This window comes from Sinohyriopsis cumingii, chromosome 6 (genome assembly GCF_028554795.1).
Source record: "Sinohyriopsis cumingii isolate HCF-2022 chromosome 6, ASM2855479v2, whole genome shotgun sequence".
Lineage (NCBI taxonomy): Eukaryota > Metazoa > Mollusca > Bivalvia > Unionida > Unionidae > Sinohyriopsis > Sinohyriopsis cumingii.
In genome coordinates this window covers 166,863,375-166,996,451 of record NC_142966.1, presented here as the reverse complement: position 1 = coordinate 166,996,451, position 133,077 = coordinate 166,863,375, and the positions used below count along the sequence as shown (strand labels likewise).

At 36.3% G+C, this 133,077-nt stretch overlaps 1 protein-coding gene across 3 annotated transcripts; it reads right to left on the bottom strand.

Annotated features, from left to right (window-relative positions):
• Positions 1 to 27,480: 27,480 nt before the first annotated feature.
• Positions 27,481 to 82,329, bottom strand: LOC149798484 (uncharacterized). 3 transcript variants are annotated; one of them, XM_089963680.1, is made up of 3 exons: positions 81,929 to 82,329; positions 47,094 to 47,243; positions 27,481 to 34,392 (listed from the first exon to the last, which is right to left on the bottom strand). In XM_089963680.1, the coding sequence occupies exon 3, from the start codon at positions 34,382 to 34,384 to the stop codon at positions 32,123 to 32,125; it is 2,262 nt and encodes a 753-aa protein (XP_089819806.1). In that variant the 5' UTR covers positions 34,385 to 34,392; positions 47,094 to 47,243; positions 81,929 to 82,329; the 3' UTR covers positions 27,481 to 32,122. The 3 variants fall into 3 exon arrangements, with proteins under 3 accessions (XP_089819806.1, XP_089819808.1, XP_089819807.1); XM_089963682.1 differs by lacking the exon at positions 47,094 to 47,243; XM_089963681.1 differs by lacking the exons at positions 47,094 to 47,243; positions 81,929 to 82,329 and adding an exon at positions 38,208 to 40,297.
• Between the last annotated feature and the right edge of the window lie 50,748 nt (positions 82,330 to 133,077).

Sequence of the window (133,077 nt, the reverse complement as noted above, 5' to 3'; positions counted from 1 at the left end):
AAGCTTTTAGAGATATCAAGCAAGAAATGATATCTTCGCCAACTTTAGCACATTATGATCCAAATAGAGAAATAGTTGTATCTGCAGATGCATCTTCATTTGGACTAAGTGTTGTGCTACGGCAGAAGCACGGTAGCACTCTGAGACCGGTGGCGTTCGCATCACGAGGAATGGCAGAAACTGAGCAACGCTATGCTCAAATAGAAAAAGAGGCCCTTGCAATCACTTGGGCTTGTGAACGCTTCAGTAGCTATTTAATTGGGTCACAATTCAAACTTGAAACTGACCATAAGCCATTAGTACCACTAATGAGCACAAAAATCTTGGGAGATGTACTCCCTAGAATTCAACGCTTTAGAATGCGTTTGATGAGATTCAACATTTGTATAATTCATGTTGCTGGCAAAAATCTATTAACTGCTGATGCTCTATCCAGAGCACCTTTAACTTATTACTCTGAGAGTGACAGAGAATTTCAGGCTAAATCTAACGCCTACGTTGATTTCGTAGTTAGCAATTTGCATGCATCAAATACTCGACTTGAACAAATAAAGTCTGAATATCGAAATGATTCGATTCGCAAACAACTTGTACAATTCTGTGAAAAGGGGTGGCCTGAGAAATCCGCTATTGATCGAAAACTTCAATCGTACTGGGCAGACAGAGGTGAATTTACAATTCAAAATGGTCTTTTAATGAAAGGTACACGCCTGGTCGTACCAGAATCACTTCAAAGAGAAATCCTTGAGAGAATTCACGATGGTCACCAAGGCATAGTTAAATGCCGAGAACGCGCCAAAACCTCAGAATGGTGGAAAGGACTAAGTACTCAGCTAGAACACTTGCTAAAATCTTGCCGAAATTGCATCGAGAACTCAAGAGATCAAGCTGAACCAATGATACCAAATGAATTTCCAAGTCGACCCTGGCAAAGAGTCAGTTCAGACTTGTTTGAACTGAATGGTCAAACATATCTCTTGGTGATTGATTATTTCTCACGATACATCGAAATAGCAAAATTGCAAGGCACAGGTTCGAAAGCAATTGTCAAACATCTCAAATCAATCTTTGCGCGACTCGGTATACCAGAAGTTTTAGTTTCAGATAATGGTCCACAATACACATCCGCAATACTCAAATATTTTGCGATAAGTTATGGATTCAGGCATATTACAAATAGTCCAAAATATCCACAGAGCAATGATCTCGCCGAAAGGGCTGTTCAAGCAATTAAAATAATGCTTAAAAAAGCAAACGATCTTTACATAGCTCTTTTGACATATCGCGCAACATCATTACCAAATGGATACAGCCCTGCTGAATTATTGATGGGAAGAAAATTACAAACTACTTTGCCAATGGCACCAAACAACTTGGAGCCGAAATGGCCAGATTTAATGAAATTAAAGAAATCGGAAAACTATCAAAAGCAAACTCAAAAGAGAAATTATGATCGCCGACATCGCGCCCGAAAGATGAAAAAACTTCAGGTAGGGAATAAAGTATGGATTAAAGATCAGTTTTCATCAGGGATAATTAAATCTGAGGCATCTACACCTCGTTCATGCATGGTAGTAACTGACGAGGGCGAGATACGGCGCAATAGGAGATATTTAATTCCCATGCCTACCACATTATCGGAGCCTCCCAGAGTGACTGCTTCAGACCCTGATACTTTGACTGACTCAGATGAAAGCAAAACAGTGCCAACCAGTCAAAACGGATATTTTACACGTTCGGGAAGATTGTCAAAACCACCAGAAAGACTAAACTTGTAAAAAATTAAGCTGATGTAACTTGTTTAGAAATGAGGTCATCAGATCACGTTTCGTTTTAATGTAAACTTCTTAGAAAGGGAGATATAGTGTAAGCCTTAATCTAATTAGCTTTGAAATATCACTGGACAGTAAAAGTAATTAGATATCCCACACTGGACTAGAACTGATATACACCAACAGCTGGCTTATGTTATACATTCACTAGGATTTAAGTTCCATGGGAAATATACTCTCAGGCAGACTTTACTCCCCTTCCAAGCTGTATTGATGTCTTGTATTTAATAAATAATATAGAACGCCTTCTGCAGTTATTCTTCAATAACAAATAACATTACAATATATAATTTGTATCTGTTTTGTCTATATTTAGAGTCTTGAAACGTAAATGAAGTATTGCAAAAACAAAAATACAAGCTTAGCTTTCCAACAATGTTGCGAGAAAAACCCTTAGATAAATCTCATTACAGGTAAATACAAAACATTCGCCTGGATTTGGGTAAACTTGTGAAACACTGTACTAGAACACGTGTGTGTCTTTATAACATCAATTATCGGATCCCTAGCCTTAATGCAATTCGTCACTATGGAGGAAATAGTAAAACGTAACATCATCTGTATTTTCTAGCAAAATATATAAAGCTTCTAATAATTATTTGGCCATAATTTAGTTAAGATGATAATGTCACATGTAGAGATAAGGCCGTTTTTGCTATCGATTCCAATCAATTTTCACAGCAAGTCAAACTGATTCCAAGCTGTAGTGGTTTTTCTCAAATGGGGATGGAAACGAATAGAAATATCATTTGCTCCAAATGATCTGAAGAAATATTTATATCCTGAAGTAAGCAAGGATTAAATCTGGAATTATTTAACGTGTTTGTTCTCAAACTATATTACCTATTTAAAATACCATCCAAGCGTGACCTGTAGTTCAGTATGGAAGCAACATAATCAATGGAAGTGAAAGATAGTGTATGCTACGCGATAACGATGATATTGAAGACTAATAACAATTTCTTTTAGTATGTTCTATATACACTAACTTACTTATAAATTTAATTCAAAAGTATCCCTGAAATAAACCATCCATGCATACGCACATCAAAATTTCTAACTTCTAGCTATATGAAATTAATATATTCACAGAGTGTTATGAAGTGTTTCAAAAAGTTTATTATTTCTACAATAACATAATGTAAAGGTTGTGTAAATTTGTCATCCCTCTACTTTCCATCTCCTTACTGAGTTTATGTTTAAAATTGCATCAGACATCATTTGATAAGCACACACTATTTGATATATGTACTCTGTGATCACGTATGCACGTATATGCTGATGAGAGTAAACTATTGGCCTGAACTGAACTGAATTCTGATACATTGAATGCCTATTACTGTTTTGTCAGGAATTACCGAGCTCGTTAATGGAATTACTGCTACCCTTACACTCTTTTCACGCAATGTTATTGCATGATGTTTGTTTAATTTTTGTTTTCGAGTATAGGTATTTCAACAAGGAGTCCTGAGAGTTTGATACTGTAAACGTTTCATTTATGAATAGAATCTTTCCTCCCAGTAGTATCATGTTACGTGTTTAGGCTAGAATAAACAGTAACACAGAAAGAGTGAAAACGACACGCTTTTAAAAATTTAACAAATAAGGAGAAGAACTTACGGTTTCAAGAATCAAATCCAGAAATAATCTAAGAATAAGCCATGAACTAAATTACAAAAGTCCTAGTAATAAATGTTCTAATAATTTCAAAGTCGAATCCAGATGTAAATTCCAAGATGGATGACGATGACGTATGCTGTAGTCAATACTGGGCTTATCTACAGTTCCTTGTAGTAATACAAATAATGGCACTCCGGTATGGAAATCCAAATTAAACTTCTAAACATTGTCTTTCCAAAATCTGTGTGAGCAATCTTCAAATATATCCAGAGAATAAAGACTTAATCCTTTTGAAATCCATATGATCTGAAGATAATTAACTCAAAATCTGGCAACAACAAAGAAAACAGCTTGATACCAAGTGTAAAAGCCTGAAAGCTGTTTACGTCTTAAATGTAATCCCATCATGACCATGGCATGCAAACAACGAATCATTTTAAAATAAAATATAACTTTGTTTACTAATTTTGAATCAAGGTCAGAATTTAGATCAACACCTGGTGTTTATAAACTAACAGTTAAGGTCAAACAATTTTCTGAAAAAAGATCATCTCTAGTGAATATTTTTACATTATTACAGAATAAAACATTTTACACTGACAAACAATTAAACTAAAAATAGACATGAATTAAATCAGATAAACGTAACACCTTCCCCCATAAAAAGAAAGAATTTTATGATAAAGCTTTCTTTTTACCATTGACTAATACACGAGTTTTAGGAAAAACATAAGACATACTCTTATGAATTACAAACAGTGTATAATAAATAATACATTTATATACACGGAAATTCAGAGATAACCTCGAGCTTAGCATTTAATGGTTTAACTTGTCCATGTCCCACCACGTGTCCCATAATTGTAATACTAGCACGGCAGAACTCACCTTTAGATAAATTAATTGTCAAACATGCATATGCGGGTCTGTTAAAGAATTTCCGAATCGTTGCTAAATGTTCCTTTCAGGTGTCGTTGTAGATGCAAGCATCACAATTTTCTAGACCAGAGTTAATCATATTCATGAAGCGTTGAAATGTACTCGGCGACCCTTTCATCCCAAACGGCATTACTTTATATTGGTAAAGTCCACCTAGAGTCACGAATGGCGAAATTTTCTTTGCTTTTTCCGTTAGTGGAATCTGCCAAAATCCTTTCAGAAGGTGAAATTTGGTGACATACTTGGCATTCCCAATCTTATCTTTGTCACACTATTCATCTTTCTATAATCAGTGCACATATGGAAAGTGTTATGTGGTTTTGGAGCAAGTATACATGGTGAACTCCAGTCACTTTTACTGGGCTCTATAAAATCATTCTCCAGCAAATATTGAATTTCCTTTTCCAAGTATTCCTGTTTGAGAGGGTTCATCCTGTACGGGAATTGTTTGAATGGTTTGGAATTTGCAGTTTTAACGTCATGGAAAAGTGTGTTTGTCCTTGTAGGAACATCTGGAAATAAGTGTTCATATTCAAATAATAACTGTTTAAGTTCATATCTTTCTTGCTCTTGCAAATATGAAAGTTTCTGGTCCAGATCTTTCATGATATCTGAATTCCGAAGATTTGTTATTCCAACGTCAGTAGAATCTGATGATATTCCTTCACTTAAATATTCACTGAGTGGGAGAGGTACAACTAAATTAAATGCATATTTAACCTGGCTATCTCTTTCAACATAATGGTACTCCTATAATTTATTTAGATCCCAGGAGCACTAATGCAATAATTTAACTCATTCATTTTCGTTTTAACCATGTAAGGACCGTAATATCTAATCTGAAGAAAAATCTGATGAATGAGCAAGAGAGACTGACCTCCATTATTAAAAAACTCAAAAGTTCTCTCCATTTTAGTTCTGTCAAACCATAAATGCACATCTGACTTAAATTGCTGAATGCCAGGCTCAGGCAAAATAGGCTGGAAAGTTCCAAACCTAAAATTTGACCCTTGTCACATTTGGATACAATTAGAAATGCCAAACTGAGTAAAATACTTTGTAAATGCTTTTAGTATTATTTTAGATTTTATATTCCTCAAGGGAATTGCCTTGACAGCCTGTTGACGCACACGTAATGGTCAACATATGTTGGTTACCTGACTTGGTCTTAGGTAAGGGACCAACACAATCTACCATAATTCTACTAAATGGTTCGTCAAAGGCAGGAATAGATTGTAGATGAGCGTTGGGAATTTTCTGATTTGGTTTTTCTACCATTTGACAAGTATGACAAGATTTACAATATTTACCAACATCACTTTTGACTTTGGGCCAATAGAAGTGAGTTAAGATCTTGTGATAAGTTTTACTGATCCCTAAATGACCAGCCAAAGGAGTTTCATGGACCAGATTAAGTAATTCCCGTCTGTAAGGTTTTGGAACTACAGTTTAATAGTTCACTGACCATTAGTCATCAGCAGGTACCTAGGGATTTCGCCATTTTCTCATACGAATTCCAATTTTAATGAAATAATAGACAGGAACTTCAGTGGCTTCAGTTTCACCAATGGCCTTCTGAAACAAACAGGAGATCTCAGGATCTCTTTCCTGTTCGACGACAAGTGATTGTCATTTATCACCCTGATTAGAATAAAGAGAACGAGTCGCTAAAAGAGGATCACTGTGATCAATACCTTCTGATTGATCCAAACAGGGAGGAAAAGTGTCCTCATCAAAAGCCTGAATAATAAATGTGTCAGCTAAAGGAATACTGCCCTTATCTACATCATTCTCAAGAGCTTTCTTTGCCATAGCCCCGGTACCTGCACAAGCTGTAAATTCATCAAGGAATTCTTTTTCAATTGGTTCGACTTTCTGATCCAGGCAAGGTTTGTCAGTTACAAGTGTATTAAGCACAACCTTGTGTCCAACTAGGTCATTGCCTAGTAATAAATGAATGTCCTCAACGGGTAAAACAGAGACCATTCCGACTGTCACGGGTCCTGTAACTAAGTCTGATGACAAATTTACACAGTGGAGAGGAACATTAACAAAGCCGCACTCTAGTCCCTAAATAAGAACACTCTCACTAGAAGAAGACGTCTCAGAAACAGGCAAAGTACCCGACAATAAAAGACTCTGTGAATCTCCTGTGTCCCTTAAAATTTTAATAGAGATACGATTGGCCGAATCACCCAAGAGTGATATAGAACCCTTCAATACGAATGGTTCATGATTCTCCATAATCAAATTAGATGGGAGTTTGTTAGACCCAACAAATGTATTCTTTCAATACATGACCGTGACCTTGACCTCTTAAAAATAAGAATATTTGGAATAGGTCTGTGTTGATTCTGATGCATATTTTTCGATTTGTAGCAATCAGAAATAACGTGTCCTTTTATCTTGCAATAGGTACATGTAGGAAGAGACAAGGATCTTGAATCAAGCTTTTCCGAAATTGATTTTTTGAAGTTGTGCCAGTTTGAGCTTTAGAAGGGCTTGTTTTAGGCTGAAGTACTTTTCTACCAAAAGACTGTTGCGTAGAAGTCTTATTTACAAAAGGAACTTCATGAGTTAAAGAATAGTCATCAGCAGCACGAACAGCATTTTCCAAGGTTTAAATCTGTTGCTCATCAAGATAAGACCTAATGTCACTATGGACACAGTTTATGAAATCTTCAAGTGATGCAAGTTGTTTCAGCCTTTCATAATCTCGCTCAACTTTCTTGGCTAACACCATCTATCAAATAATTTCTCTTTTTCTCTAGCAAATTCGACATGAGTTGTCCAGCTTCTTTTCTATAGTTTCTGAATTTTTGCCGATAAGCTTCAGGGACTAACTCATAACCCCTTAGGATGCATTCTTTAACCACATCAAAGTCACCACTTTGGTGAACTGACAGTGAGTTATAAATATCACCAGCCTTACCAGTGAGTACGTATTGTAATAACTGAGTCCAATGCCCCCTTGGCCATTTCAAATTTTCAGCAACTTTTTCAAAACGAACAAAATATTTGTCTACTTCTCTTTCTCTGAAAGGGGGCACTAACCTAATGCAAGATCAAAACTTAGATTTGAATTTGAAGTATGAAGATGATTTTCACTTGGCAGTTCCCTTTCTTTCATTTTACATTGGTATTTCCTTCCTTCCTTCTTTCTCTCCTTATCTATTTGTTTTTCTTGTAACTGTATTTGTGTCTGTTCTTTTTGTAATTTCACTTGTCTTTCTTCCTCTCTTTCTTTCGCTTGTAAATGCATTTGTTTGTTTTTTTCTCTCTTTCCTGTCTCTCTTGCCCCTTTCTCATATTGTAACTGCATTTGTTCTTTTTCTTTCTCCAATTTCATATGATCTTTCTCTTTCTCTAATTTCATTTGTTCTTTCTCTTTCCGATTTAGTTTGTTCTTCTTCGTTTTCCCATTGCAATTGCATTTGCATTTGTTTTTCTCTTTCTTCTTTCTGAAGATCCAGCTTCCTCGACTCCAATTCCATCTTGTATATTTATTCTAATTCCTTCATTTTTGTGTTAGAGACTGATACAGGCTAACTGACTGAAACCATAGCACATTTATCCAAAACATTCTTTTCTACCAAATACTGAACCAATATATTTTGTATTTCCTGTTTCGTTAAAGAGGACTTTGCCTCAGAAAGATTGTATTTTCTTGCAAGTTGAATCAAATCATCTTTTTTGAAAAGATCTAATTGTTCCTGGATAGTATTTGAAATAACGATTTCCACTTCTGATGCCATTTTAGTAAAAGCTTGTCGATCTCACTAAAGATTTCAAAAACTAGGGGAATTAAAATTTAAAACAAAGTTTTCTGAAATATTTTAGCTACAATAAAAACAAATTGCGGACGAGCGACCCAATTTATATGTTACATGTTTAGGCTCGAATGAATAGTGACACAAAAGGAGTGAAAACAACAACTTTATTTTTTGTTGTAGGGTTTAACGCCAGTTTTCAGCACACGATAGGCTATACAGAAAACAACAAGCTTTTTAAAATTTAACAAATAATTTAACTTATGGTTTCCAGAAAAATCTAAGAATAATCCACGAATTAAATTACAGAAGTTCTAGTAATAAATGTTCTAATAATTTCAAAGTCGATTCCTGTTGTAAAATCCAAGATGGATGACGATGACGTATGCTGTAGTCAGTACTGTGCTTATCTACAGTTCGTTTTAGAAATACAAATAATGGCACTCCGGTATGGAAATCCAAATTAAACTTGTAAACATTGTTTTTCCAAAATCTGTGTCAGCACTCTTCAAATATATCCAGAGAATAAAGACTTAATCCTTTTGAAATCCAAATGACCTGAAGATAATTAACTCAAAATCTGGCAACAACAAAGAAAACAACTTGATAACAAGTGTAAAAGCCCCAAAACTGAGAAATCGCTCTCTACACATCTCTATTAAAACTAACAAATGAGTAGTTATGGAAAAAACAGAATTCCGAAATCAAAGGGAGATCACGTGTTCATGTTTATATCACGTACACAGAATATGACCTTGATTAGACCAATAATTATCTCTAAGAAATAAAACAAATTTTTAAAAAAATTGTTTACGTCTTAAATGTAATCCCATCATGACCATGGAAACAACGAATTATTTTAAAATTAAATAGAACTTTGTTTACTAATTTTGAATCAAGGTCAGAATTTAGATCAACACCTGGTGTCTATAAACTAACAGTCAAGGTCAAACAATTTTCTGAAAAATATATCATCTCTAGTGAATAAATTTACATTATAATAGAACAAAAAATTTAAACCTGACAAACAATTAAATTAAAAATAAACATGAATTAAATCACATATACGTATCAATCATAAAACGTGCAATTTTGATTTTCCTGTTTAAATGACAATACAGAAAATTTGATGGACCACAATATTTTGTGATCGAGTGAGTTTTCTGTATTGATAGTTTTCACAAAATAACAATACAGAAAACTAAATGAATCACAAATTATTGCTCTAATAGGGAACGTTTCTTAATATTGAGATTAATCTAAGTTAAGGAAATCGTATGACAGTGTTGTCCTACATTATAAAACCATATGTAACTATACATACCAGGTTCCAATGAAGTTATATCATTCCCATTGTGTTTAGGTAATGAGGTAAGTAGAGACAACCCAAACAAAAAATCACATACATCCATGTAAATCAAAGCTGTTCGAGTATGTATAGAAACGCTGCGGGTGGTACAAGATATACCAAGATAAGAGCACGACGTAGCTTTCCCGTGGTCACAGCCCTTGCCCACTACGACTAAACCATTCAAATCAACATTTGCTAATACATCAGAAAATGACAGGAATAAGAAAACAAAGTAATACATTTAGGACGAATGCCTCGTTTATGACAATTTAAAAAAATCCCTGGCACATCCCATTTAGTTGTTTCCTGGCATACCCCGATTAGTACTAATAGAGTAATCGCCAAAGTAAATCGTGTGTTAGTTATAAACTTCTTCTGAGTAGATGTGTTCTGGAGCGAGCAATCGGGATATACAAAACAAAACTATGACAGAGTTGGCTATTATATACTTAGAACGGGATTCTTGTTTTGGTATCGTTTTTCTGTTTGTTGTCTTTTTTTTTTTTTTTGCTGTTGTACTTTTTAATGTTTTGGGTGAGATTGTGGTGGGGTTAGCTTATTTTATATGCTCAATATGAACAGTTCGTACTAAGCAATTGTACGCATGACATTATTCTGCAAGCTCTACTGGAATGATTTCCATATGTGTCTATATGATTTTAAGCAAATCATGAAGATTTTAGTAAACTTTAAATTTGTCGCTAGAAAATATATATATTAATCAATTGTTCAGGTGCCAGTAAACTCGTTATGTTGCATTACAGAGCGGGTTGTTTAGATGAGGTAGACGATGACTCGTCACATAATCAAAGCGATGATACTTGATTTGTTAGACTTACAAATGAAGCACTGAATTCACAATCTTATATAATGCTGGTAGAGTTCGGCACCTAGTAAAGTGGGTCAATCACAAGTTGGAAGACATGGATATGAAGATTAACATGCATTTACCACGTGTCAATATTGCATCTTTATAGCACACTACAAAAGATGTCCTATATTAATTTTTAAGAAAGAAAATACAGTCCATTTATTTTGTAATACAATTAATACTTCATGTGATATTGTAGACAATAACAGTTAATCATGCCAAGAGACGTAAGGACTGCATCACTCATAGATATTCGATGTATCGAAGTCGAGAAAAGAGGAAAATTGTAAAGATGAAAGTGGTGTTGTTGTTACCTAAGTAACTGTCATACAATCACTGAATATATATTGTGCGTAAATATAATAAAATCACATTAATTTCAATTGATCTACAAAGTTTGAATTGTCTCACATACCAGAAGTAGTTGCACTGCAAATCAACAGCTTCACTGTAACCAGACGATTTAGAAAACGAAATAGAAGAGAGAGAGAGAATACATTTGGGTCCTCGCTATAACATAAATCGCTGGTATATTTCGAATCCAGCCTTTGCAGCAATGTTGACCATTTTGCGTGGTTTTATGGCTGACTGAGTGGTAACGATATTAATCTAAACAGTAGTTAGACTCACTTGATCGTTTTAAGAGTGATTTGTTTATTAAATGATCAATAAACATATGTTTTACTCTTGGAATGAAATCCGTTTCTACCCATGGGACCTCATTTGTGTTTCTTTCGAATCTCGAGTGATATTTGCACTTCTCGGTCGATCATGAGAGTCTGATTAATATTATATTTAAAATTTGGGTCAGAAATCCTACCAAGTCAATATTTAAGGCAGATCGCTGACCGACACGTTTCACAATGGAATGACTCTAGATAGAATACGAACGGTTGGTCATGGAAGACAGAGAGAGTTATCGTAATCATACTGGTTTTTATTAAGCCACATCTAATAATCCATTATTTATTATTTCCAAAAATTACGAGAGGTTTTTATATGAGTTACCTTGAAGTCTCAAATATTTACATATTGTTTGGACTTAGCTGATTTCAACACAATGTTTGGACTTCAAGGTCATGGGTCGAGGTGATAATCATATAACTTTAAGGAGTAAAAATTAAATAGGGTGTTGCGACTCTTAAATGCCATCAGAACGAAAATAATACGAATCTTTTCCCTTTATCTGGCCGAGTAATACAATGGAAATAACAACCGTATGTACACCTTCTATGTTTTGTCTGCACATTTGTGTATACCTACACATTCACTCACCTAACAGCCCGTACAACTAGTGCAAGAAGAACCCTGGAAAACCATGGTCCTGAACCATTGACCCACATAAAAGTATTAGCAGTTTTCTTACACACCCAGACTGGCCGAGCCCAAGATTTGAACCCACGCGGACAGAGGTGCGACGGCATCGATCGGTAAAGGCAACCCATGGCCCCAGTCCTTTTGTAAGAATGTGATTATATTATGTATATTAATGATGAGTGAGCGAGTTAGCTAACTAATTAGCATGAAACATTTTTCTGTTTAATTATGTGAAATAACATCACGAGGTCCATTTTTCCTCTAGCCCGTTCATTCCTTTGAAAGTTTGTGTATCCTTATATAAATCATGCATACTTTAAAAGTATTGTAATTTGACGAAAATATTAAATTAGGAACAGAGTCGTTTTGTTCTATCAGAAATATATTAATCAAATTGGGCAATTCTGTGACCGTCAAAAGTAATTTTATTAGTAACTTAAATAAAAATTACAACTTCAACACTGCCTTAAATAATTTAGGTGTCTCTTTATCTTAGTATGTGTCTGCTTTTACTGACGACATAATTTGACATAACTTATGTTGTTCAATGACAATTTTGTATACTTACTTACGAAAAGGTCTTGGATCTATTCGTTGTTGCTGTGTGACTTAACGCCATTTTTTTCAGTACACGATAGGTCATACATGGCGGCCAGTATAGCTCGTGGCGGAAGAATAATATGGCCAAATCATAATCTTCAAATTTTTATGAAATCTTTCCAGAGCACCTGCCCTTTCAGGTTGATATTTAGACGATTTAAATTGTTGGATGCCTAATTCATGCATAACATGTAGAAAACTTCAAGAAATAAATATGTCCCATGATCAGAATGGACAGATATAGGATGGCCGAATTATAGCAACAAATATTAAAGCTTCGAATATTGATAATTCTCAGAGTGTTATGTGTTTAGGCTCGAATAAACAGTAACAAAAGAAAGAGTGAAAACATCAAGTTTTGAAAAAAGTTTTTAACAAATTATTTCCTAGGAAGAACGCTGTAAAAATAAAAAAGAACTTACGGTTTTAAGAATCAAATCCAAAAATAATCCAAGAATAATCCACAAATTCAATTTTAGAAGTCATAATAATGAAATGTTCTAATGAATTCAAAATCGAGTCCCGACGAAGAATTCAAGATGGAAGGCAATGAGGTATATTGTTGCTATTATTGTGCTGTAGTGTCTACAGTTCTGTGTTTTTCACAAACAATAACATTTAATGCAATGTCTTTGTCCAAACATTCCGTATGAGCACTCATATATTTCCAGGAAAAAGAATTAATCCTTCTGAATCCAAATAATTCGAATAAACATTAAAATGTAATTCTCAAACTAGTCGCAAACAAACAAACACCTTGACATGATGTATTTTAAGCCCCAACTAAGATCTCTCTCTCTCTAAGTATCACTATTAAAAGTAGCTAATGCGCAATTTTGGAAAACCCAGAATTGCCAAATAGGGGCTGCTAACATATATAATATTACATACTCCTAGTATGACCTTGAAAAAGCCAATCATTTTACTCCGAGAATACAATGGTGAACGTTGTTTACTTCTTTAACTGATTTCTAAATCAAGGTCGAGAACTAGGTCAGCGTTAGGTATTTACAACTGAAGAGTCAAGGTCAAGCTATTTGTTCAAAAGATATCTAGTTCCTAGTAAAAGAAACTACATTATTTTGACATATACTGAAATTATAAATAGAAAGATTTTAAAACTTACAAACAATTAAATTAAATCAAATATATATAATAAAAGGAATTAACTTTGGCAATCTTGTGGACACCAGCAGTTTGGTAAACAAATATTTGGCTGCCTTACTTAGTCTTAGTTAAGATAGTCTACCATTATTCTGCTACTTGGTGCATCAAATGCAGGAAAAGGTTGCAGACGAGCCCTATGTATCTTATGATTGGGTTTTTCTACCATTACACATGTGTGATAAGATCTATAGTATTTAGAAATATAAATTTTAATTTTAGCAGGTAGTTTGTCCTAAATTGAAACTGAGATGATTTAATGGCCAGTATAATCGTTACAGTAGCCATCTTGAAAATTGTTGTATTGATACAATATATAATATTGTAGTAGTGTTGTCACCAGAAGACTTTGTATGATATCTTGTTGATCGAGTACGAAATGGTGCCCATCTGGTGTCATTTTGGCCACGCAATGGCCATCTTGAAAATGTTGTTATTACAACTTCTCCATAATGGATGGTCATATCAACAAGACGTTTTCACTAAGAAACATCTTATAATATCCAACTGGTCATACATGTAAATGGTGCCACTACAACTCCTAATATAAGTGCCACAAAGACTATCTTTATGATTTCAAGTAGGTACTACATTGAAAAAGTACAAGACTGATATAAAATATGTCCACTGCGGCATCCATCTTGAAAATGTTATTCTTGTTGGTCCTATGCAGAAAGTCATATAATATTAGGTTTTCCAGCAGAAGACTTCGTAGGATACTTAGGTATATATGTCCACCACAGCAATTAATTTAAAAATACTGTTTTAGAAAGAATCATATTCTTATGATAATCTTTATTGTGTCTTTATAGTCCATATGCTCATGTTAGCATTGAAAATACTTACAATGTTGAAAACTTTATATATATAGATTTCAGTAAATTCGTTGTTATTAAGCAATAATGCAATTCATAAAGCATTTAGCTATATAACCAGCAACTTACAAGTCCATTTGCATGACTCTCAAAACAAGCCCAAGTTCGGTTTGGGCAAGCTCTAATTTGGAACGCACTAGCCCACGGGCAAGTTCGCAAAATGAAGAGAGGGAAACAATATACAAAATGTTTTATTGAACGTCGATCGTTTCAAAGTCTAGCAACTCTGCCAGCAAGTGTAAAGTGGTCGTGTTCAGAATACTTCATGTTCTGTAACTGTTATATCTTGTGATATATATATATATATATATATATATATATATATATATATATATATATATATATATATATATAGTGCACATACCATCACCTTTATTTAGTGTGTATATGTAGCGCATTCATCTTTGACATACCTGACTACGGTTCTTTCATCTATTGTATGTCTTTTCCATCTTACAGTAACTGTCAAAGTCAGTCGTGCATTGTTTTTGTGCACACCTACCAATGTGAATATTTACTATGTAAAGCAAGTTTGGACAAATAAGGAATTTTTATATTTTAACTTATCAGTTATATTGTAATCGTAATATGCATCATAGATTTGCCTAGAGCTGTTTGTCAATCGGCTTTTCGAAGATTGTTTCGATGCATGTCGCCATCTGATGGCAAGTGGGTGTTCATGATAATAAATGATAATAATCTGGACTTAGCACAACGCCTAATCTTTAGGAATTCTGGCGCTTTACAATATAAGATAATACATAAAAAAATATCAAACGACAAAATTACAAAACCAGACGCCATGAAATTATGAAACAAAATCATGCCGATAATAATTAAGTAAGAAAGGGTTATTAAGTCTTTAAGTCCGTTCTTCTTGTCGAAATTGATACGCTTTAAGAGCACTCTAGAATTAAGTTATAATTTCTTTGTGTCTAAGGTATATGGGCAATTGGTCCCGCGTAGCTGGGCCGAGCAACGCAAAATAACTGTGCCCATATGTACGGTCAGGATATCAACATCTTTTACCTAACAGAAACATGGCTAAAACGCGGAATGAGCCAAAGTCTTTGGATCTAGCACTATCAAGTTACTCCATCAAGCCGTTCCCACGCCACTCTTTCTGGGGTGGAATTGCTGTCATCGCAAAAAAAACTCCATGATTCACCGTCTTTATGCACTACAACTTTCAATTTTAAACACACTTTGCTTGAATAGGTCCAAAGAGCACTCAAAATGGAACAAAGATCAGTCCATATTTTCTGCCTGTACCCCACTCCTAGTCGGAGAAATAAGCTGAATGACTGAATGTCCCTATTTTGGACCAGTTGTAACCACCCAGAGTATGTAAATTTGATAGGTAATTATAGTTAGACATTTCAACGTTCAATTTGACTCTTGGAAACGCATATAAAATAAAAGCTCCTAGATTATATTCACATTTTCAACCTCAAACAGTCAGTCCGCCATCAATCCAATAAACATTGTCACATTTTGGACTGGATTCTACCTATACCCGAGATTAATACAATATTCAATGGTGTCACACTAAATTGCAATTCACATTGGGTCGCATACCATCTCAACGTGGCAGTCCCTAACACCACATATATATTTGCTATTTAGAGAAATTTCCATATGATATATAGAACCTGTCTAATGCACGACATTCAAGCGAACTCTAACAACTCTTTCAGTTCCTAACCTTCTAGGTTAATATAATACTGAATCAATTGACACCATGTTTTGATTGCAACTAGGTCCTGCATCTAATCAAAGATTTTAATGAGATTTTATTAATATTGTAGACATCACCGGAACATCATAATATTCATTGATTATTATCATTATTAATACAGTATTAATGAATGGAACAAATAATGTATCATTTTATGTGCTAGTCTGATTTATTTACCATTTCATAGATTTTATACCCTTTCGAGCAGTTATAGCATACTGTTATTTATGCAAGTATTCATTTATGTATGTATTTATGTACGCACGCACGCACGTACGTACGTACGTACGTATGTATGGATGGATGCAAGCATGCATGCATGTGTGTGTGTGTGTGTGATATAAAAAGATAGTGTGTGGTTGTATTTATATATATTGCAGTTGTGGTAATATAGAAGTAAATACCTTTAGATTTAGTCTTATATAATGTATTGTTATGCTGTCTTGCTTTCTCAGTTAAGTTCATCAATAAGTTTGGTTTTTTATGGAACATTTGTAAAGGAAATATTATGTCACATTTACAGAAGATGGACACTAAAGGACATGAAAATTGATATATTTTTAAACAAAGAATTGAATGAAAGTATTTGTGCAATTGCAAAAGCTAATTTTTAAAGAAGTGGATGAATTTGTCCAGGAAATTGCAAAAAGAGTCTACAGTGTAAACGAAAACATTACCCTTCTATTACATACAAAAATCATTTTTATGATAATGAAAGTGGAAAAAGTATACCACTGAAGTAATATAATTACATTGGTATAAAACAATAAATACTAATGTATATAAGAGCACATGTTCGCACTGCCCCCTAATCAAGCCTCTAATAGTTCAATAGGTATACTTATCGGTATCGGTAGCTAGAATTTGGTTAGAGCCCACATTTGCCAGTGTCTTAATGAACACTTCGAAATGTTTATTAGATGATGGTAAACCAACCAATCCCCAACCCCCAACCACGAATAAAATTCATTTGGACATCTTGTTGTACGGTTAGTAATTTAGTTTTAAGCACAGGAGTCTGACGTTTAACAATAAAACACGAAAGGAACAAAAATATTATCTGTGCTTAACTGTATCACAAAAAGAAAAACCGTATCTATAGTATAATTTATATTCTTTTAGTACATATTAGGTCATTTGATGTCGTAAATTTTAGGATTTATTTTATTTTGTTATTTTTAATAAAATGTCATACTCATTTGGGATACTAAACTGTCAGTGGTCTTCAACTTGCTATTTATTACTATGATATGTATAACACATCTGTATGCATCGTAGTGACATTAGTATGTTTTGCAATTAGGCCCGGCCCTAGGACAAGGCGAACGAGGCAACCGTTTTGGGCCCCGCGCGTCTCCGCTGTTATTTTTTTTTTTTTTGTTGCTTGGGGCCCGCGCTCATTGCTTGCTACCTTGAGCCCCGCATGCTGTCTTTTGCTCCGCACATCCTAGGGTCAGACCTGTTTGCAATGCAGGGGAAGATGTATGTGGCCCTTTGTGGTACATTTAAATCAGTGCATTGAAAAAGAGAATATTGGGAGGTGATAAAATACATTGCCAGTCTCAGGACGCACAGTTGTAACGACGTACTTATATACAACGTTCAATAAAAAGCTAATTAGAAAGCAATTTTGTATATTACTAATTGTGTCGTTTAAACAAACAGTTATACATTCTTGTTTTGTTTTCACAGACACGTGCACACACACATACAATACATAATGAGTATTCTTTCAACAAAAACATATTATTCCGTTTAACCCCTGCCAGCTAGTCGATTTTCATTGAGTAAGTAAATGCTATTTTTAGCAAGGTATTTAAATTTAAATTTATGACGCAAAATACGAGCCTGAATATGTGCGAGTATAACAGGATATCTCAGTGTTGGTCTCTGTATATCACATCACACGAAATCTGTAAGTTGCAGAAAAATGTATCTTGGAAAGCGACATATTGATGTTACACTGCGGTCATGCAAAGTATTCAGGACCTGTGTTTTGTCCCGAAACACATGTTGGCGTCGCAAACTTCGTTCGATATATTTATTGTGATTCAGTCCGAGGATAATAAAAGCTGCCATTTTTTCCTCGCGCAAAACACACGCCGGCTAGGTGCCTGCCTTATGTTACTCGAGTAGTTACGTTAATGCGTAGTGTACCGAACGTGTATTTGTGTCTTGAGAAATCCTGTCTTTGCTTCGAGTTTAGCTAGGTTACCTTTCATAAGGATTGCATACTATGATAGTCCGGAATTAAGCGTGAAGACATAAATTGTGCATTATCGTTGGTGAGCGTAGTGGAGGACACATACATATTGTTCTCGCTGTTTGCCTTCAGATGATAATCGAACAAGAGAAGCACTCTTCAAGGCAAGATGAAACAGTACATTGCTATCGCAAACGTTATGTGTATTGTTCCTAACGCTGCCCTGATAACTTACTGCCATGGTAAAATGTATGGGATCAATGTTTTGAATAAGCTGTTTCTGGTATTTTGAATCTTCTCGGGCATGTCCTAATCAATAGAGAAGAGTATATCTTTCAACATCTAATAACTTATCAAAGATCAAGTTTCCAGTAGTTGTTCATTTCCGACAACTAGTCTAGTACAAACTTCCCATTCATAAGGCTTCTGGCACAGGAAATGCTTTGTACACTGGCGCAACGGTTTCGATGCTTGAGTTGTTTGCACTTTGCTCATAATTCTTTTCTAGCATCTTGACTTTTGTGGGGCATGTCGTAATCAATAGAGCAGAACGATCCTTGTATAATAAAAACTCGATTAGAAATCCTCGCAATATCGCTGAAATCACGAAAATTGACTATAATGGATCTACCCTTGATCAGATGAACAAGACTACGAACGTCGAATAAAGATCTATCATGTTTCTAATATTCCAAAATATCAGGCTTTTAGGCCAACAACCATCCTCTATGTCAGTATATATATATATATATATATATATATATATATATATATATATATATATATATATATATATATATATATATATACCAGTGCTTGATATAACATTGCTCTCAGCAAATCAGTGTATGATTGTAAACGTTAAGATGTTTCATCAACTATTTTCTAATATCATGCTTGGATGTCTTCTGTCCCAGTTTATACATTTGTAGCTCAATAAGAAGTTGAATCCTTTGTCATCTAGGGAATTATTGTTATCTTCCAAAGTACCTTTCTACCCTTTAGTAGTTATCCGCTGATCATTTCTAGGACACCGTACAACACTTGACGCCGTTGTGCTCAATTCAATTAAAGTAAAAACAAAAAAACAGAGAAGAACTATCACATCCCATAAAATAAATTTGTAGAGAATAGAAAACAGATAAATTGCAATTTTTTATGAAGGATGATAAAGATAAAAAGAACATTGTCTGAAAGGAGAATATTCATTTTCACCAATAAATTGATCCGTAGTAAAGAGATTGGATATGCAAATTTGTTAAAAGGCACAAAACTAGAAAATGGATGGACATTATATAAAACAAGATGAACATTTGTAACAAAACTCTAAGTATAGAAATTGTTATTGTCCTGCAAATATATGTTTTCTTGAATCAGACACTGTATAGACGTTTAAATACAAATTATCGTACTGTGAATAAATTCCACATATTCCTAAAATAACAAGCGACCACCTATGTTGAAGTAAAATTAATTTCACTGTTTGGGTCCTAAATAGCCTTCTCTTCTTCCTTATGTTTCCGCCTTTAGATTTTGCGGTTTCTCGTCGTTTTGTGAACGTAGTCCCATTTGTCTTCCTTCGTAAAATCTAATTGGTCAATTACTTTTACATAAGGGTTCCTTTTTTAATCTTGTTTAGTCCTTGTTCTACTTAGAAATTTCTTCGTTTCATCTGTATGGTATTAAATTAAATTTAAAAATAGACACCAAACCTACTGTCACGGAATGGTGTAAATGTTGTTCATTAAATACATGTACTCGGGTTGCGTTTTTATCGCTGTACAACGATTCCCGAGGGTGATTATATATATGGTCTATTGTATTTCGAAATCGTGAGTACGATTCGTCCTATGCCACACGTGCAAGGTGCTTTCGATACTGCATGTAAAGAGTCTTTACAATACTAATGGTTTTGTCAGCAAGCGACCTGCTTAAAGGATTCGCACAACTCCAGCTGTAGGGGTAGGTAATTTTTCGGTTTTAAGTTATAACTAGTGTATTACCATATTTACCTTTGCATGTTTGTTATATAGTTTTCTTTATACAGCATAATGCGTGCATTTTTTTATTATTCTTGTTGCAACGTAGTACAGGATTTATATTGGTAATGTAAAGCTACATTTTTTATAAAGAATTGTTTACTATAGTCTTATCAAGCAGGGTTAGGTTTACTATCGAACTTACCATTTTGTAATTGCCATAATAATATAATCTTTATAACTTACCATGTATGACGTCCTTACGTTATTATGTCTGTATCAAGTTTAGTACACTGTATCGGGTATATTTTCAGCTGTTCTCAGGGTAGGAATATCCGGGGTGTCCGGTGTTTTCTGAGGGTAGGAATATCCGGGGTGTCCGGTGTTGTCTGAGGGTATAAACATCCGGGGTGTCCGGTGTTGTCTGAGTGTAGAAACGTCCGTTTGTTCGGAGCGTTTAAGGTGCCGGAGTGTCTAATGTTTAGCGTCGGGAGTGTCTAATGTCAAGAGTGACTAAGGTGACCCAGCTGAAGAGCCGTCAAAGGACCAGGGTGTCCGGAGGGTCTAATATTTGGAGTGTCAGGAGGGTCTAATGTTCCGAGTGATCATAGTATTCCGAGGGTCCGGAGTTTGTAGCAGTTGTGAAATTGATTCGTAGGAGCTGTGGAGCGGATATGGTGCACGGGTAACGGAGTTTTATCTCCATACATGTATTTTATTAGCTGTATGCTAATTTTGGGTTAGTAGACCCAGTGTATCATTCAGGACTGGACAGATAGATGGCATATCCGTTCTTGTGTTTATCCTGACATAATTTCGCTACCTGAGCGAATATATTTTTACTATGTGTAAAAAGCTTACATAGTTTACTATTTGAGTGAACTATATTCATCTTTCCATTATTGAATCATTTGTGAATCATTTATCCTGACATAATTTCGCTACCTGAGCGAATACATTTTTACTATGAGTAAAAAGCTTGTATCGTTTACTACTTGAGTGAACTATATTCATTTTTCCCTTAATGAATTATCTGTGAATCATTTATCCTGTGGGTTTTTTAGTGTTATTGAACTAATTTATTTTTATTTTATTTCCATCTTTGATTCTGTGTGTTTTATGTTAAATAAATCCAATATTTGGATTATAAACACGCACACTTCTTCATAATCTAATGCTCACATTAAACCATATATATGTGTCGTCAAAACGTGTTTTGTTGTCAATCCGAAATATCCCACCCGGTTATCTTGTTACACCCACTCTATAAATTAAAGGTTAGTTGTAAATTGTAAATTTTATCAAAATTGTGGCTAAATTGTATTTATTATTGAACTCGTGTGAAGGATTAACGTTTATTTGGATTGCCAAGAGCATTTGTTGCTCTGTTTTTTTTTATTCGATGCAAAAGGTTATGTCATCTAGGTACATGTGCCTGACTCTGATAGTGTAAATAGAAAATGTTATATCTTCAAGGAGGGCTTAAAAAGAGTTAAGGAATGATACTGAACCATACTTTCACACTGATAAACTATGAATCAGTCTACTCTATATCAATGCATCCGCACATGCATCCGCCTTCATGACAGACTTCCTGACGAGCACAACATTAAAGCTCTGACTAATCCTATATTCACTGCTGCTGTATTTACAAGTAATTATTGGCTTAATTAGTAATAAAAGATTCGATGACTGGCAGGTGATTTGAAAAGTGCGGTTTGAAGTGTAGTTTTCTAGTGTATGAATAGCATACCAAAACGGGAATATTATATTGGCACTGAATACTTAGTAATTAGACCTAGAAAGTGCGAATAAATGCATGGGGAGCACTGTTGAAAGGCTGCACTATAATATTTACTAACAAACAAAAACATTGTTGTACAGCACACATTGTTCAGAACCTATTACATTAGCTTTGCATGAATGCATCGACAATGTTAGGCGAAAACTATTCCAAATATAATCAATTTAGTTGTATAATAGACATTTGACTCATCACAGGGACAGAAGTATAGGTTATGTTATCACTCTCGTAGATTGACACAACTTGGACAAACTATGCACCACGTTTAGTAAATGTTCTGTTTTGGGCACTAGGGCCGTATACAGATGCACTAAAAATGGAAAGTATATTATATGAAGGCTAAAGCGTAGGCATACAAAACAAAATCACTATGGAGAAACATATAAATATATATTTCCGGAGGAGGGCGTGCCTCCCATTTAAGGGAATCGCCGCATGACCAGGAACACATATCTGCACAAAAGCCTTTGCAAAAGCTTACTAAAAAGCCAGCGAAGGCCGCGCAAGCAAAATATCATAGAAGAGTAGCAGCAGTTAAACCCACGTGGCCCTAATTGCAGTCAAAATGGTGTGTGTGGCAAACTAGTACCTAAACAAGAGGTAACAAAACTATGACATATAAAATAACGCAATGAGGTGAAGAATAAAACTACCTCTTCGCTCTTCATCTGCTGAATTTTCTACTCTCTGGTTTCATAGCCATCTATATGCGCTTTCTTATGCTGCTTTGTTCAGGGAGCCTACAAAGTCGCCAGCTATTTACAGTTTGCCTAACAATCTGGCAACAGGAAGTAGGATGCTTACAAATGAGGCTGAAATTAAAAATATTTGCAATCATGTTATGCACTACTTAGGTAGCTCTTTCAAGGACGGCAATGGAGGCTTCATTGGCTTGTTAGTAAAGCGCCAACCACGTTATGACTCTAGTTCCTTTGTCAACTTCAAACCGTCACTTTGGAACCATGGATCTCTGGGCTTCATTTTAGAATGACTGGAAATCTGTTTTAACGTGATTGGTATCTGTCTTCTGAGGCACAAACGTAGAACTTTCCAATACTCTTTATAGCTTTTTAAGTTCTTCTTTGTAGAAAATGCAGGTAACCACCTTTTGCGCATATAGATTTCCTCCTCTGCTTGTTGTTGCGGTTAGCGAACCTGTTGAAGTTCTGCATCAAATTGTAGTGATACATGGTTCCGTGATGTTTGCACAAAATCATCACAAAATACACTGTGTTCACAATCTGGATGTTTGCTTTCACAAGCTTCGCACAAGACTTGTTCCATGGAGAACACGTTTATGGCGATGGTCCAGCTGCCGGCATGGACCTTTGTGTAGTCGGTTGCCTTACTTGGGTACTCATTGCCTGGAAAGTTTTGCTTCCCAAGGGTATATAACCAACATTATAGCCCACCAAAAGCACCTATCGTTCATGCTTTTGACGTTTGTCACAGTACGGCATGGGATGTATTAAGGTGTTCGTATATAGCTTTCAACGCGAAACGGCCTGTAGTGAAACACGTCTTGCAGCAGAGAAGCGTAACTTACACATCTCCATCAAAACCATCCCTGTGTAGACGTTTCTATTTTTTACAGTATTATCGTCATTAAATCCAGATTGTCAGGCCTCATGGCTGCCCGGCCATTGCTAAAACATGGCCTTGTTTCCTTACTTTCGTGTGTATTACGATATCTATATAAATATGTACAGTGTATGTGTGTGATTTGGATTTTTAACGTAGCTTTAACTATTTTTCAGTCACATCCCTATGATGTCTGCAGTGTGACAGTTTATAGTGATGTCTAGCACTGGGGCATCATCATCTTATATTATCCTGACACCAGGCCGACCAGTCCTTACACTAACCTCTTAATGTTGGGCGGCAAGCGAGGTACCATTTTTGTAACTCTTTGGTATGACTAGGCCTGGAATCGAACCCACGACCTCCCGCATCCGAGGCGGACGCTCGAACCACTAGGCCACCGGAGCGGTAAATATGTACAGAGATAATGTGTCCATATTAGTAGGATAAAGTGGATGTATGTGCGTGAGCTTCATTTTACTGTGAACTGTTCCATTAATGCAACATCGCAGTCTGCTATCCAACAGACTATGGACTATTCCCCCTCAGCTTGCAAAACATGTGATCTTACAATAAAGAGGCAGACCAACCTGCACGAGAAATGCCTAGTGTAGGATATATCGTATCAATTATTGGCCAGTAGATTGTCCCGTAGTACACATCCAGAATGCTGTTGTTGTTGTTGTAAGGTTTAACGCCATTTTTCAGCACAAGATAGGCTATACATGGCGGCCAGTATTAATGGTGGAGGAAGAACCCTGGAAAACCCCAGGAAGAACCACCGACCCACGAGAAGCTACTGGCAGGCTTTCTCACGTACCAACGTTAGCCGAGGCTGAGACTCGAACTCACGCAGACAGAGGTGAGACGGCAGTGATCCGTACCGGCGAGCGCTTTAGACCACTCGGCCACTCGGGGCCCAACATCCATAATGAAACCAACGCCCAAATTGCCAAAGTTAGTACGGCCCACGACAGACCACATGCTTATGTGTGGAATTGCAAAGCGGTCAGTTTACAAACACGTAAGAATTTCTACAAAGTCATTGTGATGCTGACCTAGCTGCATGCATGCAAAATAAAGACTGTCTACACAGCAAGACAAGGCTTTACACTCTGAGGTTTTTGCATGGGTAACCATTCAAAGCATCCAACCTCTGCTGAGGATTTCACATCGGAGATGGACAAGCCTGATCGCCAGCATGTTAGAGCGACTACCAAATATCTTCTATAGAAAGCTGAAAAATAAAGCATTATTAGTGAGGCCAAACAAAACAATTTAAGGATTCCTTCAAGTCATCCACAAAATACTTCATCATTGACCCTGAGTCAAATAGCATAAGGACATACCTTCTCGATTATATAATAACAATGTTGCTAATAAAAACCCACTATCAATGAGATGTTTTGTTACTGTTTTGTTACAAAAGTACGCATTCAGATATCACGGAATTATATAAATACCTTTATTTATAACAAATATATGTGGTCGGTTTTCGTTTTTTACTTACAATGATACAATAGGGTGATTCATGCCTTTTGTACAATATTTTAAAATAGCGAGTTCGGTTCTTCCTATGTCGCACGTGCTATGTGCTTTAGATGGGAAAAACAGATCTTCATCAAGCGCACAGATGATGTATGGCTACGTCTTCTGTGTATAAACACCTCACCGTAGGACGATATCACTACACTACGGAAACGTCAGTGAGCAGTCTACTTAAGAACTTGCAGATCTCAAGCTGTGAGTTATTTATTGATCCTATGTTCAGTATAGCGATAACTATTTTACATCCACGTGTTTTTAATATATTTTCTATTTGGATTCGGCTTGCGTAGTATAATGCAAATATATTATATTCTTGTATGTGACTTAACGGGAGAGTTATGTTAGCAATAAAGTTGAAATTTATTAAGAAACGTTTAGTACTAATATATTCTTCGCGGACACAGGCAGGTTCACTGTTTATTGCTTTGTAATGTTGTGCCGATAATGTAATTTGCATAGCTTACCGTATATAACGCCATTACGTGTTATAGTACATACCTGTATCATTCTTAGTACACGGTGTTAGATTCATTTTCAGATGATCAGAGCTGACCATGTTGATAAGGGCTGACCATGGTGCACACTGTTGACGGGGTACAAGCTGTAGAGCTGACCATAGAAGTAGACCATAACGGATGTGGATCTGGCCATATCGGCCGTAGAGCTGGCGACGGAGCTGGTTGAACTGTGACCATGCAGCTGATTGAACATTGTGTTGCTGGTTGAGTAGTAGGTGATCTGGCGTTGCTGACCGATTGGTGGACGCTGATTGCTTGATTGACCCAGGAATTGTATGGTGGTCGGTGACTACCTGTAACGCTGGCTGCTTGAGTGGCCAGTGTTACTGGCATCCAAATAGTCTGGTGACTGAGTGTTTTGTGTAAATCCATGCATGTAATCTTTTAGCCGTGGGCTAACTTTGGGGTCTGCTATACTCAGTGTTTTGGGGAATGTAAAGATATTTTGCATGATATCTGTCCCATCGTTTCATCATTTTGCTATTTTAGTAAAGTACCTCATTTTTTTCAATTTTTGAGTGAATGCATTTTACTATATGAGTGAAGTACATCCTGGTTTACTATTGGAGTAAAATACATTAATATATATGTATGAAATTATTGTGAATCATTAACCTTTGTCCTTGTACTGTGTAAGATCATTTACTTTTATTCACATTTATGTTACATTATTAGTTTCGTGTGGATTGTGTTAATTTGTCCAATATTTGGATCTTGTACGCGCACGTATTAATCATAATACTTTTTTTATATTTGAGTCATTCATCAATAAACATTGTATTTGTATCACCATCAAAAGTATTCTGTTACAAATCCGAAATCCAGCCTGGTTATCTTGTTTCACTCATAACCTTTCAAGATACATTCCTTAACGACATGGTAGTCACCAGTTGCTGTACAGACAGGTGCATGGATGTGTATACTTCACGAGCTTTGCTGATAAGTGCACTTTCAATTAATAGAGTCGGATGCTTTGTTGGCCATTTCAAATTTATAGCAATGTTCTCAAATGAAGAAAATATTTATCAACTTATTTTTAAAAGGGGTACGAACCTAATATTTTATTAACATTAACACCCGAACGTGCGTTTGAAGTGGGCGATTGCTTTCCGCTTGACAACTCTAATTCTTTTAATCTAAATTGAAATTCCCTTTCTTTATTTTCTCTTTGTTACTGTGATTATCTTTCGTCATTTACTTTTGCATCTGCAGTTGCATTTGCATTGGCTGATCTTATCTCTCTTCCCTCTGTCTGTAATTGCATTTGTCTTTCTTATTTTTCTTTCAGAAGAGCAAGAGATCTTAACTCTGTTTAAGTGTTCTTTTGATTTAAATTCCATAACTTGCAAGATAAAGCCAGATATAGACTTACTAATCAATTTCAACACACTTCTGGCTAAAAATTTATTTTCTACCAAATAATGAATCAAAATATTTTTCATTTCTTGCTTTGTTAAAGAAGTCTTTGCTTCAGAGAGATCATATTTTCTCGCAAGCTGAGTCAATTCATTACTTTTCCAGAACCCTAACTGTCCCTTTGTAGGATTTAAAATAACTTTTTCCATTGTAGTTGATATTTAAAAGCTTGTTAGTTTCTCTAAAGATTCACGTGAAATAGTACCTGAGATTTACCATAGCAAAGTGAGTTTAAATTTCAAAACCAAAAGATTCTGAAATATTTTAGCGAAATTTATAACCCTGTACCACAATTTTCTAATACGTCTCTATGGTCTTAAAATAAGCAATATAAAAGAGTACGATCAAACAATGTTTTTAAAATTCAACAAATAGTTTATTTCTCTAAATACAAAATTAAATGTTTATAAAAGAACTTACGGCATTATGAATAAATCCCAAAGAGTCCATAAGTTCTAATACGAGTCCTAATGAATAAAGCACTGTTTATATTTAGAGGTGTCCCAAAAAAGATCCAATAATGTGTTGATTTGCACATAGCTTCAAATATGCTAATGAACCAATGGTCTGAAGTGGGATGATGTGCCAAGATTCTTTTCTTGTATCACAATAATATAATCCAAGCTGTCCTTGATTGAATTCACTATAATTCCAAGTTTATGTATCTGTCCAAGAACATCATTATTAAGCACTTTTTAATTCCATAAAAAAATAATGTTAATAATTCAAAATATAGAAACTGAAGACAATAAAAATACAATTGATTCTACTCAGATGTCTATACATACACTCCTCTACCGGACCTAGGTCATGACTAGCATTTTCTGAAAATTCGTTGGCAGCGTATGGAATTCTTCTATTCTAACTTGTAAGCAGGTCTAGGTCTGTTACTAAATTTATAAAAAGGAATATAATCCGCATCACGTAGAACAGTTCTATCTATTTGAGAATATCAATGTCCTTGACTAAAATTAAGATAATGATCGTAATATTTATCCGACACTCAAAGAAATATAAGCCATGTTTTTTACATAATTGTCACGGGTCAGATACGACAGAACTTGATTTCGGACAAGGTCAAGTGCAAAATACAATTAGATAATAAGAAAAGCCTACGAATAATACAAATTAAATATACATAAAACACAGTTGCCTGTAGAGGAATCTTAAGTTTTATAATAGCAAGTAGAAATGTTCATCTCTTGTATAATATTTCGCACATCAGTAATCAATGTACGGAATCCATAAACTGGATATTATGTTCTTTATAGTAATGTATTGAACCTATATTGAATGTCTTAAATATATGATAAACTATAGATATTTAGATAGGAATGCCATTATGACAGTTTTATTTTTGTGAGTAATGAAAACTTGCTAATTATTAGCAATTTCTCGCTATATTGCCACCCAGTAAGCGAGGGTAGGTATATTTTCGGGTTCTATATTAAAGAACTGGGACAATATATCCATTTAAGTCATTAAATAAAATTAGTTTATACATTTAATTATTTCGTACTAAGACCTTACTTCATTTATCATGTTGAAACTTTGATTACATTCTGAAAGCACTTTGTATATCTTCCTGTACCTGCAGTTATGCTACAAATAAAATGTGTTCTTTGATAGACACATTAACTCCGATTTCAAGTTGTGTTATACTATATGGATTTTGTCTTGAACGTCAACGTCAACATTAACATCATCATCATCATTAATAATAATAATAATAATAATAATAATAATAATAATAATAATAATAATAACAATAATGATAATAATAATAATAATAATAATAATAAGAAGAAGAAGAAGAAGAAGAAGAAGAAGAAGAAGAAGAAGAATGACATCCGAAATATGACAAAGTGATATGATGAATGGTAATGTAGTTTCCATGAATGTATTGCAACATTTTCAATAGTTTTTGCAACATACTAATATATTAAATAAAACCACACAAGTAACAAATATACATTATATTACACTATACATTTCACTGCAATGAGAAGAAAAAGAAATCACAATATAAGACTTCGCCTCAAAAAGCTACAATCAAGACTTTTCAACACATATCACTTAAGCTGTTAAAACTCTTGTATTTGTTTGTAAAATGTTGTTATATCAATCTTTATATTTTGTGCAACAAGTCAATAAGATTCCGTCTTACACAACATTGAGATGCATGTGTAATACTTATTAAAAGAATGAGAGACAAAAGTGACCTCTCGATATACACATCTTCAAAGGATAGCCATAACACCGTAGCATAGACCAAGTTCTATAGCAAGCCATTATAACAGTTTAGAGTCATGTTTGAATAGTTTCACCTTTTAATGATTGTTTACTTAAAGGTCACTGGCCACCTATATTGTACAAACGCGTGATATTATTATAGTTAGAAACAAAACGCATTGGTTATGTATGCACACCATAAAAATGTTTAATTAGACTTAAAACTCCGCTTTTTTAAATGAAACATTATTCGGCTATCTCCGTAAACAATCGGTAGTTTTCGCGTGACAAAACCGGATATGACGTATATTTATCTCTTCTCTTCAACCTAGCCATTCAAGTATTTAATTTGCCCACGTAAATGTCTATGTGATATAATGTACGATAGTGTTTTTTGTACAGCAAATATGGTACACTGTGTTGCATACTGATGTAACCAAAAGAGTGATGATGGGAAAGAGCATTCATTCTTATTCCGAAAGACCATGTTTACCAGAAAAAAAGTGGATTTAATCTGTGGGATCGAATAGGGGAGGAATGGGAAAGTTGTATCATTTATGCCGGATTATAGTGAATTTGGTCCAAAGACAATTCGGCCAAACTTAACAATAGTTTGTACGTTCTTTTTCTTCAACAAAAATGTAGATGCTATGTAAGATAGGTTTCAGGGTAAATACTAAATTTAAACAAACTATTTTGATATTCTTTGAAAGAAAATAATCATACTTCGTAACGTACATATTTATCAGATAAAACACAAACTGACATATCTTGCTTGTTCTAATTAAAATATCTATATACATTTTTATTCCCAAAAAATATATGCATCTGCACAACGACATTCTCAGTTTAAGTCTTCCGGTCAAATTATTAATAATCATTTATAAAATAATAATACTTAACAGATAATATTCTACCTAATATGTATACATTTTGCTAAGGGTAGTGTACATGAGATATTATAACAAATATACTGAATTTTAGGCTTCACGTTGTAACACAGCTGCTTACAATACACACTAAATTACACATGAGAGAGAGAGAGAGAGAGAGAGAATGCTGTTGAGCATTTTGTTAGTATTTAGTTGCTGCAATATGAAGTTCTTATCAGTTAATTTTATTGTTTATTTCAAGTTGTCTCAGTGTGTGCGCGTGTAAATTGAAAGCTTGTCATTACTGGTCCATATCGTCCATCATATTTGCTCCATTATTACGTACAAATTAGAAAGGAATTAATTTTATGTTTAATTTGTGCCCCCCCCCCCACACACACACACACACTCACGATACAAAATAAATTGATAAGCATACACTTGCTTGAAAATAAAATGAAAGAAATCAACCCTGCATTGTTATCATATATTCCTACGTTTTCATCATGCGAAAATTATTTTTAAAAAAATATATATCCACGAATTCCATATACGTAGCGGATGCCGGCTTGCGTCTGCATCCTTAGTGTAGTGTGTAGCATTTATGTCAAATAACAAAATCGCAAATGAGACGAAACTATCACCCGATTGCTTGAAGGCAACTGCCATTTACGCATGATAAGTTACTTATTGCAAACCGACACAGATTGTATTGTATCCAGGATAACTATAAGACGATATCTCGCAAATAAAATATCATTATTTTAAAATACATTCAATGTGAGTGCAAATGATAAACTTTTTGCTAGCATGGCTTACAAATTTATTATTAAAGCAAGTTATTATTGTGTATACTATTTGCCCTGCAAACATCAATTATGATTACATAGGCAAACAAATAGAAGCCCGGGTGATAAACACAACTGGCAGGGAGCAATAAACTCATTGTTAAAACTTACCGACAGGATATCAAATACATAGGTTATTTTATCACAAAGCAAACCAACCCCGGAAACTGACTTTGGTATCTTTTTAGTGTGTCGACTTTTTCTTCTGAAGTCGGCCGACAAAAGGAAGTCAAGTTTGATTCCTTTGGATTCTTTAAGTGTGCCAATTTCTTTGTTCTTTTTTTATCATAAAGTATGCCGAGACAGGGAAGCCAGCATTGATACTCTTTACCTGTATTAACGGGAATTTTCAAAATAAATTGAAACAATGGAACAGTTTTGAAAGCGACACAATCTAGTGCATGGTGTACGCATACCGATATAAAGCAGAACCTTAAATTAGTTTTCATTAGTTTCATCTAAATGTTCCCTATCCATAGTTTATAGTTTTTAATTTTTCGACAACAAAAAGCATGTACTCCGTCTTGTAGAGATACATGTACGTCATTTCCGGTTGGCGTCCTCTATAGGTGGGAAATCGTAACTAAGGGGAAGTAACAGAGTTGTATACTTCTTTTTCGAGTAATTAAATTATTATTTATTCTTTACACTTGATAAGTGTTTTGTTCTGTTTGTGCGAGTATAGCTGCTTTTAATCACATACTGCAATCTGATAAAGAAAAAGGAAAATTTTGGAGTATGGCCGGTGACCTTTAAAAGACGGAAAAAAGTGATAACCCTTTAATTATATTTCCAGATATGCTTGAATAAATCAGATTTATATTCAAGACAGTAGTGTGTCAACAAGTTTTCATTTAAGTAAAACTATAAAATGGTATTGTTTCATTATTGGCACAGTTAAATTGAAGTATTCCATTTTAAATGGTCATAAGGAAAACATTAGAATATTCTTTCTGAATCTACGTTTCATCTGCTACGAGCTTAGAATGATTAATACTCAAAATGAAACCAGCTAATTATCAGCAACAAATTTCGTGGATTGTTTCAATTCAAAAGAGCCTGCAAAAAGAAATCACGCAAAAACACCTTTTTGTCCTGCTCAAAATCATTTCCTAACTGGATGTGTGGCGCATCAGTCAGAAGAGAGGAACTGTCAACCTGTTCTGATAGTTTTATTGCAACCAAAGCTTTAGTTCGAGTATGCTTCATTTGTGTGCACTGCGCCATTCTGATGGATTTTTTAAAGAGTTGTGTTTCAAAGTCATCATTTTCCAGATCACCTATTCCCATAAGGACCGCAATAACATAGCTATTATGCAGATTGGCTTCCAGAACCTCGAGTATTGAACTTCCGGGTGGGTCATCAATACAAGAAGTAATATTCAGTTTTGTCAAATCATCAAATAATTGCTGCAACTTCCCTGTTATATATATGTTACATTGATGGGCAACGAAAAAGACATGAAGCTTATTTCTGTCGGTGGAGTCTTGCTCAAGAAACCTGGCATCAAACGCATCCCGAAGTCGAGTTCCGGTTAAAACAGAATCGCCTTTTGCTAGTGCTTCCATGGCACCATCTACTTGTGCTCTGATTGTAAAATTCTTAGCATGCTTAGGGAGTTGGCCACACATGATCATCTGCTTTAAAAGAAAGAGACCCTTATCAAAATCGTTGAACTTAATCAATTCTTTTGCAATATCTATTTGGTTTTCAATGTCAATCCCTTTTTCTGCAATTTCGGTGCATAATTCAATGGCCCTGTTCTCGTCTTTCATAAGTTCACAAAGAGCAATTTCTTCAATCAATGACTCTGTAGTTTTTTCCCCATTCTGTAATAGGTGTTTCATTTCTGCAAGAGCAAACATCTGAAGTTTTGTCATTCTCGGTAACTTATCTTCATATGGGCTAATGTCATCGTCACTGTCATGATCACTCGTGATTTTACAACGATCAAGGTTTATTTCTGCCTGACGATTCCTTTGTAAATCAAACGACATTTCAATAGCTGACCGAAGCAGATCTTTGGCTTGCGTAATTGCTGCAGCATCTCTCGATAAACCAAGGAGACACTTGGCATGATAAATTTGACAAAACACCTGTATAGTTCGATCAAATTCTTGCGGTTGTGTATCGGTTGTTTGAAGTAGACTATATATGTTCCGAAATACATCAATAGCGTCCTTAAATTGTCCAATGTGATATAAAAACTTGGCTTTGCATTCCATAGCAGCATAATTCTGTTCGAGTTTGATTGCAGAGTCGTAATCCGACAATATTTCCCGGACCTCCTCACAATATTCAATACATACTGGTGGCTCTTGTTTAGACCCTTTATTCATTCCTTTCATCTTGTGCAGAAACATTGTCATCTTTAGCTGAGCAAGCCAATGATAAGCTCGTGATGAGTCTTTAACGACTACTGATTGCTGCAGTATTTGTGCACATTCTTTATATCGCAATCTTCTTTTCAAAAAATATGCATAATGCTCTAGCGCAGGAATATCATTTACTTTTTGGATGTTCTCAGCTGCCATCGAAAACATATCATCCTCGCAAAGATGACCAATTTCTTTTGGAAACAATTTCTGCCAGTTTTTACAATATTTCTTAGCTAGAAAAGAAAGATTTCCCAATTCAACCCAGGCTCTTGCCTTGAATCGAAATATGTTTTCTTGCTTGGCTACTTTATAAAGCAGTTCAGCTGCGCGTTTAACTTCAATTTTGTATTCTTTCCCTTTTCCAGGAAAACAAAGTTTACGTCTTATTATCAACCCACACCCATACTGCCAAAGAAACGATGGCAATTTGTCGTCATCCTTGACTTCAGCAAGAACATTTTGGTACCCTTGTTCTGCGTCTTTGTAATACATGATTCCAAAACGAGCATATGAATATGCTAGCTCCGCTCTTGCTTCAAGAAGCTTAACCCTATTCGAACGAAGTGTCGCAGCCTTTCTAATGATCTGTTCAATTTCCTGGCAATCTTCGTCACGACTACGCTCCTGACAAGATATCCAGGCTTGATTTGCAAGAGCGACAATGCTTTCAGGATCCATTTTTAATGCCTCACTATTACACCGACGTGCCTCTTCTAACTGTCTACAAAAGTAATGTAGGTAAGTAATCAAATTATAGTATCGTCGTTTCTCTTCGGGATATTCATATTCTTGGCATTCAAATTCCCTTTGCAGTTTTTTCAACAAAACTTTAGACTGTCGTTGAGTTAGACTTTTTATCTTTAAATTGAAAGAGTATGGTATTTCATCCAATTTGTGCAATACTTTATCCGTTGTACTTGTTGCCATCCCTGCACCTGAAAACAAGTAATTGTGTCTAATTATTCACACTAAAAATGGTATTTGCTTTGATACATGATTATAATTGATGAGAAGAGTCATTTGATTGAATTGCTTATGTTGGAATTACCTTTATTTGCTTCACGTAGTTATGTAATAACTTTCAAATATATTTCGAAAATCCAATACCAAACGAAATAAAGACGTTCTTACTAAATATGTACTGCGTGGCGTGATGGTGACCTATCTGTACATTTAATCTAACAATTGCAATTGCACGAGTTGCTGCTTAACGTGCAAAAAAAAAGACTCAAGTTAAATCTGACAAAGCAAACCATTTGGAAATTTCCTCAATGATGAACTTTGGAATATTGAATCATTAAAGCTTTATAATGTGATTTTATATTTCAATTCATATTTCAATGTCTCTGTAATAATGCCGTCCATGCTACCTCTTTTAACTGTATTGAAGCTAACTCTATCCTAAATATTGTTACTTGTCTGCAGCATTCATGCTCATGTTCTTTACATATTTTTTAATTTTTTTTAATTTGATGATACTGCTTTTACTGGTATACATTTCAACACGATTTGCAATTACTACGTTTGTCACATTCAGTTATTGATTTCACTACCTCGCAATCTGGATGTACCTTAATATATGTCTGTTTTATTGTCCAAATTAAATTTCAAATGAGTGAACTAGCAAGTCTCCTTAACAGTGACCTTTCTTCCGATGACTTGATATTGATATAGCCTTCAAATTTCTTCGCAACTAAACAGAAGGTGAACAAGAATGAATAGTCGAATCCTATGAGAAACATATACGACCTATTTTTAGATCGTTTATTATAAGTTATTTTCTTCATATTATTAAACTTGTTGTCATTGGTATAATTATTATTAACAGCCCATTCAATCTTCTAATTCCCTCGGTGAAACCTAACTTTATGTTGTTCACCACAGCAATTATATCACGGATACTTGTGTTTGCCTTACGTACCACATACAGTATTTTACCCGGATTGTAATATTTCTTAGAAATATAATAACCTATTGCTAGGTTAATGGCGGTACTGAATTTTATCCATAGAATAAGTCGTTGTTGCCTTGTTTCCATTTTAAATCAATTCAAAGCATGGTATTAATACTAACTGCATATTGTTGTATGTTGATATATATTGAAGACACTGTGTTGTTCGTCAGAATTGATTGAGAATGTATATTACAAGCCCAACATGTCATTAATTAGATGCAATTATTCGTAGAAGTTGTGAATTTTCAAATAAATTGTGTAGTGATACACACACACTCACACACACACACACACATATATATATATTGCTCGTTGTCAGCTTATTGCATATATATATATATATATATATATATATATATATATATATATATATATATACATGTATGTGTGTGTGTGTGTATATTCTTTTAAAGCATCTAAATGTTCATACTACTCTCATGTGTTGATCAGAAGGAATATTATACTATGTTATGGAGATCACATAGGTATTAGACCATGCAGTTGAACTATTACTAATTTTAAAACTGCAGGAATGTAAAAGCAATATCATGATTTAGTGGATTATGGGCTGTGAATTGTGGAGAATATAATTTAAATAACTAATAATGATCATTATCATCACCATCATGATCACACTATCAAAAAACAAAGTGTTGGTCATGTTGTTTTCTTTATTACAATCAGTCAGCTCATATATCTTAAACTTTTAGAAAACTCTCAGCAACGGGAATGAGTATACCGCTGATATGTAGAAGAACAACAAAACAAAACTCTGCTCTGAGCTAAAGTGTCCTGATCCCAAGTACTAAATGCACATACTGAGAACCTTTGTGGTCTGGTTCAATCACTATCTATAACTATAGCTTTACCGTGTATTGGATGAACCAGGCAAATTTGTAATAAGCCATATTTTGGCTCAGTATTCTCAGTGTGGCTCGTTAAGAAGTAACGCATAATTAGCTAACATTTAGCTGTTACAAAGTTGCCCTTCACAAGCGTTAGTTCTACAACTTTGCAGGAAACCAAAGTTTGTCTAAATGTATTCTTAGCCAAAATATGTCAAGTGCCTGCAATGTCTTTCAGTATAACTTATTGTATGGTTGTTAGAAACCCAAATCAAGGCAATTGTATTTTTAGCCAAAAGTTGACCATCCATCTCAGTGTCTCTTTCCATAATGTATATGGCTGAGTTTTGATAGAAATCAAATAGCCAAAATGTGGCTAATGTCTGCAATGCCCTTTTGTATAACCTACAAGTATGGCTGTTGCAGCTAGGTAAACGTATGATTAGCCAAAGTTGGCTACCTACCTCACCATTTCTTTCCACAATTTAACTGTTTGCTTAGCCAATATTTGGCTAGTGTCTGAAACGCCCTTTTGTATAACATAACGTACAGATATGACTCTTAGAAGCTAAAATTTGGCTAAATGTAGCTTTTTCCAAATTTGGCTAGCCACTGTAATGTTCATTTTCCTATCAAGTATGTATGGCTCATAGGCAGTAAAGTATATTTTGGGTTATTGTCTAATTGGTCACAAATGTGCATAAAGCCTGTGGCCTCTAAGGATACTTATTGGATAAACATGCTAGAGGCAATCTATACTAAGTTCCTAAACTGAAGCTTCTTATAGCTCTGACTAAAACCTAAATTTGATACAAAAATGTTTACCAGAGAGTTGGACCAACAATAAGATTGATGGATACAAACCCTAGGGAAAAGCAAAAGTTTTAAAACAATAGTTTATATTTAGTATTTATTTGCACTCATAATACAACTGAAAAAGTGAATATTATAGTGAAAGGTTAAACTGATGAACACAAGATGTATACAACAACTCTATGTGATGAGGTGAGAATTTTATTTACACAATAAATAAGAGTTATTTTTACAAGGAAATGCGCAATAATTAAATGAAGGAAGTTCTAAAAACTGACATGTTTGTGGAGTATCGAGATTCTCATAATATTTGCATGCTATATATACACACATGAAACAAAATTCGCAGTGGTCTGATGTGTGATTCCACTGAAATTAACTGAACGTGTTTCATCTGCATCATATCAAGAAAAATGACCATGATTGCACAAGTGTGCAATGATTCCTTGTGCATAAAGGATCATTTACTTTAACAAAAGAACATATATATCTTTTATTAGTCACTTTATTGTTAGTGGTATTTTTCGTGATAAAAATGCACTTAAGTCTACAGGTATAACATTTTTAAATGATTTTGTTCAGAGTCGAAATCATCTTGCTGACACTTTAAGTTCCTTTATTTTGTATAGTTCAAGTGCTAACTCAGATATTTCAACCTAACCAGTTTAAATGACTGTTTCATCCTTGAAGTATAGCACATGATTTCCATCAGTATATTTTCCTCAGTCTGAGTGTTCTCCTCAGCATGCAATTGTTGCTTCTTGGGTTGTGTGCATCTGAACAACATTTACAAATCACTTATATTATTACAACAGACTTATACTAAGGTAAATTTATCAAGTATTTTGAATGATACCATTATGGTTTGGTGCTCATTTTTTATGGTTACAAGTGAAGAAATTAATATTAATACATGCACAGTTTTCAAACTGTATTGCAGAAAAAAATATGTTCATAAGAGACCTTCACTACTAAAATGTAATTCTGATTGTAATAGCATTTTCACTGACAATATTTGTATTATTTAGCTTTATATCTTCATAATAAAAATCTCCATAGCTGAAAAACATAAAAAGTGATGATAACATTTGATCCAGACCTTGTAAAATAACTATGAATGTAATAACAACTTGCTTACCGTCTACCGCAGAACAACTCGATAACTGCCTGCGTTCATTGCTTGACAAACATGCACCAGCCACCAAGTGCAGAGTATCAGTTCAAAAGTGTTCTCCATGGTATAGCAGTGTTAGGGACCAGCTTCGCACTGCTAAAAGAGACCGCCGTAAAGCTGAGAGGCTTTGGCTTTCCACCAGGCTCACTATTGACAAGCAAATCTATGAAGCCAATAAGGAGAATGTCACAAATATAGTCCATGCAGCGAAATCAGCCAACTACACTACTAAGATCATGGAAAGTTCCAGCTGCAAAGAGCTCTTTGAGATTACTAACAAGCTAATGTCAAGGAACAAATCTACACCACTTCCAACTACCTTCTCTCCAGTCGAACTTCCGGACATGTTTGCAAATTTCTTCCGTGACAAAATACAAACCATTAGAGATAAGCTTGACACCACAATTTCAATTGACTCGTCGTCACCATACAGTTGGGATACAGAATTTGAGAGGCAACCATTAGCAGCATTTGAACCTGTCTCTATGGATTTCGTACGTACAATCGTGATGAAGAGTGTACCAAAGTCATGTGAATTTGATCTAATTCCATCATCACTGCTCCTTGAGTGCTTAGATCCAGTATTGCCTTCATTAACTGATGTTATTGATACCTCTCTCTCTCATCCGGGGAATTCCCGCCATTTTTCAAAACTGTCATTGTAAAGCCTCTGCTGAAGAAACCAACACTAGACCATAATGATTTAAAGAACTACCGCCCAGTTTCTAAACTCCAATTCATATAAAAAATCTTAGAAAAGGTTCTATCCCAGCTTGTATCTCATCAAAATTCAAACAGTCTTTTTAGCAATGTACAATCTGCATATCGCCCTTGCCACAGTACTGAAACTACACTTCTAAAAGTAGTCAATGACATTCTCTCTGCGTTGGATAGCGGAAAGATTTCAGTCCTCACCCTCCTTGATTTATCGGCAGCATTTGACACAATATACCATGATATATTACTTCACCGTCGCCAGTATGTATTTGGCATTCATGATAAAGCCTTACTGTGGTTCAAGTCCTACTTGGTCAACAGGACAAAAATTCTGTCTGCAAATGGAATACACTCCAGCCCAGTTGATCTATGTTGTGGTGTTCCACAGGGGTCTGTTATTGGACCTGTTCTCTTCATTCTATACACTCAACCTCTCTCAAGTGTCATATATCATCATCCAGTGTCTCACCAATTGTACACTGATGACAACCAAATATATCAATCTAGCCACCCAACTGAAGTTGATGCTACCATCCAAGGTGTAAAGAGGTGCATTTCTGATGTGAAATCATGGATGATATGTAACAAGCTGCAGATGAATGATGATAAACTGAAGCCATTCTGATCACAACACAAAGACTTTCTCATTCACATCCTTTACCTCAAACAATAATTATCAGCAACACCAACATTAAATTCACACAATCAGTACGAAACCTAGGTGTTACTCTGGACAGTACTCTCACATTGCACTAACATGTCATGAACATATCCAAGGCAGCATATCTTGAGCTGAGACGCATCAGCTCAATTCGCAATATCTTTCAGTTGATGCCACTAAAACACTTGTGTGTTAATTTGTACTTTCAAGACTGGACTATTGTAACTCAATTCTGTCTGGTTCATCTCAATATCTGCTCCAGAAACTTCAAAAAGTTCAAAACACAGCCGCTCGGATCATACTTAAAGTACCACGATCAGAGCACACCTCTCCTCTGCTCTGTACTCTACACTGGCTATCCATTCGATCCAGAATCAAACACAAAATTTGTTCTCTGTGCTACATTTCACTGTCGGACTTTAGTCCAACATACCTATCCGACCTCACCGATGTGTACACACCAGCAAGATACTTACGCTCCTCTTCTGACAATCGTATACTCATTATTCCCACTATGAAAACAAAGTCATATGGACAGCGTTCTTTTGCATACCAGGGCCCAGCAACGTGGAATGAATTGCCCACTGAACTTAGACACAAAGACACAGTGATCACATTCAACAGGGCTCTCAAAACTCACTTATTTCGACTGCAAGAACAAACTTCAAGACCTAATAATGTTTCCTACCTTGAATATTATCAGCATGTTTTCTTTTAATGTTTTCTAATTTCATGGTGTTTGTTTTTGTAATCATATCACTATATGTTTTTTATCTTATAGGTGTTGTCTAATGTTGTAAAGCGCTTAGAGCTTCTAAAGATTAGGCGCTATACAAAGTCCTCATTATTATTAATATTATTATTATTATTATTATTATTATTATTATTATTATTATTATACATAAAGTGTCATATAAGAATTCATAGATATATGTCAAAATCATTAAAGAAGCTCATTAGGTCAATTAACCAATTTTTCCATGAGGGCCTTCTATGCAGACAGAGGTATATTCAATGCAAAATAGCCTTGCAAGCATCATCCTTATTTTTCAGACAACTTTTAAAGGAGCGGGGGAAGTGTGTGTGTCACGTTGTGTGAGAAAATGTGTTAACAATTCATGCCTCATGTTACAAATGTCGTCTTATATAATTCATAATTCAAAGTTCTTTGATTAATGTCAATAGGTGTTATATACAATAACGAGTTTAGACTGATTCTGAAACAAAGAAGTACATGTCGGTGCCTCAGCCATTGCGTCAGAGACAAGTTCTCGGTTAATACGAATAGAACCTTGCCGTGGTGAAGAGAGACTCTGTTTTTCAACCAACTATTGATGTCAACGGTCGGCTTAGGTTTAGAGACAGGAAAACCCGACATTATAAAACATCAGTGCTACTACCCCATACAGTTTCAAAGAGACCACCGGTATCCAATCAGAACTAAGACTATCAAACTTTGAGCGGATTTCTCACGCAGCCAGACACTGTCCTGTAACATTGGTTCTGGAAGAACTATGACAGTTTTGGAAGTGATTAAAGAAACATCACGTACTGCGAGAGCAAACTGGGCACTCGTACAAAAGAGTGGGGGAAAAGAGTTCTAGGAAATTCTGACTTGACTTAGAACAAAGGCTTCTGATGGGAAATATCTTCTCACTTTCCTAACTAGATGTTGTAAGATTTATTTGTTATTATATGCATTTAATTTAGAAGTAATGTAATATTCTATGCATAGCTGAACTATAAGCATGTCGTCACGACTCCTATAGCGAATTAGTAATATTCAAGATTAATGTAGTTGTTAGGATAGAATCAAAGTGGATGGTGTAATCTGCTACGGTGTTGCAGCGTGGTGCATAACTGAATTTAATAGTGAGTTGTGCTAGAACTTGTACTTGTTTGTTTTTGAATATAGTGTGGATTATGCAGAGTTGGGCATTGTTGGCCTGTGCACGTATAATTAGGCATTTTTATACTTGTATGTGTCTTTAATAATTTGTGAGGTAGGATATGCGTAGGAATATTGTTGATGTTGATGTTTACTCTATCGAGAATTAGGGATATGTGTATATGTATCAGAAGTCGTGATATTATAGTTGTTGTTATAACCTTTATTATAGAACAAGCATGTATGGAATTTTCCGATGTGAGTGTATGAGTTGACCAAATGATTTAATTGTGATTATGCTAATGAAAAGTCCATGAGAGTGTGTTAATTCTCGTGTGATCGAGCAAGGAGAGATACAATTGTACGTCCATTCTAATCCACAGGAAGCATTCCGGGTATGATAGGATGACACCCGAAGATTAGAGAGAGTAGAAGACGTGGAAAGCACAGGATAATAGGCAGTTATGTGAAGGAGCCTGGCCGGGAGAATAGGAATTTGTGCAAAGGTGCAGGGCTGGAGATCGAAAAAAAAGGATACCGGCAGAACCGACCAGGCGGAAGTTGCAGCTGAGAAACAGAGAAGGGGCACGGGAAGGAAACACTCTCACCTTTGATTTCGAGTGATGAAATAACTAGCAATTTGAATAAGTCTTGTACCGATTGAAAGGAATTGCAATTATTAGATTCAGATCCATATTATCAGTGAGTAGTTCTATCTTTCTACCTATTGTATCCACTATGTTCTATAAGTTTTGGAAAGTTTACTACATGAATTAAGCTTTATATGTGATTGCAAAAGGCGCGTTCCATCCACCGATAAAGTTATGAAATTTACTAAATGACAATAAATTATAATTGAATCAGATAGATATTTGTCTAAATAAGTGAACAGATTTAATTTGCCTACGTCATTCAGAGCGTTCATATTGCTCTTGTCGATCCCATACACAAAACCGTAGTTTTGTACGTCTGTCTGAATTTTAGCAACAATGGGCAAGAACCATTCAACGTATGCAAAAAAGTCTTACTAACATTTTTTAATGCATATATATATATATATATATATATATATATATATATATATATATATATATATATATATATATATATCCAGGAACAACATGAACTTGACTTTTGACTAAGGTAAATTACAAATTAGAAATATGCATAACATATAATCATTAAGAAAAGCCAACAAAATACAAATTAAATGTACATAACAATATATTTCCCAAGTTGTTAAACTCTGTCAAGTTTAATTTTGTAATCCTTTTTGAAACTTAGTAATCCTTTATGAAATATGACGTCAATGTACACTTCTCAGTGAAGGTTTTGTTAATTTCAAACGCTTGATGAGCAACTTTAGATGTATTTCTATGTCATCAAATAGATTTTCTTAAAAAATTCGTTATCGCTTCATATGCGACAAGTTAATATAGCCCATTCATTATTAACTTTATGAAAGCTAAATAGACAAGTGTACAGCCTGTGCTCCGGCCGTCCCAGACAATTGCATGTTTTATATGCCTAAATTGAAATATTTTCAACATAATAAGTTGTAATGGACCAAATATAAAACAAAGTAAAGATAATAATATTGCGCATGTTTATAAATACAGTATTTGGGGTCAACTCAAAGGTGTTATGAGCCATAACTGTGATGCAATATATTGCTATGTATATTTAATTTAATTGTTTGTTAGTTAGTTTAATTTTATTTTTTATTTTATTTCATCACATGCTATTGTAATTTAACATTGTATATTGGACTTGAGATTGTCAAAAATTGAATTCATTTCTTGTTGACTCAAATTGACTTTTTTATTCATTGTAAGCAGCTAATTCATAGTTAAATTATTCTCAATATGTATGGGTTTAAAATAAGTATTGTTATTAATAAAAGAAAAGCAAGTATGTTTATTTGGGTTAAAGTTTCAAAATTTCCTAAGTGAATTATACATAATCCAGGTTATTGTTTTGTAAACATCAGGATCATACTCGAAGGTTATTTTCCGTTAGATATTTGGGTTTTTTTTTTAAATAGAAAGTTCTAATTGTGAAAAGGGTCAAGTAGAGAACTACATAATCTTGCAACGGTGAGGATTTGGTCATTCGTGCTTTATCTTTTAGCAGATCCAAGTTGTATGTTGTGTCAAATATTTTTTTCATCTCAGGCCGGAATATTTTTCTTCAAATTATTGAACTCAAGTGATTATTTTCTCTTGACATACAAATGCGCTCTGATAAAATTCGTGGATAAAGAAATTCACTGGGATTTATACTGAATTCAAACCTGGAATTACATTATTGCGATTCAACAACAGACTGTTGACACATCAGCACTCAATAAGCTATAACAGACACATCATCGCCTTCCGTTTTTAGATTTCTTCTGGACTTTTACTGCGTTTTATTCAGGACTTTAAATTATTAGGACTTGTGTCTGCATTCTTTGGATTCTTTTTGGGATTTCATTGTCAATACCGTAAGTTCTTTTATCTCATTTTCACTTTGCATTCTAGGGAAATAAATTATCTGTTAAATTGTTACAAAGCTTGTTGTCCTTTCACTCTTTTATGTTACTTATTTTAAGAGCATAGACTCGTAACACTATGTTGACCAAAAAGCTAAGGTTTCTCAGGAAGGTAAATGGACCAAACAGCAATGACTATATTTACTTAAATATCACTGGACAACAAATTTTTACAAAAGTCATGTTACTGAAATAAAATTAGTCAATTCTTATCAATTTTTATGTGCTGAACACGAATATGACAGTCAAATTGCAAAATTGGCTCTAGTTTTTTTTGTAATCTGCAAGAAATTAATGTTTACATAACGAAATGCACTCCAATAGTAAAAGGTCAACTGTAATAGCCTACCTATAAAAAATCAAGTCATTGACTACATCTTAGATTTCTTCGCCTGTCTCTTGTACAGCTGTTCGGGAGCATCTCTGAGGAGTGTCCAGCAGTAGTCAGCCAGCATTGTAGTGGACCATTTTCCCTGGTATCTTTGTTCCATTGTTGCGATATCTTGATGAAAACGTTCGCCGTGTTCATCACTAACAATACCACAGTTGCTAGGAAAGAAATCCAAATGGGAATGAAGGAAGTGAATCTTTAGAGACATATTGCAGCCAAGTTTCTTATACTTCATCAACATGTCTTCTACTAGTTCCTTATAGTTTTCTGCCCTAACATTTCCGAGGAAGTTTGTAGAAACTAGGCGAAAAGCATTCCATGCTTGTTTCGCGTCACCTTCCAGCAAGTTGTTGAACCGGTCATCTTTGAAAAGCTCTCGAATCTGAGGACCCACAAAAACTCCCTCTTTAATCTTTGCTTCGCTGAGTCGAGGGAATTTTTCATGCAGGTATCGGAATGCTGGCAAAGTCCGGTCAATGGCTTTCACGAAGTTCTTCATCAAACCTAGTTTGATGTGAAGGGGTGGTAGCAAGATTTTCTGAGCCTCAACCAGAGCTGGGTGTTGGATATTCTTCTCTCCAATGGCTACATTCTGCCTGTGAGTCCATTCCTTCCTCATGTAGTGCATTTCCCTTGCTCGGCTATCCCACTCGCATAAGAAACACATGTATTTTGTATATCCTTGCTGCAGTCCCATTAAAAGGGCAACTACCTTCAAATCACCACAGAGGTGCCAGCTGTACTTGCTATACTCAATGGAATTCAGTAGCTGCCTTAAGTTATCGTATGTCTCTTTCATGTGGACAGCATACGCTACTGGAATAGATGGAAGAATGTTTCCATTGTGCAAAAGCACAGCCTTGAGACTCAGTTTCGAAGAGTCCACAAATAGTCTCCATTCTTGTGGGTCATGAGTGATTTTTAAAGCATTCATGAGGCCCTCAATATCGGAACAGAATATCAGATTACTTTCCTTTCTGAAGAAAGGCTCCAATTGCTGGTGGTGCTTTCGATATGCAGTAATTGTGACATCTTCTTCTAGAAGATTCCATTGTTGGAGTCTTGATCCTAGCAATTCTGCCTTGTTCTTTGATAAGTCCAAATCACGAATCAGGTCATTTAGTTCTTCCTGTGTTATTCTGTGTGGGGTTGATGATGCACCACAGTGAAAATCTGGATCACTGCATGCTGATGGACCAGGAGAAGAACAGGTCGACTCACCTTTGTCTTCGTCAGATGAATCAAGAGAATATTCTGCTGGAGGTTCTGGAATAGGAAGTCCCTCACCATGTGGAACTGGTCTCAATGCAGACGGAATGTTTGGGTAGACTATTCTCGACTTCTTTCGCTTCGTTATTCCGCCGGAAAGAGGAGGAACCAAGCAGAAGTAACAGTCATTTTGGTGGTTGCTTGGCTCTCTCCACACCATTGGGACTGCAAACGGCATTGATGACCTTTTGCAATTCAACCACTGTGAAAGCTGTGTTGTACATGTAGCACAGCATATATGCGGAGCCCAAGGCTTGTCTTGGTCACCAACCTTGCATCCGAAGTAAAGATGATATGCCTTCTTCACTTGAGAATTGATACTTTTCTTCTGGTTGGCAAATGTCACTTCCCCACAAATATAGCAAAAATTGTCCGCGGTATTAACACACTTTCGAGGCATTACTGTTCTTTATTGTACGTAAATGGATAAAATAATAAGTTTTATGTAACAGTAGCTTGAACTGTCTCGCACAACGTCTAAAATATTTTAAATGCTGAACCTATCTGATTGGGCTTTATATAGTACACTGCTTACGTCAGCTTCAGCAGCCGCCTGGCATTAGTATAATAGGCCTACACATGTATAGTACACTGCTGACGTCAACTTACTTCAGCAGCCGCATGGCATTAGTATTGCATTGCATCAGAAAATGATGCAATCAACTGTGGATGATGTGAGCATGATGGTATTATGCAATGTTACATCATTATTCCGGATGTTGCTGCAGTCCTACTGGAGAAATTTACACAGTGAAACATAGAAAATGAGGTATATGAATATCTTCAAAACGAGAGCCAATACAAATTTTTCACGGTTATATTCGTGTTCGGCACACCAAAATACTACAGATTAGGGCCTTTTCAAGTCAGTAATGATTTCACTGTTGACCAGTGTATGAAGACTATTGTTGCATATTTTATTCCTTTTGTTGACGATATCAGCATGTACAATATGTTGTACAGACAGACATTGATCAGATAGGCATCATAAATTTGGATTACCTAGCTTCAGCATCTAAGTAACCCATTATTATTTTAAAATAAACTGTTTTAAAAATATTTCTTTTAGTTCGTGTACTTATTTCTTTCTTTTGACAACTGTGAGGTTTGGTGATAATTAACCCGAAATTTTATAAAAAATTACTAATATATCACTTGTCAAATAGAATAAAGTATTTTGGCAGGTTTAGACGTACTTTCTAATATACAAAATGTGTCATCGTGGCGTTTGACTACTATATTTTTTAATTTTTAAAAGATTCAACGGTTCCTGTCCCTGATACACTTTTTAGTTTTCTTACATTTTGATCTTTTATGTTTCTTGCTGAATTATTTACTATCTATTAATTTATCGCGGAAAGAGATACAGTTTTCTCTTTAATATACTATACCTTTCAAAATTGTCCTCTCTCTTTAATTGATTTTGTGATCCGCAGTGGCGCAGTGGATAGCAAGCTGGACCATCGAATGAAATTGTGCAAGCTTGAATCTAACCTGGTCTAATTGCCACAGCACTGAAACAATCTAATTGTGCTGCGGTGCTGTAAAAACGAAAACAAACGAAACACAGATGATTGATTTTGTATAATATTGTAAATAGTTCTTCATCTAATATACGCATTTTGTGTTAAAGATTTGCCTTGTCTTGCAAACTTCTCTTTGTCCCCCTGACAACTATATTTAGTATCAGCTTATTTTAATATTAAAAATCTGTTGTTTGAGCAATTTAATACGCATACAATATTTCTATGTTGCATATAATTTGTTTATTTATTCCTTTCTGTGTGTGTGTGTGTGTGTGTGTGTGTTATCCTCATATTTCTTTCCAACACCCCTTTTGTCTAGCCGAAGTCAGGTTTATATTGATTTTAACTTGCAATATATTGATAATTATTGAAGTGATAGTTATACAGAAGCAGCAATATTGCATATTATAAAAGGACTGTCAACTTATTGACTGTGATACAAAAACATATAATTAATTAATATTTACAATTTTTTACAACAAAATATAATATATTAAATATATAATGGCACGCGTTGCTACGCAAACAGCAATCTGAAACGAATATATAAACGTAAGTGTAGTTGCTGGAAAATGAAACCGAAAGAAGAAATGTTAACAAAATATCATGGTTCTCTCAGCGTTAAATGCCGCTTTGGAGATTCACTTAAATAAAGCTTCTGTTGGTAAGTCACTTTCTATTCTTCCGTGACAATCCAAGCAAAATGGAGGATATTAAGTATTCGGATCAATTAAAAGGACACTATCGTTTCTTCAATTTATATATAAAGTAATTATGACCTGCTTTGAAGAGGACCCACATTAAAGACCTCGTCTCAAAGTGAATTTTTGGTCCTTTTATATAGCAAGGTCAAGTTAGGTAAATGGAGTTAATATGTACATAAATGTAAAGAATATGTTCCATTTTGCATACAAGGCGGTATAAATGTAAATCAGCGAAACAAAAATAAATTTGTTTTCCTTTGATTATGTGATTATGAAACGTCATGAAAACGAAAAGAATGTTACAAAGAGTTTGAAAAAAGAATTTGAATAAAGTACTCATATTACGAGCTGTAGCATGTGCATGACATGCAGTCATAATGTAACTGTTTGTAAACATGTACTTTAGTATACTTATCACAGAGTATATTGTTCGGCGGTATAACTTATAATTATTAATCCATCAAGTATGATTACTGTGATGAATTTCTTTGAAGAAACTGAAAATTTGGATAAACAGAACCCAACCAAATCGGAGGATTTTCATTAAACGTAAACTTCAACCAAGGTTAGACCATGATGCTTTTCTTCGGAGAGAAGTAATGGTTTAATAGTAAAAACAATAATTAGTAGAGAAACTAAATTTATCTATTAAGTATGAGAAAACATTTACAACAAAATAAGCAGTATTTTAAGGGCAGAGATAATGAAAAGCGAAACTAATGCAAGTAGGAAAAGATATTTTCCTTTCAGCAGTTTATCTGCCAAGATTGTATTATGCAGAAAAAAGAGACTCCTACCTTCATTCCCAAGTAATCCAAAGTTAGTTATATCCCAACATAAAGCATAAATATATAGAACTTTACTTTCGTTATTACTTCCAGGGATAACATTGCTCTGTTTATACAGTATTATATCTGTAACAAGATATTGCTTTTTAAGTGAGTCATGTAGACGACCTGTATTCTATATACACGCAATCTATATTGCTTTGCTGTATTTGAATAAATGACTAGTATGGTTTACCCTACATCCCGAAATCAATGTGACCAACTGGGAAATTTGCTTCTCTTCTCAGGCTACCTTCATGTTAATGCATGATCTCGTTCGTTTTTACATCCCACAACAACCAATATTTAATCACTTTCAATATCTGATAATATAGCATGTAGATATACGGGACGATGATCGAGAAATATTCTTGAGGCGTATGTATGCATATTTGTATCCATGGATGTATCATTGAACATGTGCATAATAAAACATACTTGTATCTAAGTAATGTACTTATGTATGTATGTATGTATGTATGACTGACTGACTGACAATTATTTTCATATTCCTCAAAGCACTCATAATATGAAACGGTGTTCAAGCAAATTATGCATTCCTGTGCAATTCACTGTGGGTAAATAAGCTTTAAATTGCGATTTTGTTCTCAAGCTAATGATATTTAAAGTGCAAGGTAAGATGAAATACGGGATACCATTTCCCTTACTTACCAAAGACTGCATTACATGCGTCTTAATACGGCATTTAGAGAGACAAAACATTTCCAGTTTCTATACACAATCGTTCGCAAGACATATTAGGACACATGAGGGTATTTAGTGAATGTTTTATGAAATAAGTTATATACGCATGAGACCGTCACCTGTGTTTAGTCATTGTTCCTTTTTAACCAGGGGTTTTGTAGCGGATCACGAACGTATCAAATTTCTTTATCGCAAAATTTCTTTTTTCTCTTTATTTCAATGAAGACTGGGACAAGGCAGATCAATAAGAAGATTGGCACGTCAGTCATCAAGCAAAGATATATTTATATCGACTAGCATGCATCTTTGAATGCCAGTGATATTGTTGTAGCTAATGTTGCTAAAGAAATATTAATTCCCTCAAAACTTTGTAGGTTTAGCCAAGCTTTAGGTGTGACAGAAGGGAGTTCCACTTTTGTAGCACAGTAGATAGTCTTGAACACTGACTTCATTATCTGACAACACCGATTTTAAGTTGTTTTTGTTTCGGATTCTGATGCGTTTAGTTTATGTCACTGCATTTCCGCAGTTAATATTTTCCAGCCTCGTTTTCTGCTTGCATGCATTTGTATGTCGTTTGATGCTGCTTTTTGTAATTCGGTGATTCTTCATTAGCCCAGATATTGTTGACATTTCCACCCGTGCCAACACTGCATTCCATACCTTGATTGGTTTTGCTGCCCTCTAAAATTGAACAATAATATATTGAGTTCACATACTTGATTGCATATCACCATTGCGCTTCTTGACTGCTTTATCTTTACATAAGACTTGTACGCACAAATTTACAACATCGTTCTTACTCTTTTAACTTGTCAAATATTTTATATATAAAAAAAAAATATTTGATACCAGGGGTCTTATTCTGCCTTCGGGGTTTTACATTATTTAGGTGCTGTCTGTACAGGTAGCGTCTCCTACACCTTTTAAGTCATGGTTTAAAATCAGTATGCAATTGCATTTGAACGTTCATAAGCGATCAAATTATTGGGAGCAAGAATTATTACAGTGCTGGACAAAAATTAACTAACAAAAGTCGATACACTATATTTGCATTCCTCATTCAATACTACGAGAACTGTACATCTGACCTAACGTGCTTGATTCGGCTGACGCGAGTTTAATGGCGATATAACTACGTATTGGACTTGTGCAATAATTTAAATTTGTTCTGCACTTGGAGAAAAAATATTTTGTGTGTAGTTTCTGTTCGTAATTTTACGCAAAGGTCTGGCTGATTACAAGAATATCTATCATGTATATGAACAAGCTAAATATGACAAAGAGATAATACAAACATATTTGAATGAATGGTTAACCATCAGATCAATCTACACAACGAAGCGAAAATAATACTTCCCTTCACAGAGAGTGGATAAAAATCACGAGGATAATCAGTCACATGCAGACTTGTTTGACATGTAGCCCTATGCATAATGCAGCAATGAATGCACATTTCGACATTGGTAGATGTGTTTTAAAATATTCTAAATCTGAAAAAGTAAGAACCAACAAGTGAGATGATTGGAGGTCAGAGGTTGTTTCGATCGGTGGGTCTATTTTGAACACTGTGAGACAACTATGTATACTTGCATTGATATTAATGTTCCGAAATTAGCTGTTATTAAATCCATCCTTACGAGCTTTTTCGAACAGTAAAGTGGAGCATCTGTGACAAAAAATGTTTTCCAAGTATTTAGTTTGTGAGATGGTGGGGCACGGATGCACGTGTGTTTAAAGTAATGCAGATAGTAATGCAAACCTTTTTGTTGTTGATTTAGAACAAATAGATGTTGTTGTTGTTGTAGGGTTTAACGCCATTTTCAGCACAAGATAGGCTATACATGGCGGCCAGTATAAATGGTAGATGAAGAACCCGGAAAACCCCCGGAAAAAACCACCGACCCACAAGAAGCTACTGGCAAGCTTTCTCAAATACCAGCACTGGCCGAACCCGAGACTCGAACCCACTCAGACAGAGGTGCGATTGCAATGATCCGTAACGGTGAGCGCTTTAGACAACTCGGCCACTCGGGGCCGACAGAACAACTAGTATTTACGTCAATTGAAGAAATACATGATTTCTAATACTTGATAAACAGACCGCAAAATTATATCAGCTATCGAATTATAATACATTTTGTATTTTATATGTTTTCGGCATGTTTTGTAATATTTCTTCAGAGTTCATTTACACGGTACAATATAATGTAGATAACTTCTCGAGACTTGATCAGTTATGCCCTTTCCAAGCTAAATGCTTTTTGAAAGGCTTATATATGAGTGCTTTGATCACATTACTGTGTTTTATGGCAGTATGACTTTGGATTGTTGCGGTGGAGTGTATTTATTGAGGTTGGTTGTAGCTGATGCTATTATGCTATTACATAGATTAGATTGTTATTGTTACGGACAGCTACGGGCATTTATTCAGCTGCTGTTGGTGGGATCGGTTTATTGTTTATGTTTTTCGTTTTGGTGGGTGGTTCCAACACTTGATCAAAAGTGATTAAGTCAGCAGTGTCGTTGTTCTGTTTTGAATTAACCGTTTAAACGTGAAGATGTAGAGTTGAGTATGCTCACCAGTAACATCGGTGTCGGTGACCACTGCTCTGAGTACATGGGCATTGTGGATTGGTGATATCTGAACATGTGTTCTATTGTGAATTTGGAACGTTTGTTTCGCTCGAAATGTTTTTAACTTTTGTTGTGAACCTTTGTGAACGTGTCCAAAATGATCGATCTGTAAGAAAAATCTCAGAAGAAACAATGCGAAAATGTACTGTTGCTCTTTTGATTTTCTTATATTCCGGAATTTAAACAATAGTTACAATGATTTAATAAATAATCATATATTCTATCTTGAAGCCGCTAATAATACATGAAACATGTCAATTAAGAAGGCACAGGACCTGAATGGTTTTTAGAAAGGAATTTTACATTTTCTTTTGGATATATATTGGATAACATTTTCCAACCAGAAATAATGTCGTAATATGCGTAACAAAAGATGACATGACGAATCAACCTATCTTAACAGGTTGATCAATTCCCCTTCTATATGTGTCATATAATATTACTCTGCTTGCACGGTAAATATGATCAGAACTGTAGTCCCTAAAATTATACATGAATATCAAACGGTATTTTTCAAAGCGAGATATATTAATGAGAATATTGGGAATGTATATAACTTAATGTTTAGCATAAGTACACTTAAAATTCCTAGTCTGCTATCTTGAATTGGCTTAAAAATGCATTTGCTTATATTGTATGGATCTTCGCAGAGACTATAGTGACTTTTGTTAAAAATGTTATGCATCACATAAAGTGGATTCAACGTTGCACGGAACTTCAAAGTTTACATACACCAATGGATTCATATTGAACGAAGATGTAGAAAAGACGACATCTTTCCCCATGTGTTTACGTCATTGTATAGTTATTGATTCAGATGATATGAAACATGCTCGAATACTAATGAGATAAATGATGGCGGTGCAACTAATCTCTTATTTCTCAAGGTATCATAGAAGTTCATCTTTTCATTCCTGTTTTCGTATGGGTGAATCTCATCTGCCTTGCTGCTTTGCCGTGAGTCTTGCTCTCTGAGCTTGCATTTGAAAGTCCTCTTGATGATGTTGAAGCCTGCCTTCTTGAGTGATTAAGTGCTGTCTTCAAACTAGGTCCTTTGAAGCCTAGGTTTCTCGTTCAGTACTCTTGGTATGAAAATATCATCCTCATGAAACAAATTATTATGTTTTCGTGTGGTAGGGCGGAAAGTTTTAGATGAAATTTGCAAATATCGTCTCTGAAGTATGTCCAGTTCTCAGATTCGCATCAATTGTTTCTGGTTTACAACACAGTAAACTGATTATACTGCCCGTGACTGTTACACAGGTGTCCCTGGAAAGTCTTCTCTGGCGGATCAGGCGGCTGAGACAAATGGTAAGAGTAATATGGACAGCGCAGGCATCGGCTCAGATGCAGAAGGACATGATGGCCATCTACTGCATTCAGGATCGTCTAGAGGCCTGTCGACATCGTCATGGAGCCACTGTGTTCGGATATATGAGAGTGAGGTTGGCCCTATGCAACTCTTCCTCACTCGACTCGAACTCATGAACAAGGTGAAGACATTTTCCCCCTCACCCTATCACCCCACCAAATACCAGTAAGTCCCGTGGTTGACAGGTGAGAGGCAAATCAACAGATGAGGATGCATTTGCCGCTGTAGATACCGACCTGCGTAGACATGTGCGCTTCTCACAAGCAGTGCAATATCGGCTGCCCACTGATTCCCTGTTGAGGGTCATATTTCTCACATTCGCAGCGTGACGAAGAGGCTGGAAGAGGTGCCTTAAAATTACCCGCATTACCTTACCTTACAAGAAAATCAAGTCCACTTGAGGTACCTTCTGGTGACGAGTGATCATTTTGTTATCAAATTGTAGCTCCAAAGTCGCTTCGATACTAGAATCTTCGTTTTGCCCATGAAACTCCTTTGGATGATTATTTAATGATGACTAATGCTTATCACAAGATTTTGAATCAGTTCTATTGGCCAAATATTACAAGTGATATTTGTTAATGCAGATCTTGTCACACATGGGAAATAGAAAGAAGACCCAATCAGACGATAGCTAAGGCTTATCTGCAACCTATTCCTGCATTTGACGAACTGTTTATTATGATAATGGTAGAACGTGTTACGTCCATTACCTAAAACAAAGCCAGGCAACCAAATCGTGTTGACCATAACGTTTGAGTCTACAAGTTTCCCAGAGGTAATTCCTTTGAGGAAAATTAAAACTAAAACCATAGTAAAAGCTTTGATAAACATGTTTACTCAATTTGGCCTGCCCAAATCTCCAATGTGTATAAGGGTCAAATTTTATGTCTGGAACTTTTTAACAGGGTATGTATGAATTCTGCATCTCTCGTCTTCTGTCTATCACCCAGAAAACAAAGGGGCTTAAAACAAAATTCATCGAAATTTGATTTGGTCATATTATTTTAATACTGGATAACATTGGGATAAATGTGTTCATTTACTGTTGTTTGCTGTTGGGACGTAAGTTCAATACTCATTCGGGTTTAGTCCTGTTGATCTAGTATTTGGAAATAATGTACGTAGACTAATTCTTTCAAATGAAGATATAGACTCTAATTTTCTCGACTATGTTTCTAATTTCAAATATTAGATGTCAAAGGCTCATGAGGTTGCAAGAACTAATTTGCACTCTACTCAGTCAAAAATGAAATTAAGATATTGGAGAATGCAAAGAAAAACATACAAAGGAAATAAATTTCCCAACTGGTGATAAAGTTATGGCTCTCTTGCATTTACCTATAAATCCTAGTCAAGCTAAGTACTATGGTCCCTACACAGTTGAAAAGAATGTGTAAGTGATCTAGATTAAATCATTAATACCCCTCGGAGTCGAAACGAAAAATAATTTTGCCACATCAATAGTTTAACGGGAGTTATTTATAGAGATAGTCTTGTTAATCGTGCAGTCTATTTAGTTGTACCTATTCAACATGCTTAAGATTTATGAGGTGAAATGCAATCGGACTGTGGTAAATTTGGTGTAACAAATCTTCGGAATTAAAAAATTATGAATAAGCTTGACCAAAAACTTTCACATCATCTGCAACAAGAAAATAATTAACTAAAACAAAACTTACTTGAATATAAGAACTTGATGCCAGATGTTCCTACACGAACAAATACAATCTGCCATGACGTTGAAATTATAGATTCTACACCTGTGAAACAGCGTCTGTACAGGACGAACCATCGTAAACAGTTATGTTTGAACAAAGAAATTCTGGTTTTGGTCGAGAATAATTTCATAGAACCAAATATATGTGATTGCAGATCACTATGTCTACTTGTACAGAAACCAGATGATACTTTCTGCATGAGCACTGACTATATAAATGTGAATAGTGTGACCAAAACAGAATAATATCCATTACCAACAATCTATGGCTGCATTGACAAAATTGGAAATGTAAAATATGCCTCGCAAGTTGATCTAACGGATAGGGCATATGAAATTTCGGCATTCCAGATTCCATATGGACTGGATCGGTATAAAGTGATGCCGTTTGGGATGAAAGGTTCGACTTCTAGTTTTCAATGTTTAAAGAACATGACTACATCTTGTCTAGTTAGTTGTGATACTTACATGGATGTTGTCACCATCTACAAAGACACCTGGAAAGATTACTTACAGACAATTTGGAAATTCCTTGACAGACTCACGGCTGCAAATTTGAGAATTAATTTAACCATATGTGAGTGTTGGCGTGCTTGTGTTACATTTCTAGGACATAGTAGAGTTATTTAAAAATGGGAGTTTTGACTCACTTTTATCATTGACTAATAAAAAATGGTCGAGAGAGCCCCATCTTAGGTCTATTTACTACTAGGTTATGGGGTTTCTAGCTCACTGCGTGATAAAGAGTGTTTCCTTGTATGTGGTTTACTTTTTCTTGCGATAATGTCCGTGTGCGGGTGTATGAATACTATCCGTGGAGTAACGCTTATGATCAAAGGGACATAGTCCTTTTTGTTGATGAGCATGGCGGATATGTTATGTCGTTGTGATCGGAAAGTTCTCATGGAATAGTAGTGTAGATGTCCTTGAAGTGACTGTAGTGATCGATAGTGGCGATGTGACCAATGACGAGCTTGTTGACGCCTTTTGCATTTTTCCTGATGGAATCATCATGAGTATTTGGCAGTACATTTTGGAACCAGTTTCTATCATTTATGTGATGGGTATCCCACAGGTTTCATCTTTGAACTTTACAAGTTCCATTTTATTATCTTTGCAGTAGCATGGACTTGTTTCAGGATAATCGCTAAGATCAAACAGGTCTCGATGTTGATACAGATCCGCGTAGACGTCGTCGGTGCTAATTTCATCTATCTATGAATTGGTATCGGTCATGAACAGTATGAATTTGTCTCCGTATTGTTGTTTGATGTAGAAATAATGAAACTCGAGCATGATCATTTGGGTGAGTTCGAGAACGGCTGCGCAAATGTAGATGGGTTTGTCTTGAGATGTGTTTTCTGGATTCGATCGCTACGAGTTCTTCGTCAAAGTTTGAGATTGGGTACTAGTGTAAAGGATATCAACTTCGACGAAATAGCCATGTCCCTCATCCTATCCGGCTTGTATTTCCTCAAGTTGCTGTTCTCCAGTGATCAATTGAAAATCTCGGGTTGAGATTGTTGACATTGAGGTAGAGAATGTACGTGGATGATTTTATGGGATCGTAGTGTTTCATGTATTTCTTGCTAGCGAAGGCGTGTTTTTGGTCGGTGAACATGAACATGTCCGGATTGGTAAAGAGTTCAATCTTAGCTTGACTCGTCTTAAGAAGGGCATCCCAGGAGAGGCCAGGAAAAGAGAAACACCAGAGCGGTTCGAGTTGGTAATGATCCAAAGACATCCGTGAGCAGGAGTACCTTCGTGTTCAAGTACAAGTCGTGATAATCTCGGAAGTCGTTCCATATCTTGTTAGTTTATAGGCATTTCTCATCAGCGATATCGGAGAGACGTAAGTGCTAATAGAAGGTGTCAATGGGCGGTAACGAGGTTTCATCAAATCTCGACAACCCATCGATGTATTCATATGGATCAACTCCTTTTCACTGGAGTAGATTGGCATGGGGTCCAAATTATTTCTCTAGGTATGTGAATTTACCGTAGGTTTCAGCGAGTTCTTTCAGCGACGAAACCATGAACTGAAACGAATCGATGAATGGAAAAGGTCTAATTGTGAACAATATGTACTTCTCAAAATTATTGGGATGCATTTGATGGGGCAGAAACCAACCTCTGCGAGAAGCGTCTTGATGCGGGGTTGACTGAGTGCTATAATGTTGAAATGTCCATCTTATCTTCGCAGATTATGCGCGATCACCGGTAGAAAGTCTGGATCTTTGAACCATAGATTACAGTCAGCATGAGCAGCTCCTCGATAGTGACCAGTGATATGGCAATGGTCTCTGACATTTTTATGTGGCTTATAAAGTACTCGTCGCAGATAAGGCATTGTTGAGATGATTTAGGCTGTCGCAGTTGTAACGATGTGAGTGGAATGATCGGTTTTGGATTTTTCCGGAGAATGTTGATGCGTTTCCATTCAACTACAAGTTGCTCAAAGAACCAATCCTCACCGCGTTGTTGTCGATACCGTGAAGACATATGTTCATCACCGGAACAGCAGATTTAATAGCCTATCGAGCACGGTACATGCATGTGTTCCGCTTAAGTGAAAGAATGGACTGGATCAGGAGAAGGTCCTTGTACTTTTTCGGGAATCGCGTAGTTTTTGTAGTGGTTTTCGAACTGTAGTGTTTCAGACGTGACGTGGTCGTGCAGTCGTTGCTGTTCATGAAAGCACTGTAAGCAGCGATAGCAGATATACTCACGATTTTTATGTTGCTTGTACCGAGATCGACATAACCTGCTACGGTCTTTGACGCACACGAAATAGTTTTGGATATACAGTATATTGATGCTGAGTTGTGAGGCTGTGGGGGATATCAACATGGGGTTCACCACGATTGCCATTGTCCTCGGCTGGATGTAATGCGGAAAGGATGGCCCACACTAGACAGAAGTCATCATTGTTTTTGACATTGATGCACGCGTTGGTGGCTAAGATTTGCATGGGTAGTGGCACGTACTAACTTCCACGCAGCAGTGTGAATTTTTAAGTTTGAACCGAGATAGAATTGACTCCGGTGAAGATCCATGCCGATCCTGACTTTTGATAATCTTCTGGATAAACGACAATGCGATGTCGACGATGTGACTGAAATCGTCACTGCGATACACTATCAGCAATTTGACGCTGATCCACACTTCGATGTTGCTTTGTTCCCGCACAAAATGAACGTTGAGAGCTACTCCAAATGTGATTGCCGTGTGTGTACATAGTTATGCATCTGCGGTTGATTTCAAAATACATTGCAGGAGTTTTCTGTGTAGACTCTTCTCTCAAGCAAATGAGGATGATCGTAAATAAATCCTTTGTTAGCACATGCGTACGTTTTTTCAATGCGCCTGGTGGTGGAAGACGATTGATCTTATCACGTTGTCGCTGAAGGTCTTGTACATCGATTTTGGGTAGATTTTTTTCGATATCAGATCGCCTTGACCTGCTCATGATATCATACTCAAGTTGAAGAAATTTGGAAGGCTTAGTTATTTTTAACGTGAGTGCCTTGCACTTGTCTCGCAGTATCTTCGAGTACTGCTGCGTGGAAAGGATCTCTCTTTCCGCCAGTTCCTTGTACTCGTTGACGACCTTGCGCCAGAAAGCTTTGCTTGCAGGATCTCTTTTCGACATCGACTTTAAGGATCCTCTAACCTGTTCGATCAATTCGTGTAGGGAGGCATTCTATCTGGGATAGGGTACTTGTGTACCTTTTATGGATCGAGCGATATCCATGAGTCGAAGAGCAATATCATGAAGGAGGAAAAAATCTTTTCCTGGATCTGCAAATACTTTGTGCTGATTTCTACGTTCCATTGATACTAGGCAAGATTCTGATCTGTCCTTGCGATGACAGCTGTGTATATAATGTAGTCCTGTTTTCCATTTCTTTAATTGCTTATTAGTTTGTCATTTCTTTAATTGACTGTTAATTTATATATTATAAATTTAATATAGTATATGTATATAGCAAAATGCCTCTGCGTGTGCATCGCTACTCTCAGGCAGCACGGAAACGTGTAGCAAGCCATGCACGAAAGAGTATTGCGCTCAGCATAATGCCCTTATCAAGAGTGGAAGTCGTGGATTTAACCCCTGCCTGGGTTGTCATGAAGGAATTCGAGGTCGGCTCCAATTGTATCAGCGCTGCGGTGGTCGAAACTTCAGGGCGATTAAATATTGCTATGAAAAATTGAGAACTACCAAACAACTCAAAACCATTATGTAGTGTACAAAAAGATCTAGACCATGATTAAGCATCGTGCTGTCAGCAGAGCCGTGAAAATGTTTGGTGAGCACGAGAGGGACGCTGATGTCTATGTTGAGATAGAAAGCTTTCACGATAGCTTCCTCAAGATCTTTCCGATTTTCCACGATGACATACGTCAGATATTATATTTGATCAACAGAATTGATTGGGTATGCTTCGGCAACCAAGCTCACTTCCTCTATGTCTATTCTTATAACTTAGTGATGTCTGATCAGATCCTCGTTGTAATGGATCTTGACGATGCATGTCTGGATAACTCCCTACGTTGCTATCGCGTGAGTAACACCTGCTTGCGTGCTGCTCCTTGTGTTTTCGTCTGCGTCAGTTCGAGCGACACAAGAACATTATGTCAACTCGCAATGGTTTCTCACCACGTCCATGTTGAGGTCGTCGACGATTATCATTTCGCTGATGAGCAATTGCATGTCAAAGGGGGATCCACGAAGATACTAGCGTATTTTATTGAGCATTTTCTGATACGACATCATGGCCTGCTTGGTGATATTTTATTTGGCCTCTAGTCGTGGCTTGATGCGTTTTATCATCGTTTGAAAGGACAATCTGGCTTCAGAAAAAATCAACATCATCGGATAGGCAATCGCGGTGACAATCACGGCGAGTTGTGTCACCGAGATGAAACTCCGTATGTGTTTGTATCTCCTGTATGCGTGCTTGTGCACGTAGACTTTTCGATGGTAATAGCGGTAATACGATTCTAGCTCGTGACGCTCAATGACGTTCAAAAGTGCTTCCATCGCCTTGTTTTTTTCAAAAATGTGTTGTTCTGCCGCTGCTTCAGGAACAACTGCATCGTCGAGCGTCATCACTTCCATGATCAAGTAGACGTCCTCGTACTCTAATCCGGCATGTTGCAAAAAAATTCTTTTGTCGATGTCATTGTGCAGTTTTCCGTTTCAGCGAAATATCTTTTTGGATACTATTTTGTCCATGCCGTTGTGATCTTTGTTGTGTGCCTCATCGTCCTTTTTTCCACCAAACCATAGTCGTTTAATATATCCGGTTTTCACCATCAAGTCCATGAGGCTCTGATACAGCTCCACGATGATGTCATGGGCGATGCCCTCGATGGTTTTGAACAGCCGATTCGATTTTCTGTCGTTTCAAAATTTAAGTACAGCAAACTACTTGTCATTGGCGTCTCTGATCTGCTATTGTCGCATATGCCCAACTGAAATATGAGACAGTTTTATCTCAATGTGTTTCCAATGTTCGTGTGCATTTTCTACTAATAACCTACTTGCATTTCTCACCTGATTAATAACCGAGTAAATTCCTGTGGTTTCCTTGAGTACGTGATTGTCATTTGTACCATACGACACATCCTGCATGTACTATCGTGAAACAACAACTGGTAAAGTTCAATAGTAACTCTGACAATTTCCTCCATAGCGAAATTTATAGAATGCCAAACTAATCGGCTTAGATCAGCTCATCCAGTGTAAAAATTTGGAAATAAATTAACCCAGGATTAGAAGGTTCTGCCTTGAGTGCAATGAATTTAAACGTGATTTTTTCGTGGCCGTCCTCGACGCGTCAATGTAAAATTCATGTGTGGTGACTCCGATCACTGCTGTACCGCTGTAAAGCATATGCGCGGCTTGATGTTAGCGAGTCTCCACGTGAGGATGCGTTGTGTTCCAGAGATGATCCCATGCACTTGAAATTTCCAGATGGCTTCTGCATAAGGTAAGTGCACCTGAAGCCAAATATTGGATGTAATTCCATCCGTGGCCTACTTGTTTCTTCAATCGGACACCACTGGGTGTTGGAAAAAACACAATAAGCCTTGTAAGAGCTTGTAAATTCTGATGAAGCTGATAAAGAAACTTCACATCTGTTTCCACTATTTCTGTAACTGTTGAAATTTATCTTGAGCTTTTTCTGGCGCGGCGCTTGTCCACGTACATTGCTAACTCCATGTTGGCTGTGGGTGGATAATCCGTCGCTACTTGGCTCCGTCCGCAGCGGTGAGAGTTCCTGTGTTCCAAACGTCAAGAGGATCTGAAACTGAAGCAGGAATTTGAGGAAAGAAAACAAAGCAAGCCCAAACGAGAGGAAACGGAAACAGGAAAAGAAGGTATCGGAAGACACCGTCTCCATGATGCCAGCATCCGCTACTTTCACACTCCCGCCGAGATCGTCTCGTGTCCCAAATTGCTGATCGGCTCCAGGCAGGGGGGAAATATCGGTGTGGAAATCGATAACGAGATGGTACAGATCATCAATCATCTTCTGGATCAAAAGATAGTGACAATGGATCAGTATCGAATTTTGTTGGAGGACATAATATAGAAAACAAAGTTTTTCCGCCATGACTCTTGGCGATACCACGCTGATATTTGATTTGCGCTCATTCACTTCCACGGTAAGGTATAACCCTCCTTTGGAATTAGACAAACAGTCGTCGTACGAAATCTCGCTGATCTCCGCCGAAATATAGAACAGCTATTTTAACGTCTCCACGAACACCAATCGGTTTTCATACTTGCCATCATCGCCATCGATGCAGCAAAAATGATCACGATTTCCCCAGGTGCAAATATCATCACAGGCATCACCGCGGAAATCTCCAGACTGATCACAGCTAAAGGAAATGTCTCTGCCAATACTAAAATCTAACCTAATTACTCTATACTTTTTACCAGAATTATGCTCTCGGGAAATTACCTCGTACTTATCAGAATTATGCTCTCGGGAAATTACCTCGTACTTATCATAATACTTTTCGCCAAAATGTATCTTATTATACATAAATCAAATAAGAATATATGCCTATAGTATTTCCGGCCACCGTCAGTTATTTCTGGCCTCGATATGATTCTTTCACATACCGATGCCTCTATACGGCGATGGAAATTCTAATTTAGTAAATATTAATTAATCAATGGTCTGCAATATATATTTTACTATTTGCTCCTCTTCAATTCTTGACGTATTAATTTCCTAAGTTATGTCAAACATTTCAATGTACATGTGTCCGAAATCCATAAGAGAAGTCCCACTTGACCAGCTCACATGGGAATCTGACGTGCATATACAAATCTGCATTATAGCCTTATATCAGTGTATCGAAGAGTGGGGGCATTTTCTTGAAACAGTTATTTTGCAATTAAAATGGTGTCAGTCGCAAACTGGAGTAGAATTAAATTATTGCATGACAACTTTCGCACAAAATCCAAACTGGATTTTAGATTGGCTTTCTTGTTTACAAATCCATGTAATTTCAAAGCACGCTATGTTCCGAAAATTCAACAATATATCATAAATCACGATTGTTACTGGGATTAATGCATACGACCTGTTTCGGGAGAACTCAGCAATAACTGGCGAGGTACTGTATGCGAATCAGATATACTTCAGCTGGATATACCTGTAACACTGGTCAACAGTGAAATCATTACTGACTTGAAAAGGCCCTAATCTGTAGTATTTTGGTGTGCCGAACACGAATATAACCGTGAAAAATTTGTATTGGCTCTCGTTTTGAAGATATTCATATACCTCATTTTCTATGTTTCACTGTGTAAATTTCTCCAGTAGGACTGCAGCAACATCCGGAATAATGATGTAACATTGCATAATACCATCATGCTCACATCATCCACAGTTGATTGCATCATTTTCTGATGCAATGCAATACTAATGCCATGCGGCTGCTGAAGTAAGTTGACGTCAGCAGTGTACTATACATGTGTAGGCCTATTATACTAATGCCAGGCGGCTGCTGAAGCTGACGTAAGCAGTGTACTATATAAAGCCCAATCAGATAGGTTCAGCATTTAAAATATTTTAGACGTTGTGCGAGACAGTTCAGCTACTGTTACATAAAACTTATTATTTTATCCATTTACGTACAATAAAGAACAGTAATGCCTCGAAAGTGTGTTAATACCGCGGACAATTTTTGCTATATTTGTGGGGAAGTGACATTTGCCAACCAGAAGAAAAGTATCAATTCTCAAGTGAAGAAGGCATATCATCTTTACTTCGGATGCAAGGTTGGTGACCAAGACAAGCCTTGGGCTCCGCATATATGCTGTGCTACATGTACAACACAGCTTTCACAGTGGTTGAATTGCAAAAGGTCATCAATGCCGTTTGCAGTCCCAATGGTGTGGAGAGAGCCAAGCAACCACCTAAATGACTGTTACTTCTGCTTGGTTCCTCCTCTTTCCGGCGGAATAACGAAGCGAAAGAAGTCGAGAATAGTCTACCCAAACATTCCGTCTGCATTGAGACCAGTTCCACATGGTGAGGGACTTCCTATTCCAGAACCTCCAGCAGAATATTCTCTTGATTCATCTGACGAAGACAAAGGTGAGTCGACCTGTTCTTCTCCTGGTCCATCAGCATGCAGTGATCCAGATTTTCACTGTGGTGCATCATCAACCCCACACAGAATAACACAGGAAGAACTAAATGACCTGATTCGTGATTTGGACTTATCAAAGAACAAGGCAGAATTGCTAGGATCAAGACTCCAACAATGGAATCTTCTAGAAGAAGATGTCACAATTACTGCATATCGAAAGCGCCACCAGCAATTGGAGCCTTTCTTCAGAAAGGAAAGTAATCTGATATTCTGTTCCGATATTGAGGGCCTCATGAATGCTTTAAAAATCACTCATGACCCACAAGAATGGAGACTATTTGTGGACTCTTCGAAACTGAGTCTCAAGGCTGTGCTTTTGCACAATGGAAACATTCTTCCATCTATTCCAGTAGCGTATGCTGTCCACATGAAAGAGACATACGATAACTTAAGGCAGCTACTGAATTCCATTGAGTATAACAAGTACAGCTGGCACCTCTGTGGTGATTTGAAGGTAGTTGCCCTTTTAATGGGACTGCAGCAAGGATATACAAAATACATGTGTTTCTTATGCGAGTGGGATAGCCGAGCAAGGGAAATGCACTACATGAGGAAGGAATGGACTCACAGGCAGAATGTAGCCATTGGAGAGAAGAATATCCAACACCCAGCTCTGGTTGAGGCTCAGAAAATCTTGCTACCACCCCTTCACATCAAACTAGGTTTGATGAAGAACTTCGTGAAAGCCATTGACCGGACTTTGCCAGCATTCCGATACCTGCATGAAAAATTCCCTCGACTCAGCGAAGCAAAGATTAAAGAGGGAGTTTTTGTGGGTCCTCAGATTCGAGAGCTTTTCAAAGATGACCGGTTCAACAACTTGCTGGAAGGTGACGCGAAACAAGCATGGAATGCTTTTCGCCTAGTTTCTACAAACTTCCTCGGAAATGTTAGGGCAGAAAACTATAAGGAACTAGTAGAAGACATGTTGATGAAGTATAAGAAACTTGGCTGCAATATGTCTCTAAAGATTCACTTCCTTCATTCCCATTTGGATTTCTTTCCTAGCAACTGTGGTATTGCTAGTGATGAACACGGCGAACGTTTTCATCAAGATATCGCAACAATGGAACAAAGATACCAGGGAAAATGGTCCACTACAATGCTGGCTGACTACTGCTGGACACTCCTCAGAGATGCTCCCGAACAGCTGTACAAGAGACAGGCGAAGAAATCTAAGATGTAGTCAATGACTTGATTTTTTATAGGTAGGCTATTACAGTTGACCTTTTACTATTGGAATGCATTTCGTTATGTAAACATTAATTTCTTGCAGATTACAAAAAAACTAGAGCCAATTTTGCAATTTGACTGTCATATTCGTGTTCAGCACATAAAAATTGATAAGAATTGACTAATTTTATTTCAGTAACATGACTTTTGTAAAAATTTGTTGTCCAGTGTAATTCTATCGAACGAGTAGCGAGAGTTCTAACCTGTCCAGACTAGGCATGCAAGTGACTTAAAAATATATACTGATGAGCATGAAAAGGTTATATCTCCAACTTTGGAAGCACTAATTCAGATCCTCCACCTTATCAATAGTTGCAAGAACATTTCTACTCTAAACATATTGCCTGGCTTTCTTCTCATGCTCTCAGGTACTCTACTTTTATTTTCTTCTCAAAAGGATTAATGAATATGAACATTCTGGCTTTCCAACAAAAGTATCAGATAATTGACTGTCTATCATATCTCAAATTAAGGAAAGGTCTTCAGTGAAATATAATTGTTTATTTTAAATGTGATATAGTTATAGCACGTTTTCACTTATTTGATATTTAAGCCGATTACGGACGTATTTGCACCTTGTCAGACTCGTCATGTTGCCTGCAGTCTCATAATGCCTAAATATGAAAAACGTGAACTTACGACGGTTACATTACCACTGTAGTGTGAAATCATGTGCTTTTTTATACACATAAAGGTCATTTCAAAGCAGGTCTTTTGGACTTCAGTTTTCTTTTTATAATACCAGTTTATTAATTTTCTTTTAAATATTAGCAACTGCCACTCAGAATAAAGATTTGTCGAGGTTCTCTGGTCGCTGACCAATACTATAGCTAGAAGTGGTAACGTGAGTTAAGTTATCACAGACAGTGATAATATATTGATTGTTTAATAGCAAAGATTAGGTTCAGTAACCAAAAATATAATTAATAGCCGTTTGAAAATCAAAACAGTTACTCGTTACTAGTCAATCAGCTACGTCAAGGATAAGACCAGAGAAATCATATGCATGAAAAATATAAATGTATCCTTTAAATGTGACCAGAATTAAAAGATAAGGGCAGATCTAATTTAAAGAGAAAATATTGCTTGTAGGAAATGCATATTTTGCAATTAGCAGTTCATCGTTGAAGATTTGAGAATGTATAAAATTGATCACTTTTTGACTCCGAGCAATCCAAAGTGAAACTATGTCTTAAAAGTTAATACCATATATGTTATACCAGCGAAACGTTACTTCTTAGTATCGTTACCAGGAATCGTATTATCTATTCTTGCTCTTATTATATGGAAAATTATACGCGTTGGTAAATCAGCCATACAAACGAACACCATAATATGAGTACGATAGCTTTATTGTGTATTGGTATTGGACGAGACGGTTAATATGATTTACCCTACAACCCGATGTCGATGTTACCTCCTGTTGTTTCCAGAATGTCTAAATGACAAATTGTCTTCTCATTGGTTTTATCATTCCAATACAAAACATCACTTTACTGATACTACAGAATGACAGATATGTATCACTGAATATAAAAAATATTCAAAGAAACAACATGACAGTGTATTTACGGATGGATGAATGGATTCATGCATGTATGTAAGCATGCATGTATTATTTATTGTTCACGGACGCATGTAAATACATACGTATGTTTGTATCTATGTATGGGTTTATGTGCATACACATATATGTTTGTATGCATGTTTATTTGTATGCATCTTCTCTTAATCTTTACTAGATGTAATTCCTAATATTTGCTGAATTTAATATGAAACGTTTAAACCAAGTATTTAGAATTTTCATAATTTCCAAACATTTTTAAAATAAAGTAAATGATGGTTCATGATTTCTTGTATTTACTTAGGATTAAATGCTACGAATGTTAATGAGAGAGGGAGAGAGATTTTCTCTGCACCTTTATTCACAAGCTGTGTTGGAACACATAAGACTACTTTATTCACGTTTATTATGTACACATGATCTCGTCATGGCATCAAGTCATTTTCCTTCATTTTAAACTGAAACTTTGTGTTGGGTAAAGACTTTATAAAATTCATTGTTTGTAAAGCGTCGTTTCGTATTTATCTTCACGACGACTGGAATAGCGGGTCAAATTCTTACAGGTCCTGTCTTGAAATGCATCAAAATAGTAAAAAAAACATAATATTTTCGTCTTACGTCAATATCATGCATCTAACATAGCCACCAGTCATATTGTTGCATTTATGACCATTAAGAGGTTAGTAGGGTTGAGGAATATCTACATATGACTGTGAAAAGTGTCCAAATGTTCAATCTTGAAGAGACAATTGTAGTTCCGTATACACGTTGAAAATGATTAGTATTATGTACTTAGCTATTTCCTTTTGGATGTTCAGGCTTTGAGACACGAAGTGCATTGGGTGTTATTAACACATTTTTCGGCAATCATGTATGGAAAGAGAAAGAGGCAAGAGGTGGGTGGCTCTTGGACCAACTGCTGTTCATCATGGTTAGGGCAATGTGAAATATGGACTCAAAATGATGATTTGTTTACGGTGTATGTATGTATATATGTATCCTTTTATGAATGTATATATGTATCCATGTATGTATGTATGTATATATGTATGCATGTATGAATGTGTGCATGATGCATGTATGTATGCATATATGTATGTATGTATGTATGTATGTATGTATGTACTGTATGTACGTTCTCTTAATCTTTACCTCATTTAACTTCGATGCATGTAACATTAGTATGTTTAACCTGCATTTACATACTCACACTTTTTTCAATTTTAAAACTGTTTAAAATCTACTTTTATAGTCAATATACTGAAGCAAGCTTTTTAAAATTCCGGATCTTTTTGCAAGTTATTGATTATTAAATCGCAAAATAAAGTGGTAAACGGACATAAATTTGTTTGTTTACCATACAATGCATTCGTTCTGTCTAATAGGCCTGTCTTGTCTTTATCTCATGGATATAAACATAAGATAATACTTATATCCCTGCACAGTATGTTGCAAGCTGTAGTTTGATACGTGTGGGTACTGAGTACATGTTTACTGAATTTGTTATATAGGCCTTATTGTGCTAGCTGTGCATAGTCACTATAAATTACTCCCATTTAATAGCGAGGCTCTGTATTGGATCACGAATGACGAGCGTGGTAAGGCACAGCTCATTGAATAGTGGGTCATGGCCATCTTTGAAATGATAACGATATAATTATAAGCTACTGTCTCATATTACGTAAATATCATACATCGGATACAATACAACACAATTGTTTGTATTATTGACAATTAAGACAGTAGTAGGGATTCAGAAGCAGGTCCACATTGGAATTTGAATAAAAAATATCCTAATGTCGAATCTGTACAAGTTAGCTATTGTTGTATATAAATGTTGAGAAAGATTGTTTTGAATGTTACACTGAAAATAATCTTTCTTAACATTTGTGTAGAACACTACATAGTTATTTTGTTTTCAGTGTATCCTTTAACTCGATTACAACTTGGCAATTACCATCAATTATTACAAATCAACACGAAGTTTGGTCATGTAGCTTCGTGGGGAAATGGACAATAAGGGCTCAATCTACTGATCTAGTTTTTTTTATGTTGCTTGTGAGCAGCAACTGTTTGGTGGTTTTGCAATTTAAAACTTTAATAGAATACTACAGTAAACTATCGTAGCAAAGTTCGTCCTCTGTCATACGGCAAACACTAACTTTACAAAATTTTCAAAATATTTCAATCATATATCCTTACCATTTGAGCAAATTAAACATTCCTACTGGATATTTCATCAATATTTCACCTACAGTCCATGGTCGATTGACCGTACGTTTAACAGATATGGAGCAATCTGTTTTATAGAGTGTGACAAATTTTCAGCATAGCTTACAACATTATATAATGAAAAGCACTATAGAAACCCAGTATATTGTATTATGTCCAATCAATACGGAGATAAAGTGTTATCATTACTATTCTGCATTATGAATAGCATTGATCAATATTGCATGATACTAAGATTAACATACTTTCACTTTCACCATGAGCCTCTGCTTACCATTACATTATGGCTTGTTTACTTAGATATAATCAGAGGCAAATTTACAAACAAAAGCCTCTCATTGATTTTCGTAAGGTACAATCTGGTATGTGATGGAATGATCACCAAATTTCATCCTTCTAAATCCAGTTTCGAGGGATTTTGTACCTCTGTTTATCGCCCTATGGTTTTCGTGGTGAAAATATTGAACTCCATTTGATACGAGTGCCAATATAATGTTTGTAAAGGGTGGGGTTGGGTGATAAGAAGTTGTAACATAGATGATACAATCTTCCCTTCTAATGCGACTATGCATTAAGTACTGCTGATATAATAGTGCGAAGTGTTTAAGGTGTTATGGGAAAACATCACATAGTGTATCTCGCCGTGCGCAGTGTGGCACGTAGCAAATTAAATTGACTAATGGGTTTATGTACCGTATTAAATCTTTGCTTGCAGCGGTTTTAACATCTCTGCTTGGTGCTTGATTAATTCCGAATTAGTATTTGTCTTGATAACAGCTAAACACATGGACGAGGAAGGTGAATTGGAGGTATAAGGACCAGAAAACACGTAAGTTGAGCCGATGAAGAGACAATATTGTACCACTTGAAATAAGTGATACAAAACAAGTGTTTCAGAAATTGTTATCAATAAGAGCGGAACAGAGATAATTATTATAACTTCGATAGGTATGTATTAATAATGGCTGATATATAAAGTTTTCCCCCTCGAAAAATTAATCAGTCTAAATTTGTGTTGGAAGGCAAGAAATTCCTAGCTCCGAGGTAAAATACAAAGTATATATTCTCGTTTCAATTACACTGGTCAACAGTGAAATCATTACTGACTTGAAAAGGCCCTAATCTGTAGTATTTTGGTGTGCCGAACACGAATATAACCGTGAAAAATTTGTATTGGTTCTCGTTTTGAAGATATTCATATACCTCATTTTCTATGTTTCACTGTGTAAATTTCTCCAGTAGGACTGCAGCAACATCCGGAATAATGATGTAACATTGCATAATACCATCATGCTCACATCATCCACAGTTGATTGCATCATTTTCTGATGCAATGCAATACTAATGCCATGCGGCTGCTGAAGTAAGTTGACGTCAGCAGTGTACTATACATGTGTAGGCCTATTATACTAATGCCAGGCGGCTGCTGAAGCTGACGTAAGCAGTGTACTATATAAAGCCCAATCAGATAGGTTCAGCATTTAAAATATTTTAGACGTTGTGCGAGACAGTTCAAGCTACTGTTACATAAAACTTATTATTTTATCCATTTACGTACAATAAAGAACAGTAATGCCTCGAAAGTGTGTTAATACCGCGGACAATTTTTGCTATATTTGTGGGGAAGTGACATTTGCCAACCAGAAGAAAAGTATCAATTCTCAAGTGAAGAAGGCATATCATCTTTACTTCGGATGCAAGGTTGGTGACCAAGACAAGCATTGGGCTCCGCATATATGCTGTGCTACATGTACAACACAGCTTTCACAGTGGTTGAATTGCAAAAGGTCATCAATGCCGTTTGCAGTCCCAATGGTGTGGAGAGAGCCAAGCAACCACCTAAATGACTGTTACTTCTGCTTGGTTCCTCCTCTTTCCGGCGGAATAACGAAGCGAAAGAAGTCGAGAATAGTCTACCCAAACATTCCGTCTGCATTGAGACCAGTTCCACATGGTGAGGGACTTCCTATTCCAGAACCTCCAGCAGAATATTCTCTTGATTCATCTGACGAAGACAAAGGTGAGTTGACCTGTTCTTCTCCTGGTCCATCAGCATGCAGTGATCCAGATTTTCACTGTGGTGCATCATCAACCCCACACAGAATAACACAGGAAGAACTAAATGACCTGATTCGTGATTTGGACTTATCAAAGAACAAGGCAGAATTGCTAGGATCAAGACTCCAACAATGGAATCTTCTAGAAGAAGATGTCACAATTACTGCATATCGAAAGCGCCACCAGCAATTGGAGCCTTTCTTCAGAAAGGAAAGTAATCTGATATTCTGTTCCGATATTGAGGGCCTCATGAATGCTTTAAAAATCACTCATGACCCACAAGAATGGAGACTATTTGTGGACTCTTCGAAACTGAGTCTCAAGGCTGTGCTTTTGCACAATGGAAACATTCTTCCATCTATTCCAGTAGCGTATGCTGTCCACATGAAAGAGACATACGATAACTTAAGGCAGCTACTGAATTCCATTGAGTATAACAAGTACAGCTGGCACCTCTGTGGTGATTTGAAGGTAGTTGCCCTTTTAATGGGACTGCAGCAAGGATATACAAAATACATGTGTTTCTTATGCGAGTGGGATAGCCGAGCAAGGGAAATGCACTACATGAGGAAGGAATGGACTCACAGGCAGAATGTAGCCATTGGAGAGAAGAATATCCAACACCCAGCTCTGGTTGAGGCTCAGAAAATCTTGCTACCACCCCTTCACATCAAACTAGGTTTGATGAAGAACTTCGTGAAAGCCATTGACCGGACTTTGCCAGCATTCCGATACCTGCATGAAAAATTCCCTCGACTCAGCGAAGCAAAGATTAAAGAGGGAGTTTTTGTGGGTCCTCAGATTCGAGAGCTTTTCAAAGATGACCGGTTCAACAACTTGCTGGAAGGTGACGCGAAACAAGCATGGAATGCTTTTCGCCTAGTTTCTACAAACTTCCTCGGAAATGTTAGGGCAGAAAACTATAAGGAACTAGTAGAAGACATGTTGATGAAGTATAAGAAACTTGGCTGCAATATGTCTCTAAAGATTCACTTCCTTCATTCCCATTTGGATTTCTTTCCTAGCAACTGTGGTATTGTTAGTGATGAACACGGCGAACGTTTTCATCAAGATATCGCAACAATGGAACAAAGATACCAGGGAAAATGGTCCACTACAATGCTAGCTGACTACTGCTGGACACTCCTCAGAGATGCTCCCGAACAGCTGTACAAGAGACAGGCGAAGAAATCTAAGATGTAGTCAATGACTTGATTTTTTATAGGTAGGCTATTACAGTTGACCTTTTACTATTGGAATGCATTTCGTTATGTAAACATTAATTTCTTGCAGATTACAAAAAAACTAGAGCCAATTTTGCAATTTGACTGTCATATTCGTGTTCAGCACATAAAAATTGATAAGAATTGACTAATTTTATTTCAGTAACATGACTTTTGTAAAAATTTGTTGTCCAGTGTTATTCAAGGGACCTGTCTCTGGAAGCTTGAGGGACACGGAACCTTACAGGTACATTTAAATTCTAAATCATCTCCATCCTATGGCCTCCCATAATTCAAAAATACTTTGTCGATAAAGAAATATCATGCAATCAGTTATTTCCATCTAAGGATTTGTTGAAAGTGTTCTTATGCAATTTCAGCCAGTATGTATGACGTGTGGCATGGTGAGATAATGCTCAGTTGTATGGATGTGCTTTAATTGTGTCAGAGGTATTTAAATGGAAGATTGATTGATTGTGTCTTACCGTTAGTTTACAATTAGTTTCAGCATTTACTGGCTGGGATAAAATAAATAGTATACCCAGACATCCTATTAGAGAATTATAAGCATAATGAGTTTTAGATCACAAAAATTTTGAACATAAATTGTCCCATATCTTTTCGTCCGAATAAATAACGCAAGTTATTTGATACTACCTAATATGAGCTACGTTGTTGCATGTATCAATCTTTGCATTATACTTATATAATGATCGGATTATAACCCAGCATGAATGCATTATATCATTTACGATTCCATGGTTTAAGTATACTAGTGATTATACTACCAATCATTCTGCTACTCGTTAGGTACTTTGTTTTGCCTCTACAGGAACATAAAGTAGGCTGCTGTATCACTTTCTTTTTATATGACTGAAGGCTTCTCACCTTAAATTCGTAACTACAACTTAATCTAAGTTACTGTTTGTTAAGTGTTGTATTTCCTTCATGCATTTAATACTGTGAAATTTCACCTGGGAGTGGGCATCTGATAGAATAATCATTGTGATTTTTTTTTTTTTTCTTCTTTTGCTGACCTGCTGTCGCTCCGTAACGAAACTTACCTAGACAGTACATTCTCAGAGATTTTGACTATAGCAGGACGAATATATGGTTGAAAGAAAACAGAGCCCCGTATACAATATGAGAGTATTTTAAAAGTTAAATCCATTTAACGCATTGACTTTAAAGATTGTACAATTCGAACTATTGGGGTAACTGAAATTATTGGTTCCAAAACGTTGATCAACCTTTTTTATCACATCATATTTCTATAATAAAACTAGGCCATGTGTTCTTTTATTTACGTCTCCGTTTTATGATTTTGTTAGATTTTAGTGATTATTGGTTGAAAAAGTGGAGTCTTTGATAGTAAGATATTTATCAAACCGAGTAATTAGCCAGTTTGTAATGTAGACAAAATAATTTACCAAACTGTTTATTTCTATTATTTGCGTTAAATGGACACTAATTTTTTAAAACAATGCATTTTCCTGATGTTTTGATGTATAAGAATTTGGTAATTTAAGATGGGAATACGCCTATGTATTAGGAGGTTTGGATCGTGTTTCGTATTGCATGGCTTAAAGTAACATTATTCTACGTGGAAAGTCTTATTGATGCGTCCTACAAATGAGAAGGAAGATATCCATGCAAGTGTTAAATTAGAGTTTCATGATGTGACAATTAGGTCATTAGAGAACAATTTTTTGTAGAATCTGCGCCTTTAACGAACTCTTCCACTGACAAACGACTGTCGTCTTGAGGTCCTTGGAAATTGGAGAAACATGAAACTCAGGCGAGACTCACGCCGGAGCTCTTTTGTTCGCTCGGTAGTGAGACAATCTTGCGTGTTGCAATTATTTCTTCATGAGCAACAGGCGGGTAACTAACAGTCGTCATGCCTAAGGGCTTGCACAATATTAAATAATACATGCAACCGTGGCGTATGATCAACTGGAAAGGTTCAACAAAGTAGACAAAAATATAGGTACTACACAGTAAAGTCAGATTTATATAACAACAAAAATATTAATAGGATTTAGTTCAAAACGTTGAAGCTAGTACTTTTATAGCTAAAGCAATATGTTTTTCTACAAATGTGTAATCTTTATACGATTAGTAACGATACATCTACAATAAATGACATAATCTAGATTTGTCCTTGTGCTTATACTGTATTGAACTTGTTACATTTGCATAATATATTCATATACAGAGGATTTTAACCAAAAAGGAATTAGAAACGAATTAAGCTATTCAACATTAAAAACATGGATATTTCTACATAAATCAAATGTGTCAGCAATTACCCTTCATGATCTAAACATTAAAAAGATTCTTCATAGCAAAAGCAGTGCTGAAACAGTGACAGTAACTACGTATGATCCAAGAGCACCTCACGATAGATTTGTAAATATGCATTCTCTCTGTAATCTATATTCAGATATAGAGGAATGCCTTTCATATTCTTGGTTTTTCATTGTGACCATGATTAAACTGAACATGCACATTTCATGACAAGTGATAGTTCGGAGGTTGGAGAAAATATTGATGTAATTTCTATGAAAATTATATACATAAAGGTGAATCTCTTGAATCAGATCTTATTGCAATTTTGGGAAAACATTTTAATGCTTTGTCATATAAAGTTGATGTTGAATTTGATGAAACGTTCATACCTGTTGAAACTTTAGTAGTGGGTGACACGATGTATGTGATTAAACAAACGGAGTTAACTACCAAGGAACAAAACAATCAAGCATTACATGATGGAATGCACTTCATGATGTTAAACCAACAGCATCAAATTTTGGGAAGGTAATACAAAGCGAAGACCCAGAGAGTGTTGTGAAACTGTATAATCAAGATTTAATTCAGAAGCATTTTAAAATGGTTATGAAGCAAACGGATCAAGAGCATATACAAGGAAGGAAAATGAAATTGATGCACCAGCTGAGGTCGAGTGAATGCGCATATTGAATCGGCAAGTCAATCATGGCTTTGAGCTATTTGATATTAATGACAATATTTATGAATGCTTAGAAGTTATGTGTCCTATTTATGAGGATGGATGTTTACTGAATAACCTGTGTCAAAAAACATTTTGTTTGGATAAAAGTGCCGATGGAATAATTCAGATAAATATGAAACATGACTATGACTTTCAAGTGCATTGTCAGATATATGTAGCTGCCCTTAAATGGATCGATATGGTACCTTGGTTGAGTCATGAGGACGTTTACATTGGAAAAATCAGATTTAAATAAGAGGCATTTGCAAAGAAGTGGTTACTGTACTTAGGAACGTTTTGCACAAATGTCCTTGTACCTGAACTGTTAACACGAAGAGTAAAATGAAGCATTTCACTTCATCCAAGCAATAATTCGACATACATGGATTAACCAACTTTAAATAAATATGTTACACTGGAAGAAAGAGTTCTTAACATTTATTTGAAAAGGAATGAAGTTTTATTTATTCACTGATATATTATTACTACAATATTTATGGCATGTATAGTGCTACCGTTATGTTCAGAGCTTATTATTGCCACATATTTTTATATATTCTTCCATACTAATATAGCTTCAACTGTACATGTACATGGCTTTGTTAGGACTAACATCGATGTCGTTTCAAGCAATTTATTGCGTACAATGTTTTTAATATGGTAATTAGTAATACATGTGAAAAAAACTGATATACTTGGGCAACTACTTCCACGCCAATCGTCCTTTCCTGGTCATTATAAACATTCACTCTTTACTGATGGTCTCCTTTTGATCTTTAAGCGATCGATATCAGGAACGGCAACGCATCCAAAACAGGTATTATGAAAGAGTTATACTAAATACTACCCGTAATCTGTTCATAATATACTGGATTGATCTTTGCCATATAGTCCTTCTAATAGGAATATATACACATACTATCGGTTTTGCATATTATCAGTTTAATGTATGAAATAAAAGCCAATATGTAAAATCTTGCAATAAAATCTCCAAAAGCATAAACAAGAAGGTCAAATAGATCATCAAATAAGCTATTTAACAACAATCCTGCCTGTTCCAGAGAAACCAAATAGTATTAAAACAAACATTCTCGATTCGTTCATATAAATATTGGGAAAAAAAAGACCGCTATAAAATAGATTCAAACCTTCCGATTGTTTCTTAATCCTTCCTTCACTTGTATAGGATGCAATCACTGTTTTCTCTCTTTCTGTCACTGTTCTGTTACAAAAGCTATAATTTAATGCCTTGAAATGCTTTCACTTATAAACAATTCTTGTTGTTCGTCTTTCACTTGTTACAGTCAAGTTTTAAAACTTGTGATTCTTGTGTTGGATTTTTTTCGGATTCCGTCTGAGAGTAATTAAGGGTGCTGAAGTAACCAAAGTTGTTGAGTACTTTACTTTATGCAAAATATGTATTGTGCACAGTGGCTAAAAATAAATATAGGCAATAAAACTGATCGATTGCCTACTGAGTTCACACTTAATTTTTCCTTGGCGAGAAATCCTTATTTCTGTTTTATTATAAAGAATAGTTTAAGGCTGCTTAAGTTGACATCAATCAATTCTTATCGTCTCATAACTTTTATACTTTAGCCTCGAAATATGTTATTTCCAACTTCATTTTTTTCTTTATCCCACATGCAGACAATTAACAACAGGAGGACATAAAAATAGTATATTATGTGATATTATTGCCTTAATAAAATGGAATATTCTCCGTTTGTTTTTTAGCACTTGTCACCTCCAGTTACTATTCAACGAATTATTAACGTGGACTCGAAATGTATTAATTTTGCTTCGAATAAGGGATTTTAAATTTAGGACAGTTAAAAGTTAGCGACTGCTGGCTTAGGTAGGTACAACCAGAAATTTTTGTATACCATATTAAATGTGTTTATTGCTTCTCTGAGGAAACCTCTACACATCACTAATTAGTCAAAATGATAATTTTATCCAACATGTGAAAATCAAGAAGACCAAGGCAAGGAAGCGTATGCTGTCATTTAGTTGATATGTTACTTTGCTTCGTTACAATGATAATATCCAATTGTGTCACACTGATATCGTCTGATATAAAATACATCATACCATTGTTATTGAAACATTTGATTAACTGTGGCGTGCTATCATCTCCCATAGTGGCGCCTGGCGTGCACATTACTATATAATCTTTATATGGCTCATAGGAGGCGGGCTGTTAACTCATGTTTGGCAGTATTACTGACAATGATTAATAAATTATATTGTATTATGAAAACTTTAATTTAGTCATTATTCATTTGATGTACAAATAACAACAATATATACCCTCATTAAGGACGAACATTATTTTTGGATGTTATATATAGTATTTGTTGAGTCATTTTTATCCAGCGTGTGCTGTGTAATGAGACTGTTGAAACACAAATTTAGACCAAATATATTTCATCGAATAATATATTTTGACGTATTAAATTCCTGAGGTCTCAGTTTCCACGGTCTAAACCGTTATGAAGTCTCTGTTATGAAATGATTTTGCTCATTAACTTCGATAAATGTTTCTGCATCCATGATGAGAGAGAGAGAGAGAGAGAGAGAGAGAGAGAGAGAGAAAGAGAGAGAGAGAGAGAGAGAAAGAGAGAGAGAGAAAGAGAGAGAGTTTATGCTCCCTAAAATGGGCATCACTCTTAAAAGATCAGACATACATCCAGACATACATCCAGAGAAAGGCTGATCGATTACGTAGGGGTTCGCTGCAAGAAAGACGAGCCGCTGGGCTCTGGCGAATCGAACTAATTTTATTGAGATAAATGAGATAAATGATTATAAAATTTGGTTATATATATATATATATATATATATATATATATATATATATATATATATATATATATATATATATATATTTAGGCAAGGAAGCATATGCTGTCATTTAGTTGATATGTTACTTTGCTTCGTTACAATGATAATATCCAATTGTGTCAAACTGATATCGTCTGATATAAAATACATCATACCATTGTTATTGCTAAATTTGATTAACTGTGGCGTGCTATTATCTCCCATAGTGGCGCCTGGCATGCACAGTACTATTATATAATGTTTATATGACTTATAGGAGGCGGGCTGTTAACTCATTTTTAGCAGTGTCAATGACAATCATTAATACATTATATTATATTATTATGAAAACTTTAATTTAGTCATTATTTAATTGATGTACAAATAATAATAATAATAATAAGCTTACCAACTTCATACAATTCTATAATTTCTGTCTCTTAGAATAAAATGCATATAATTAAATATCAAATAAATTCACGGTAGCCAAAAGTGTGTAAAATGTCAACATCTGACACTAATACAACAATAATTTTGTAGAAAAGTATTTTACTGAATTTGAAATCAAATGCCAAAATATTATTCTCTATCACTTAAACAATATTTGATTTCTAAATTAATTATTACTGACCATGATGTTGGTAGTGACATCATCGTTTACAACAATCAACAGATTTTTCCATGAAACCAGTAAAATTTACTGATATACTCAACAGAAAAGTATTTGGCTTGCTCAACACACCTTGCTACTGAGCCTAAATTTCCTGATTTAGAACATAAGAATAAATGTGTTATGCAATGCGAGGGATTTTACAATTCCCAAATAAAAAGCTCAAACTTTACCAATATAATACATATTTGCATTACAAGAATAAAACAAACTGCATTGAATAAAATTTACTGAAAATTTAGTCCAAACGTCTTTACCACTTCAATAGCTCAATATTGGTTATTACATCCAGAAAAGCATATTGTAGATTCATACCTACCTACCTACCTATCTACGTACCTACCTACCTGCCTACCTACCTACATACCTACATAAACACCTACGTACATAGACACACACACACATATGTGTGTGTGTGTGTGTGCGTGTGTATGGGTGTGTCTATGTGTATAGGGGGAAAACTGTTAGATCGTACAGTTAGATAAACTATTTTCTTACTTCCCTGAGGCTTTGAGAAGTGCTAAGAATGTCAATATCCAAAAATTACATTTCTCTTAATAACAGCTGAAAAATTACATTAAATTACATTGACGTATTCAAATAAATTTTATCAAAACTGTGAATTTCAATTTAGCATGATCATTGCATCACTCTCTGTACTTGCGTTCATCACTCTCTGTACTTGCGTTGTGGGGCGAAAGACAATATAACATAAAAAGCGTGGAGTAGAAATGAAAATAGCTAGCATTTAAGTTCAAGTATCGGATTGCAATGTCTAATTTTTTTTCCTAACAGGCATACCGACTGAGCAATTTAAACTTGCACTATGAGGACATATCTCGATTCGCCTCAATCAACTGCAACATTTTTCCATGAGAAATATGACTCGTAGCCTAGGAGTTCTAATTGATGTTAACAATAATAAAAATGAATGTATAAAGTCCAGGATTATCCACGTCCGTCTCATTTTCAAAACAAGAAATGTATCAAATACATCTAAACTAAGTGCAAAAAATATGAATGAAGTTCAGAAATAGCTGAAACCTTTCTCAGGGTAAATGAAACGTTTTGCAAAGTTAACAGCAAGGACAGCTACTTCATTAATAATAGACTCACCAAGAACATGAACTACTGCTTCTCGTCGAGGCAAGTAGACAGAGGAACTAAACAAATTTTTTTGCAAAGTCTTCCGAAATTTCTTTCCTCTTTCGTCAAGATTAAAATAAAACACAAAACAGGAATAAAAGAACAACCGTATCAAAACAAAATGTAACTACTTGCCAGGTCACTAATTCAGCAACTGAAAGCCGCTTTCCCGAAAACAATTTGAATTTTTTGGAATTTTGATCTTTTCGCTGTGAACTCCTGCTGCGTTGTTTTTTTTTTTTGTTTTTTTTTTTAAAGTAGGTTTTTCTCTATCTCTCTCTCTCTCTCTCTCTCCGCTTAAGAAGTTGCAACATTCACTCGAACAGCAGTTACTGCATATTTATCTTAGATCATAATTTAATGAGAAAATAGAGTCACCGTAATGATTCGACTCTAAAATGTACTTTTAAAGAGTTTGTCTCCTTGCAGGTATTTGTTGGAAGAAATGGTAGCTGTATTGCTGTCGTTGTTCTGTCTTAATCAAATATAAAACATTAGATAAGGCATAACGCGTTATTATAAACCATTAGATCTCTTTGTCATGGCACTGTTTGTATTAAAATTAGTAATTTAACGTTCGTTATCTAAATGTTTATTTCATTGCCCACTTGTTGTATAACTCTGGCATTAATCATTTTATTTTAATCATTACCATATTTCCTGATAATTGTTAGTTACTACATGCACATTGAATCATGGGGTTAATAATTAGGAATTCATAAACTTAAATGCTTTGTTGTTGAGTACTTAGTCTCTTGTATTAAAAACAAAATAAATTATGTCACAAATGGTCGTCTATAGACCGAAAGGTGCTATCAACCCTAACCTGTTAATAGTATACAACATGTATAATACATGTATATCCTTAATCTGATGTACATTTCCAAAGCAAATATAACAAACGTTCATCAGAGCAAAAATATTATTAAGACACAAGTTTTACATAGTGTCTCATTCAATAAGAGCTGATAAATATATCGATACTTTATCTACTCGAAGTGTTTCACACTATCGTCGCGAATGCTCTTCGGGTCGGTGCATTACACTTTCAAAGTAGGGGGATATATAAACAACTTATGTTCAAGTAACGAGTTTCAAAATTAACGAATTCGTAACAAATACTGACCTACAAATTATTTATCATAAAGCTGAAAAATTACACTATGTGAATTATAGCCTTTCTTGATAGAGCGTTGGCATGACGAGAATGAAGTATTACAAAATAGAATTGGTGGGCATCACTTTTGTTTATTTTGTTTCTTCTTTCTTTCTATGTTCGCCTGTACGTCTTCTTTGAAGAAAAAAAAAACAAAAAAAACAAACAACTCAATGAATGATGAGCAAATGCAATAAAAATGTCTCTCAGAGTAAACATGTAAATTGTCGATTGTTCAATATAATGGGTATTACAGAGCCAATGGATATTTCTGTAAGCCCAATGTCCACAGTGTTGGACTCATAACAAGAAGGTGCGGGTTCGATTCCCACTATCAGATCTTCCAGTAACGGCTGCGGAAGCGTGTATTTAGGCAAGGCACTTTTAGTGTAATGATTTATGTGATTTTGATACGAATTATTTACTTGTTCCTAGTTATAGCACGCGTCAATTGGTCGTACTTTATTGGACAGGTTGATCGTTCCGGAACACAGATAGTATGATAACGACTGATCGTTCCGGAACAAATTTAATATCCGTGACGGACACGCCTGTCGAATCATGTACGACCAAGTGACATCATTACATGAATTTTGCTATAAATAGGAAAAAAGTTAAATCATATTTTATTTTGCTTTATATTATTATTCAAACAAAAACAAATAATAATTTGTGTGTGGAAACCGATATATACAGAGAGAACATTTAAATACATGTGTATTTCGGTGTATTTCGGTTTTTCAGTGTATTTCGGTGTTTCTATCCAGACCGTTAGCATAATATTCTTAGACCACTCACTTTTAGTATTACATCCAGTCAAAACACAATGAGATTTAATTAAAATTGTACTGACGTTATTGTTGCAATGGAGAGAACAAAAGGTTCTCGAGGCGTCGAACAAAAGAATGATATAATACCAAAACTTTACTTACCCTCGTGCGTTGTTCAGACTGCCAATGTTCGAAAAGTTCAGAGTGGAGACGACAATCAATCCTATATATGTCGCGCTTGCCAGAAACACCCTATCTATGTCGACGATGAGTGTAATGGGTAAGTGTCACAACCAAGGATGACGCAGTAATGTTGACATAAAGCAGCAAACGAGTGGAAAGATCCTTATTCCAAAGATGAATTCGGACGCAGGTTGAGTTTAATGAACCAAACAATAATTCAGACCCGTCTCGTAGTGAATTAAATTTCAAATGTTTACATTGGAAACTGTTACAAATGTTCTTTATTCCATTTCCGTCTGAACCCACGCTAATTATTAATTTAGAAACACAAAGTTGATCTGCATCAACTGCACTGTAACCAATCAGCGCAATTCTCATCCTGTCTAGTGTCAGTGAGGCTCAAGAACGCAGGGCTGCATATAGATGCACACGAAGGGAGCCATCACTTTACATTCATTATGTTATTACAAATAACTTTGCTTTATCTGCGCTAGTGAATGAGAAAATAAGTATCATCTTAAGGCAAGTTAGAAAATTTATAGTATATACAGCAGGCTGGAAAGGATATTATATAATCTTCAGTTCAAAGGCCAGTATCTGTGTATTTATGTAAACTGAGCACCAATCTTTAATCCCAAGCTAGCCAATGTGAAGTTATGTCCCAACATGAGCCATAAATATGTTTCTTATGCTAATTAAACCCAACATTACTTGCTTTTTCGCTTCTAGGAATCGCAATGCTCTATTATATCTAGGTGATTTTTTTGTATTTTTATGATTTCCATAAAATGTCCACACATCATTGAAAATGCATATATTGTTCCTGGATAAATCTTAACCCTGTTTATTTACCGCAGAGTTATCTGTCTTAAATGCAATGGTGTACCTCGTTCTGTCCTTGTCAAATTGACAATCTATCATTTTCCACTATGACAGTTTATGGGACGCCTGCTGAGATACGACAGAAATTATCTTTTTTTTTTCAACCAAACAATAATATCGAGGCCTATATAAAAAATAACTAGAAATCAATTGGTAGCGTGATAAATATATATATATATATATATATATATAGAGAGAGAGAGAGAGAGAGAGAGAGAGAGAGTACAACGCATCGCATTGTTTCCCTATAAACACATACGTGTGGGCGCCATTTAAAAAAGACACTAATTTGATTTAGAAAACAAACTGGCACTCTACGTTTGCGGTCAAATATAGACATTCCCAAAACAATAAAATGTTGGCTTCGGAACGTGCGGGGGGAGGGGCTTTTGATAAACACAACTATGGCAGACAGAGAGTTGAATGGCTGGTCTGATGGCCTTATATCAGTGGAATCAGCTCCAAGATAGGTATATAAGTATCTAATTAATTTATGGAAACATAATATAGATGAATTTGGCCACATATTGACTATTTTTCTTCTGTTATAGATGATAAATCATGCATAAAAGCAACTGTCTTGTTGGTTCAATTGTTGTAGATCATTTTGGATGACATAGGGTATTATGTCTTAATAATTTTAGGCAAATTATTAAAAGATATGGTCTTCTTCCCACTTTTCGCTGAATTATCCTGCAAAAAGTGTCCCTTTTTGTACACTGTTTTGCCTTGAACTGATTCATGTAGTTTATTCAGATAAGTTCATTAGCATTCCCGTTTGTAGAAGTAACAAGAATACCATCAAATAAGATCCGTCTTTTAAAGTCAGTGTTTCTAATTAACACTTGCATAGCCCATATATAACCATCGAATTTCAATTAATTCTATATATTTCTCTCCAACTTGTCTTTGGGAATTTCCTCATAACCTCATTATCACATATTTCCCATTCCATTCCACGTTATTCGTCAAACTGTGCCTCCCATCGCAAGAATCCAAAATAGCATGGGATTATATTTGCATGTTTTTGGCAGGCAGTATTCTGCATGCTGGCATTCTGGAGTATGTGAACTATGTGGTATAAGACAGCCTCTTCTTTTCAGAGAACAAACATAAGTAATCCTTAAAGTCTCCACTACATATAAAAGCCTGACGTTTTGTTTCTCACTTCATCAATATTTATTTTCGATAATTTCATTGCATGCAAGTTAATATTTATTTCCGGGAACTAATTTACATTACATGTATAATAAATTAGACACAAAATACCATCAATTATACATATCATTCAGTTATATCCCTTATACTGTACATCACATTTCATGAAATAAAATCTCACACTTGTAGTACGTGTGTATGAACATAAAGAGATAATCTGTGAAATGTTATATTAGCCCTCAATCTTGATGCAAATGCAAGTACAAGTGATATAAAAATTTCCCAGAGTAAAGTTTAAAATTGTTAAAATGTCAATAAAGTGTTTTTCTGGTGATTGGTATTTTTGAGCCTAACTTAAGCCCATTACTGTTAATTTCAGGTGTAGGACAATATAACTCATATACATCTATATCAAGTTAATAATATACCCTTTTATTTCAAATGGGAATACACACTGCTTCACCCGAAGGTTTGGTACTTGTAAGGGATGTTATAATACCGGAGCCTTCTGACTGTCCTTCTTCCTATGTGAAACTGCCTCCAAATATTTGTCATCAAACTTTCTTTCCTCGTTTTTCTTTATGTTGATTTTGTTTTTTTTTTTAGTTTTCCTTATCATAAGCTGCATCTCCCATTTAGATGTATTCGTTCCTCCCGTTATTAACTCCTTTTGACTTGCTATCCTTGCTGTTTGTCTTAGGCATGTTTCTGTATTTTATGCCACAGATTTCACCCCAAAGCCTTCATAACTGCTTAGAAGCGCTGATCTACTATATTTGGTGGCCGATTGGTGTATTGCTTGGATTTTATTCACTCCACAAAGGAGTGAACTTTATATTTATGCTACAAAGAGGATGGGCATGGTAACATTTGTGAAAGGACTGGGGGTTAGTGGCCGCATCTATATACCGTCAGTGCAAAATGTTGAAACTTTATGCTTAATAATAAGATTGGGTCATGCCCATTTGTCTCCAATGTAAAGTTCTGTTTCTGCCAAACAAATATGAAGTCCTTTACGTTAGATGAAGGGGCCCCGAGTGGTCTAAAGCGCTCTCCGTCACGGATCACTGCCATCTCACCACTGTCTGCGTAGGTTCGAGTCTCGGGCTCGGCCAATGTGGATATGTGAGAAAGCTTGCCGGTAGCTTCTCGTGGGTCGGTGGTTCTTTCTGGGGTTTTCCCGGGTTCTTCCTCCACCATTAATACTGGCCGCCATGTATAGCCTATCTTGTGCTGAACAATGGCGTTAAACCCTATAACAAGAACAACAACAACAACAACGTTAGATGAATTCTCCTTTTTACGAAGTAGGAGAGGTACATTATAATCAGTAACTTGACATTTGAACTGGTTATTACATAATATGAAATAATGTAATTTATCCCATATCACCCATGTAAAGTTCAATAAGGGTTTATAAGAACAAAACATAACCCAGTTTGGAAGCAAGTCACAAATACGAAAACAGCGTTTGAAACTGTCCAATGACATTTACATACATAAAAATGAGCCATGACTTGATACATCATACAATTGTTTTTGAGAAGCGTGACTAAATAAACTTGTTACTTTTACAATCCCAAACTATATCACAACCTAATGAAAAAGTTAAGGTTGGCTTTAGGTATAACGGTACCAATTGTACAATCTCCGGTTGGCAGAGCTTAATGTGTAGGGAACAGTTGATTCAGAAATAAAAAACACAACTAGATGTGATTGGTGCATTATGTAAGTTTCTTCTGTCAGGCTTAACAATCGCCGAGTCTCTTGGCAACATGTGAGACTATGTTAATTCATATCTAGATGATGTTTTTATATTTTTTTATGATTTTTAAAAAAATGTGATGCACATCATTGAAAAAGCATCTGTTGTGACTGGACAACTCTTAAAATTGTTTAGTTCCAGCAGAGTTATCTCTCTTAAAAGAAAAGGGGTACCTGGTTATGTATGATCAAGAGAAAAGATCATTTGCGATATAATCAAGTCTAAAGTTTAATGCTCTAGTCTCATAGTTATTATATAGGAAACGATATGTATTAGTTAATCAGTGGTATGCCCCATCTACATTCCACTGTTGCAAGCACTGTATTGTGTTGTCGTAGCTGCTTATATGGCTATTATTTTTCACCATGCATGTAACCTTTACCTCCTGCAAAATTGACGCACCTTTCTACACTCTCATCATGCCAAATTGTTGTTTCATTCTTTTTCACATTCCACACACGTCCCATCCATGTGTAAAATTTGCTTCCGCCCTACAGTTATTATGTACTTCTGAGAAAAGTACCAGTATAAGATGACGTTTCGTGGATTGACAAAATACATAGCGAAGAGAACGTTGGAGTACATATATTCTATTGTCTTGTAATTACACTAAAGTTACTTAAGTTGGGATAGTTATAGAAACTATATACTAAAGTAGACATCTGTTCAAAACAAGATCCGAACCAGTCGAAATGACACCAAACATTTATCAGTTAATGCATTAAGGAAACTTATCTTTGCAAGATAACTTTTGTATAATTTCCTTTCTGCCTTTATATCATCTTGTAATGGTTTCGCAATAAAACGGAACAATAACATTGATGTTATGCAGGCAATGAGCTAATTATGCATATTTTGTTCTTGCTTATACAATTTCTCTTATGACAGTATTGTGTGTGAAATGTCGTAATTAATTCCTCATAGTTTAACAATTCGTTGTAATATGGGTTACGGGGAAGAGATGAAGAACACACAAATATAAAGTGAGGAGACATCTCTTTAAAACATAATTGCTAACTTAATCTAGGATATTTAGAGTTTAAATGTTATAGGAAAAACCCTCCCCGTGGTTGTTATGATACTTTAACTCACTTGAGTGCACATGGGCTAAATGAAAAATGGATTTTACGGTGCAAGAAAGTTTAATACCTTAAAATAAAATGGCTGTGAAAGCAAACATGCCAGAATTGGTTTCTTGAGCGTTGGAAAATATTTATCTGAGTGACTAATCGAAAACAATGGCAATACACATTACTGACCACAAAAATCCTAACTTTCTCAATAAGTACCGGAAACGTAGTAACACCCATAAGCGTTTTATGTCGAACCTGCTTCCTTCCAACAGGCCCCTCACCCCACCCCTATCCATGTTTCCCAGCTGAATCGAAAATGAATATGTTATCATAAATGGTATATAAGCACATACCAATCAAACAGAATCATTTTTTCGTCTACACGGTATTCCATAAGCATATGTTTCCTCTCTCTCTCTCTCTCTCTCTCTCTCTCTCTCTCTCTATATATATATATATATATATATATATATATATATATAAATTCCACCGAGATGATAATTTTGATTTCCATAAAACCTTATGAGATCGAACAGTCACACAAAAAATGGAAATAAATAACAGTATATGCAGATGAATATTGCATGTATTGAATGCTCTACCCTACATTGTAAAAATGTATGGCTCTTTTAATTTTAAACGGACAACGTCGGTGAGAAAAATAATTTACATTGGTATTAGTACCAAGACAAGAAGATACCAATTGCCAAGTTACATTATTTCCTAGCTGAATCAAAGATGAACATGCGATCAGAAAAACGCATGCCTGCACTTACCAATGGGAGCGAATCATTTATTCGTCCACACGGTATTCCATGAGCATATTTTCCTGTAGCAATTATAACTGTCAAGTAGTTGCCCTGTGGAATAGGAGTAAATAAGCGGCAGATACATAAGCCGCATTCTCCATTGGGAGAAGTCGCTGGTTGAAGAGAGGACAAGAAGAAGAATGTAGAAAAAGATAAAAGAAGAAACAGCCGTTTTAACTATTTATTTTATACTTATATTTAAACATTGGCGACTTTCCCGCCAGCAAGAGAAAAAAATTAAATTGTCGTGGTAGATGAGTCACCATGTTTCTTATTTAGATAGGATTACAATCTTTGTCTTCATACGAGAGAGAGAGACAGAGACAGAGAGGAAAATATAATTGTCTCTACGCATTCACTTGCATTCTGTGTTAGGGCTTATAAGAGCATTTAGTAAATGTTTACTGAAACTTTATTTACGTCTGGACAGGTCAAATATGTATGGCCATTTTCTTCCATTGTACACATATGCTTTGTATTGGTCCCTGAATAAATAAGGTTCGCCTCTACGAAAGCGTCATTTTAGATTCATCTCACGATTTAGTACTGGAGCAAGGTAGCTGATTGAGATTAGGGTAACATAATACGAAACATTTCCTACACGGTGGACCCTAAAATGGCAGAATAATAATTTACAGCATAACCGTCACATTTATAGAATTCTAACTCTGCCATATAGCTAAAATGGTAGGAGGCATTTTCTCGTATTTGTGGTCATTGTGGAGGTTAGTTGGCGGAAGGTTATTTTTTGTGAAAATTTATAAATTTTGAATTTGAAAAAGTATGCTGCTGTTCTTTCTAGTTGAATGTATTAGATGTACTTTTTATTTACAAAGTACCTTTCAGCTAGTTTACACTTTAAGAAACAACGAGCTTTCAGCATTCGTTGATAAATCTATTTGGCCATCCTGGAAGCGACAAAGAAGATAACTCTTTTATCCGCGTCAGTACAGCATGGTTGGGGTTGTGGACAAGAGGTACTGAAGTGCTTTCTTACAGCTTATTGATATATATATATATATATATATATATATATATATATATATATATATATATATATATATATATATATGCAGATATGTAGTTATTTGCACGTACCTATGTATGTATACAGAAATGCAGCAGTTTATGTATGAATCTATGTTCTCCCAGCCTTCATCTCGTTGTTTTCGCATATTTGCTATATTTATTATGAACTTTTCATCGAACTATTTCGATTGCTTCAAACTCATTTTGCACACTTTGCTGTTCACTGTTCTGAAGACAGACTTGAATTCTGATTTGTTTGAGCACGTTATAGTTACTAGTTTTTCAAGCACAAAATTAAGTGGAAGACGGGACATCATTTCTCTTGCGTGCTTGAGAGAATGTGTTATGTTTAATAATACAATATAGAGAGAAAGAAAGACAATTTTCTCTGTAGAATCATTTACAAGCACTTAAGAGTAGTCAGTATATGTTGAATAAAATCATTATATAAGTCAAATTCTATCAGTTGCGTATACGCATTAAAACTGTTAAGCTGGGTCTTTGTATTGAGTCGGGAATCTGTAGATTTCGCCTCATGCAAAGCGTCGTTTCCTATATACTAGTGTTAGTATATTTAATATGTATTATTTGTTGCCTTTTTTCACCATGAATATATGTTGTGTATAATTGTATTTTGCATTTGACTGTAGTCCAGAATCAAGTTCATGGTGTACCTGACCACGGATTATTTTTTATCCAACTTATTACAAAGCTAATATTCCTAGGTGAGTATAGTTTAAATATTAAAATCAATAGCAATAGAAGTAGATATGTTTATCTTAACCTGAGTCTAGGACATTGGTATAATCCTTGGATAAACACGTTGTTACTGATGCTTGTCATGTTCTTTATTATAATTTTAGTAACAGACCTTATCTTGTTGACACCTTAGAACGTTCTGGCAATGCAATTCTAACCCGCATCCTGTTTATATTGCTTTGTCTTAGTTTTTATTTCTATAATGCTGTTTACTTGAAACAAATTACTCAGTATTTCCTTAATATTGTGGAGTGAATACTAATTTGAGCAAGCCTTACTGTTGTGCCCAGTTCTTCATTTGGGTGGAATTATTTATTCAAATTATTATTCACTGGAAATACAATGTGATCATCAATACCACTCTCAGACAGAAACATTTTAATTTAGGATTATAGTGAAGTCAGACATGAATATTTTTGGAGTATATTATTGTGATACAACATAATACTTTTAGTGATACAACATAATACTTTTAGTGATACAACATAATACTTTAGCGCATCATCACACTCCAGATCATTGGATTATTACCATGTTCGACACTACAGTCATATCAACATATTCAAAATTGAAAACTATTTGGAATACCACTAGAATTCAGTTGGAACTTTATAAAATTGAACTTGTGTTAAAACATTTAGAACTAATTGGGATTTAATTGACAATACTGTAAGTTCTTTTTAAATTTTCTCTTTCTATTTAAGGGAAATATATCATTTGTTGAATTTTACAAAACATCTTGGCTTTCGCTCTATTCTGTTAATTACTTTAAGACTATTGAGTCGTAACACTAGTATCTACACGACGCCTATGACAAGTCAGCGGATTGCGACGAGAGTTACGAACGTATTTCAAATGACATACTGTAGTAATGTCAGATGGGTACTTTTGGTTTTTTCCTCAATTCAGACCCTGGCCAGACATCATGACCTCTATCTCCCATGATTTTGCAAGTAAACTACATAATATGCGCAATTTGTGGAGAATAATCCACGAAAGTAGTGAAAACGCATACACATTCTTCAAGCTGTATATGGTATCAATGTGAATCAGTGGCGGGCAGTAGGTACTACTTGATTGATCAATATATTTCAGGCTATATAAAGCTAGCTGATTGATTACATCATCCACAGTTTATGCAGATTTTATCCAAACGATCGACCTTACATAACGTAAATTCAAACGGAGATTATCTAGTTTGATTATATTCAACACCGGGTTAGAACAACTTTGCTAATATAAACTAATAACTCACATATTTCGAGTGAAAGAACTGAAAATATCAGGTCGTCCTACACACACTATCTATGCTTACCATTACACTAGGCTTAAATAGTAATGGACTATTTTCAATATTAGCTAATCAAGGGAGGGTCCCATCAGATTTTTTAAAACGATTTCGTAATGCCAAATACGTCATTTTCATCTTTACATTCAACACAAGACATATCCATGACAAGTAACGCTCCGTATCATAACTGCAAGATCGCTGGTTCGAATCCAAATTTCGGACAAATTGTTTTTACTTATTCAATACGGAAACTGTTGAGACTAGCTTGAAAACTTTGAGGAGTGAAAGTCAGATTTGATGATCGTTATGTCTGCCTCTAGTAATGTATACATGTCCCGCATATTTTTTTAATCTTATCTGAAACTGTTATCGACACATGAACGGCTTACAATTAGTCGATTTCCACAGTTTCAAAGAGCTAATTGAAAAGCACAGTTTGGACAAAGAAGCCTTCTTTTATATTAAAGAATTACTCTGTATATAATGGCAAAAGTTCAGAGTGGCTCTAATAGTATTTTCAATTAGTTTATTGAGGTCTCTAGAAATGGGATAAAACTACCAAACGATTTGGATATAAAGTGTGCAGCAGACAATCATCGAACGCTGGATCTTCTAGGTGCATCATATCAAAGAGGCACGACATATGCCATATGAGTTTTCAGAGATATAGTTGGAACACATTGATATATTGATTAAATTGGGGTTGACTTCAGAAATGGAAATAAATGAATTAGGGCTTGCTTATGACGATGAAAAGAAACAGAATTCATATAATTTTGCGAAGTAAAGTAGAGTCTTTAGCTAAATCGCCCACTGCAACTGAAGCGTCTGAAACATTTGATGATTGTAATGATGAAGACATCCAAGAACATGAAAATTAAACAGATTTTTGGGTACTTTGTTGGAATGGAATGTAAACAGTTTTACAAAATAACATACCACGATTCTGAAGTGGAGCAGCGCGAGCATAATCGGAAATTAATACTGGCTGTCGTCGCACATAAACCATCCAAAAGCGTTTATGAATTTCACAATACGTTAGACATAACTGAGTACATAGGACAATCTTTAAAAAGAAATTGTTTGGCATTATACTCATTGATGGTTCTTTTGAGATTAATTATGCAAACGTCGTCCTAATATGTATTTTATATATCGCTTCAAATAAATCTTACTACGAGAACGCTGAAACTGGTATATTGTATTATTTGATCACGACTGATTTTCAATTTCTTTTTATTGCTGGCAGACACCTGTAGAAATACCACTGAGGCTCATAACAAGATAGAACAGGGAAACGAACGGTGTTCACGCCTAATTAGATAAACTGTAACACGCATATGCGAGTGATACGTACTGGTCCAGACACACGGCCATGTCTTAAATGTGGCATCGGAGTCAAATCATCTACTCAGTTCTGCCAATTATGTTGACCTTTTCCTGAATATTATCAGGTGCGTAAAACATGGGCATCCGTGATTGCACAAACACCTGTGATGGCACAAATACCTATGAATGCACAGACATATAAATAAATGACATAATAAAATAAGAGCAAAACAATTGCGGTTTCTGTTCCTGGTAAAATGCAAAACTAAACATGTTCTTAACTGATCTTGTAATTAGAGAAGGTTTATCATTATATAAGCATGCCTACCGTGCTTCAGCTTAAGCAAATCGCAAAACAGCATATAATAAAAATACCAAGTCGTATGCGAAAAGTCAACATATTTAAATCATTTAGATACATCCTTACACTCACCCCATCACTGGTCACTAATCCAACACCGGTTATTAATACAAAAGCAATGGTACAACAATTTAATCAATTTGCAGATGAACGTAATATATCATTATCGAGAGGTGCAACAAAATCTGATATACTGTGGATGGAAAACACCGAGGTCACAAAATGCCTTGAATCTGCTATTGCTATCGGAGCTAATGAGTATGCTCGTGGCTGAGCACAGCAATAACACGTACCAGAATTCAAATTTCATAAGTGTAGTGGTGAGTTAGAAAATCACGAAGCAATTATCCCTCCCACCTATATACCAGTGTTAGGAGACCATGCTCTGAAAATAAGTAAAAGAGAAGAGTGAAAGACATTAAGCTTTATGAAATGTTACAAATAATTTATTTCATTTGAATACAGACATGAAAATGAGAAAAACGATCTTAGGATATTGCGAATTAAATCCCAAAATAATTCAAGAATTACAGACACAAGTCCTAATAATTTAAAGTCCTGAATAAATCTCAGTTCAAATCCGAAGAAATCCAAACTGAGGGCGACAACGTGTGTGCTATAGCTTATAGAGTGTTGATGTGTCAACAGTCTTTTGTTGAATCATAGTAATATAATTCCAGGTTTGAATTCAGTACAAATTCCAGTGAATGTCTCTATCCAAGAATTGTATACGATCACCTTTGTATTTCCAGAGACAATAAAAGCTTGAATTCAAATAATTCGAAGAAAATAAAATTCAGCCCAACTGTTCTCAACATAACTCAAATTGAAAGTGATGGATGGTAAAGCACGAACGACATAGTCCTGACAATCAGAATGTCATATAATTTTCTACTTGACCTCATGTCACAATTAGCATCTTTTAAAAAAAAAAACTAATGTAAATAACCTTCTAGAATGATCCTGATGTTCACAAAAAAAATAACCTATATTATATAGAATTCACTTAGGAAACTACAAAAGAAACTGACCAAAATAAATATAATTACCTCATATTATTAATAATGATCCTGATATTAAATCAATGCACAGAGAAGATAATTTAACTATGTATTAGTTGTTTACAATGAACAAAAAAATAAAAAAGTCAGTCAGAACAAGCCGAAATGACCTCAGTTTTGGATAAGGTCTAGTCCAGCGTACAATGTTGCATTGCAATAGCATGTAATGAATAAAGAGAAAACATTTAAACTAATACATAAATCAATTAAAATAAATATACATAACACTTTCTCTCATAAAGAAAAAGAACGATTTACACAATAAGGCATTGTTTTTACTATAAGTCAATAAACATGTGGTAAAAAACATAAGATAAAACCTTATGATTGACACAAGGTATACATGAAACAATATATTATATACATGTGAAAGTGCATCTCCTATTAAATTGTCTTTTCCCTGGATGTGCTTGATGTCAATATGATGTCATATTCCTGTAGCATCAAACTTTGATTTTTGTTTTTGATCTTGCCGATGAAAGTAAGGGGGTTGTGATCACTAAACACAATAATCGGATAAGGAGCTGAACTAAAGTGTTGTAATGCCAATAGCAAAGCCAAACATTCCTTGTCGGTTGTGGAATAATTTCTCTGGTGTTTATTTAATTTCTATGAAAAATAGCATGACTGACTGCAATTTGGAGTTGTAAGAATTGGTGCACTCTTAAGTATGGCCTTTAACGTATCAAAAACCTCAGACAAATGAAATTTGGTTTTAATGCTTAATATATTTGTAGGCGTTCAGAAATTGTGGGAAAATGGAACAAACTTTCCGATAGTATCCGGCCATACCTAAATATCGCATCAGTTGCTTTTTACTGGTAACCACAGGGAATTCAGAGATAGCTTTGACCTTAGCATATATAGGTTTAGGTTTTCCATGTCCCACCCTATGTGCTAGAAATGTTACACAAATACGGCAAACCTCACTTTGGATCAAATAATTGTCAAATTTGAATCGGTGAGTCTGTGAAAGAATTTCCGAATTGTTGTTAAATGTTCTTTTTAGGTGTCGTTGTAGATGATGACAACATCGACGTAAGCATAATAATTAACTAGAATATATGTCATGATCATTAAACGTTGAAAAGAACTATGCAAACCTTTCATCTAAAACGGCATCACTTTATATTGATAAAGTCTATCTGGAGTCACGAATGCCGAAATTCCCTTGCCTTTTCCGTCAGTGGACTTTGCCAAAATCCTTTCGGAAGGTCAAATTTCGCGACCCACTTTGCATTTCCAATTCTATCAATGCAGTCATCGATTCATGGTAATGGAAATTAATCTGTTTTTGTCACACTGTCTACATGTGGAAAGTATTATCTGGTCTTGGAACAATTATACACGGTGAACTCTACTCTCTTTTACTCTGATCTATGAAATGATTTTCCAGGAAATACCGAATTTCTTTTCTCAAACATTCTTGTTTCAGAGGGTTCATCCGGTACGGGTGTTGCTTCACAGGTGTGGAGTTTACAATTGCATCGTCATTGTAGAGTTTATTTTTTCTTGTAGGAACATCTGAAATAAGTTCTCATATACAATTAATAATTCATTTAATTCATTATTTTCTTGTTGTTGCAAATGTGAAAGTTTCTGGTCCAGATTATTCACAATTACTGAAACTTGAATATTTGTTACTCCAAAATCAATGCAGTCTTATTGCATTACATCGCTTAAATCCTCAATGTGCGGGATAAGTACAACTAAATTAATCGCATGATTAACCTGGATATCTGTATCCACACACTCCTTTACCATATTTATATGGCAAAGTTGTTTTTGTTTTCGCTTCCCAGGAGTATTGATGATATAATTTAAATCATATACTTTGTTTTCAACTGTGTAAGGACCAAGAAGAAGATTTTCCAGAATTCTACCAACAGGTAGACAACTCATTTCATTTGTATTTTTATTATCATTTAATTTCAGTTTTGACTGAGTAGAATGCAAATAAGTTCTTGCAACCTAACACTCCTCTGACAAATTATACTTAAAATTGGAAACATAATCGAAAAAATTAATTTCTCTATCTTCATTAGAAAGAAGTTTCTCTTTTAACAACTTCCATGGTCCTCGCACATGATGTGCTAAAACTAGTACAAAGGGACTAAATCCTAAAGATTCTTGAACTGATTTTCTAACAGCAAACAACAGTAAATGAATGCCTTAATCCTAATATTTACCCGTATCAAAACAATATGTCCTAATTATATGTTTCAGTTTGATTAAATGTTTCTAAAGCCTATTAGCTCTTAGGGTAATAGTCAGAAGACTTGAATTGTTTGATGCCTATTTAGTACATAACTTTCTGGAAAATTCCAGACATAAAAATTGACCTTTGATCAGATTGGATAGAATGGGAAGTCCAAATTGAGTACAATACTTTATCAAAGCGTTTACTATTGTTTTAGTTGTAATATTCCTCAAATAAATTGCCTATGGGAAGCTTGGTGACGCACATATTATGGTCCAGAAGTATTGATTACCTGACTTGGTCTTGATTAAGGGTACCACACAATCTACCATTATTATGCTAAATGGTTCGTCAATTGCAGGTCAAGGTTGTATGTGAGCCTTAGGTATTTTCTGATTGGATTTTCCTACAACTGGACATGTGTGACACGATCTGCAGTATTTACAAACATATCTTTTAATTTTTGGCCAATATAAGTGATTCAGGATCTCGTGATAAGACTTATTAATCCCTCAATGAACAGCCAAAGAAGTTTCATTTGCCAGACTAAGAATGTCCTGTTTGGAACTACAATTTGATAGTTCACTGACCACTCGTCAACAGCTGGTACCTCAGGTGGTCTGCATTTTCTCATAAGAATCCCATTTTTACCGAAATAACAAAAGGTACTACTGTGGCTTCCGTCTCACTAATGGCCCTTTTGAAACAAACGCGAGATCACGGGAATTGTTTTTCCTATTGGACTACAAGTGATCACTGTCATCAATACCCTTTGATTGAACCAAGCGAAAGGTGAATGTGACCTCATCAAAAGCCTGACAAATACATGTTTCAGCTAAAGGAATACTTTCCTGATCAACATCATTGTCAAGAGGTTTCTTTGCCATAGCTCCAGTAACTGAACAAGCTGTTAATAGGGGATTTTGTTTTCAATAGGATAGAGGTTTTAATCCAAACAAGGCTTGTCAGTTACAGCTGTATTAATCAAAACCTTCTCTCCAGCAAGCTCATGGTCTAGTAATAAATGAACGCCTTCAATGGGATTTACACAATATAGAGTATCATTAACAAAGCCACACTCTACTCCCTAAATAACTACAATTTCAAAAGCAAATTAACTAATACTAAAAGACTCTGAGAAGCTCCCGTGTCCCTTAAAAAATGTTAAAAGGGATAGGATTGGCTGAATAACCAATGAGTGATATAGAATCCCTCGACATAAATGGTTCATAATTTGCATAAGAAAATCAGATTGGGATTTATTTGACCCAACAAATGTATTGCGTTAAATACATGACCTTGACCTCTTGAAATAAGAGCATTTGGAATAGGTCTGTCTTGATTATGTTGCTTATTTTTCAATTTGTAACAATCAGAAATAACGTGTCCTTTGTTTGTCCAATAGAACACGTAGGAAGCAATAATGACTTCTGATCAGTCATATCAGAAAATTGATATGTAACAATTGTGTCACAGTAAGATTTGGAAGGACTCGTATTAGGCTGAAATATATTTTTACAGAAGACTGATGAGTGGAAAACTTACTAACGAAATGTTTTTTATGAGTAAAGGAATACTCGTCAGCAGTACGAGGAGTATGTTCTAAAGTTTCGACCTTACGCTCATCAAGATAAATCTTAACATCACTATAGACTCAATTCTGGAACTCTTTAAGTAATAAGAGTTGTCTGAGATTTTCATGATCTTGATCACCTTTTGTGGCTAAGCACCACCTATCAAATAACTATACGTTTTCTCTTGCAAATTCGACATGAGTTTGTCCAACTTTATTTTTACAGTTCCTGATTTTATGTCAATAGGCCTCATTTATTTACTCATAACCCTTTATGATGCGTTCCCTAACCAGATCGCAGTCAGCACTTTGCTGTACTGATAGGTAAGACTAGATGACCCGGGCTTTGCCAAAACGTGCACTCTGTAATAACGGAATCCAATGCTTTCTTGGCCATTTCGAATATTTCAGCAATAGTTTCAAAATGAGGAAAATATTTATCTCTTTCTTTTTCTCTAAAAGAGGGCACTAACCTAACATTCTTAGTAACATCAAAACTTGAATTTAAATGTAAAGTGGGGATGTGTTTTCACTTGCCAGCTCTAATTATTTTAATCTAAATTGATATTCCCCTTCTGCCTTTTTCTCTTTCTCTCGGCTATTCTCCTTCTTCCTTTTCTTATTGCATTTGCATTTGCATTTCTGTCTCTCTTTCCTCTTTCTACAACTGCTTTTGTATTTGTTTTTCTTCTTTCTGTAACTGCAACTGCATTTCCCTCTCCCTTGCATCTATCTTTCTTGAAGCTTTCTTTATCAAGCTCATGAACAATTCCGTGTTCGTAAAAAATATTCAGAGTCTGCGCAAACGGATTCAAGGAAATCTTATCATATATAGTGAACAAGATAAACTTCGAATGTTCATCGTTGACCCCGCATTTGACTCTGAATATATTTTATGGTGGACTTATTGTCGTTCACAGCAAACAATCAAAGCTAACGCTGACAAAACCAGTCAATTGCTGGTAAGCCAGTGGAAGAGTATGTGCGACTGCGACCGAAGATGTACTCGATAGTTGTTTGATCCCACGCCTTCCAAAATAAAAAAGAGCAAAAGGTGTTCCACGATATATTGTGCAAAAAGAGCTCGAACACGAACTGTACGTGGAATGTCTTCGAGACACTCAAGAGAGTTACTACTGCATCAGAAGGCATTTTCGTACTCGCTGGAACGACTTGTACTTCCTAATTGGTAAATGTAGTCCTTGGTGGCTTCTGTCCACCCGGTAACGGTCCCAAATAGTAACGTGTTGGTTTTCTTGTAATATCAGAAATCGATAGACCATACTGGGTCAGTAGCACGGCGTTGTCCACTTTCTAACTCTTCTTGTTCACGCTGATACCGAGTGAACTTATCAAGGTGTGGTTGTAACGGTGCCTTCTGTGAAAACATTTTCTGAGTAAAGTGATAGTCTTTCTTATAATCGCACTAGCTGGTTTTAATCCAAATGTGCGTGTGAATTTAATGTTTCGTGCTGCTCTGACTAATGGGAGACGTGCTATCCACTTGTAAGACACTTAAGAGGCCAGCACTCCGAGACCGTATCAACGATTCTTGCTCAAGTGGAATAAACAAAAAATCAGTCTGATGAACCTCATTTGGCATTTGGACATCAAACCAACCACTTGAAAAATGTCTTCGTTCTGGTAACTACATTTACCACAATGTTGTTTTTTTATTTTGCCAACCATGCTCGGGCAGCCCCCTGAGTGTCCTTTGCCGTACCTGCTAAATGTCCACTGTAGCTTCAAGTTTCCAATACCCACGTGGGCTGTAGTATACTTTTTATAATTTCATGGTTTTTGTGTCCATTTTTTTATGTCAGTATTATTTACGTATGAAAGCGTCCAGTTGTAATCTTGACCTTCAAGCCTCTTTCAATGACCAATCTTGCGATTCGTTATGTAGCACCTGCTCCCGTAATCGCATTCAAGTTATGGATAAGATTCCATGTCTGCACTTTAATATGCACGGATATCGTTTGAAGCCTTATAAGGAATGTCACGTTGGTAACACGCAGCGTCAACACGATTCACAGGAGCTTCAACAGGCTTTGGTTGGTCGTTAGAATCGAATCGTATACCCAGCCGTGTTCCGGGTTTCAAGTAATTGTATCCAGGAAGGTGCTTTCCACCGGGCTATGTAACCCATGTTGTTCTCGTAGCTTTGTAAATACACCCGTAGTAGCAACACTGACTTTTTGTTAGACCGGAACGTTAAGTTCCACAGGTAAACCTGGAAGGTCTAATAAAAGTAAGCTTCTTTGCTCCACATTTGAACACAAGGTGCGGTAATCACAGTTAGTCTATTACGTGTTTGAACTCGAGATGGATTTGTGGTACTTTTTGTTGCCCAACATGGTACATAATATGAGGACGTGATTGTATTGTATCTTACATTATTCAATGGCATTACGAAAACAAAAATAAGCAGATGTTTTACGAAATTTCACCTTTATTGACTTATCTGCACAGGTACCACCTAAACAATCCAAGCATGGGGATATATTTCAAATTCAGTTCGTGCACTAATCGTTGGCCATGCTGGTTCTGTTAAAACTCAAATGTTTTTTAATATAATTCGAAGATAGTGAATTCGGATCGGTTATACATGATGTCACTAACGATTGATAACAAGAGTGTCAGCGACACCGTTTACTTCTTTTCCACCATCGATGCAGCACGTACCATTGACCACCTCGATGCAAGCCTAAACAGTCTTATCGTATATGACGAAGTGATGCTTAAGAACGAAGTCTACCCTGCACAAATATTGTCACGATGTCATCATAAAAACACCAATGTAATTAATGTGACTCAGCGCTATGCATATTTGCCTAAAGACATCCGTGATAACTGTAACATGTTGATGATCTTTCGTCGCATTGACTAGCATGGCCTTGGAAAAATTCATTGGACCTGGTGTGCCGCCAACCACATGTTCGATGAATTTATATTTGCGAGGGTAACAAAGGATCTGTATAACATCTCACTATTAATTCGACTGGAACTTGCAGGGGTAAATATCGTACGGATCTGAACATGTCTTACGCCGATACGCCAATTCAACAATCACAAAAATTTCACAAAATGTATGGCTAACATGTCATATAATGAGAAGCGACGCCATAAAGCCGCACGTGAAAACCAGAAATGGAGTGTAAATGTTATAGTAGGCAGAAACAAAGTCAAAGATATGCCGCAGATATGCCTCGTAGTGTTATTTGAACACACATCTGCGCCGCTTACTATATCCATAAAGAAAACTGCAAAGAACCAAGTCCATTTTGTACGGTAACTGAATGCACCAAAGCTATTAAAAAAGCAACAAAAGCAACTGCAAATACTATTACGAGGTTTGACAGATGCGGTTTAAGAAGTCAAAGAAGACGTTGAAGACACAGGAGAATCCATTGGTGTACTTGGAAACGGCACCCATGTTTTTGATGAAGACTTTAGAGTGGCATTTAAGATGATACCAGACGTGCCACCGAGTATCAGTGAGATTAATAAGCGACGCAAGTGATTGTTCAAAGACCACAGCGATAAAACTTGAAATAGCCAGTTGATCTTCCAAAAACCTATATTCAATGCTCTTAAAAGACCCAGCAAAAGGAGAAAGTACATGTTAAAAATGCCATCCGAAACACATAAAAATTACATGAATGCTGAATGGCGTAGACTTGTATTCCGGGAGTTTAGTGGAAAGAACAAAGTATATTGGTGGAAGCATTTTGCGGTAATGATTGATGCATTTAATGGTGGAGATATTGAAGCAGGTAAAAGTTTATGGATAGACTTTATAGGAAGGTGAGGGGCATACCTCTAACAGTGATGCATTTGCAACCATAAATGCTAAGACAGCACGCTGTAGAATAAAGTCATAGGTTGTAAATACCACGGCCAGTCACTGCAATACCTGAACATGCAGAGAAACAATAAGAGAAACGTGAATAACAACAGCGTAAATATCAGGATCAAGAAAACACGTATCACGTGTACGACAAACATATGCACCTGCAGAACCTAAACATGTATTGACACCTAAAAAGACACATAAGAAACAACAACATGAAAGAGGACAAACAAGTTTGAAAATTGGTTAGAGCAACAGCCTAGATCAGGAAGAATATGATAGATATGATAAATAAGCAAACGAACAACTACAATGGTATGAGCGACATCCACAACAAAGACCCACTGCACCCACACAACAAAAAGACCTGTTGAACACGTAACTGAGCAACACATGACGCCTAGAACCATTACGCGAAGAGGTAACTGTTAACATTTCACAGACAACACGACCAAAACAAGTAGAAAGAATTGTTCACCTGTGTTACCCAAGCGATCTCACGGATCGATTGGAAATATGTATGGGATCATTGATCAGTTATTTGCACCCGAAGTCAATAATAAAGCTGCGTCTATTTGTCAGTGATTGATTATAACTGACAGTACTAAGTCGTACGTGGACATGTGCAACCCGTGCGCGTTATTAACGCGAGAAAACCCTTATCGCGACATATATATGGAACTGGCCTTGGTGACGTTGTTCATTAGTGGTTTAAAGGCGCACCAAAGGTGTTTGGGGATCGAACTTCTCGATATGGACCAATCGTAAAAAACGTTGCAATGAGAGTCGTTGAAAGAATCAAATGTGCCGCTATGGATTGAATGAAACAGCTTCGATTGGAGACGGCTCAATCGCTTAAGCACCATTAAATGTCAGATACCAGAAACGTACACCCACCAACTGGCATTGCTTGGCAATTCACTTGGCAAATAGGTACCAAACATAGCCTTGGTGCACCGAAACACGTGTCGTGCCGTTTCAAAATACAATTCGAAATAATCGTCATTCCCATAGTAAGATGGTATTCGATATTTAAAGTGTGAATGTGGTTTATTTGCTACTAGACGATCATCAGGACCCACCTTAAGAAATCTGGCTTAACTATGCAGAAGCTACTCCTTATATTGCAGGGTCATATCACAATATGTGATCGTATATAAAATGACATCAAAACATCGACATGGGTCTCGAAGTTTCCCAAAATAATTTTGTACGTAGTGCCCGATGTATTACTTTTCATTGAAACACCTGGAATTGTTCAGACATTCTGTCGTTGACGTGTACTTTCATGCACGTGTAGCTCCTGCTGGTGCTAATGACATGTTATGATATGATACTTTACGAGCAGACTCTGTTTCTGGAATGTGCTGGTGGTCGAATGATGGTCATCGATGCACATGTGTAAATTTCATGTAAATGTCTTATCATATAACTGAATCTGTTACTTCTTTAAATAATATATCATGAAAACAGAAAACAATGAAAAACAATCGTGGGTGCACATTAAGACTTTCTCCAGCAGTATTGAGTAAATATGTCCCTGTGTGGTTGACCAAAACACAACTCGCTCATCTTAATGCAGCCTTACAAAACAATACCTCAATGACATTAAATTATCTAAGTCAAAGGTGACACACGTGCAAAAGACCGCTAGACCGCTAGAATATTCAATTCTTTGCAGCGATTCAACGTTGTTGTCAGCAGCTTTTCCTTTACACGAGCCACTCTCTCTGATGTTGATAATATATGAAGAGCGCCCCTATAAAGAACACATAGGTATTACTATTGCATCGTTTAATTTTGGTTGCATGGCTGAAACATTTAAGTCGCTAGCATCAAAAAAATCCTTCTGAGTAATTCTCCTGTATGTCCGTCCACAGAGGAATGTGGTGGTGGTTAGCAGCTGTCGAAACTGCGTCCTTGAAAAAGGCAATCGGTGGTCACATCGCGTCTAGCGGAGCCTCTTGTACTCGTATAAAAAAGAAAGGATTCTATATCACTTCGACTGCTAGAAACAAATCGCAAATATACCATTGGGAAGAGCTTTTTGATCACCCGGTCACAGACGATCACGTCGCTGACCAATCTTGATAGTAAAATCAGACACACAACGTTGTAGTGTCTTTTCCCGAATGAAATTGCATCAATCGTGCAACGCACACATGAAGCCGGTATTATTGATCTAGAATTGGCAACAAAGACCTAGCACTCATTGGGTTAGATATATGGTACCACCCCGCTGTCTTCTGTACTTTGATTCACATGAACTTGCGCCAACAGTTGAATTTCTTGATTTATTGAAAGAATAATGGTAAACTACCACCGTTTTATTCAACCATAGAATATGGGGTCATCTTGCTGCTGAAGCGTTGCGCGCACTTGAGCGTTTACCAACCCCGCAAACACCTACTGATTTTACTATTAACATTAATGAACGTTACTCAGATGGACAAGGTGCTGATGTGGATTTGGGCGGGTTTGCAACCAAATCGAATTGTTTTGAGTTTAATAGACCTACGGTTCTTGCTGGCGTTGATCCATGTGAGCTTGTTCTTTTTGAGGATCAAAATGGTAAACTTGAAACGTTTAATGTAGGCAATCAAGATATCATTGTCAATTTAAAAGGCACTGCCGTAAAGAACCTGGCTGAAATCACTGAAAACGTGGAAATCGGAGACACTCGTGTGTCGGTTGTGTTTATAAAAAGATATTGATGTAGCTGAGGCTGTCGTAAAACAACACATAGATGCAAATATCATAGAATTGGCCGCACCACAAAGCATTGTAATTTCATTCAAAGAATACTTAATGAAAACCGCTGAAGGAGATAAGTTAACTGATGTTAGTAAACTAAAATGACCGAATTGTCTTTGGTCAGCTCAATTGTTTGAAAAACCTAAATTTACAATATTAACATCGTATCAGTCTGGATCGTACTTATTTATTATATCCGGTAATTATAGTGGATGGAGTCAGCTATCATCATTAATCCCCAAACAGGCCTAAAGAATGAGTAGTAAAATGTAACAATCCTATACATCTCTCTGCATATACAACAGTAATATCCATGGCAGCTCAAGGAGTGGAGTTCAGTTTGAGGCAATGTACGTCTATCCATGAATCTACTTAATCGTCTTTGGTGTCCGCTTCCAATATTAGATTTATTATATATGTGATAAATTCTGATCTTTGCGATTACATTGCATAGTTTACAAAAGGGTGGTAGAATAATTTACATCAGTTATTAACATTGATGATAGCTCTTTCCCACTTGTCCATAAATATCTGCGTCAGGGTGGTGTTACCATACTTTGTATACACTAAAGTATAATGATGTTAAGCATTAAATAAAAATTGAGCGTTGCACACACACCCGTCGGACCCCCCCCCCCCCCCCAATGTGCCCATATCATCTCGAGGCCAGATTGTAGTTATTTTATTAGCACGTGACGATGATCAAGCGTTGACTGAAGCACTAGAGTTTGTTTCTAAAATGGCAAAGTGATACTCACCGATGTATCAGCCCGGTTACGTTCTCCAACAAAAATTTTACACCAACTTTGACTCAACTGATCCAAAAAAATGATCGCGGCTATTAATCAACAAGGATAATTTACTGCTCAAAAGTTAGTGGGAAAAAACGATCGCTAGATGCAAAAGATAAAGGCGTAATCGGGTTGCTATTAAATTAAGTGGGCTCTAAACCACCAGAAAGCACAAATCACCGCAGATGTAAGAATTCTCCAAGAAGAGCTTTCCTATAATTGTGGGACAGTTATACATCTAAACAAAGTACCTTTCTAGAAGCGCATGTGCGTATTGCACCAGGGTGTTATGAGACAAGACTGGGGGTGCCAGTCATGCAATTCTACTAAGCGATTGTGTTATAGAAACACTATGATAGACTATCAATGTTACCGACGTAAATACAATAAGGGAAACGAAGCAAAGGTGCGCAACGAAGTCCTCTATACAAGTATGCTTTTATTCAGAGCTGCTTGCAGCGGTTAAAAGCTGTCTCAATACGGGCACCAAGCTATATTCGGCGGAATTCAATGATAAAATAATTAGCATGGCCACATTCGAGACAGTACTGGCGGAAAAGGAAAATTACTGACAGCTTCGAAGACAGATAAGGGATCTATCGGTTCCGGATTTACCGACAGTAGCAGTCGAGTAAAACAAAATTCACTTTTGTGGGTTTATTATCCACGAGTTTTGCTTTTGTATGTCTTTTTGATGCCAAATTATTGGCAATAGAGGCTTTCCTGACTGGTGAGGGGGGAGGGGGGAGGGCAAAAAAAATGTATAAATCCCCAAACTGAATCTACTTATGTTAATAAAGTAAGTGCTCCATATAGATGTTGAGAAAGATTTCTTCCAGTGTACTCTGTTATACCACTTCAAACTTACCTAATGTCTGTATTACACGTTGAACATCAAAGAGCGATCTCCAATTTTTGACACTTGGCCATGTCAGATGGAAATAAGGAAGGGCAGAGTAGGGTTGCTTTTATTTAATACAATGTCACAGGAGTGGGGGTTAATGGGAAATATAACTCATTTTATATTTTAAGATAATTGTGAGACAAAGATGTTTGGTCGTTTTGTAATTTAAAAGTCCGTTTATTTGTCTCAAATTAGTGTTTTATTCAAATATTATTTGCCTCATCTTATGAAATGATACATACCCTGCTTTTATAAATTATCAAAATATCTAATTGCATTTATGTTATCCATTAAACAGATTAAACAGTGCAACTCGATATTAAACTGGCACCGTATTTTAATTACATTCCATTCACTCTGGATATTACATTCACACAAATGAAAGAATATATATTATAGTTAAGTTTGGAATTATTTTAAAACCTAACTTAGAACATATTATTATGAAAAGCACTATATAAATTAATCATTTGTGCAAGATACCCAATCAATTGTGGGATACATTCTTTATATTATATTGTTCAGTAATAAGAATATCATAATAAGAATAACATGTATCGATATTGCATGGGTACAGATGTTGATAGACACATTAATCAACAGAGCGTTAACTTTTTATGGTGTCATATTTATGAACATTTGCTTTCTTTTTAATTACAGCTTGTTTAGATACATCTGATCCTGTGCTATTTACAAAAATGGGCCTCTTGGTTTTCACATATTAAAGTCAGATTATTGATAGAATATAATTGCATCAAATAAAAGCCAGCTTAATGAATTTTGTTGTATCTCTATTTACAAATACCCAGATAAAGAAATATCCATAAGACATTTCATTGAATGTTCAAACACTCTAGTTGCTTAAGCTACATTTCCTGGCAAGTACTGGTTACTGAAGATCGTGACATCAATAGTGTTTTGGTTTAGGTTTTGTCAGTAAATAAGGGTGAAAACTATTATTCTATATGTTAATCCAGTGTCAAAATAATGCTTAGAATGGGAAAACGGAGAGCAATCGAGATAGCATTATTTAATGACTGATCGTTTTAGATTGAAGTGAGCATCATCGAATTTCATTATTTAAATTAAGTTTCACCTTCGAATAGCATGATGTGAAGAAACTAATATATGTTACGATTGTGGACGATACAATAATAGAAACGAACAGTCGTAAACGACCACAGCCCATCCATTGGTAACACGGATTATAGCAGGAAAGTGTGTTTGGTATTTGCTCACCATACCTGTCACTCATCAGGCAATGTACATGATTTTTATTAACGAAACCCACATTAATAGTTTCTTAAAATTTGCGTCAAAACCGATATAAAACAAGGTAATAAGAAGATATTTTCTTTAAAAAAAATATTTTAATCTCTTCTAATCTTAATTAAAACAATAATGTTTTCCGTGTTTTAGAAGAGAAAATATCATATCTTTTTAATCAGTGTAGCAACAAAACACACTGCAAAACTGGCTTTCTGTGGCATTAAGCTCTACTTCGGGATTGGTCTGAAATAAATAATAAGCAAAACGAAACAACTTTGGTTAGATTTATAATCATTAGAAGGATGTCATATACACGACAATTACACATTGAACCACAACCTCGAATAGTCTGTCGCCAAAGTACGATCATTGTAAATACAGGGTATATCATTATGCATCATTAGTTTTAACAAGAACAAGACTAATAGTGTTACAATTTGATCTAATTTTGGTAAATACCCAAAATGTTTATTCTTTTTTTTATTTGTTTCAGTTATATCTCTGCCTCAAAATCCGAAGTAAAATGATTTTGTAGATTGGCATTAATTATCAGTAAGCTGACATGTACTTGAGTTTGCATCTGTAAATGAAAAACAAACATCAAGTGACAAAAACAAATGTTTTAACATAATAATAGACATGGAATGCTTTGTGCACTACAGCATGAGTTTAATCGTGCTGACCATACGTTACTTATTTTTATCAGGGCGGTTAGGGGTAAATCCTAGAAGTTTAGAGGGGTTATTTTGCGAAAATAAAGCTTCCTACGAAACATGAGCGAATAGTGATTCCGATAAATATTTTTCAGAAAAGGTCAAGGGTGAATCTTACATCTTTTGGAGCAAGTTAGTTTTGAAAATAAGGTTTGCTACGAAAATGAAAATCCAAGGTCAAGAACGCTAAAATGATCTCTCTAGTCGACCAAGATTGGGTTTTGCGTTCTCGTTTACCTTGTACAGCAAATGGTTGTTTACCCGTATATATTTTCATACGCCAATTACGTCTATTGGCTGACATTGTGTGAATCAGGTCAAGTGTGGTTAGTTATGTGTGTCAAGAAGTGACAGATCCTGTGGCCTTAGCGAGTATGTGTGAGCAAGAGGGATACAAAAAATATGGCAGAGAGTATGGTGTCTGAACCAAAAATGTTATCGAGACCTATGCGATATCGCGACCGAAGATCATGTGAATTTATCTTGTGGGGTAGCTTGCCTGTGTGCGAAAAAGTTTTAAAACTTAATCATATCCATTTCTCCTTGACAGCAAGTCTGGTGGATGTTTCGCAGAGTATGTGTATCGACTACATTAAACACAACGAGAAGATTGCAGTTATCTCTGATCACGTTAGGTATTTGCGTATATCGCTGAGTAACATATATAACATCTGTGTTTTGTGTCTACCTCGTGAAAATATCCGAGCAGGACACGATTATTTGTCCATCATTACATCATCATATATAACCATATTATTATTACATCTATCAAGGTCATCTATAGATGGAGCTTCGTCAATATCGATGATAAAAAAATATTATCATTACCGTCTTCATCCGATCGCTTTTCATTTAAAGTCTTTAAGAACACCATAGCATGGTTGATCATCTACAGATGGTGCCACTAAATACAACTTATCCTACTTGAGCCATCTGATTATCAGATTATGCAACAATTGCGTCTTACCAGACCCAAATGGATATTTTATAGGTTTTCTGATAGAATATGGTAGCGCTGGATGATGCTTGATTGGTTCTTGATATCGTGTAGCTGAAAAATCAATGATATGTTGAAGTAATTTAATAAATAATATGAATTTATATTGTGTTCGATGCCGAACACCCACGTCCATCAGTGGATTAACAACAATAATAACATAAAATAAAAGGCGTGCACTTACATGCAAGTGTGTAAAATGTGGTACAAGCAAATACAAATGTATCTCTAACTTTGCGAATATCAATGGCGGTGATATCGCTTCTTCACTCGGCAAATTACCAGGGGCTCCATGGGCTAAATACCCAGGAGAAGAACATCTTCCTGGATATAATTAGTGTGGTCCTGGAACGAGACCAACCAAGACCTGGAGAGTATCCAATAAATGAAATTGATCGAGGGTGCCACGTTCATGGTGTATACAAATCCAAATTTACAACAAAGACATATTGCAAACGTGAAGTTAATACACACGTTAAAGTCTGTACCAAAAGAATATGTCGGAGAATCACTAGCTATTTGGCTGGTAAGATCTGCGATGAAAGATAAACAAATTTTAGGGGCTGGTAATTAATTACAGATAACTATTATAATGGAATAGATTTACTGTTGTCCATGAGGATATTGGAGGGGTAGAGCAGCGATTAATAAACTTGCAAATGCAGTAAATATCACACGTTCTGTTGCTGCAAAATAGTTAGCATGAGAGGATTTCTGTCTAATTTTATCTCCGACAACTTAAAAGAATTCAGTACGCACATTTTTATGTCAGCGCTCCCAATGACGTTCATCAGGCAGATTCTTTGCTTTTACCGCATGATACTATTAAAGCACGTCGACGTCAATCGCGCACATACAAATACGCGTTGACTGTCGTTGACGTCGCATGTAGATATAAAGACGCAGGATCAATATTAAAAGAAAGCAACTGAAGTTGCATCTGATTTTGAACGAAGTTATCAACGAAGACCCTTGTGAAGGCCACAGCTGCTACAAGTTGATCCTGACAAGGAATTTCTTGGTGTAGTAACGTCGATGATGAAACAACATAACGTCAAAATTAAACGAGGGCACGCCGCAATTCATCGCGATCAGGAAATCGTTGACCTTTTGTATAGATCACTTGCTGAGTGATTGATTGGATATCAATATGCGAAGGAAATATCCACTGACCTTAAGTCCCTGAACAAATTTTAAAAGGATAAGAGCTCTCGTGAATACGTTGCAAAACTACCAAGTGTTACGTGTTTAGGCTCGAGTAAATAGTAACACAGAAAGAGCTAAAACAACAAGCTTTTCAAAATTTAACAAATAATTTATTTTCCTGGAAACTTCTGTAAACAGAAATGAAGAAAAGGAGAACTTACGGTTTCAAGAATCAAATCCAAAATTAATCTATGAATATTCCACGAATTACATTGCATAAGTCCTAGTAATAAATGTTTTAATAATTTCAAATTCGAATCCTGATGTAAAATCCAAGATGGATGACGATGACGTATGCTGAAGTCAGTACTGTGCTTATCTACAATTCCTTGTAGAAACTCAAATAATGGCACTCCGGTGTTGGAAATCCACATTAAAGTTATAAGCAATGCTTTTCCCTGTGTTAGCACTCTTCATAATATTTACCGACAAATAACATTATTAATCCTTTTGAATCCAAGTGATTTAAAATAACTCCAAACAAGTAATTTGAAATAACACTAAACAGCATGATATAACACTTTAACTGTCCAACTTCTACTAACAATTATTTTTCTAAAACATTGAGTTATATGGGCTTTCCTAAACATCAACAAGGGTCATGTGATCATGTTTATATCACATGCACAGAATATGGTCTTGATTAGACCAATGATTTTATTCCCAGAACAAAATTTAACAAAATGTTTACTTCTTAACCCACGTAGTATCATCATGGCATTGATAACAACCAATCATTTTAAATAAAATAGAACTTTGTTTACTAATTCTGGACCCAGGTCAGAATCTAGAACAACACCTGTTGTTTCTAAACTAACAGTCAAGGTCAAACTGTTTCCCGAAAAAGTATCATCTATAATGAATAAATTTACATTATAATAGCATATAATAGAATAAAAATTTTAAAACTGACAATTAAATTATATATATATATATATATATATATATATATATATATATATATATATATATATATATATATATGTATATATATATATATATATATATATATATATATATATATATATATATATATATATATATATATATATATATATATATATATATAATAATAATAATAATAATAATAATAATAAATCAGATATACGTAACACAAGTGTGATAGCTGCGTTAAATAATGAAATTACTCGTGGAACCTCTATGAAACCGATCAATGCGAGTCTGGAGTGTAACCGCACATTCAATTTCCAGCGTTGTAAGATCCACCGGTAGACCTGCAATCTACAGACCATATTCAACTGATCCTCAGCGTGGATTTGTACGTGAAAAATTACAAGTAATTCCTGGAAATATACAGATACCAAAGCTTTCACTTCTGTGAAAGCAGGACATCAACACCTCTACGTCGATTACACTCAAGACAGATTAGCATTACATTTTTGCCTGTATGACCGAGACTGCTATTAATTTTATCCACGATAAACTGTCGTGGGTCATTAGAAGAATACTGCCACGATATTACTGAATTGCAGGAAGTACAGTGATTATTTTGTTGTTGTTTCAACGTAATGATAAACTTAACATCGAGGTCCAAGTCACAATTACCTTTCTGTCAGATCAATGATAACCAGATATTTGTTTTCGTACTATATCATCGCAATCGCTAGCAGTTGTTTCATGAGTCATTGCTCAGTCCATTATAATCCTCCGTAGCTGAGAAATTCTTCTGACTCTCGACACAACTGGATAAACTAAATTTGATTATTCTATACAATCATCGACATATCGAGATATTTGTATCGGAAATAGTTAATCCTTGTGACGAATGAAGCGTTATAGCATATCCCAGAGTCCATGGAGATTTATCCATCGTTAACGCGCTCTCAATGGCACTCAAAACAATATCATTACGAAAGAGGTTTTGTTACCTTGGTTCTACCAAGCGTCCGGGAATCTCAACTTCAATATTTTGTTTGCTTGTGTCTGCTGTTCGAGAACATAATGGCACGGGTAAATCTGAAAACTTTTCTTTATGTGACAGAAACAATTGCTGTTGAAATGTATCACGAATTATCTTACAACTTGCAAATATCAAATCAGCAGGCCTCCACAAATTCCAAAAATCCCTCATCGTAGTCTGTGAAATTACTTCACGCATTATCTCACATTAAATCTCATCTGGCTGAGTTTGATTAACCTTTTAATCTCTTTCAGTGGTTCATCAATAGTTCTATGATCATCAATAATCTCCTCATAATAATCTACGAACTTTTTCAGTCATTCATGCGGAGATGATCCAACAAAGGGTGATGGCTGACCATCATCACCACACATGATAACAGTAGTATTTGTCGTCAGCAACCAATAAAGAAACATTTTTTATACCTCCACAGATACCGTGAATATCTCATCCCAGATAACAATCTATGGAATATATTCTCACCCATTCGCTCATGAGTCCTTGCATCTCCCTTCCATCTAAAGACGATGTGATAAGTATGACATTTAACTCCTCGTTAGTTCATTTCTCTGTCAAGCTGGAATTAGTACAACCATATTAGAATTCCGAATTAATTCATTGGCACGTGTTGTTTTTACCATAACCTCAAGGTCCATTAAGATAAATTGTTTTGTGTCTGGCCACATGATTATATACCGATGGAGCTCATGAAAGGCTTGACAAATGTTTATTTTATAATATATTTCATTTGATTCGACGTCGGCAGATTCACAATAACTAAAAATCTTTTCTAACTTTATTCTCCATTCGCAACATGATGTATCAGCACTATGTAATTGTTTTAGCAACCCTGTAATTTGTATTAATATAAAATGAATCCGTGGCGACTCTAACCGCGGTATCAGGAAATCTGTATATCATCTATAATAGGTTTATCGAAACGTACGCGTGCATTGAAGATCTTAAATGAGTAAACTGTGGCGAGTGACCATCAGTGTAGCTAACAATTGTACTTAATTTATTTCCGTCCGATAAGTTAACATTGCTTCGACTTACAAATATATATTTTCTCTGTTCTATCAGCAATTATGAAATCAATTTCAGCATCGTAGATAATTAATGTTGTACAAATCGTTTATGATCATATGATCCTCCTTGTGTAAATTTACCAATTATGTTTCTTCCAACATCCTTTTAATCAGGGGAATATTTCTTCTGTTGTGTTAACTTGTTTCTGCGGATTATATGATATAACTGCTTCACTTGCAACGAACGATATCAATATTTTTACATCAAGCGTATAATGTAAAAAAAATATTGAAGCCCAATCGCGTTCGCTAGAATGTTTTCCAAACCGAACAGAGACAACTGGATGAACGATTTTCGATGAAAACTCGAAAAACTCAATAGATGCAAATCCAGTTATGTCAAAACTGGCAAGTGTTCATTTATCGCAACTCAGGTGATCGTGTGTGTTGGATGTACAAATCTTTTGAAATAATCAGAACACTCCCATTTAGAGAAAACATCCAGGATAACATGCAACCATATCAACTGAGATAACATCCTAATAATTGTATTTCGTATTCCATAATCCGTCGTGTCTGTATTCGACACAACTGCGTCGTACATCTTCAAGAAAGTTCAACCGAATTGGTTTCCATGAAATTTCCTTCTGAATAAAGTGAGCGGCAACTGACGGAACGGTGAAGTAATTACTGAGTAATTGTTCGATAACATCAGTATTTCAACACAAGATTTTTCATTTCGTTATCAATTGATTATGTTATATATATATATCCTTTAGGCCGTACAAAATGAGCATAGTTCACAGACTCTGATCTTTGAAACTACCAAACGAATGCATGGTCACTCTTACTGGTACTTCGGATAAAATAAAACTTATCACCACTTACTGGTATTTAAGATAAAATTAAATATATCACCGTTATAAAATGTAACAGATCGATTTCGTGAAAATAGTGTTATGTTCGAAGTCCACGCGTGTACAATATGATCATTTATCTCTACCGGAGCTATATTTTGTATATTTCGATTCGTACAAAATCTCTCCGGTTAGTGTCTTTACCCTTATTGGAAATCTTAACATTTTTCAAGTTCAGCAACGTCTTTGATAGTCGCTACGGTGTCTTCAACTGTTTCTACTCACCTATTTATTGTTTTACGTCGTAAATCAGTTAAACCGTTTCTTCGTTTCGCGTTTGTAAAGTTTTCTACAACTAGTTCAGCAACACAATTCAAGCGAGAAATTATCATCGGCAGTAGGTCATTAACACTAGGTTTATCATTCAGCAGATATATCGCATAAACAGGATATGCTCGCTCATAATAATGTTTGTCGATACCATTCAATTTTCCTGGTTTGGAATTTTATTTAACGTGACAATATTTTCAGCGTGATGTAATCGAACAGTACCACGTTTGTTACTTATGATCCAGATGTCATCTCCGCGGCGGTATCTACTACCGCTGAGATAAATTTTATTTTAAAATATAATTTTGTTCGTCGAGATAATTAATAATTGCCCTTGCTCGCTTGTCATTGGTTGTAGTATTGACGTCCTGCATAGTTCTAAATGTTGAAAAAGGTATCTCTTTTATACATTTATATATGAATGTTTTCACGGACTAATAGACTTGTGATTGATCCCATAAACTGCAGAAAACTCGATACTTATTGAAGGCTATTACACAAGGTCAGAACTGCAAATTTGGAGGTACTAGAAAACGCGATCAGCGGGCAAGAGTAGTTATACATGTGAATGTGGAGACGAACGAAAGACTTCCCATCGGAATATGCAGCTGGTAAATATTTTGATATTCATACGTATTCAATACACCGCGTCGCAAATAATGCAACCGATTCGGCGTTTTCAAAGGGGAAAAAAGCATTTCAGTATCTCTTGACAGACGCTGAATTTGTCTTGTCTCATTCACTAGTTTACTGGATGATCTCCGGTAGAGTGATTATAAACACGGCCGCGAACTATATTGTTTGTTGTTGTTTTCTTCAAACTGTAACATATATAAGCTACCCCTCTCGCATGTAATCCAGGTAAGTTATTTTAACATTTTCAGGTATAGATAGTTCCGAAATGACGTCATCAGTCACCATCTGGCAGATTTATATGGTGATTGGAAGTTGAAATAAATTGATTCAAGAGTCCACAATACAGTTAACGCAACTATTTTACCATTGTGATTTATTCAGAATGATATGTTTCTGGTCATCGCATGTAGGTTGCCCGTTATCGAGGTAAAATCATCTGCTAAAGGTAATTTCAACTGCTCATCATTCCTACTGTTTATTTGTTTGTTTGTTTTTTTCATTTTATACAAATATTTATTATATAATCAATTCCGAAAATGTTGATGCAATTATTTCTGAGATTAAAAAATTAAATGATGATGATATAGAACTTTCTGACCAATTGCATCTTTAAAAAATCACAAATGATTTTGAAACATTATAGGAACGGGAATATATAGATAGATAGATTGTAGGATGTATTCATGGTGTCATGGTATAGTTTTTAGTGCCTGCAGGAAAGTCGGTTGTTGCCGTAAGTCACCGACGCGAGATCGAATAGCAGTATGGAGCTAATTAAACAGTACACAACATCATTAATTGAGTATAAGAAACAGATATTGTGTCAAAACAAGTGTTGTGTCTAAAAATTGTTATCGACTTCATGTTTCCCGATCGATGTTCCTTCTGTTTTCGTGGTTCATTCAAAACTAGTTTGGTCATAAACAATTCCACTGGCCTGGAAACAATAATGAACTCTAATTCCAAGAAGTAAGCCCCAAATTTTCGAAAATGTTGCTTTCAAATATTAAGGTCCTATAGCCAGTTTATGTATGAAACAAGTACATTATGTTCAAGGCCGAACGTTTGCGTTAGATTCGGTGAAAATATTTTCATATTTTTGACTAAACTTGCTCAAAATGAAATAGATTGGTATATGTTCCTAAATTAGCGTCAATTCCCTAAAAGTATGCAGATATGTAAAAGTACGTTACGGTTATAAATAACTTCCCAAGAGTCCAAATATTGCACATATGTCCTTTCCAGCTCATCCTAACGGGTATGGTACAGTAAAGGTAGGGCAATACTCGCGTCGTCTCGATTCCGATTCACAATGTTTATTTAATGTTTCTGTGTGGATTGTGACAAGTTATTATGTCGGTTATGTCTCCTTTAATGAAGAAGATGGACGTTTTTATTTACTGAATGGGACAATAATGTATTCTCCATTGTATCTACGACAATATATGTATTGACACATCACTTGTACTTTCGTTTTTTATGCATTATAGAGCTACAAGGGTCAAAGGTCATTCCGAGTAAAACAGTCCGTACTGAATGAAGTTTGGCAGTTAAATGTATAAATAATGTAGAATTTAGACATGTTATATAAATATATATGTCTACTGTAAATTGAGTCCCAATAGTTGAATACATTTGATTTCTCCTACATTAAAAATACAGTAACTTTATATCGAATGACTCCTGACCATATATAAAAGGATACTGGAGTGTCATTAGGTCTATATTCACCTGTTATTAATTTGGACACTAGTACTGCTAGGTGCCAAGGTGTAGACGTGGACCATTTTCCCATCGACAGCCTACAACGTAGACTCAAAGAGCGGCAGAAACTGATATAACCTCTGATGCCTTCTCCTGATAGCACAGACCCATTACATTAAGCGCCACCTTTCGGTGTTCCAAAAATGGGTCAAATCGTTCCCGGATGGATATCTTAACGAGGTTAATGAACGCCGTCTGCGCACTTTATGAATTCCCCAGTTATGTATGACATTTATATAGCAGGTAGTACCTTGGGATATCAGGGTCAACGTAGGTTCCAAGCCCGCTAAATGTAAGTTCTGGTAGAAGGAAAAGTTCATATTTAATAACATCTGGAACAATATATATCTTCTCTTTGATGTATCTTACATCTAGTAATGAGCATTGTTGTACATATTTTTCTCTGCCAAGTTTTATGATAGCATATTCAATGTAATCCAAGTCTGTCTGTATGATACATTATTTTTTTACAAATGATATGCCGATAATGATTTTTTAATTCATATACTGCAAAGAGGCCACGGTTTTATGGAATACAACTTTTCAATTGCTTTTGTATTCTTAGGTATAAGGTGCACCCCGGTGAAATTGAACCTTTCCCGACATTCTATCTGTGTCAGTGTTGGCAGATGCAATATAAAGCTAGCATCGATACCATTCATATGTCCTTATATTTGACATTTCTGTCTTTTTATCTTGGCTATGTTGATATATGTAGGTGTAGCTATCATCATCCTGGAGACATCTTTTGTTAATATCCCGTATCGTGACATATTAGGTGAGTCTGTTAGTGATATAACTTGGAGTATGTGTCTCAAAGATAGATTCGTACTGTAACAATACTTATAACTGTAGCTTATAAGGATGGCCATCCACAATTATCTCCAGTTTGCATCAAGAATATGTCAGTAGTAAAGGCGGATACAACAGCCACAATTGAACTTTAATGCCAAAAGAGGTGGTTCGTACTATAGCGACAAGGGTAATTGAACAGATGGTCTGTATAGCGACAAGGTTAATTTAACACATACAGTAACAAACAAACAAATACTTATTAAACATTAAAGACAATAAAAATATTTTACAACGTGTATAGGTCTTTTCGAGACATAAGAGAAGAAGTAGAAATTGAATGTAGTGGTGGTGGCGGTGGTGGCAGAATCGCTTTTATAATGCTTTCTTTGTTCGTTTGCCTTCTTTCATTTTCATTTTGTCGAAGTTGGACGTTTTAACCCAAGCTTTTTGTAACTTGGATGGAAGTTTTGGTCTCAGGAAGGACTTTTTCACTTGTGTCGATTTTTTAAAAAATCTGATACATTTGTCTCAGACTCCTGAACTCTGCTAAAATGTATAACAATACCATGACTGTTTTGACTTTCACCGTCCTCCTTCTTCCTTTACATTGTTTCTTCTCAGGTTCTTCTTCTTCTCGTTTTGTTATTTCCTCTTCTTGACGCTGTTGCCGTTGAATGACACAAGCTTGTTCTGCTTCTTTCTGCATTTGCAACAATTTCTCCAAGTCTTCTATCTGCTTTTGTCTAAAATCCTCTACTTGAGATAAGAAAAGAGAAGGTGGCGGAGGTGCTGGAACTGGTACAAGAGGAGAGAAATCCTAAGACCATTCTCTTCTGGAAGTACAATTGATGTTAATTTGGTAGCTGTCATACCATTACTCCGGGTCTCCATCACCGTGCACCTCAATACATCGTCTTTCAAGTTTCAGTCATTTTCAAACTTTCGCATCGATTCGATGCACAGACTCTAACACACCTATATAGTGTTTGTCTCGCAACACCCATCTATCTTCTAATTGGAAGAGAGAGACCGGACTCTGCTGAAACTTTGTAACGCGCGTTTCGATTGGTGAAAGATGTCAATCCGTTTTGATCTGCTATTAAATTATGAATACCCGTAATTTGCCCACTTACGTAAAATAGATAAAAGTTCTACTATAAAAAAAACTCAGGCGTTGTTAGTCGTGTGAATTCAAAGCACACGTAAGTTTGGTTTGCATGTATTACAACACCTTTATGAGACTACTGTAAGTAAAATGTATATTATACTGATATTGAAAGAACTGGATAACATATAAAATGGTACAAGAAAAAGCATGTTACATGAATACAAATAGACTACATAACATCATTATTGAAGTTATCAGAATAAATGATTGCATAAATAAGCATCACCATATGAAATCAAAAACTATACAAATGATCACTTCATTTTCAAATTCACAACATATCTTCTTTAAAGAGATTGTCTTTTTCCAATGGTGAAGACGCTCTTTTTTCCACACGAATGATTATCAGTTACTTCGAAATATGAATAAGCAATTATTAATTGGTTTAGTGTGATTTAATGTTGAGATTCGTTCAGTAGTGACATAATCGTATAAATTATCTCTTTATAACATCTGATACAATGATATTACCTTATTGTATACCCACCTTTAACTCAGTAATGCCATCATTTCAATCGTCCACCTGCCTAGATAAGTACTAATTAAACATTGGAAATATATTTCAAAATTATATTTGCTTACGGTGGAATCAGCTCGTTGATAGTCATGTGTTTATTCCACGACAGGCGTACGCAAACACAGTAATTTCATGTACATCGTGAGTTTAGTTTATATTTTACGTGCTTTATTCTACTATTTTATATGCATCTTGGCATTTATGAAACACGCCAATTGATCACACAGGAATAATAAAAATAATATGAGGTCATCCTTTTTTCCATGTGCTAGACTTTATATTTGTAAGTATACACTTGAACGGCACATGGCTCTGTATTACTCAGCATGTTTAGGTATTTAAATGCTCGCAAATAAAGCTAAAAAGCAAAAGAGAATAGAATCCTTAACACATGAAGCCAGTTCATTTTATAAACCACACTATGAAACGTTTAAGATTTGCTCAAATAGAAAATGTCTCCAGGGCAAAAGTATTGCAACATCTGCTTGATAACTCAATCCTCAAATACATTTTCTTCTACCCCGCCCCCCACCCGCCGCAAACAAAACGGAAAGTAAACATTTAAATTTGTACAATAATTGAAATATAAAACCTATTATAGACCCGTGGACTATTCTGAAGGTGACGTATGTAACTTATGCTAATTTTTTTTAAACTCAGTATTTAATAAGCATGGTACCATAAATGTTTTGTTCTTGCCAAATATACAGAATCTCAAACGATTTTGCTTTTAATTACTCATAATTGACATGATTGAAACTTTCGGATAGTACGAGGCAGTCATTCTGCTACTGATTTTGAATAGATAATGAAGAATAAGCTACTGCTTAAACATGCGTAACAATGTATTTGGACAGAGTATAGCATTGTTTATATGCTCCAAACCTATCACACACGAAAATATCCCATGGTTCATAGCTTCTTAAGTGACATTTGTTCGGATGTTTAATATCGGTATGAATGATCCTAAATGGTCATCAAATCGTTGTAGTTTTACCTGCCTAACCATTCGGACTTCGTACACTTTTTCAATCTTCATTTTGTTGTTAGAAATTCTTTTCATAACAAGGCAATATATTTTGACCGAAGAAATTAAATTTGACTGGCATGTTTTATTTATGCGTTTACAAGATAATAGTTGCATTTTTTGCGAAACATATGTTTTCAAGACTTCATTAATATACATCTCAAGTGAAATTAAAACTTGATTTGAAATTAAACTGTTGATACACTGCAATCAAATATCTGTAATGATAATATATTGTTTCTATGATTTTGCATTCATGCCCATGTAATACACAATTATTCAACAATTAGTTCTTTATCTTTCAGTCCAATTTACTTGTAGCTTAAAGATAATATTTATTGTATTGAAAATCGTTCCTTTAATTGTCCTTGGAAGAGTTTTCCACCTTTTTGAGGATGTTCTATTGTGCTTAAAATTGTACTAAACTTTTAATATCGAAAATGGTATGTACGCGTTCTTTTCTTTCTACAATATTTTAGAAACCTTCTAATTGGTTTTAAATGTAAATTTGTCAAAGGAAGAAGACAGAGCCAACAAATGATGCCTTGTTTCTGTGCATATTTCCACTTCTATAGTAAAGCACAGTTTTATATAACGTGGAATGTTCTATATCAGACTTAAACCAATTTAGAGATGCAATATGTGAAAATTAACGAAAATCAGCAAAGTATGAACAAAATTGAAAGGACAAGCATTCAGTTGAATCTTATGTTTCGCCTGGTTTAAACCAGAAACTTACAATGTTGCTAGAGGCAAATTAGGTTATGTAACGTACATTTGCTCTCACTGACTAGTAACCTCCAAACTCAACCATCTGCGTGTACAAATGTGCTAGAAACACGGCATTTGACACATTAGACCATGTTGTATTACTTAACCGTCTCCATCATGTATTTGGTATTCACATTATAGCGTTACTATGGTTTAAATTCTTCATAGTCAACAGGACGCAAATTGTGTCTGGAAATGGAAACATCTCAGCTCAGCTAATTTATGTTTTCATGTTCCACAGGCTGTTTATGGCCTCTGTCTACACTCAGACGTTCTCTGGTGTCACAGACGGACGTCAGATGTCTCACCAGTAGTACGCTGATGACACTCAAATATACAAATCTAGCTACACAACTGATGTCATGGCCACAATCAGAGGCGTAGAAAGGTGCATTTCCGACGTGTAGTCATGGATCACATGTAACATGTTGCAGAGGCCTGATGATCAAACTGATGCCATCCTGATCACCAAACATTATTTACCTCAAGTATCAGCAATACCAACATTACATTTACATAGTACGAAATATAGGTATCACTCTCTAAATGGCCTAAGTGATTAGAACACCCGCCTTGGAAACGGGAGAGTAGTGAATGGGGTCACCCTAGCGACAATGGGAATTGGCATTAAAAACACCCCTGGGTCACTCTAGCGACAAGGGGAATTTAACACGGAACTATAGTTTGGGTCTGTCTAGCGACAAGGGAAATTGAACATGGGAATAAATCGTGGGTCTGTTGAGCGACAATTGAATTTAACATACGCAAAAAAAATAATCTTGGGCCTGTTGAGCATCAGTGGAAAATGGAACAGGGTCGGGACCCTATTTTAATACGGTCCCGACCTGATGGGTCTATGGAAAGGGAACAGGCGAAAATTGAAACAGGGAGGGGTCTCTATTTTTTTTAAATTAAAAAAAATAAAAAATAAAAAAATAAAAAAAATGGGGTTGGCAATTGAAAGTAGATCTCTTTTCGAGAAATTGGAGTGGCCCTGAAAAGGGTCTTTGGGGGTTTATGTTAATACGCCCTAAACATAAAGGGCATCTGCGACATCTTCTTCGCCTTAAACTTCGTCTCACTGTAGGCCCATAAATGAGTACTCTTTTGAGACATCCTTGACGCTCCACGTAGATTCTTCGCATCCACAGACTTGTGTCTGTCCTATGGATAACTGTCCAGTTGGATCGGACATACATGAGTAAGTCCGTCCGGAACATCACTGTTGACACAAGCGTAGAAGATTGCACGTCGGTCCACATCTTGAGGCGCCGAGAACAGGTGAATCAATGTAGTGAACTGCGCTTATTTATAGGCAGAGGAAGGATTGAAACGGATTGAGTTCATTGACCAATCCAAACAGGCGTTACAAAATTCAGTCAGCCCACGTCCAATCCGAAGAGAGCAGTCTGTGACGTCACGTGGTCTATATAGATTCGCTAGCGCCTGTGCACAGTCAATCCATGTGACACTTTTTCAACATGACGGAAACTCAGAAAACGATCAATTGGGGTGTACCAGCCGTTGAGACTACACAAGGGAACCCGGACTTACTTTCAGAAGAGGTGAATTGGGATTATGTGGATTTTCTTACCTCGCAAGAATTTGTTCCAGAACCTTCGTCACCTTCTTCTTCATTACCACACGTGGAGAATTTTAGACAGAGACAGAAAGAAGAATTGGAGAAATTTATGCAGCAGCAAAAGGAAGCAGAACAAGCTTTTCTTCTACAGCAACAGCAGCAAGAAGAAGAGGTAAGAAAAAAACAAGAAGAAGAAGAAGCAGCAAAGAAACAAGAGGGTAAAAGTCAAACCGTCACGGTACTGTTGGACATTTTAACGGAGTTAAGAAGTCTGAAACAAATGTATCAGACTTCTTTATCACGACCGAAGAGAATACGACCTTCCCGAGCTAAACACTCCAACCCTGTGATTAAGCCTACCGTATCACCCTTAGTGATTTCAACCAAATCATCATCATCATCAGAAGTAGGCATCGGCCGTGGCAAAGGCTTAAGACAGTTAAAGTTGATTGCTTAAACTCACCCCTACACCAAAAAAGGCCCTTTTCAGGGCCACTCACGTCACTCGAAAAGAGATAGACTTTCAGTTACCAATAACTCAAAAAAACAAACATTTTACCCTTATAGTACGTGTCTGTGTATGAGTGCGTGAGTATAGGTTCTTTTTTTAAAATCAAAAACCCAAAGACACTTACCTTTCATAATTAATTTACTCTTTTATAAATATTTACAATTCAATTCACAATTCACAACAAAACACTCTTAAAAAGTTCATTGACTTCTTCTGTCTCATTATTTACTCTCTCTGTTTTTTAAATTTTTTCACAGTCACAGTCTTTTCCTCTTCTTCCTCCTCACTTTCTTGCCTTCTTTTCTTCTCCTGTCTGCTTTCTTCCTCTTTTTCTCTCTCTCTGAAGAATGCCTCTCTTCTTCTGACTCCTCTTGTTTCTTTTTTGGGCAATCTGGAGACCAATGTCCTTTTTCTTGACAATGATAACAGGTATCTTGACTTTTGTCTTTTCTAACCCTTTTTTTGCTTTTTTGACGGTCTGGACACTCTGAAGACCAATGCCCTTTTTTCTGACAAATATAGCAAGTATCTTCACTTTTATCTCGAAAGGAAGGAGAATAGTCCGAAGGCTGGTCTGAAGAAAATTTTCTAATGACCCCACGCAAAGCTCTGATGAAACGTTCGATTTGGGTAGTCTCTTCCATCGTTGTGCTCGGTTAGAGAGTGAATGAATAGTAAAAGGACAAGACACATACCCTTTATATACGCTGGTCTGCCATGACTATAAAGTAGCCCATGGTGTTTAAACTTTAGTCATTTGACGTTTTTCACTCAAGATAAAACGATCCAATTCATTTGAGAAGAAAGAAGAAGAAAGTAAGAGGCAGAAACGTAATCTATCGCCTCGTACCAGAGCTGAAGTCTTGGCACAAATTCATGCCAGTGATTTTGAAGAGGACATAAGTGAACCAGAATTCAAACCCTCTAAACAAAGTTCACTACCCTTAGTTAACCCTGAAAAATGCTATTCCATTCGAGAGACGGAAAAGCGTCCCTCTAGAAAATTTAGAACCACGGCTTACAAATATACGGTGAAGTTTAAAGACTTCAAGTCCGAAGTACCGTTATAGAAAGTAGAAGGGGTCATCACCGACATGTGGGATTCTTTGCTCACCACACTCAAGCGACAATGTCAACCCAAAGAAGACGATCGCTAGAGACTTTCCATACAACACGACGGTTTGAAATCCCCTGTTTGGATCGAGTTTAGCAGCCCTGCAGAATTGACCGCTTCCAAAGTCATGGACAAGATTCAACACGTACAACAATCTAATGACCAGTTTGACATCACCGATGGAAAAGCCACACTGGACATGACCCACGTCTTTCCTCAAGGGACTGGACGCAAAAAGATCTTATTGGTGGACGAGATTCGCAGCACCAAAACAAGTCTCGTCCGAATTAACAACCCTCAAGACCAAATGTGTTTAGCCCGTGTCATCGTGGTCGGACGAACCTATGCCAACAAGAACGACACGGTAGAATGGAAAAGAACCTGGAAAACTTTTCAACGATCTGACCGAGCCAAACAACGAACTGAAGCAGAACTCCTGTTGCAACAAGCCGGCCTGTCCAAAGACACACCCTGTGGCATTCCTGAAATGCAAAAATTGCAAGATGTCCTAGCTCCACGCTACACCTTGAAAGTGCACCCTCAAGAAGTGCGCGGACCTCTGTTGTTTCAAGGCCAAGACTTTAAGGACGGAAAATACATTCATGTCTATTATCACGATGAACATTTCGATACCATTACCAGTATCACTGGGTTCCTGGGATATGTTTATTATTGTGAGAAATGTGACTATGGTTATAATAATTGAGAACAAGACAAGCATTGCGGATCGAAATGCTCAGGATGTTTGGCCTCTCCACCCTGTCTGAGCGAAGGGCAAGAACCAGTGCATTGTTCAACTTGTCTGCGCACGTTTGTCAGCCCTGCCTGTTACCAGCAACATCTGAAGACGCAAGGTTCACAGCAGAAATGTGCTTGTCAACTCCTGAGATTGTGTCCTACGTGTGGACAAGGCCTACGTACCAATAGTACCAAGGCACACGTATGTTCAGGAAAGAAAAAATGTCACATTTGTCATCACATCGTGGACTTCGAACACCAATGCTACGTGCAAAAATACCAACCCCAATCAGAGAAAGAGGACGGTCACAACAATAAAAAAGGCAATTTCATCTTTTTCGATTTCGAATGCATGAAAGAGACCGGCATTCACATTCCTAATTTCTCCGTGGCTCATCGAGCGTGCGTGAAGTGCATTCAAGAAATTATTTTCAGTCATTGCCCTCACTGCAGTAAGATTCCTTGAGGGCGTGAACAAATCTTTCGGGGACCGAACACGTTAGCCGATTTCGCTCGATGGGTCTTAGACCCCATCGACAAGACGTGGAGCCAATATGGACATCAAACGTTACGAAGATTGTCATCGTCATGCCACGGTGATGGCTCACAATTTCTCCCGATACGATGGACAGTTTCTTCTAAGATGCTATACTGAACATGGTACCGAACGTCATAAAGTCACTTTCATGCAAGTGGGACAAGTGCAGTTTAAAGATTCGATGAGTTACTTGGCCATGCCTTTGAGTCGAATGCCTAAAACGTTTGGAATGACAGAATTGGTTAAAGGTTATTTTCCTCACTTTTTCAATACGGAAGCCAATCAACATGACGTTCTACCTCATTTGCCTGAGGCTAAAGACTACGACCCCGACAACATGCGTACCGAACAACGAGAAGCTTTCTACGCTTGGTACCAAGCTCACGCCTCAGACCCTTTCGACTTTCAGGAAGAAATGCTAAAGTATTGTCGTTCCGACGTGGACATTTTACGACGATGCTGTGGAAAATTTCGAGAACTGTTCATGGAACACGGAGGGCTCGATCCTTTGAAAGAAGCTTGCACCATTGCCAAAGCGTATTCCTTAGTGTACCGGCAATGATTCATGCCTGAAAATACCTTGACTGTCATCAGTCCTCAAACGACCAACTATGTCAAACGTCAATACTCGGTCAAAGCCCTACGCTGGTTACATTACTTGTGCGACAAGGAAAACAAATGGATTTAGCATGCCCGCAACGGAGGGGGTGAAAAGACCATCGGAACGCATTCGGTGGATGGCTGGGACTTAGAAAACCCCAAGATCGTGTACGAATTTAACGGTTGCTTATTTCACGAATGTCCCGTCTGTTACCCTGACCGCGGCACTAAAAATCAGTTTTTACAACGAACTGTACCAGGCCACTTGTCAGCGACGTCTAAAGTTAGAACAGGAAGGATACCAAGTGGTGGAACTGTGGGAACACGAGTACGATCACCGTTTGAAAACCGATCCCGAGTTTAAACGTCTCGTGGAAAGTTACCAGTTCATGGACCCGCTGAACACGAGGGATAGTTTGTACGGAGGAAGGACCAATGTTTGCTGTACCAAGCCGACGAAGAGAAAGGAGAAGAAATCAAATACTTGGACGTGTGTTCGCTGTATCCCTACGTATGCAAATATTGTCGCTTTCCTGCAGGGCACCCACAATTGTTGACGGAACACATCGACCTGAAAAACATTCGACAATACGAAGGTCTGTTTAAGTGTACAGTTTTGCCTCCTACGGACTTGTACCATCCCGTCTTACCTCACCATTGCCAAGGTAAACTGATGTTTCCTTTGTGCCGTACTTGTGCTGAAACGTGCAACCAAGACCATACTTGTCAGCACACCCAGGAAGAACGCACCTTGACGGGAACCTGGGTCAGCGTAGAATTGTTCAAAGCTCTGGACATGGGATACCAACTGTTAGAAGTGTACGAAATTTGCCACTTTCCCAAGACACAACAATACCACAAGGGTGACCCCACTCAGAAAGGCATTTTCGCAGACTACGTGGATACCTTTTTGAAACTAAAGCAAGAAGCTAGTGGCTATCCGTCCTGGTGTCACACTCCCGAAGACCAAAAGACATTCAAAGAGAAATACCGGGAACAAGAAGGCATCTCTTTAGATCACATCGAGAAAAACGAAGGCAGGCGATCGTTTGCCAAAGTGATGTTAAATTGTTTGTGGGGTAAAATGGCACAACGACCGTGTTTACCCAAGACGGAATATTTGACCGAACCTTCCCGCTACTTTCAGATGATTCACGACAAAACCAAATTCATAAAACACGTGGACGTCGTTCGCGAGAATTTGATCTTGGTCAATTACGAAGAAGATCTGACTTTGTACAAGACGAACCGTTTGGAAATGTCATCATTGCGGCTTACGTGACAGCTCATGCTCGCTTAAAATTGTACGAAGCTTTAGAACTGTTAGGGGAACGTGTCCTGTACTTTGACACGTACAGTTTCATTTACATCCATCACCCGAGTCAACAGCACCCTGACATCGAAGGAGACCGTTTAGTAGCCTGGACAGACGAGCACACCGACGACAAGATTCTAAGTTTCGTCAGTGGTGGTCCAAAAAATTACGGCTACCAATACCGGGAAAACAAGGAGAATTGCACACGACGTGTAAAGTGAAAGGATTCACTCTGAATTATCGTACCAGTCGTGTGGTGAACTTTGGCGTATTGAAAGAAGCTTTGCAGTCTAGAGAAGATGAACACTTTAAAGTCACGACCTATCAGCCCAACAAGATTGTACGTTTATCCACTCACCACATCGTCAGTCGACCCTTGGAAAAAGTCTATCAAATCGTGTACCAGAAGCGAGTGCGACTTCCCAACCACCTTACTTTGCCGTATGGACATGTCGGTATAAAACATTGGTTGTAAGAGGATAGCCACCCACCAGAAGGATGACTTCGCCACAGCAAGAATCGAGTGAGAAACCCGATGAGAACTCCAAGTTCAAACCCTACCATTTTCCGGTTTTCTTGCCTGACTATTGTGATTGTGCCCGTCGATTGGACACGTTTCAAGCATGGCCTACGGATAGGAAAGGATTACCTACTTCGCATGTTTTAGCTAGAACAGGATTTGTCTACTTGGAACCTGAGTCAGGATTGGGATACGAAGTACAGTGTTTCGCTTGTGGACTAAGTTACGAATAGATCTATGTATCTATAAAGATTCAGCTATTCTGGAACATACTCGATGGTCTCCGCACTGCCCTTACCTTTCTATGGCCTTTCCACCCATGACATTACGGTACAATGATGACGGCACTTTAGAGACGGTACCTTCCAAAACTAGACACAAAAAAGGAACGATGCACAAGCTTGAGACTGCATTGCGACTAGTATAAAAAGGGGACGATGGTCAAGATTGATAGGTCATTGTGGCTACCAAGACCAAGCAAACAAGATGAATACTTTCAAAGAAATACAAAACAAGTTCAGAAAGGCACAATTCAAGTGTGGGGCTTCTGAAGTGGAATGTGATTGTGAGCCTTGCGATGGGAGCGATGCTGTACGCTGTGACCTTAGCGATGACGTAAAGCATCATGGGAACTTTGTTCTCACTACCCTTATCATGGAAAGTGATGCTGTGCGTGTCAAACCTGAGGGATGCGAAAGCGATGCCACTCGTCCTCTTGGACACTTTACTGGGTTTCGTTTTAAAGGTGAATGTCCACCTTCACGTCTACCTCCCTACGGATGTCATCCAGCCCTGAGCAAACTCCTGTCCATGTCACCCAACCCTCATCGAAACCAACCTGTGAAAGACGAATATTCGTTCCCTGTGCGTTTGTCGGAATACTGCAACTTTGAAAATCGTTTTCAATCGTTCTAAGGAAAATGGCCCAAGTATCTAGGAGGACCGACCCCCGAAGAATTAGCCAGAGCCGGATTTTTCTACTTGGGCGAAGGGGGTAAAGTCAAGTGCTTCAGTTGCGGGGTGTCACTTCACCACTGGGAACCGCAAGATTCAGCCTACCTGGAACATGCTCGATGGTCTCCCAGTTGTCATTACTTACCCTTAGTAGGACAATATATTTAAATGGATACTTTACAAGAGAACATTCGTGCTTTGCCTGTGGAGTTGAGAGAACGCATTTACCGAGAGCTGGTCAAAATACAAGTCAAACGTAAAGAACAATTGCATCCGTTACGTCACCGGCGTTTGAACCTCTGGTACCTGAATGCTATACAAGGACTGATTCAGTTGAAATGGTTCCATTGGACAGACATTGATCAACGACCCCCTAGTTTTAAAAAGGATTGGTTTGCTATTGATGATTCTATCTACAACATTGTAAACTTACTGCATCGAATTCCAGAGGAAGAGTTAACGAATTACCAACATCTTTTATACAATGTCAACTTAGTGAAAGATGAAACTTCTGAACGAATTGTAATGTGTAAATTAGTAATTAAACGATTTAAATTCGGCACTGAAGTGAAACCATGTCTGTGCAAACGGTACATTTCTTGTGTCAGAAAGAGGATTTAGTATCACCTATTCATGGATACTTTACAAGAGAACATTTTGGGCTTGCCTGTGGAGTTGAGAGAACGCATTTACCGAGAGCTGGTCAAAATACAAGTCAAACGTACAGAACAGCTGCATCCGTTACGTCACCAGATCTTTAACCACTGGTACCTGAATGGTATAAAAGAACTGATTCGTCAGAAATTGTTTCAGTGGTCAGATCTTGTTCAATACTTCCAGGCCCCCGATGATCCACGTGTTGATCATTTTGGTTACTTCGAGATTCATCTAGTGCAACGCATTGAGGAAGACAAGTTAAAGGATTACCAACATATTTTACGTGGAATCTACTTAGAGGAAGAGGAAACTTCTAAACGAACTCTGAAGTTTAGGTTACAGTATGCAAGATTTAGATTCCCCACTGGAGAACGAAGATCTCTGGCTAGAAAGTACGTGTATTGCTTCCGAAACAAAGAGACTAAAAAACCAGGAATCCATGCCACGACTTTTATCACATGTGATTGAACAGATTCCGTGGAAGGAACTCAATGAAAATATTCAAACCGTGGATCATTACCATCAATTATTACAAGAACTGTATCCAATCAATTTGGGACGACCCATAGTGTGTGTCTTAGTGACTTGTTTTCTGGGATTTCGTTTACCAGCCGATTCCTTGTGGACTCTTTACGATCAGTACTTGCCACCCCCAATGGTCTTAAATGGTCACGAAAGACTCCTTTTGCTCAAAGCCTTGCGTTTTCATTTGGATACTTCTCGACCTCAACGGGAAAAAAGATTCGTCAACTTTTAGCTACCGAAGACGTGTATGACGATGTGTGTGTAGCTTGTGACTTACATCCCCATTGGACAGATGTCCGTGACTGGAAAAATGGGGGTTTTGAGGCTTGGACCCAAGAAGTGGCCCAGTACGCACGACAGTTGTTCAAGGAAAAAGGTTACTTTTCAACCTGTGTTAGTGACGGTGCCAGAAGAACCCGTCACCCAGGACAGGACTGTCGTGAACATACCTGAAAGACCCTTTCGGGAGGACACTTGTGTGACCTTACCCCCTATAGAACTGGTCAGAACCTTACCCAAAACATGTTGTAGATTCACTTATTCGATTGTTTATTCCGCGTTGATGGTTATCATGTGCCTTTTATCGTTGTACTTAAGCCTTTGGCTTTCATGTATTTTTGTCTTTCGTATTCATGTTTTAAACATTCAATAAACGTGTTCTGAAAAAGTATATAAACTCTTGTCTTGTTTCTTTTCGTATCACAAGTGACATTCCTAGCACTATGGCTACCTCTGCTGTCCCTGCTCCCTCTTCCTCCACTGTCAAAGTCATCGACGAACACTTAGATCGTGCCATTTGGGAGGCTTTGTATCTTCGCCATCCCTTTAACATGCTCGTTGCTGGACCTATTCGTCAAACTTTTGATCGAAAATAAACATCATTTGATCGATCGACCACCTCAGCGCATCGTGTGGTGTTACAAAGAGTGGCAATTGGCGTACAGCCTCTTGCGAGAAAGTCAAGGCGATTCCATCGTGTTTGTGGAAGGCATTCCTAAGAAAACGACGGCATCGTCTCTGACTCCCGTCAAACCCATTTGGTCATTTTCGACGACATGTTAGGAGAAGACGAAGAAGAAATTAAACTGTGGTTCTCGCGCAAAGGGCATCATCGTAATGCCAGTGTCGTTTACATCACCCAAAATTTGTTTCAACAAAGTAAAGCCCATCGCACCATCAGTCTCAATGCGCATTACGTGGTCTTGTTTAAAAGCCCTCGAGATAAATCGCAAGTGCAAGTCTTAGCCAAACAGTTAGAGACGCCTTGGCTGACTCAGGCCACTCAAACTCCACACGCCTATTTACTCGGCGATTTGAAACCTACAACCCCCGATGATTTGCGATTTCGTACCCACTTGTTTCACCATTGGGGCCAAGATGGAGGGCCTGTCCTGTATACGTCTCCGTCCTCGACTTAACCGCACCAAACAAATCTATAAAAACCTCAAACACTTTTCGTCTGTCTCACACAGCGTCAACATGACGTCCCTTCAATCACATCTCCCCGTCAAATTGATTCGTGCCTTGTACGGCATCAGTCGAGAAAAAAACCCACAAATACGGGCTCGTGTCTTAGAGCTTGTCTCAAAGAAGTCTTACGATCGTTCATGGTGACAGCACGTCAATTACTGCAAGGGATCATTCAGATTCCTCATCAAACCAAACGCTTTTTTGATCGAAACAAAGTCGCTTTGACCCAACTGGCCGATCCCCGTATCGACACTCAAACCAAAAAACAAATCATTTTGAAACCTGGAGGGAGCGGTACTCTAGGAGGGGTCATCATTCGCTCTCTCTCTTAAGATGGGATCCTAATGCCCCCAAAGTTCTCCACCAAGAAAAAAGTCAAACGAAGCTCCAAGAAGAAGAAGAAAAAGACCAGGTCCCCAAGGAGACCTGTGTCTCCAAGAACTTCTCCAATGGCGGGACCCTCCTCTTACCAGACACCACCCCGGAAAAAGAAGAAGAAAAGCCCCCAGAAAAAGAAGCAGAGAAAAAGTACCAGAAAAAGAAACGTCCACAAGAAACTAGTCGCAAGAGAGGCACTTCGGCCAGGACGCAACCTTACACTCGCAAACCACGACCTGCAACGTCGGTGACCGCGTCTCCGGCAGCCTCAAGTTCATCCACTTCCCCGTTGATGACACCAAGAACTGAAGAGTACTTGGAGACGTTGATCACACCAAGAACTTCTCCGTTGATGACCCCAAGAACTTCCCCAGTGGAAGGACCCTCCAATTTAGTGGCAGTTGCTGCTGCTCACAAAGTCCCTGCTACCAAAATCAAAATTCAAGAAAGATCGGGCAGGTTACAAAATTGACTGGATTTGTCCAAGCAAGAACTGGCTCGATTTAGTCCGTTGCTTTCCCCTGCACGACGTGTCATGCCTGTCCTGAAGTTAATACGCCGTAAAGACAATCAGTGGCGACACGTTCCAGTATAAAAAAGGTGTGTGACCAAGTAGGGTATCAGTGTTTTGGTGCTCCTGAAGATGTCACCCTCCAGAAAACATCCCTCTTCTAAACAAACTCAAGGAAAGAAAAGGAAAGGACTGCCTCCACGTTTAGTCAAACATGGGGACATGTTATCTGTCCCGTCCAAAGCTTCTCCACCCCTGCGAAAAAAACTCATTCAATCGGCCTGCAAAGAGGTCATCGATACCGTGTGCGAATGTTGTTTGAACGTCTTGAAAGGTACGATCCCTTTGTCCAAACACCATAAACAATGTTTGGCAAACATCGTCACGTTCTTCGCCAAATGGTTCAAAAGAAAATTCCCATCGGACAAAAGATGTTGGTCCAACGTGGAGGAATTTTACCCCTCTTGTTAGGCCCCTTACTGAAACGAGTCTTGGGAACCGTGTTGGGAGGACTGATGGGAGCAAGATAAAAAGACCCTCTGAAGTCCCAAGATCTCAGAATCGACCCCTGACATCCCATGGAAGGACGACAACTAGCTTTAGTGCCTTACAAACGATGGATGGAATACCATCGTTGGCAAGAACAACACACCCCGCATTTACCTCCAAATCCCAATTTGAGCGAAATGTCCCAGTTACAACACGAATTGCAGTCCTTGATGGATCGCCAAGATTTGTCCGAAACAGAAAAATCGCAAAAGTACGGTCAACTCTTGCAACGACTGCAACTCTTTCACCAGAAACAGCTCTTCCCGCTCTGAAAGATATTAAGACCTTGATGAAAAGTACAGTACCATCACCACTACTACCATCCCCAAGGGTCACCAGAGACGCTACACCACGAAGGCCTGAGGAAGAAGAGATACGAGAAGTGTTTCAAACATCGTCAGCAGCTCCCATGTCTAGTAATCCTTGCAGCATCCTTGTTGACCCCGTCCCTCACACCCCAACGAGAAGAAATGAAAGCTTGGGTTAAAAAGATGATGTCCACTACTCCTTCGACAGAAGTGAAAAAGAAAGAAGGGAAACCAGAACTGAAAAAAGAAAAGAAGACCAAAGCCATT

What these genes read in the sequence shown, in the direction of transcription:
- LOC149798484 (XM_089963680.1), bottom strand. Translation starts at nt 34,384, where the DNA reads ATGGCAACAAGTACAACGGATAAAGTATTGCACAAATTGGATGAAATA.